The 144,179-nt window shown below is 41.9% G+C and overlaps 2 protein-coding genes across 2 annotated transcripts; both read left to right on the top strand.

Moving 5' to 3' along the window:
* The first annotated feature begins 49,068 nt into the window (after window positions 1-49,068).
* On the top strand, window positions 49,069-99,871 carry LOC125880567 (protoheme IX farnesyltransferase, mitochondrial). Its single transcript, XM_049563146.1, has 7 exons — window positions 49,069-49,211; window positions 51,909-52,051; window positions 52,267-52,663; window positions 54,515-54,639; window positions 89,250-89,320; window positions 93,557-93,789; window positions 96,686-99,871. Exons 1-7 carry the CDS (start codon window positions 49,181-49,183, stop codon window positions 97,114-97,116), a joined length of 1,431 nt encoding a protein of 476 aa, XP_049419103.1. The 5' UTR covers window positions 49,069-49,180; the 3' UTR covers window positions 97,117-99,871.
* Window positions 99,872-107,712: 7,841 nt separating this feature from the next.
* hs3st3b1b (heparan sulfate (glucosamine) 3-O-sulfotransferase 3B1b) lies at window positions 107,713-139,992 on the top strand. Its single transcript, XM_049563147.1, has 2 exons — window positions 107,713-108,601; window positions 135,122-139,992. The coding sequence occupies exons 1-2, from the start codon at window positions 108,000-108,002 to the stop codon at window positions 135,738-135,740; spliced, it is 1,221 nt and encodes a 406-aa protein (XP_049419104.1). The 5' UTR covers window positions 107,713-107,999; the 3' UTR covers window positions 135,741-139,992.
* The last annotated feature ends 4,187 nt before the right edge of the window (window positions 139,993-144,179 follow it).

Below are 144,179 nucleotides of genomic sequence, written 5' to 3'. Positions count from 1 at the left end.
CTTATCAGCCTTCAAATGTGGATGTCTTTTATTGATTTGTGGCTTAGTTTCCAGGAAGTTTTTAGCCCTGAAATATGGGTGTTTGTAGGGACCCATCACTCCCAGCAAGCAATAGTTGTGATTTAAACATATTGGGTATATTTAGCTCCGATTTAGTCTAGCTACATGTAACCCAAATCTAGCCGATTTAATTTTGAAATTGATTAAATGTAATTTTCGCCATTGCAGATGCACGTATGGAGAGTCAACAGTAATTAAAGTATGTTTATCTCCATTTTTTGGACATGGTCTCTGCATAGCCGTATAATTGATGACGTCCACACTTTGGCTATGGTTAGACGTCTACCAAATTTTCACTGACAGCCCAAATTCAGCCGTGATTTAGCCTAGACGTCAGGTCTTCATGTAGACGGCTATTAGACGTTTTTTAAACCAAAAAATGCTTTCTGGGCTGTGTTTCCAGCAGTTTTTCAGCCCCAAATATAGGTGTTTTTTTAATGGACCCATCGCTGTTTCCTGTGGCTTTTCATCCTTCATATCCGGGTGTTTTTTAGGGGCCCGTCACTGTGTTTCTTCCGGTTTTTCAGCCCTCAAACACAGGTGTTTTTTAAGGGACCAATCACTGTGTTTCAGCAGCTTTTCATCCTCCAAGTCTAGGTGTTTTTTAGGGGCCTGTCACTGTGTCTCCTGCAGCTTTGCAGCCCCCAAACGTGGGTGTTTTTTTTTAGATACCCCTGGCTGTTTTTCCAGTGGAAAAAGTGGCACAAAAAGCTGATGTTTTTTATCAAGACATTGCTACATTTCCTGCCCCGATAGTGGCACAAAAAGTGTTTGTTTTTTACTGAGACATTGCTGTGTTTCCAGTGAGGATTGTGCCCCCAAAACAGATATTTTTAAGCCAAACCATGATGTTTACCTAGCCGCAACCAGGTGGTTTCTGTGCCTAAACATAACCACACCTTAAACCCAGTGTTGCTGAAACATAAACTTTCAACATGCAAATATAACGTATCCGTGATTTGCAGAAACATACAATGCTAATGTTTTTTTTCTAGCGATTGGGCTGCCTGTGTCAACACACACACATGCACATCCATAGATACACACACTCAGTCATACAATCATTCATTCCCACTGTAGCTACTGCCTCCATCCTTTATATACATCTCTCTCGCTCACACACACACACACACACACACACACACACACACACACGAATCCTAGCAGACCTGACTAGATATACGGTGAAGCTGTCACCAAAACGGAGGCGTTTGATTCATCAGAAAAAAATCAATAGTGGAATATTCTCCACTCTACCGGTGTCCCATTAATCTGCCAGTAGATTAAAATGTCACACAGAGTAGCGGACGGCAGCCGCGGCAGAGCTGTTTTTCATGCAGCTCTACGGCCCAGACAGTAATTGCTTACGCTAATCAATCAAAGGGATGTGCACGATTGTCATTTTTCATTACAGAGACAACAGGTTACGACAGCCCGTCAACTTTACTGGAGAAATGTGTGTTAATGACTTATCAATAACTGGCTGCGGCCGCTGTGACGTGCTGTGATTTGAATGAGAAATGATGTGAATAAAAATGAATCCAGGAATTACAGTTGTGGGCTTATTTACCTTTACAGTGAAATATATTCAAACAGAGACGATAAAGTAGCTGGAAATCTCTCCGTCTACTGATTAACTCATCCTCTGACTCATTTCTAAACATCTCCTGGCAAAGTGAGATACTTTGCTAAACACATTTGTAAACTGTTTGTGCTGAGGTCTGATTGGAAAGCTCAGCAGACAGGGAAACCATCAGGGGAATTCTCACTGTGGTTTTAGATGAGCTGAATAAACGAACGCGATTCTGCTCATTACATCAGTAGCTCCCTATTCTGAGGAAAGAAAACACAATCAAAGCCATGTTAATATGAAACGCCCATATGCAAACAGTATTTTTGGCGCATGCATTGGTGCTGCTAAGTGATAAATGTAGCAAGCACCTTACAAAGACTGGATGACAAAGTTAATTTGGCCCCAGCAGACACGTCAGGCCGATGAAGTTCCATATTACTGCCACTACCTCACAAAGGCACCATTATGCTGTGGTGAGACGTCGTTCATCCACAGAGCTGCTTTACATGAAGCCTCCCAGCTCCTTTATTAACTCCGCTGAGCTCCTGCTGTAAAGTTGGAGGCATTACAGAAAGAGGTATGAGACTAATCAGACTCCAGCTCAACTCCCCCTGCCAAACAACTGCCACGGCGCTTTGACAAATAAAGGACGCGGCCTTGAGAAGTCCACAGGCGGAATTTGCTCTGTATCTATGTTATTGCTTTGTTTGGGGCCGAACAGCGGAGGGAGAAATTAGAAATGGCAATTAGCGAAACAGAATGAGCACATATGGGTCTGCCATGCATCACGGTTTCAGTACTCCTGCTGAAAATTACCTCAGATACTAAATGATGTGTCTCACTACATAGCGTGCGTGTTAAGAAAGGAATCCCCCGCCAAGGTCAGTTTTGCATGGTCATTATGTCATGCTCTTAGCGAGCTACAGCGTCTGTACCATCAGCCCACGCTGACAGTCCTCCTCAGGCCACACTCCTGATAAGACAGAGAGGGAGCGGAGTGGATAATACACGCAGGGTCAAAAGGCAAGAGGCACCAGAGACTCTCATGATTACACAGGTATCTCAACAATGTGCTGCTTTGTCTGCGCTGAAGGAGACCGATACGAAGTCAAAATAAGGTCACCTTTTTTTTGGCATGAATTAAATGATGGATGTCCATCAATGGGGACTGATTCCAAAAAACTCCACACCGTTGAATACTCATAATAAGCCACTCAAAGGATATTTTGTGTGCTTTGCAAATCCAGCGCTGTCAAACACCCGTAAGACACTCAATTTATCACGTGTTTGATGTGTTTTCTCAGCTGTGGCCTCCGGAATATTTCCACAAAGTAAACTTTAGGTGGAGAGGAATCCCACCTGTGAGAGCGAGAGTGTGACCATTAACAACGAAAAAGGCTTGCCTGAAAAGTTTCACACTGATGAACTCCTCCGCAGCTGTGTGAGCACCAACAATGATCTTTCTGCAGGAGATGACCAGAAACTTTATATTTGCACTGAAGATTTCTGAAGGTTGCATCATTGTTGCGGATTGTGATAACAACCGCTGCTGTTGTAAATATTGTATTGAGCTGTTTTTTATCTGCACATTTCCCTTTCCTGCTGGCTTTGATGAATAACTTACATTCTACTGGAAGGCAGTCGTCAGATATGAGCTTGACATTTCTCAAACTGGATAAAATAAATGCAAAAAGCAGATCATTGAGGCTCGTTAGCAGCTGGGCCTAAATACAGTCTTACAGATGCCACTTTACCACCAAAGTAGCTCTGGTTCTTGAACCGGTTCCTTTCAGGATTCTTGAAACCTTGGTGCTATCTAGCGAACCAGTCCGTCTTTCCACCAGATTTTAAAGGGAAATTTCAACCCGTCTCCTATCGTCCCAAATTTGTTTCAAGTGACTTGTGACATAAAAATAATAGTTAGCATGTTAGCCGTTAGCCTAGATACAGCCGGGGCGCATAGTAGCGTCAGACCTGTTAAAACGTAAGTGAACGGGCAACCTTCAAGTGCAAAGTTAGTCCACTAAACAAGCTTTTTCTCCACAAAGACCGCCTCATATCGTTAGGATAAATGTCAGAGAACATATAGAAAACAACATGTAAACGTGTTGTCTTACCTTACCGGTGTGCTGCCATGTTTGTTTACCATTTAGCTCTGCTTTCCAAAGTGCGGCCGAAATCTTGCGAGAACAAGCAGCAACAGCTGGAAGGCAGAACCGGACAGTAGCCTGAAAAGTTCATTCATTTATTTTATGAAAGATTTATAGAATAATGGCTGACTTTTTGCCAGACTTTGACTTTGTGGAGGAGGAATTTGATTTTGCAGAGTTTGATGGCCGCCCTTATTTATTTGAGCCAGAATACACTGACGAAGAGCTTCATGAAATTGAAGAACAGAGGAGGAGAGAGAGAGAGAGAGGCGCAACAGGTAGAGGACGAGAGAGGAGGAATGGTTGCTGCAAGGCTGCGTAGCTCTGGAGATTGGTGGTGTACCTGTGAATGCTGTGCCCCAGTGCCCACAGAAGAGGAATGCCTCTGTTGCAAGGAATGGGACCGGTTGCAGCCTTATTTTCAAGGTCTGGATGTGACCGAGGACGAGACACCTCCACCTGGAGTAGTATCCAGCTGGGCTTTATCTAGAGCTGGCGAGATTTCAGGCACTGTATGAGATCGCTGCTTGTTCTCGCGATATTTCGGCCACGCTTTGGAAAGCAGAGCTAGATGGTAAACAAACATGGCAGCACACCGGTAAGGTAAGACAACACGTTTACATGTCGTTTTCTATATGTTCTCTGACATTTATCCTAACGATATGAGGCGGTCTTTGTGGGAAAAAAGCTTGTTTAGTGGACTAACTTTGCACTTGAAGGTTGCCCGTTCACTAACGTTTTAACAGGTCTGACGCTACTATGCGCCCCGGCTGTATCTAGGCTAATGGCTAACATGCTAACTACTATTTTTATGTCACTAGTCACTTGAAACAAATTTAGGACGATAGCAGACAGGTTGAAATAAACCAAAATTTCCAAAAAGCAATTGGATGGTGAATCTCACCTTTATTTTAGCCATTGTCAAAAACTTTTTACACATACGTCATTTAAAAATATTGTTTCAAGTTAGTAATAAAACGTTTGTTCAACCAAAAAAACCCTTCTGTCTTTCCTTTAAAGGTCACTCTAACTGATAGTAATAATTCTGTAATACCGTGACACCATGAAACTCTCATACTGTTGCAACCCTAGTTTCAAACAGAGCAGAATCCAAAAAGACAAAACAGCTCTAAAATGGACAAGAGCTAATAATAACAGACACAATTTACAGATGGTCATTTACCATACAATTTACAGTTGTCTCCAATTTGGCTTCAGTGACCAGTTTCCTCATTTCTCCTTTTTCTGCAAAGGATCCAAAGTGGCTGGAGCAGAAAATGTAAGGCTGTCTTTCCCAAATCTGTTTGAGCATTAGGGACAGACAGCAAGTACATCTGCCCGGTCTCATAGACATATACTGTATGACACGGACATGAACTTTTATCAACGCATTTCATGATGGTTGGCACAAAATGTGTTAAAACTATGTGCTGGTAACATAACATCAATAACAATGCAAAATCAAAGAGGATCTTATGCCATGGTGGACTGATGAATTAAGTAGAAAGAATAAGAAAGTACGCGTAGGTTGGATGGGTCAAACAAAACTGGACTTTCAACCAGGAGACAGTTGTTTGTGTCCCGTTTGAAACCAAAAGTTGATGTGGTTTTGTGAAATATGAACATTACTACGCAAATCACATAAGTTTACATCACTTACGTCCTGTAAAAAGTTATTTAAATGAAACCATGATCTTTTTCTAAACCTAACTGGGTGTGTTTCTTTCCCCAAACCAGACTTTCATAACGAAATGGCAGCTGTTCGTAATAGACTTTCCACTGGCATTGTTTTCCTGTTGCCAGCACGTCATTTCACACATTTCCTGCCCACCACCACGTCATGTTTTCTGCAATACTGTGATTTGAAGTAATGATGTTCACCCAGAATGGCTTGATAGATAAAAATGTTCCCATCAGTGTGTTTCCGTCCACCTATATTTATGCACATTTTGGATCTGCGCAGAAAAATACCAGAGTAAAAACGCCAAAAATTCTAACAAATCTCATTGATAGCGCAAACCTTTTTTACAATAGAGGTGGAGCAGTTGGCGTATTGATAAAATATAAATGCAATTACGTGCAATGGAAACAGGCTGAACACATGAATGATGCAGTCATGATGTACAGTCATTGCAGAGGCTACTGCAAGCTCACTTCGTTGTCTCTGGATGGCCTTCAACACACTTCTGTAAGCACACAGAGCAGTCTTGTCTCGCGGTTTCATTGTGTGATGACGCTGTCAAGAAGATTTGGTTCAGTTTAGGCACAAAAAGCACTTGGTTACAGTTAGGGAAAAATAATGGTTTGGGTTAAAATGATCACTTGAAACATGGAACATGAAATCTCGCTGGAGTTTTTGCGACTCTGGAGTTACCATGTAGACATGACCCTTATTATACATCCATTGTTTTCCATAGTGGATGAAAGTAATAATAAATTGGCATTGTCTATTGATGATTTTCTGAAAATTCAGTTTAAATTTGTGCTACATTTGGATGGAAACCCGACTAATGACTGAGTCGACGCAGTGGCCCGACATGTGCAGCCAACACTGGAAAATAAAGCACAATGATGACTTGGTGGTTATAACTCAGTAACAAACCTCAAACCCTGAAATATAAGTGAGAAAGAGAGAATGAACGGTAATAAATAACTCAAAGCGCTGTGGTTTTGGCTCATGATGAAAACATATAGCGGCTATACGACATTCTCCTAACATCCCCCCTGATGCCCTCTCCAGCTGTACCTGCCCAGTGATGGTGGGGACCTCCATGCTGTATATGGAGGCGGTGACTCATCAATGGGTGGCCCTTCTCACTGCGGTCATTATTAAGGGCAGTAACTCAGCGGTTTCTGTCATTGGTGGCACTAAAATCTCCTGATTGCTGCGTGAAATGAAATCTGTGGGGAGAGCAGACGTGGTAGTGGGTCCACAGAGGCTGTAAAAAAAAAAGACCTTATTGTACGGGGTCTGTGAGGGCCTTGATGTGGTGGAGAAGGGGCTTCCCAGGGCTCATCACACACATGCTGCTTTCACTATATGATCTTTCAAAACCACTCACAGATGCACACTTTCTCCCCTGCTCCCTTAACATCTTTTAAGATGTGAGTACAGAGTGGGAGAGAAAGCAGAAATGTCTTAGATGTAAGCAAGTTCTAACAAGTGAGTTTTAAGAAGAGGTTTAAAAGAAAAATCCCAATCTGGCTAACCAGATCCTCCACCTCAGTCTGTGTATGCGAGCTGACTTTGTCATCAGGAGTTGGAGGGTAAAGTGGATGGCCTAACACCGAGGCCAGACGGCTGCCAAGCTGCAGCTCACTGTTGGATACCAAAAAACGACAGAACTGGATTATTTTTAGCAAGGCATTGATGGCATTTCCAGCTGCGATTTTGCCACCAAAAGTGAGTGTTTTTAGCAAGACATTGGCAGCATTTCAGCCACGCTTGTGCAACCAAAAGTGAGTGTTTTCTAGCTACTTATCAACAGCATTTCCAGCAGTAATTGTACCACTAAAAACGTTTTTCAAGCAACATTGGTGGCATTTCCAGTTGCAATTGTGTCACCAAAACTGTCTGTTTTTTTTAGCGAGAACTTGATGGCATTTCCAGCGGCAATTGTGTCACTAAAATTGGGTGTGTTTTTTTTTTTTAACAAGACACTAGCGGCATTTCAAACAGGGATTGTGCCACCAAAATTCTCTGCTTTAGCAAGACTGCGGCGTCATTTACAGCAACAACGGTGCCACCAAAACTGGATGCTTTTAACGAAACAGTGGCAGCATTTCTAGCAGCACATTCTTGTGACATATCATTGGCATCTGCAGCAGTTATTGTGTCACCAAAATTCTGTGTATTTTGGCAAGACGGGTGGCTTTTACAGTAATAATTGTTCTATCAAAACTGGATGTGTTTTAGCAAGACAGGTAGCATTTCCAGCCTTGATTGAGCCCCCAAAAAATGAGTGTTTATGCAACATTGCTGGTATTTCCAGTAGTGATTTTGCCACCAACACTGTGTGGCTTTTAACAAAGAATCGACTGCATTTCCAGCCATGATTGTGCCACAAAAGCTGGGCGTGTTAGTGAGACATCAGTGGCATTTCCAGACGCTTCTGTGCCACCAAAATTTGATGTTTTTCAACGAGATATGGGCACCACTTCCTGCAGTGATTGTACCACAAAACTGGGTCTTTTTTTAATGAGACACTGGCAGCGTTTCTAGTAGGAAATATGCCACCAATATTGGTTGGTTTTAGCGAGACATTAGCAGCATTATCAGCAGTGATTGTGCCACCAAAAATGTTTTTTTGAGGAATATTGGTGGTATTTTCAGTGGCAACTGTGCAACAAAAGCTGGGTGTTTGTTGATGAGTCACTGGCGGGATTTCTATTCCTTATTGTGCCACCAAAAATGAGTGTTATAATTACATTGGTGGTATTTCCAATTGCAGTTGTGCCACAGAAGCTGGGTGCTTGTTGATGAGACATTGGTGGTATTTACAACCGTCTAATCATAACCACAATGTGAGCACAGCATTGTTAAAACATATAGAAACATAAAGTTTATCTTCTGGTCTGCAGAAACATACAATGCCAACATTTATCCTGGCAGTTGGGTTGAATCTCCTCTGTGCCATATGCTCAATGACTCTCAGGAAAGGGAATTTAGTGTTGAGGTGTGTTTTGTAAAGGGAAATGAAGAGCACCCACGGGAGATGTTACGGTCCTGGGTGAGGGAAGAGAAAAGGGCAAACTGAACGACGGGTGCCTTCTGTGATGAAGGGCATTTCAGTAGCAAAGCGTCAATAAAGTTGGTTTGAATTGACTGTGCCATTAGGTAGCTACTGTGTGTTACACTTAGCACCTTAATGGGGTGTTGAGCATCGAGTACACAACTTAAAAAAATCTAAGCCTCGTATTAACAGCGTTTAAATCCTCCTCTTTCTCTGCTCTAATCCTTGCTTAGTTTGTGCCTGTGGAGGTTTAGGAGAACAAGTTCTTTGTTAGTATAACATGGGATTAACGTGAGTGTGAAGCTGCTAAACCCGTGGGATTACAAAGTTTACTCTGCAGTAATTCACAGTGATAAGCAACACTGGACAGTTTTCTGTCTTTTCTAAAAGATCCACAGATCCGTTGTTTAATAAGTTAAACTTAAAATAAACCCACAGCAGAGGGAATAAAATGTGTTTCTTTTTATTATACTTTTTCTATTTTTGTCCAGTTATTTTCCTGTCAAAATGCTGACATGGCCGAGGCTCTGTTTCAGAGACGGAGCCGTTTTTGATCCTCAACAATTTATTCTCAGAAGATGTATTCCTGTGATATCCTGTGTGTTTTTTTTGACTGTCATGGTGGACAGCAAACAGGGCTTTTTGAAAATACAGAAAGCACAAAATACTGTAATTATTCTCCACTGGGAGTTCTCTCTCTGTTCAAAGTCTTAGAGCAGAGTCACTTTCACAGCAGCATCAACAATGGAAGGAATGTGAAGAAACAGAGAAAAAAGAATAACTCAGGCTGCTTCAAAATAAAAAAAAACGTGCAGCAAAATGTCAACTCAAATACTACTTACTGCAGTGGAATATGGGAAACCACAGGCTAAATATTATGCCAAGGCATCTGCTGGCGATGCTGCATTGGCATTCCATCAGGAATACCACCAAAATGGTGTTATCAAAACAGCGGTCCCATGGGAATACGCCCAGTCATTACTAATCCTCCACAGGCAGGATGGAGAGTGAAAATGACATTTTCCCTCCTGTTTTATTGCACCGCAACATGCAAATCCAAACTCTCAGATCTAAACCAACAGAATGTCAGCCATGCTACTGGTGTGGCTCCAGTGATGGCGATGTCAGTCTGACAGCCAGTTGGTCCACCATTTTGGTCCAGACTGAAATGTAGGGGGGATCAGGGGCAATTATAACAATGTCTGGTTTTGATGTCATCACTCAAAAACCTCTTAGACCTCTTGAATACAGTTTTTATGTAAGTAACTCACATTTGTGTTCTACTCGTTGACAGTCATCTATTGTTTGTACAAGCTATTTTAGAGACATAACATTGATTGAAACATTAGAAGTCAAATGTGGCATCTGTCCCTATATGCAGGGGTGGTTGTGTAAGCATATGGGGAGGATTGTAATAACACACGTAATAGGTCTATCAATCACAGTCGGATGGTTTGCCATGACATTTCTCTGTAGATAAATCCATGTTCCCCAGAGGTTGAATCCAAATGATTGATCCAGTGATCGGGATTTGATGATCCCCTGACTTTTCTGCGAGCGCCAACAGCAGGTTGGGATTTTTGACCTTCAGTGAAATGTCTTTACAACTGTTAGATCAATTGCCACAAAATTTGGTACATTTCTTTCTTTCCATAACTGCTTACCCTGTTAGGGACACATAGAGACAGACAACCATTCACACTCACATTCACACCTACGGTCAGTTTAGAGTCACCAATTAACTTGCATGTCTTACCTGGAGTACCTGGAGAAAACCCACGCTGACACGAGGGGAACATGCAAACTCCACACAGAAGGGCTCCCCTGTGAGGTGACAGTGCTAACCACTGCAACATCGTGCCACCGTTTGGTACAGACAGCAATCATTGACTGCCACCCAGGAAGCTGGTGTTCGTGTTCCATAAGATTCTAAAGCCAAACCCTGTTCTTGTTGAAGGAAAAAACATCAATTTGTGATGTTGTATCGATGTAGTGCACTTATTTTGAAAGAGACAGTAAATTTCCTGTGAAAACTTAAGCGTATTGTAAAAGCAGACAATGCATGTAACAGGCAGAAATTGACACGGCGACTAAGAAAGTCAGCAACCAACACACAGAGGGCACCTTGCACGTCATATCTCGACATGGAAAGTCCATGAACAAACATCAATATGTGACGAGGTCGGAGTGAGAATGTGTTCCTGCAAAAGGACTCGGTTCAATATCAGGACTTGATCCATATGGTCCGATAACATTTGGAAAGTCAATTGAATCATTTTTTCCTCATTCAAGTTAGTGTAGCACTAGTCTCTATATTCAGACTCTACATTCAGTGAGTCTGTAGGCAAACCCCGGAGATCTTGCCTCCGGAAGAAGAGCAGGAAGAGCCCTGGTGTCCGGATGTAGGCTGTTTGTAGTCCACGTGATATTGACCAGCCACGTTTGAGCCGGCTGCAGTTGTTGCCAGGTTAAACGGTCCCTGCGGTGAACTAACGAGGCGGAACATAATTGGCATCACTGCGAACTCTGAATCCATCGCAATGGTTCAGCATATTTAGTTACATATAAACGGAAGTCGGAAACGGAAATTCGCCTCATCCGCCCAAATCAAACCGGAATGCCAAAACATTCGGGGGTCTGCCCCCAGAGGCTGTATCGCCGTCTGCCGGAAGTCAGACGCCGAATACAGCCGATGGGTTCCGAGAATGGTGTAGTGCTAACCTGTAAGTAGCCGACTGGGCCAGCAGAGGTCTCCAGTGCGTCTGCTCTATGGGCTACACAGTGCTGATCATCTCGGTAATTTTATACATGGCATTAGGCACTTTTTTGGGCTTCTGAGCAACTCTCAGGAATGAATTGGGCCCAGCCTCCAATGCTGTGGATCAGCACATGAGCATAGTTATTGTAAACATGTTAGCATACTGACGTTAGCATTTAGCATGAAGCACAGCTGTGCCTAATAAAGCCTCGAAGAGCTGCTGGCATGGCTGTAGACCAGTGGTTCCCAACTGGTCCAGCCACAGGGTCCAGATTACTCCTTAATCATGAGTTCAAGGTCCACACAGTGTAATACATTCAGTGTCATACTTGTGTCCGGCCATGTCGTCAAGCTAGTTTGCTGTCTCACTCAAGTAGCTGTCTGTTAGTCAGTCACTCTACAGCAGGAAATGGCACTTCTAAATAAAAGCTCTGTGCTAGAAATAGAAAAAAATAGATTTATTTTTTACAAACATGAGATGTTTTCAGGTTACTCGCAGTCCATTCAGAGTGGACATGTGACCCACCAGTGTGGAACCACTGCTGTAGACTAGTAGTCTTGGTTTCTTTACCATTGCTTCTTAATGCATCTGGGTTTAGACGTTATGGTTCTCCAAGCAGACCCGCACACATTCACCAAATGGTGACTCTTGTTTTAGTGATGGTGCCATTAAGGGACTGTTTCTGTTAAATAGTCTTGCATCAGACGTATCGCCTGGCAGCTGTAGTGAACGAGCCTTGAAGCCACAGGGGGCAATCAGGAACTCCTTCAGTTGTCTTACACTTGCAAACCCAGAGGAAAGTATAATTGCATGCACTCCCTCCTAAAACGCACACGCACACACATACAGAGGAAATGGGCAACATGCCAACTCCCTCGGGCGTGATGCTCCTTGACCACAAAACCCACACTTAACACCTCACCCGAGTGAGCACACCCTCCACACAAAGACAAAGAACAACTGATCTGCCCTTTTCCTGCCAGTTTGCTTGTTATCCGTCACTCCTCCCTGCCAGTCCCTCCTTCTCGTGTCTGCTCTTGAAAAAGAACGAAATGATGATTAATGTCATGTTAATGTTCTCTTATTAATATACAGCTGTAGATTGGGAAGAACAGACTCGTTTCTCCAAAGGGATTTGGAGGGTGTGCGCCGAAGTGTGTGTGTGTGTGAGGATGCTGAGGGGGATTTTGGTGTAGCTGTGTGAGGCAGACAGGTGGTGCTGATGGGGCTACGTGATTCACTTTGCTCCTTATTTGCATACATATGACAACCATCTGTGCTAATAGGCCTCTGCGATGTCTCTATTAGGCTCAATGCCACGCTGTTTTGCCTGAGGACCGCGGCGTTGTACCAACATTGTGCTCATGTCTGTCGGCTTTATGCAACACACCAGCTGATGCCATCCAGTGAATGGAGATAGGAAGGGATGCTCCTATTTTTGGTGGGACACAAGTGCAGCAGGAAACCATATGGGCTTCAAAACTGGGGTTAAACTGGGTATTTTTCGCATTTGTTCAGAACAGCTTGTAGAACCAGATAAGTTCTGCACAGGAAACTAAAGTGACTGACAAAAGGTTTTGAAAGTCAACCATTCTGTGGCTAACAGCTTGTCTCGACATAAAAATGTGCCTCTGTGATGATTCATACAGAAAATATTCCATGCTGTTTATGAAGACGTATAGTACATGAAGCAGAGAGCCTTTTCAAGTATTTTTCAGCGCGCGTGCTGCGTCAGCTGCTGAGAAACAGCATCGTCTTGCATCACTGCCTCACAAATACTTTAATTTACCAGGAAAAGAGGATCCACAGTGAAAGTACAATGGCAGATGCTCCACACAACCCCACGCAATAATGCATTACTCTCAGGAAATTGACTTGGAATTGTTCACAGTGGTGTTTTAGCAACTCCAGGGTGCTCAAGTGCATGACAATTCAGCTGGATGTGTCAGAACGGTTGTGTTATTTTTAAGGTTTTCCCAGAATGTGCTGTATTATTCTTTCCTTGACACGCAGGCCGGGAACATGATGGAGACGCTGACTGGAGAACACACACATCAGCAGATCGTCCAGTGATAGTTAACGCTGAGAAGTAGTGTTAGTTTCTTCATCAAGCGTTATGAACACTACAGTTAATTTAACTGAATTGCCAAATTTAATCTTGTGTTTCATTTGAGGTTTAAAGTTTGAAAACTTACGATTAAAGGTACCCTGTGGAGTTTTTACACCCTCGTCATGCCATGATGGAGCTGTGTTTGGGTAATTTAGCCCCCAGTTTGTTTGTATTTTGTGCTCTACTAGAGCATAAGGGCCCTCATTTAAATGTGTCCTGCATGCAAGCCATAAAATAACAAGGAAAAACAGGTGCAACCCTGTCCCTGGAAATTATGTTTATATGCTACTAATTTGCTTCACAAAAAATGTTTTATAAGGAAACATAATTGCTGGCAGGATTTGTTTTATCAAAACTTGAGAGCTGAAGGTCGGAGATTCTTCATGTCAGGCAGTCTTTTTTTTTTTTTTGAAGGAGAGGGGGTAGTTAACTTGGCTTCTTAATAGGGCTGTCAAGCGATAATAAAAATTAGTCTAATTAATTTCATGTGCTGTGATTAATTTATCTAAATTAATCACATACATACATTTTTCTGTGAAAGTATTTAAAAACTTCAGTTCAAATGGATTTTGGCAGATGTGTCGTAGTTTCGACGCAACTGTCCCCCCGTCCTCTACCGCTGAAACTGGTCTGCAGTTCATTGCCATCCATTTTGTAAGGGAGTTAGTTAGTCAGTCACAGTTAGACTTACTCATTTTGCGTCTAAACATCTGGTCGAGTGTCGCTTGATGAGGCTGGCTGCTAACGACAAAAAAAAAACTACAAAAGGGGACAATACAACCCAAAAGAGACACAAAATTACCTTAAAGAGACTCAAAATAACCCAAAAAACAGCACAAAAATACAGTAAAGTGACACAAAATAATTACAAAAGGGGGCAAAACAACCTAAAAGAGACACAAAGGTACCTCAAAGAGACACAAAACAACCAAAAACAACATAAAATGACCTCAAAATGATCTCAAAGGGGGTAAAAAAACAAAAACAAAAATACCCCAAGGCGAGACAAAAACTAAAACAACCAAAACGAGACACAAAATTACCCTAAAGAGACACAACACAACAAAAATAACAACACAAAATAACCTCAGAGACACAAAATAACCAAAACACAACACAAAATTGCTTCAAAGACACACAAGATAACTACAAAAGGGGCAAAACAACCGAAAACAGACTCAAAATGACCCAAAAGTGACACAAAATAACCAAAAAACAGCACAAAAATACAGTAAACGGACACAAAATAATTACAAAAGGGGGCAAAACAACCTAAAAGAGACACAAAGTTACCTCAATGAGCACAAAACAACCAAACACAATACACACAAAATGACCTCAAAGTGACCTCAAAGGGGATAAAACAACCAAAAACAAACACAACACAAAATGACCTCAAACAGACACAAAATGAACTCAAAGAGACACAAAAACTACAAAGGGGCAAAACAACCAAAAACAACACCAAAATACCTCAAAGTCTCACAAAATAACTACAAAAGGGGGCAAAAGCAACTAAAGAGACACAAAATAACTACAAAAAGACACAAAACAACCAAAAAATACTAGCCTGAGTGTCAGACTGAAGCTCCCAGAACCTTCAGTCTGACATGGCTTCCATTGAAGGCGATTTACAAGGGGGAGGGAATTTGATTTTTCCCTAACCAATCAGTAGAGATCAACGACTCACCCAGAATCTGACGTTATTAGTATCCATGCCTCGGGGGTGCCGAAAACAAGCGAGCATTGCCCGTTTAAAATGTCTCCGTCGTTGTGCACGCCCAGCTGCATCACCGTTAAATCCAGTTAAGCAGCTTCCCTAATTTGGTCCTCCATTAACGCGAGTAGTGGCGAAATACCTCGATAGCATCATTAATGTAGTCTGTAGGATCTGCAGCGGTCACCATTGTTGCTATACTCACCAGTTACCCACCGGCATACAGCTTGACATCAGCGTGGCACTGATTGGCTAATCGCTAGACCCCCGGCGTTCATTGGTCCGTCCATCGTTTGGACGAGATAAATCGCAAATTCATTGAAGTATGCCAGACCAGAGATGCAAGCCTACTCAGTTGAGTGGGCAGGGTCTATGGTCTGGAACCAGGCTAAAAAAATACCACAAAATCACCTCAAAAGACACGAAAGAACTACAAAGGGGTCAAAAGCAACCAAAAAGAGATACAAAATGACCTCAAAAAGACATTTAAAAAAAACCAACAAAAAACACTAAATGACCTCAAAGTGACAGAAAATAACTACAAAAGGGGGCAAAACAACTTCAACGAGACACAAAACAAACACACAGTGACCTCAAAAGACACAAATTACTACAAAGGGGCAAAACAATCAAAAACAGTAAAATGACTATGAAGAGAGGCAAAATCACCACTCACACTACTCCTGTGTAGGAGAGATGAGGGTCTTCTTCATGTCTGTGCTCTGGGCCACTGTCTCATGATCTGCCCATGAGTTTACTCACATTATTTGGACATCTTAACTCTGCTGGAAACATCAGCTGCTATTGAGACCTGGCAATTATTCCAGTATCATCGTAAATGAAACTGGCATTCGTCTCAAAGATTAAACGCCTCTGACTGTCAGTTTTCGGTGGTAATTATGTGACAGTAAAAGGTTCAGAAGAAGAAGACTGAAGTTGATTCATAAATGTTGTCAGGCCTCCAGGAATCCCACAGTGTATTTTGGTTAGAGACACCGAATGTAGCTTTACAGAACAAATTTGCAATGAAAACAAAAATGACTGGAGTACACACAAACCTGGCACCACAACGAGGTGAGGGGATGAATGGTGCTACTCACCTCTGACTAAGTAGACCTGCAGAACAATGGGCCGATGGGATCCTGTTACAGTGAAACCTAATCCAGCAGACAGTGAACATAGTAGGCAGTGAACAAGATTGGTAGAGAAAGGAACCAGCCGACAGAGAGGGGGAAAGAGAGACAGAGTACCCCATAAGGGAAGACTGCCAACACCAGCACTCTATTTTATTGTAGAATCCCAGCTATTTTTCTTAGATTTCCCTCCAGAATGTACAGAGGAAACAACTCTGAACTGTATGTCTTGGAGAAACATAAAAGTGCTGAACTTGTTGAGCTGCTGTGGCGCCTGCAGAGCACTATAGGCGCTGCACTTTGAACAACTGTCTGCGTCTGTTCCATAAATGTACTAATAAGAGAAGAGAAAGCAGAAGGGGCAAATTAAATCACGCTTGTTTTCTGCCACGACTCCTCCATCTCACTTCCAAGCACAGAGAATTGATACCAGAACATTTGTGAAACTGTGATATCTGACCCCGCTTGTACCGAACACGCAGGCTACAATACGGCTGTTCACATGCTACTTGGCAACGATGTCAGATTGTCATCTTTGAGTGCTTAACTTGAATGAAATGTCACAAATCACGCCATCTCTCTTTTTTTAAACGTAATTACTTCCTCTTAGTGCTTGCCCCCCGATGGTCCAACCCAAAAGCGTTATGACATCCTGACATTTTCATTATGAAGACAAATGAACAGGAGTGTTTCACACACACTTCCCCCAGCCTGCTGCAGCTCGGACTGTATCACACACATGGTTTAATTTGTATTTCACAAGTATCTTACAGTTTCTTTCATTTTGTACTCAGTGGGGGAAGAAGTACTCAGATCTCTTAAGAAAGTAAAAGTAGCAATACTTCGTCACAAGTAAAAATCCTGCATTCAAACTCTTACTTAAAGGGAAATTTCGGTTTATTTCAACCCGTCTCCTATCGTCCTAAATTCATTATTCATTATTCATTCATTATTCCATCATTCTATGAATCATTCATAAAATAAATGAATGAACTTTTCAGGCTACCGTGCGGTTCTGCCTTCCAACTGTTGCTGCTTGTTCTCATTGTGCTTTGGAAAGCAGAGCTAGATGGTAAACAAACATGGCAGCACACCGGTAAGGTAAGACAACACGTTTACATGTCATTTTCTATATGTTCTCTGACATTTATCCTAACGATATGAGGCGGTCTTTGTGGAAAAAAAGCTTGTTTAGTGGACTAACTTTGCACTTGAAGGTTGCCCGTTCACTTACGTTTTAACAGGTCTGATGCTACTATGAGCCCCGGCTGTATCTAGGCTAACGGCTAACATGCTAACTATTATTTCTATGTCACTAGTCACTTGAAACAAATTTAGGATGATAGGAGACGGGTTGAACTAAACCGAAATTTCCCTTTAAAGAAATACTTTACTGCTGGAAAGACGGCCTTTTCATAAAAGCTTACATACAGTAGAAGGACACAAATAGTTTTGAGGTTGGTGCTATATGACCAGAGGAAACTGTCTGTCAACTGTCAACTATCTTTGGCTGTTTTTCCAAAGATAGTTGCTAAGCTAATTCATACAATGTAAAATGCCATAGGCTTGTGCTAATAACGTTAGCATGTTATATTTGTTTGAAAAACGTGTTTAGTATAAAACAGTTGTTTTGTCAGTGAACCTTGTGAGTTGTAATGGAGTCAAATTTTGTAACGTTACCTTTGTTAAATGTTGCTGTTGTCCCTGGCTTCATATGAGTAGAGGAAAAGTCCGCTAGCTGCTAGGCTAATTTATACAATGTAAAATGCCATAGGCTTGTACTAAAAACATTAGGATGTTGTATCTGTGGGGAAAATGTGTCCAGATAAAGACAAGTGTTTGTCTGTGAATGCTGCGAGTTATAGTGAAGCTGATTTGTGTACTTGTGTTTGACATTGTCTCTATTAAGCCATGTTTAATGTGTGTTTAATGTGTGTTTGTGTGTTTTGAATCAACTAAACTTTACAGCACTTCACAGAATCCCCACCGCCGACTAATGTAGCAGAGGAGAAGTATAATGATGCATAATGTGGAAATATTCACTGAAAATAAGTACCTCATTATTTTACTTCAGAAATGTACTTAGTTACATTTCACCTCTACTCATGATGTCATCAGATGAGTAAAGACTTGTAGTGGTTGAAGTGTCTAGAAACGCTGAACTAAACACAAAAACACCAGAGACAAATTTTTCCTCCTTTTCTCCTCCTTTCGTTTCATCTCCTCTCCTCCCCCACTCCGACCATTTAGCTCTTCCTCTTGTTGATGACTAAAAGCTTGCGTAGGTGTGATGACTTCAAACACAATGGAGCCATCCCCTAATGTAATTTTCTTCATCCTGATTCCTCCTTCTCTTTCTCACCTCTCCTCCTGTATTTTCTCCTCCGTTTCGACTCTGTAATTTCACCTTCCTCCTGCCTTGTCCTCCTCCTCCTCCTCTTCCTCTTCCTCTGTGCCGACAGACTGTAGGTGTGATTAGTTCAAATCTAGTGAACCTGCTCTCTTTTACACCTTTCTTCCTTTCTTTCACTGTGTTCTTCCTTCTCCTCCTCTTCCTCCTCCTGTTGATAAGTGACAGCTTGCAGAGGTGGGATGAGCTCTGTCTGCAGCTGCTCCATTGGCCCCCTCCATCAGTGCTTTGGTCCAGACAGCAGACTCCCAAGGCGGTAATGACCACTGAACAGATGATGATAATAGCAGCCTGGCTAAAGACACCTCATAGCTCATCCTCTTCTCAATTTCACTTCCCTCCTCTCTTCCTCCTTTCCTTGCCTCTCTTTCTCCCTCCATACTTACTCCCACGGATGGATTACTGTACAGGCCTACTGGGCACAGGCCCAGGGGCCCAAAGTGTCACTCAGATTATCACAAACTGACCAGGAAGGGACTCAAGATCACACAGAGAGATGCACAGGAACTATAAAGAGACACAAAAAAAGGGGCAAAACAACCAAAGCACACACAATGACCACAGAGAGATGTAAAATGACTACAAAAGGGACATAACAACAAAGAGACATAAAATCAGTACAGATAATAGCAAAACAACCAAAAACAGACACAAAATGACCACATAGAGACAGTAAATGACTACGAAAAGGGGCAAAACAACCAAAAATAGATACAAAGCCACTACAAAAATAGCAACACAGACATAATGAAACCAAAAAAATCACTGCAATAAAGGAGCAAAACAACCAAAAAGAGACACAAAGTGATGACAAAGAGACATAAAAAGATGCATAATCACTACAACAAGATGACAAAAAAGAGCAAAACAACCAAAAAGATACACAAAATAACTACAGAAAGAACAAAACAACCAAAAAAGACACAAAATCACTGCACAAAAAGAGCAAAACAACCAAAAAAGACACAAAATCACTGCAAAAAAAGAGCAAAACAACCAAAAAAGACACAAAATAACTACAGAAAGAGCAAAACAACCACAAAAGACAAAATCACTGCAAAAAAGAGCAAAACAACCAAAAAGAGAACAAAGAGATGACAAAGAGACATAAAAAGATGCATAATCACTACAGCAAGATGACAAAAAAGAGCAAAACAACCACAAAGAGACACAAAATCACTGCAAAAAAGAGCAAAACAACCAAAAAGATACACAAAGAGGCATAAAATGATGCACAATCACTACAACAAGATGACAAAGAAGGCAAAACAACCACAAAGTCTGTGTCTTGCTCCTACATATGAAGCAGAGGTGGTGGGGCCTTGCATATCTGTGCCCAGGGGCCCATTGTCTCATGATCCGCCCATGGTTACTCTGCACATGTTTATGGTCTTAAAGTAAAAAGGAGCAAACTTAGTCAGGCAGGTTTTCTTCTTGCAAAATAACTGTAGTGGTTGAACACGAGAAGCTGATAACCCACCTGCAACTTTGTTCTTACACTCACAAACTTCCTGGCTGTATTCTCCAGCGTGCAGCCGTGATGCACATGAAACAGAAAAAATGAAAGGCAGAATATTATTAACAACACCCGCCAAACTCCACTCTGCCGAGGAGAGATTTAATTGGAGGTCTCCCCACCTACAACCGCAAGCGCCCCCGGGCCTCTCGTTGGCCCTAATCCTGTTGCGTAATGTTTTCTCGACGTCGTGCCTGGCTGAAAATCAATTAGCAAGCGCCGCAATCGCAGAGTGCAGGAAGACTTCTGGACGCCGTCCAAGCCACTTAATTTGTTCCTGAATGGACAGAAATTATACTCCGCTTGTCGTCCAGCGCAATGTTTTGAATAGACACTGGTTTCACTGTACACCAAAAATGTTTTCCTGACCCTCCCGCCCCGATGACCTAATCAGTGCTCATTTTCCTCGTCCTGCCCGTCTCACTTGACATGTCCAATCCCTCTGATGCCTCATACTGTCTCGTCTATCATCTCTCCAGTCTGCTCCTCCTTCGCCTCGTTTGCATCACCCTGGAGAGCAGATGCTGAACCTGAGGGACTAAGAGAAAAGGGCGTTTGAGGGAAAATGCAGCTAAATTCCTTCCCTCGGTCCAATATGTCTTTCCGTTACTGTAGAGTGAAGGACAGACGTGAGATAACTCATATCACCCAGCGGATTAATATTGGTCTATCTAGATGAGAGCAGCAGGCAAGGACGAGCACATTCCCTGAGATTTACTCAGGGTGGAGGCTCTGCTGGGAAAAGCTCATGTTTTCTTATTTTTAATGGAAGTAAGACAAATGAGCGAATGTTGTATGCAAATGGGGGATTAAATAAGCAAAGTAGAGCGGTGTGTAATATGATACAGAACATCATAACACTTAACACACACAGTGAGCCACCCAGTGTCGCTGATGAGTCGAATGACCTCGCTGCCACGAGGGGGGGTGGGGGGGGTGCTTATCTTGGAAGTGTCACTTTTATGAGCGAGGGGATGCAGCCGTTAATAAAATCGAGTGCCAGTGTCTCATTAGACTCCCGGTCCCCGTGCCAGCCCGGCAGAGCGAGGGGCAGCCGTGCACAGGAACTAACGGGCTCATCAGACTGCAGGAGGACTCAGCCCTGACACGACGAGCTAACGCCCGCACTAACGTCCGCGCTCAGGCAGAGGCCCAGCTGCTTAGCTTTCACAGCTGTTCCTTGATGCAATCTCCTCAGCGACAACATTTGTATTTGACGACAGTTTGAGTGAGTAAACATGAAACTTCAAGGGCAGCTCTAGCAAGTTTGTATCAAAAATATTTGTCTCCCTGAAGACAGTCTGTGTGAGTTAGAACCAGGAGAAGAAACAAGATCTTACTCTGCTGCTCTGTGAGAATTTGTACATTTCAAGAGAGAAAAGAAGAGAGAAGAGGATGAGCCCACTGATGTTTATTAGTCTTCATTTAGTGTGGGATCCTTTCCTGGTTCTTTCTGTAATTGGAGGGTGAATGGTTAAAAGCTATTCCAACAGCAGCCTTTCCAACATACAGGCCTGAGTCCATTTTTCGGATGCATGTTTTTTAATCCATCATCTGAAAAAAAAAAAAACGTTACACACTGATTCGGATGCGTTTTATTGTTCGTAAATTCGCAACACGTGACAAAATGAAAAGACACATTTCCTCCTTTGCCTCTCCACTGGAGTTACCTATCTGGCTGTCACCACTCCCTCCCTGTCTTTCATTTGGCACCGCAGCTGCATGAAGGGGCGGAGCTGTCCTCCACATTCTGTGTGCCGTCCACATCCTCCTCCTCTTCATCATCATCCACCTGAATATTACTATCTGACCTGTTAAACGTGAACTGTGAAATGATGCTGTGCACCCCGTTCCTCTGTCTGTGTCCCGCCGCCACATTTTCTTCACTGATTCTCAGTCAAACGTCTCTAAAGGCTCTGACGGATGCGAAAAACACAGAAAATTGAATCTGTTGCGAAAATTTTAATGACTGACGAAAGTTTCGAACAACATGAAGTCGTGCCACAGTGTCGGATGAAAAAAATGGACTTGTGCAAAGGCTGTAAAAGCAGCATAGCTGGTGCTTCATAAGTAACTAGCATGCACAAGGGCCTGTAATAACAGTGTGCACTGGGGTCTGCTGTACCTACTTTACTCCGCTGTGTCTGGTGAAATTGGCGTTAAAGGATGATTCTAATTTATTTCAACTTGAGCTTAAAGGAAATGGCCACTTTAGAATGAAAATACAGACAGTACTTACTGACCCTCATGCGGACAAGAAGTCCAGTGTAGTTTTTTAATCCACAAAACTCGTTAGGGGTATCGGAGGATAACAGCGAGCCGGATTTTTCCATACACCTGAAGTGCACGGAACCCACATTTTCAAAAATGTAATAAAACTCTGCTAATGCATTTCAAAAACGTGACTCGAGAACTAGCACCACCACTAGCCATCAGCTAGTCTCGCGCGAGTTGCCATGTAAACACAGCGCGCCTGCAGGGTAGGCTAACTGACCACAGTGAGAAATGATGCTATAAAAGTGGAGTGAATTACGTCTTTTCAAGTCAGTTTTGCATGCCGCGGCTTCAGGGCACTTGGATTACGACGGATGAGCCGTTATGACATTTTTGAAATGCATTAGCGGAGTTTTATTTAGTTTTATTTAATGTTTGTAGTTCAATTAGCTTAGTGTTAGCTTAGCATTACGATTGCAAGCTGTGGAAAAAAATAGCCTGGCACATTTTTCCAAAGTTCAAAAGTACGTCCAGCAGCACCTCTAAATGTTACTGTTTTTGTAATCTATGCACAAACAAAGACATAAAATGAGTTGTGGTTTTAAGAGGAGAAAGTAACTGTAACTGTTTAATGCATCACGTCGACGACATGTCTCCAACTTGTTATTTATACACTTTTGTGTTTGGATTAAAAAACGATGCAGTGTGTTGATATGTCAGTTCTGGAGAAAGTTTTTGGAACATTAGAAAGGCGGGCTCGCTGTTTCCCCCTGCTTCCAGTCTGTGTGCTAAGCTAAGCTAACCATACTTAAAACAAACCTAAGAGTCTCTTTCTACTGACTTATCAACCTAACTTTGAAATATGATACTCCCAAGTGTCAACCCAGTCGGCAGAATAGATGTTGGACATTTCTGCAAACCGTGAAAATGTCACATTTGTATGTTTTACATATAACAGATATGATGAGACTTTTTACTTTTCAATTTTATCTTCTGACAGTGCTGTGATGAACATGTGGTTAGGTTTTGGCACAGAAACAACTTCATTAGGGTCAGAAAAGATTACATTTGTGCTTAAAATACCCCGCTGGATGTGTCCCAAGCTGTCGATAAAACCCACTTTTGTCTGTCTCACACAGCGACCTGCTGCTGTCTCGCCATCCCCTCCTCCTCTTGATGAGAAACGCAGCTCATACACATGTTATGGCGACTGCGTCATATGTATAAAATGTACAAATGTCACATAACCATGGCAGAAACATACAACACCAACATTTAATTCTGGCGACTGCACTGGAAGTGTGCTGTACTCTGTCTGTGAGTCCGTTACACAGCAGGTCTGTGTGACAGAGAGAGCCTGATGTGTGTGGAAAGCCCCCACTCGCCTAATGTTTAGATTAATTAGGAAACCTCATCTCCTGGCGTCCTTTAGGAGGACACACTTTATCACCCCAGCCTGTGTCTGTTTACCAAAAGGAGACTGAGCAATCCAAGTTGACAAAAATGTCCTCTTCTTCTCTCCTTCCTGAGCTTTTCACTCGGGTAATTGAGCAATTAAGCGTGATTGATTGATTGGAGGAGAGTGAGGAGAAGGGAAATCTGCCCGGGGACATTGAAGGGATCCATACAGTAGCTTTAAATTAGGGAGAGAAATGGCAGCCAGACATCTGACTGCAGTGTGGCTGGGGAGGTGCAGTGGCCTTGGCTTAGAAGACAGATAAGGAAAATAAGACGTTGTGTTTAACACCCTGTGGATGTGTGTGTGTGTGTGTGTGTGCGTGTGTGTGAACTTGTGCATGTAACTGCCCATGAGAGTGGAGATGGATATGTGGTTTGGAAAAGAGGGAGGAGGAGGAGGAGGGCTGGGAGCGGGATCGAAAGTGTAATTAGCCTCTGATTGATAGCAGAGTGGTGTCCGGCCCTCGTCATGTTTTCCCTGGAATATCACAAACACAGTGTGCATTTCGGGAAGATACCATTGTTACATGTTGAATTCATGAGATAGCAGATGAACAGACAGCTGGGAGGAGGCTGTTTCCTTCCTGTGTTGTTGACCTGACGCTGTCATCTCGACTCCAGCGGACTTTTTGAGGTCATAACTGATGAATAGCTGCGAAAGATTTACAGCTCTATTGTTTTTTTATTTCACACTTCCATTTTTTTCCATATCTGTAACTGATTCGAGTCCACACATGTCAGATAACGTGGAGTTTTATTACCATAAAGGCAGTGTGCATATAAGAAAGTAGCAGATCCATGTACAGGAACGGGGTGTACCATTTAGGGTAATTTAGTGGCATCTGGCAGTGAGGATCATAGATTGTAACCAGCTGAAACTTCACCTGGTTCATTGTGTTCATTGTTCAGGAGATTTTTTCCGTGAGCCGAATTATCCACAGAGGTCTCTTCCTTTTTAAAACAAACAGACCTGGTGATTTAAACCAGTGAAAACTGGAATAAACAGCTTGACGTTAAAAAAATCTGTTTTTGGCTTGTTGCAGAAGAGGCGGCTAGCCTAGTACCTGTTACTCTGTGCTCACCTTTTTTCTCTGACAACTTAAGATGCAGATGCTCAGAAGGTTTTTAAAAGGGAGCCGAATTATCCGCAGAGGTCTCTTCCTCTCCTAAACAAACAGACCAGGTGATTTAAATCGGTAAACGCTGAATAAAGCAGTTACAAGTTACAAATAAGTGTTTCTCCAACCCTGTTTAGCACAGCATGGACAGGTTGCTAGCCCAGGGCCTGCTAATGTGTGCTCACCTTTTTCTCCGATAACTTAAGATCCAGATGTTCATGAGATTTCTACCAGGAGCCTCACTGGAGTTTGCATGTTCTTCTCCCCGTGTCAGCGTGGGTTTTCTCCGGGTACACCGGCTTCCTCCCACAGTCCAAAGACATGCAGGTTAACTGGTGACTCTAAATTGTCCGTAGGTGTGAATGTGAGTGTGAATGGTTGTCTGTCTCTATGTGTCAGCCCTGTGATAGTCTGGTGACCTGTCCAGGGTGTACCCTGCCTCTCACCCAATGTCAGCTGGGATGAAATGGGTGTTTCTCCGACACTGTTCGGCATGCCGCAAAATGGGCTGCTAGCCCAGCACCTGCTAATGTGTGCTCACCTATTTCTGATCTAGTTCAGAAGGTTTTTAGCAGGGGCCAAATAATCTGCAGAGGTCTCTTCCTCTCTGAAATAAAAGGACCAGGGGTCTCATTTATGAAACAGTGCATAAGATCCATACTAAAAATGTACGTACGAACCAAAGCCAAACATGGTGTGTGTCAAAAAAATTCAACAGTTTCTAAAGTCAAGCTTCCTCCTCACCATCTGCATCACCAATTTTCTATCTCCAAAATGTTCATAAGCATTGGGTCAAAGTTTCTCCCATCAAGTCTGTTTTTATACATCACAACTTTTGCTTAAGAAGTAGTGTACGCCTCTTTAAGGCCTCGTTTTGTCTGTACGCAACATTCATAAATGAGACCCCATGTGGTTTAAACTGGTTAAAACACTGCATAAAGCAGTTTCACATTAAAATATTAGTGTTTGTCCCTACGCTGTCATTGTGGAGGGGGCTGACAGCATCGCAAAAATGCAATACGTGAAGGGCCCTGTCTGAAGCCAGTGTTTGGTTTATCTGTTCTAGATTACTGTTGAAACATGGCGGTCAACATGGCGATCTTCATGGACCAGGACCTGCTCCCTATGTAGATTTTAACAGCACATTCTAAGGCAATGAAAACATGACGACTCTTATTTTCTCTTATGTTCCATTTCTCCCAGTACATCTCCATAATCCCACACACTGGACCTTTAAGGGGATCTTGTCTTCCATATACATCCCATTATTTCCAGTTGCAGCCATTTGCCTGTTAGGTGAAAGGTCAAACAGTAATAAACAACCTCACTGACCTCATGCAGAGTATACTGGCGCCATGTGGTGCAGAGTAATGTTGGCTATATTATAGTTGCCCCAAAGAGAGCCATCTGACTGCTGCTAAATGGGCTTTTAAATGTACACAAGATTATCTTTAGGGATCTCTCTGAGTCCTTCCTGCACATGTGGCTCCTTCCTGTTCTCTTCCAGCCAGTTATTGATATATGAGGGTATTAAATATGACACCTGTGTCACAGACAAATCCCCCGTACTGGGGTTCAACCATCGTTTAACCGGCGCTAGTTTATCCGCCACTGGTGGCAGCTGTGTGACAGAGATTACCTCGAGGTCTTCAGGCCACCCAAGCAGAACAATATCTATACATTAGCTGAGTCTCCACGGCTGCAGCTACACACACACACACACACACACACACACACACACACACACACACAGGGCACACAAAGACAAATGCTAACACCATGATTTTAATCTGAAAATGCTCCTTTTTGAAATGAAGCCAGTAGTAATTTTTGTAGGATTTCGCTCCACTTTCCATCTTCCACAGGACATTTACAGCGACAGGGACACGAGAGCAGAGGTAATTTAACAAGAGCATGTGTCTGCGCTCATGGAAACACACACAAGCACTTTCACACAAGCCAATTAGATCTAATATAACATGATTCCAATAAGCCAGCAGAACGAGCAGGTAGGAATTCCCACTGCTGACAAAGTTGTTTCGTAACGATCACACTTGCAGCAACACTTCATTTTCTCTCAAAGTGGTGATAAAAGTGTAATAAAAGCAATGGGCAGTTGGCATAAAGCATGTGTCAACAGCTTTTCTGAGACTGAATTAAACATGAGAAAAGTGGCTGAGTTATTCATGAGCTGGATGGAATAACCGGGTGCTGGTTGAGACTCAGCGGTACGAGGATGTGCTGAGCGTTTAGCATGCATGCGATGTCTTTAGAGCATAATCGATATCTGACACAGTCAGCTCAAACGCAGATGCACGCATCCTGAATACAAGGAGGGAAATCTCGTGAAATCTGTGTTGTGTTTTTGGTGTTTTATTTAAGTTGGACACCTCTGCTTGTCACTGTGGGTGTCGTGTGACTGACGGTTGGTAGAAAAAGCACTTAGCACAGACACAATAATATACAGATTTAAAGCTGCATCAGTTGTTTGGGTTTTTAACCAGTTGAAGGCAGCAGAACAAGCTGAAAACACAATATTGACATATTTCAACCTGTAGAAAACAGTTGCTTATTGTCTTACACTTGTTGACACCAAATAACAGGTCAAATACTTCTGTTTGGGTCTCCACCAACTCTACTGTAGCTGTGTTTCCATCAAAAACTTTTGGTACAGTACCTTTAGAACCAAAGGTAAGCCCTGCCCTAGACCCGAGACCAAAATAGAACAGGCTAAGGTACGAGTCTCTCTGCATTGAGTGCATTGAGTCCTTGTCAGGTAAGAGCAGCGGTGTAGTGCTGCCGTAGCACCCCAGAACGATGCCTCACCACATTTTTTCTACAAGTGAGGATTAAAATATATCAGGCATGTCCAGAGTCCTGCCCAGAGGCCAATCATGGCTCGTGCACCAATTTTAAATGTCTCTCAAAATATAATTAAACAGGCGGTAAAGGAGTAATGAAAACTTGAATACTTTTTCACTAGAAAACGGAGCCATTGCCTTTGTCACGTTTGTATGTGTCTATGTCTAGATTATGTAAAGCTACAGCCCGTTCACACTCTGAACTTGTATCTGACAAGTTCAACAACTTCGACAACTTGTATAATACTGCCGCTTTGTCAGTGATTTTGGCGTCAGACACCGACACACAAAGGCACCTTTCGTGGCTATATGATACATCACTGGGCAGCGTCAGTTTGGTACACCTCTGGGCGGTGTCAGCTTGTAATGCCGCTGGCAGTAGTGTTATCTAAAGAGTTTAAAAGTCCCAATAGGGCGAGCAGGAGAGGAGGTGAAGGGGTCCACTTCTCGTGTGAGTTTTACGCCAAACTTTTTTTTCTAAACTTAACCATGTGCTTTTGTTGCACAAGGAAAAACACATAAAAATTAGGTGTTTTACCAACATTGTAGGTAGTTTTGAAAAAGACTGTGTGCATGTAATGAGCAGAACCTGCACATTTCCTGTACAAAGGGAAGTGCATTTTGAGAAGACACAATGCATGTAACAATAATAATTATAATAACCTTATTTGTAGAGCACTTTTCGAGCTGAGAGCACAAAGTGCTTTTACAGTCGTGAACAGAGTCGGCAGATCTGATGCTCAGTGGGAGACTGTTTCCAAAGCTGAGGAGCAAGATCATCCTTTGTCTTTGACATGGACTCTGAGAAACAGTTAGAAGACCCAGACTAGTAGACCTGAGGGGCCTGTTTGGACGGTACGGTGTGAGAAGCTCAGTTAAATACACCAGTGCCAGATCATCGAGAAGCTTGTATGTGATTAAAAGAATTTTAAAATGGGTTCTAAAAGAGTCTGGAAGCCAGAGCAGAGAAGCCAAAATAGGAATGATGTGTGAGGATCGTTTCGCTTTGGTCAAAAGTGTAGCTGATGAATTTTGAACGATTTGGAGCTGATGTATAGATAGGTGAGTAATCAAGGCAGGAGGATATAAGAGCACGCATGACTTTCTTTGTTTTATTGAAGGACAGAAGTGACCTACATTTGAAGATGTTCCTCAGCTGGTAAAAACAAGACTGGACTACATCTTATACAAGTTGCTCCAGGGTCAAATTACAAGCGTAAATTGACACGATCCCTGGTGCATCATATTTAGACGTTAAATTTCACTGACAAAGCAGTGATATTTGATGGAATGGGATGAGCATGCATTGAAAACTATTGCTCAGTGCAGCTCTAAATGAAAAACTTCCATGAAACCAAACTTAAAGCCCACGTTTGTTGTGATTGATTTTGGAACTAATCTATATTTTCATGCCTGTAGAAACTGCATCACACAAAAGAAAAATCTTTTTTTGCTTCCTCTGTTTTTGAAAATCATCCCTGGCGTGTACTGTAAATGAGAGAGGAAACCTCAATAATTGGCACAAGCTTCAAAAAGCCATCCCGGTCTTGTCAATATTATACTTTCAAGTAGATTCCCTCCCTTAAGGCAGTAACACTTTGCACAAGCAAGATACCAGCGTGGGAGTGAGGTTCAGTGGCAACCAACTCATTAAGACACCCTCATTCCTGACTTAAACACAACTGTCTCCCAAAACTCTTGTTTCCTCATCTAAACCTCTCCAGTCCTCCATTTGAACGCGATCCAAACCACTGGCAGAGACTCCTCCAACACCTAATGATGGGAGTGTGTGCGGAACTGACTGGAATTCCAGCTGCAGTCAAAGAGTGCACTTCCTAATTAAAAAGACTCAGCTGCTCCAATGATACCCATTCATGAAGAAGTTTGCCCTCGGTTGAACCTTGATGTCCCCCCCCCCATTATTGCTCCTAAACACACCGCTTGTTTGTGAAAAATGTCCAAAAATGGGTATTGGTGCCATGATGTGAGCCTGTTTTGTTTCACTCACTTTCCACGAGAAACCACATGTAATCTCTTCCTGCTTTGTTCTCAAGGCTAAGAGGTGTGACCTCAGGATTTTTTTCCTCCGCTTTGAGCTTGAAAAGCTGCCAGTAAACACTTTGTTTATGGAAAACCTCTTGGAAGAATCCAGCAATGTGAACCACTTTATGTCAGGAAATGTTGCGAAAAACCGGAACGGCTGGAAAAAAAGATTAAAAAAAAAAAAGGTTTACGGACAGTAAACTATATTATCTACCTCTAAGCAACACTGAGAAAAGATGCTGTAAGTATACAAATGTTGAAATGATAATACAAGTTAATAAAAGCATCACCGTCTGTTTCCACTCCAGAGAAAAACACGACCCATGGGAAAAACAAATCAATGTGTTCTCATACATCTGCTGCTGAAAAGCAGTGGGTGAAGCTATGGGTGAAATTAGAAACACTTGCCATGAGGGAATAAAATCTTTCATGTGTTTAACTGACATTCCTCACACTTAGCAGCAGAGGTCAAACACATCTTAACAAAAAAAAATATGAATGATTGTCTGTGGTTTCCTCCTTCACTCCCAGAGGGGTTGTGTACGGGCCAGTAAAGGTCCTGAGGGCAAAACTTCCCACATGGCATGCTGTTGGTGTGTCGCAGGAGAGTACACACTGTGCGTTCATCTCCACGATCTGGACATGGACAAATCTAATTTGTTTAGTTAAATGACCGTGGCAGATTCAGAATTTTATCAGCAAATTTAATTTTGGAAAGGGAAATCCAGATTTTAGATTCGAATTAAGTGACTGAGCGCAGGTGCTACCAGCCACAGAGGTAATTTGATTTGGCATATTTGTGGAGATTCACAACCATTTTCAAGCTGTTGTGATGTTGGGCTGCTTTGGGAAAGATTTAGGTGTGTTGTACGAGTCCCTGTTAACAACCCAGTTACTAGAATAAATGTTGACATTGTATGTTTCTGCAAACCACATATATGTAACGTGTGTATGTTACTATGTAACCATGGATATCTTAAAAACTTTATGTTTAGGCACAAAAACCACTTGGTTATGGTTAGGACAGTCAGTCGCGATTGTGATGGCACAAAATTGCAATATCGCTGATGTCTCGCTAAAAAAGACCCTCTTTTGATAGCACAATCAGGGCTGGAAATGCAGCCGATGTCTTGCTTAAAAACATCATATTTTGTGGTTTATTGGCCTCTAACAGTGGACTGCAGCTTGGCAGTCGTCCCCTCCACCTCCCGATGACAAAGGCAGCTCATATACACGTTACCAGAACTGCTTAAGAAACATTGATATGATACGTATGAAACGTACAAATGCAACTTATGTCTTGCTAAAACATATATGCTTTTGGTTGAACAATCAGGGCTGGAATTGCCGATGATATCTTGTAACAAAGACATCCACTTTTGGTAGCACAATCATGGCACTGAACATCCCCAAAGTGTCACTAAAAACACTTGCTTTTTGTGGCACAATCACGGATGGAAATACTGCTGATGTCTCGCAAAAAACACCATCATGGCATAGTTCTAAAATCTGCCGTTGGAAATGCTGCAGATGTCTCTCTCAAAAACACTTGCTTTTGGTGGCATAATCACGGCTGGAAATGCAGGTGATATCTTGCTAAAATGATACTCATTTTAAGGGGCACAATCGTTGGCTGGAAATGCCGCTGATGTCTTGCTAAAAAACACCATCATCACATGAAACACTGCTGATGTCTTTCTAAAATCACCCACTTTTGTGGCACAACTTCCGCTGGAAACGCCACCGATGTCTCACAAAAAAATACTCGCTTTTGGTGGCACAATCATGGTTGGAAATGCCACTGATGTCTCGCTAAAAAAAACACCATCATGGCATTAAACACTGATGATGTCTTTCTAAAATCACTGGCTTTTTGTGGCACAACCGCCACTGGAAATGCTGCTGATGTCTCACTAAAAAATACTCGCTTTTGATGGCACAGTCATGGCAGGAAATGCGGCTGATGTCTCACGAAAAAACACCATCATGGCATGAAACATTGCCAATGTTTTTGTAAAATCACCAGCTTTTTGAGGCACAGTCAACTGAAAATGCAGTCTATGTCTTGCTAAAAAGACACTCTCTTTTAGTGGTACAATCACTGCTGGAAATGCCGCTGTTGTCTTTTTAAAATTACCCGCTTTTTGTGTCACAACCGCCGCTGGAAGTGCCACCAATATCTTGCTCAAAAGACACTCACTTTTGGTGGCACAATCACGGCTGGAAATGCAGGTGATATCTCACCAAAAAACACCTGATTTCGTTGGTTGTTAGTCTCTAACAGCGGTCTTCAGTGGTCTACAGCTTGGCAGCTGTCCCCTCCACCTCCTGATGCCAAAGTCAGCTCATATACATGTCATCAACTACGTCACTTTAGAAATGTTGATAGGATATGTATGAAACATACAAATCCAACGTATCCATGGTTTGCAGAAACAAACAGTACCAACATATTCCTCTGGCTACTGGGCTGCTGTTGCACATATCAGACTGTGAAAGCAGGACCCTGGTTCTGTCTTTGACTGGAGAAGCCTGCAGAGATTAAGACAAATGTCCAACATTATTCTTTCTCAAACCTTAATGATACCAAATTTATCACGGCACAATATCACATGCAGACAAAGGAATGCAAAAGAGGAATCCATCATAAATCACAGCTCCATTTTTGTTCATTAGGATCGGGAGCAGCAAGCCAGCGTGAGCACAGGTGTTCACAACCTGCTGGCAGACTCTTTAAAACTAAGTTTGTGCGATGAATACCGAGGGTAACAAAAGCCTCCGACTATCAAACGTGTCTGTATTGTGCTAAAAGGTATCCAGCTGGAGACAATGTGCCACTTGGGGAATCAAAACACACGCACTGAAAGGATGGCTTCTCAACCTGGCTACCACATCCAGCACGCAGCTGTTTTTCATTGAGAGGTCAAAACATGTTTTCCATTTTAGCTTAAATCAAATTAGTCCGACAGTATTTATAGGCCCTTCAAAGTGTGCGCACACCTGAGTCTGGACAGCAGACATTTTTAACTACAACACACACAGCTGCACACATGCTGCAGATTTCTATCATGCACAGGGTGCTCATCGAAGGTGCAAACACTGCCTTTATGTACACACAGGCAGGCATACACGCACAATAATGCGTTAGACCAGTGGCTGAGAATAATACTTTCTTCTTCCCTCCTCATCTGGAATTATAGACATCCTTTTCCTTTCCTCACCTCATTCACAACTTCGAGACAGCATCCATTTTGGAGTGTTGTTATTTGCAGGAATGCTGACGGTGAAACTTATATTCGCGGTGCAGGAGACCGTCACGACATCTCTCAAGTCCAATAAAGTATCCTGGGATTCATGAGTACGGTATGTCCATCTACTCCTCTTGTCCCCGCGCCCCAAAGTAACAGTCCTGTGAATGCCAGATAATGACTATTCCACCTGGCACAAAAGGAACAGGATCAAAATGGGAAAAAATAAATCAGTGTGATTCGTTATGGCATGCGTGATATTAAGCATTTTTATATGGCGCTCTCTTGAGTTTTGAATTGACGTCTCTGACGGGTCAGGTGGGGGAGATTTGGGGAGGACGGAGAAAAACAAGATGACAGAGTGTCTATTTTCTGTTGAAAGCCTCAGGCGTTTGACTGACACATACGCGCTACACATCGTCAGTGTTTTCCTCCCCTTCACAGAAAGACCTGTTTAATATTCTTAAGTACCCGAGTAAATATTTGACATAAGGAAGCACTTGATTCAGGCAGGACGATTCGAGGCAGACACCGGATGGGAAGGGGACATGAAAGAGGCCCTTCATGAATCCAACTGGCCCCAGGGGTCAAGTTTCAAACAACCAGCCCGTCATCCTATAAACTCTCACACAGACACACTCCTCTGGCGTGTGTGCACGTATTAGATGCACAAACATGCACATTCACACAAAACACACATTTGAAAACCATGTGTAGAATGTTTAGTGTGGAGACTTGTAGCTCATAACGTCAGGCGATTGGTAGTTTGTTGTAAAAACTCAGGAATTCCGCCTAGTGAAAGCTTTAACGCTCTGTAAATGAACCCAGAGGTCATTTGAAAGACAAAGACGTTCAGGGGGATCGACTACTGCACAGCGTACGTATCAGTGACCAACACCTGATAGCACAGAAAGCGTTGGATACAGTATTATATCGTAGGATTTGCCCTTAAGTATCAAGACTGAGATAGGACCAAGACGTTGATCAAAGACGTTTTCTCATGTGAACTCCAGACGATGTCAGTAGAATCAGGTCTGACATTCTCCAGAGTTTCTCTTTCACACATGTAGCACACAACAGCAGATTGTCTGTGTCAGTGACGTTCTCCCCCATTGGAAATACTCTGCAGGGGTAGCGCCTGGGTACAGTGTTCAGGAGGCAGGACATTACCCAGATTACACTGCAGTCAAGTAAATGGTTCATCATAAAACAGTCGAGTCTCCTGCTGTTCCTTTAGATTTGCTGATGTTTTTGTCTTCGGCCCTTATCAGTGAAAGTTCCCACATCTTGTCATCTCTCCAGTTAGACATTCTTGCTACCATCTTCACAGAATTGACCTTTCTTCTTTACCCTGGGATGTTTGTTTTCTTTCGGTTTCGTGTGAGCCTCATGATAGAAATGTTATCGTCGACGTAGAGCCTATGCCGTACCCTACGTCGTAACCCATTGTGCACCTCCCCAGAAATGTAACCATTGTCGCGGTGACACAGACCTCCTGTCTGTTTCTTTAAGCTGAAACCATTTCCCTCAGTGGAAACACAGCTTTTATTTACTTCACAGATAAGAAACAATAAATTGTGAAGACAATAAAGCCTCCACAAAAATAGCATTTTAAGTCTTGTGTGTGATTTATCCTGGCTTCATATGAGCAGAGGAAATCTCTGCTCCTCGCTAGGCTAGTTTATACAATGTAAAATGCCATAGGCTTGTGCTAATAACGTTAGCATGTTGTATTTGTTTGGAAAACGTGTTTAGTATAAGACAGTTGTTTTGTCAGTGAACCTTGTGAGCTGTAATGGAGCTGAATTTTGTAACGTTACCTTTTGTTAAATGTTGCTGTTGTCCCTGGTTTTATATGAGGAAAAGAGGAAAGTGCGCTAGCCACTAGGCTAATTTATACAATGTAAAATGCCAATAACGCTAATAACGTTAGCATGTTGTATTTGTGGGGAAAATGTGTCCAGATAAAGACAAGTGTTTGTCTGTGAATGCTGCGAGTTACAGTGAAGCTGATTTGTGTTCTTGTGTGTGAAATTGTCTCTGTATTAGGCCATGTTTAATGTGTGTTTAATGTGTGTTTTGAATCAACTAAACTTGACATCACTTCACAGAAACCTCCGCCGCTGACTAGTGTTTCAAAGGTCTAACAGCGAAGGCCACATACGTAGGCTCTGCATAGAGCTGACACCCAAGTATAAATCCGTCTTAAGGCCTGTTTGATATCCAATCCAACTGATTCAGACATTTGTGTTCTCACATACATTCCCTCTGGGTTATTGTCTAGATAATTTCGGGTTTGCAGGGCATGTGTGAAAAGGGACATCAGTCAAGACTAAGACCAGTCCAGTGTAGGTCCCATGCATGATGCACTTACGATAAAATTTGGACCATCCAAACCATAGACACTCCTCAAATTGGCTTGAAAGATCCACATTCCTGTAAAAACACCCACGAAAACAGATGATTGCTTTTTTTCTTCCCCTCTTTTATTGTTTATGTGTGAATGTGTAAGTGTGCCACGGCAAATGTGATAAAATAATCAAATGGCATTGCAGAGGTGAATTTTATGTGTGGGGATTTTCCTTTGCTTCCTGCGAGCAAACAGAAACAAACACTAAAGAGCTGAAATCAACCAAACCATCTTTAGTCCACGATTCTTTTTTTGCACAGGCAGTTTAGTAGCTGTGGTCTTGACCCGTCTTGAAATAAAATCCAATATCCTCTTTGTCTGAGACCAAAGCAAGACTCAGTAAAAACGCGGTTGAGACCAAGACCAGACCTTTAAAAAGAGGTGCTGAGATCAGTCTTGAGACCAAGACCAACACGAATATGTCTCAGTTTGGATGTCTCAGTTGCCAGGACAGCTGAACAGAGATGGTACTATACTGCTGGTAAATTGAATCGCTCATGTTAGAACAGATAAGCAAATGTTCAGAATCCTGTATATTCTCAGCTTGTGTGAGTTTGTTTACTGGGAAATTGCCTCCCATGGGGATGTTGCTCAGAGCTATTGGGATTCAAGCATACGGAACATTGAGTTTAAAGCTTCATTGAGCTGCAGACACAGAAACCATTGCTGGCTCATAATGAATTCAGTCCTCAGAAAAATTCAACCTGTAGTTGTGAACTTGCACCTTTGTTTCATCCATTGCAACCAAATCAGATATATCTCATAAAATCTGCAACTTTCAGACCTAGAGTTGTCTTGCTTTGGTCTGAATCAGGGACTCATTTTGTTTCAAAGATGCATAATTGCCGAGAGTTGGTTCGTGTTCTCACGGCAGCATTTACAAGCGAACCAGAGCAAATGCCTTGTGTGAGAAAGCTGCTCTTGATTGGTCAGAATTTGGTCAGAATTTCTTCACCTCTTCAAGAAGGTCTCAGTACGGTTGTTTTGGTGCGCGCCTGAGTGTGATTGCTGTGTTCACACCTGCCCAAACGAACCGCACTTAGGGGGCAAATGAACTTGAGTTTGATTGAACCAAACCAAATAGGGCAGGTGTGAAAGCACCCTAAATCAGATATATTTCAGAAAATGTGCAACTGATGGATCCATCAATGTGTTGCTGTTGGTCAGCTCACCAGTGTGACATCATGACCTAATTTTAAAATGGACAGTTGTCTCTTTTATGTCCACATGGGCTGATGTAATGGTGCCTGGTATAAGTGGTATTCCACAGACTCCACTGAGGTGCTACTTCACCATTTATTACCACAGGAGAAGAAAAATTAGGAGGAGAGACAGAGAGCATACAATGAAAGTTGATTTCACCCACCTGTAAATTTACCCTGAGCGGCGCACACTGCCCAGATAATTCCTCCTATGCAAATGTTTTTGGTTGAAAAGAAATTATTGATCATAGATCAGAGAAATGTGGCACCGGGCAGGAAATACAGAGCAGCGGTGAAGAGGCTGAGGGCTCCGTTTAAATGAGAAAAGCAAAAAATGAATTATGCAAGTCCCTCACACATCCACCTTTTCCTCATTATGTGGCGCCATCTGAGTGGTAATTAAATTCATGCACTGATAGGATTCCCTCGTTTTCTGCCACCGTGCTTTCCTTGTGCACTTTGTCATTCTGGCACTTTCCAAAAAGGGAGGGAGGGGGGGATTCAGCGGGAACATAAGCACTCACGAAACAAGCTTCTTGGTCATGTTCTTACTTCCTTTATTCGTTTATTTTTGGCTTTCAAAATGTAATTTCTGAAAAAATATTAAAGGCCCTGCTTCTAATTGGAACAGGACTGTAATTCAGATTCAGACTCTTTGTAACACGGGCAGATTTGGTTAAAAGAATGTTTAAATTAAACCTCATTCCAATGTATTTAATGAGTTGTTAGTAATAATTTGGTTATAATTCAAAAAATCTCATCATCATTACGAACTGGATTATGATTACTGTAATTGGAGAGAGTAATCTTATCACATCTTCCAGTGCTACATCCCAGTATGGGTGGTGGTTGGGGGTTGGGGAACTGATGAGCAGACCACCACCACAGCAGCAGCACAGGCAGCCCAGACTGTCATGGTAATGTGTGGAACAGCTTTGTCCCCACAGATAAGAGCGGCATCCAGGAATGTTCCATATTTTTTTTCTTCCTTACAAGACCCTTCAGACCACAGCTGCCAAGACTCTGTCATACAGGCAGCCATGCACAGTGACCTGCAGTCAGTGAGGTCCTCCTCTGGCCTTGAGGCTACCGCACAGTGTGTGAAACTAACTGGTTCTCACTGAGAGTAGAACATTGTACCAGGGAGTAAGGCATGGTTCATAGTCATTACAGAGAGTGTGTGATGGGGATATAAAAGGTTAAATATACTGTAGGTTCGAACCAATTTATGTAGCAGAGAGACTGTTATAGTGTCACTTTACATGGGTCTTAGAAGAGGAAGTGCAAACAAGATGTACGGCTGACTCAAGAACAAGAACATTTCAGCTGGATTCTGTTGAATATCTAAAATATTTTAAGATTAAAGATTAGTTTCAGCATGCTTCTTGTGTTAAATAAACAGGCTTCGCTTATGGTCACAGACTGTATAAAAGTAATGGACGTAGCCAGTGTAACATCACCCTTGGTATGTAGACACCCATTTTAAAGCCCCGAGTCTGGCATTTTTGCCGTTGCCATCTTGGAACTTTGGAGTCAGAGGTGACCATATTTGGATGAGAGGGTGAAGTGTAGACTGTATGAAATAATGGAAGACATGACAACATCCCGAAAGTGAAGCCAAAACATCTCAGTTGCCCCCTGGTGGCTGGCTGCAGTACAGGCCCCTCCATGTTAGCAGATTGGACATGGGCCAAACTAAATAATATCCAATACATTTTTCCCAAAGATGGTTTCTGTAATTTTAGGTAGTTCTTATCATGCTGGTGTATGTTTAAGTATTTTCCTGATGATTTTGGTTTTAATTAGTTACTTGATGCTATAAAAAAAAGGGGGTTTGACATCATGATTGACAGCTATGTGTGCTCATGTAATAATGGCGCTGCTTGTGATTGGTCGGATAGGTGTTTGGGTGGGAACTAGACACCACTGGAGATGGCTATTCTGGCTCCAAGTGATGTCACCAGCGCAAGATGGCAGTGACTGCATCTGTGATATCTTGGGTTCATTTTTGTACAGTGGGGTCAAGTGGAGGAGTGTCATCCACTCACTGCTAGCTTGATTAGAATAGTGCATTTTCAGCTATGTTAACTGTGATAATGCTAATGCTAATTTTTGCTATCGAAAAACAAGCTTAACGCCTTATTTCCACATGGTTTGTTTTGTGTTCATATTTCTTTATAGTACGTGGAGTATGCCCCTAGTGTCCAATGCAAGGAAATGCATGTCTTTACCGATCGATAAAAACGCCTCCGCAGATTTAGCAGAAAAGTACATTTAAAGGGTTTTACACCGTCCAGTCTTGTTAAATATGCGCATGAAGCAGAACAGAGACAAAAAGAGGACCAATAATGCATGGTGATGCTAGTTTTGTGAAATATTTGGTTATAAATATATGCATATGAGCCATTAGCCGTGCACTCTAAATGCTACACAGCTAGCATGTGAACAATGTTAGCTAGCTAAATATGCCATCAAACTTTTCACTTAGAAACAATGTATAAATAGAGCTGTGTTACATGCATTAATCTGTTAGCTGATTTGTTGTTATGCTAACATCCTGTGGGACAGAGCATGCAGTCCTTCCAAAGTCTGTCGCAAAAGTTACTCTTTTTTGACGTACTTGAGGCAAACTCCAGACCGAAAAAAAAAACGGAAGGCGGAGTTTCACAAATATATCAAAGATCATGGAGGAATTAATGGACTCATGGGTCTATTGGGATTGACTCACTCTTGGAGCCAGCCTCAAGTGGCCATTAGAGGAACTGCAGTTTTTGGCACTTCAACGCTGGCTTAATTTTTAGCCTCAGAGATTGCTGTTTGATCGTGGTTTATAATTAGGCCAAGTGGAAATGATTTCCCACTTGTACCAATAAATGTCAGACAGACTGGGGACAACACTACAATAGAAATGAAATGTTATTGTATGTTTTTGTATAAGTATATTCACCATCTGCAATTTCAGTTTGCCAGAAGGGCTCAAAATAGTCAAGCACACATTTTTTGCTTTCCACATTCCCGTCTTAAAATCCTCAGTTGCCGTTAAATTTATAGCAATAAATAATCAAACCTACGATTAGAACAATTTTTTGTTCATTAAAGAATGACCATTGTTGAGGGTGGTCATGTTTTTCCCATTCACATTCACAGACTTCCAGCTTCAGGGACCAGGCTGCAAATCTGCATCCGATGGTAAAAAATTACCTCCAAACCCAACATTATTTCAGCAGGGAGGAAGAGACAGTCCATTTTGCAAATTGACTCCTTCAGGAGGCTGCGGTCTTGCAATATCCTCACCTCCCCCATGTACTCCTCTGCTGGGAGATACACACAAAGCAGGAAACCGATCCTGCAAAGACGGCCATGGATTTATGATGTGGAGGCAAGTGCGACTGAACAAGGCCTATTCCCATCTGGGCTGGGAGCCACTGCCGTACTTGGAGATTTATGACAAGGATGACACAGCTGATTACTCTCGGTTACTGAAGAGAATTGGACATGGAGCGGCTTCAGGGAAGTTTAGTGTGTGTGTTTGTGTTTATGATATGGCAAATGGAAGCACAGTAACCCAGTTTTGTTTGACTTGTTCTTCATCAAACCTCCATGACCTCCATTACCCAAGTTTCCCATGGACAAACACAACAGGAAACCTGACTTGTGGTAAATCAATGATTGAAGCAGGGATGGAGGAATAAATAAATAAAAAACACACCCAGACTGATGGAAAAAACACATTGAGTGTTGCACATGCTGCCTCTGGATGTGAAGAAATGTGGAGACTTTGCTGTGACCCCATAAACCGCATGTGCTGTGGACTTTTCCTTATTCCTCTTGACAAATTTGTGGGCTCGGCGTTACGCTGTGGCCAAATCCTGGACTTTGAGAGTTCAGCCAAACCAAATAATAGCTGCACAATGGCTGAGGAGTTGTTATGACCTCTCTGACCCTGTCTGGAGCGTACTTCTGGATTATGGTCCCAGCAAACCACAGAGTGTCACCTTGTCCGACACCACATGAAGTGGCTCTCTCCGCCTACTTTCTGGCTCTGCCACCAAACCAAGATAATAAAGTCAATTGAAAGAAACGCTCTCGTTCTAACCCACTCGATAAATCACCCTGAGGTCAAGTTCAAGTGAAAACAGCAAACAAGAGTAAAAGTGATGCCAGATGTTTGTCTGGTTTCCTTGAACTAACGTGTAACGGATGTAATGAGATTAGATCAAGATCAGCATTTGGTTAACACAGCCAGTCTGAGCATCTTGTGCATTGTTAAAAAAGTTAATTTCCTCAACTGTTACATAAACTGGGGCAACACAACCATATTTTTTCTGAGTTTAAAAGGACAGTTCATCCAAAAGTCAAAAATTCATATTGTTCCTCTTACCTGTAGTCTTTTTTATAACTCTAAAGTGTTTTGGTGTGAGTTGCAGAGTGTTGCAGATATCAGCTATAGAGATGTCTGCCTTCTCTGGACAATAATGGAGCTAGATGGCGCTCAGCTTGTGGTGCTCAAAGTGCCAAAAAATACATTTGAAAAACTCAACAGCAATATCTCTTTCCTTAAATCATGACCTGGCTAGTAGGTTTTTGTTAAATGTTACCGAGGATTACTTGTTTAATTGTATTAACTTCAATCTGGAAAACTATCTTAGCTCTGAAGGAACACAAAGGAATTTTGAGAGAGGCACAGGAGCACCACACTGATGATGTCAGAGGCCGTCCATTACAAGTACATGCACATGGCCAATTATGCAAATTAGGTGATGACATCATTTAGCGACTACTAGCAACTTTTAGGACAGCCAATAGCTCCTTTTCTTACTGAGGAGTTGGCAACAGTGGGGATGTTGATCCAGGAGCATGTTCTACTTGGCAAAATCACGTTGTGCGTAATGTTAGCTAGCTCAGTAGGGCTACGTGAGCTAGCACAGAAAGTAGTTCCTACATGAAACTGCTCACAACAAGGTCTGTGGATTATCTTGAGTAACCAGGTCATGATTTCTGAAAGACAGACATTGCTGTTGAGTTTTTCAAATGTATTTTTTTGGCACTTTGAGCACCACAAGCTGAGTGCTGTCTAGCTCCATTATACTGGAGAGAAGGTGGACATCTCTACGGCTGATAGCTCCAACAATTTGCAACTCACACCAAAACAACCTACACTGATAAGTAGCACTACAGGTAAGAGAAAATATATGAATTTTTGATTTTGGGGAGAACTGTCCCTTTAATGTTAGGGGGAAGTGGTCTGTACATGTCAGGAAAGACAAAGGACAGACGCAAACATTGTTGACATCAGCTTGGAATAAGTGTGGTTTTCTCACAAACCACTTGCCCCACCCAAAGCCTACTTTTAGGCCATTGGGAGGCATAGAGCCCATTCCATGAGTCTCATTCCTCTTAGCTGTTTGGATGAGACTTTGGGTGAAAAGGGGTTGCTCCTTGTGATGGATGAGCCATGGCCAATTAGAGGCTTAGCCTTGGAGGCCCACAAAGACACCCGTGATCTCAGACATAAACATTGGCGGCCATAGGGGCCTGATGATACCTGTTGTCCGTGGAAAGAGGACAGGCCTCCGGCCGGCAGCTGGGAGAGGACAACAGTTCTCCTCTGGAGGCTTTGAATGCTTCGCCGCCTTAAAATATCTTTAAAAAGAAGTCTGGTAGGATTTTAAAAGGGAGCAAGAGCCGGTCCCACAGGGAAATTCCACGGGTGATGTCAGTATTCCAGCATGGTGCCATCGCAATGGGGGTAGGGTGGCGGCTGGCTGCTTCATCTGACACCCTGTGGTTGACGAGCAACAGGGCGCCAGCCAGGGGCTCATTAGACAAACTATGACAACAAGATGTTGCCCTTGAAAATCAATTATAAACAGGGGAGCGTCTCTGCATCTGTTTCTGCTTGGAGTTATGCGCTGCTGTCTGCCTCTTTCTGTTTTTTTAGAAGGTCTGACTCCATGGCCGTTCAGATGGTCATCCCTGTGGGATTAGGGATGGCACTAAAGCCTCTGGGACAGTGCTTGTAAATCAGAGCAGATGAACTGGGGCGATGACAGGTCTGGGAGGCCTCTGTTATTCGACTACGCCATTTATTGGGGCTTCCTGGGAGGGGGGTGTCTCATTATAGGCGCTTAGTGTGTTCCCCGGTGTGAGACGACGTGTAAAACTAGCTTAAAAAATGATTTGGCCATTTTGCGAGGGCCATATGTGGGCAGCAGGCTGTTTGCATGGAGTAACTGGGCCTTTCTTATTAATGCCTATTAATGACCCTTCAGCACTTTGCTTGCACAACCTGGGGCCCATGTTACATTCAATTGATTCAGCATGTCACCTTTTCACCACAAAGTGCCAGGGAGCTGTTTCTTAAATAGAAAACCGAGTAAATTCCAGGACCCTTCAAATTGCTAAAGAGACCCGTTTTCCTCTCGCCACACCAACCTCACAATAAACCAGACAGCCAGAGATCCTAACACTCTGCGAGCCCATCAATCTTCCTGACATCTGCTTTCCACTTTTGCTCTCTTTGAAAGGAAAATATGTTAGTTTGAGACAATTTAGTTAAGATAACAAAGGATTAAAGTGATCAGTAGTTATTTTGTAAACAAAAAAACACATAATCATGTCTTTGTGTTACTACTAGGGATGTCCGGTTACACATCAGTTTCAGTTTACTGCTCCGATCGATCCTCCGAAGCGCAGGGTTAATCTGGGAAGACCTGGGGCAATCGTACCAATATTGGTTTTGATGTCGTTACTTAAACGCCTCTTAAGCTACAGTACTTGGATACAGTTTTTATGTAGGTAACTCGTATGCAGGAGCAATTCTAACAACACATAGGGTATGAGAAGCATTTAATTAAACATAATTTGACATCTACATCTGTGTATAAATATATTAAAAGCCCTTTTTGTGTCAACAGAAATGCTAAATATCCTTTTCAGTGCAAAACACAACTCACACTTCAGCACCGCTGCTGGGGAAAATCCTCAGGGAAACACTGGAACTATTCCCAGCCGAAACATCCTTTTTTTTCCTCTAAGTTATTTTTTACTATTACTAAATTCCAGTGCCCTCCTGCAACTAGACACCACTGCTCCCTGGCTCAATCCTGTTTTTACTCTGAACAACTATATGTCATCATCCTCACACAGTACAAACTCTGACTCCTTTTGTGTCTTTGTCTCTCTCTGGAGAAGATGTTTACAGCCATTTCATTTTTTTTTCTTTCAAGATGCAGTGAAAGCAGCGTGATAAAAAGCCCTCACACTGAGACCACCACCAGAGGTAGAATAACTGTAAAGATCCTTTGAAAGGCCCCTTTGGATTGAACAGACCCTCACAAACTCCTCCTATTGTTACTGAGCCATTTCACTCTGTTTTGTCCATCTGTTCCTCAGGTCCTGTCTCTTGGTCCACCTTATGGGCAGAAGGCCTTAAAAGCATGTTTGGCTTTGTCTGTACTCACTGGAGTGCATCGTGCAATTATCTAAACAAGTGGAGCTTCCTGACTTTTGGAGAACAACACAACAAATCCGAGATAAGAAGGTGTCAGTTTGTCTTGTGGTACTTCACCACAAATCCTCAGTAACAAACTGCATTTTCCACCTTTAAATAAAGATATACTTGTAATGAACACATGAATAAAACACCAAATTATATGGTTGAAATGCGTCAGCCCCAGCTGCCAGACTAATGGTCAGTCAGAGGGATATGGAGGGCTCCTTCCTTGGAATCGATTCCCCTGAGCCTGTCCAGCTCACACTCATTGGCAGGGGCTAAACTACTCCTTGATGCAATAAACAAATATTATTCCATTCCAGTCCAGGGCAGGAGGGGCGACCGCGGACTCATGAATGAGCCTGTTTGTTAATGTGGGGCCCTGACATTCTGTTAAAGATGTCAGTCATGTCGTGGTAGCCTACAGATTGCTATACAAAAGATTATGGTTTGACGCAGTGCCCTGCACGGCCATAAACTTGGCAGGTTTGATCCCACACTCAGAGGCTGTATTTCTGCAGCCTCGGAGAAGTACAACGAAGCAAAACACGGAACATTGAAAGTGTATAACATCGTACCTGGGGAATAAATAATACACTGTAAAACCAAGCTATAAAACTTCTTTTCAGCGCTCGCATTAAAAGCGAACCTAAAGAGGTTGACCGGGTCAGTGCAGAATGAAATCTTGTACAACAGCACACAGTGGTTATCTCCTGTAATAAAGGTGCTCTTGTGCAGGATGTTGGATGGCCTTGTGCGTATTGTTGGCATTCACTATCCCCTGCATCTTGATGGTGCATGAAGATTACAGCATGTAATCTTAGCGGGGAAGGAGGAGCTGGCAGTGGAGTGGAATGAATGAGATGAATCAGGAGAATTGGATGCTCAGCTTGGATTGCACTGGGATTTGAGTCCATAGACAACATGTGTGATTGTAAAGGATATTTGCACCATGACCATTCATAAAACAAATGATACATGTCATACACTCTTAGAAATGAAGGTTCCAAAGGGGTTCCTCCTGAAGGGTTGAGGCTCTACCCAGAACCAGTTTCTCATGAAGAATCCTTTATTGAAGAACAGGTTATTTAAAGGTTCTTTGCGAGACTGAAATGGGATTTATACTTCTGCGTCAAATCAACACTGTATCTGCACCTCCTCAGAAATGTAACTACACACTGCCACAGACCTCCTGTCTGTTTCTGTAAGCTGAAACCATTTCCCTCAGTGGAAACAAAGCTTTTATTTACTTTAATTTCACAGATAAGAAACAATAAATTGTGAAGACAATAAAGCCTCCACAAAAATAGCATCTCAAGTCATATGAGCAGAGGAAATCTCCACTCGGGCTAGGCTAACCATGTAAAATGCCATAGGCTTGGGCTAATAACGTTAGCATCTTATATTTGTTTGGAAAACGTATTTAGTATAAGACAATTGTTTTGTCAGTGAACCTTGTGAGCTGTAATGGTGCTGAATTTTGTAATGTTACCTTTGTTAAATGTTGCTGTTGTCCCTGGTTTTATATGAGTAGAGGAAAAGTCTGCTAGTCCCTAGGCTAATTGATACAATGTAAACTGCCATTGGCTTATGCTAATAACGTTAGCATGTTGTATTTGTGGGGAAAATGTGTCCAGATAAAGACAAGTGTTTAATGTGTGTTTTGAATCAACTAAACTTTACAGCACGTCACAGAAACCCTGCCACCAACCAGTGTTTTGTAGGTGTAACTGCAGAGTGACACAGACACACCACTGCACAAGTATGGGTTCTCACTCCAGTGAGACAAGATGCAAAAGTTTGTATTTTGGTATTCCACTTTGGGTATATTACAGTGGTTGCGTTGTTGAAAACTCTTTACAGAAGAAAGAGTTCTTCAAGGATTCTTGGAAGCATGGGTGTTAAAAGATCCTCAAATTAAATGGTTAATTGAAACCACTAATAGCAATATAAAGATATTCTCAGTAGAACCCCAGAATGAGTTCTGAAAGAAACCCTAGGAATACAAAAGGGTTCTTAATAGCACCCTTAAAGGTGGAAAGGTTCTGGATAAAACTTCCAGAGAGGGTCACAGGGGGTTCTGGGTACCCTTCACAGATGGTTGTAGACCATTGGATTCTAGGTAGAACCCTCTGAAAGGGTCTCCTAGGAACCAAAAAGGTTTCTCCTATGGGGACAAACCAAAATGCCCTAATAGTTTTAGTTAGCACCATTATTCGAAGAGTGTAAGATTCTGTGTATATTAAAAACTCAGTAATGAACCAGGCTTGTACAGCGCAGGACAATTGTAAAGCTAGGTGACCTTAAATTTAATTTGCAAACAAACAAGTATTGTTTCTGTCTTCATATTGAGTACGACCTCTACAGTCAGAGCAGCACAATAATAATTGCCCTCCTGCGTCTGTAAAATGTTATTGTTTGAGGAAATGAAACACTGCTCCCAAACAGACAATCATACTGTTTCATTATCTTTGTTTGAATAAAGCCAGGCTGCAAAGTGAAAGCAGCGGAGAGGGTATTAATCAGAAGGTTTCCATCTTGTTGGCCGTGGCAGCCAGGGCCAACCCGATGATCATACACATAAATAACAGGCCACACAGCGGGGCCAGGCAGAGGACGTACAAGGGCAGGAGGCAAAAGGCCAGACATTGAATTAGACGGCAATTTTGAATTAAATGAATCCTGTCTTTTAAATTCAGATTTATTGGTCCATGACAGAGGTTTTCCGGTTACCTGACTTCTGAAGAAATGGAACTCCAACTGGTGTTTGTTACACGTAAACACATTCTGGAAATACATTTGACTCCTTTTTAAACTGTAGTACCAAATCAGTGCATTAAATGCCACGGACACAGTTATTTGAGATGGGGAAAAAGCAATGTTTTCTCCACTGTTAGTGGGTCATGCTGCCTGAGAGGACGACCACTATCATAAGTACTCATTTTGATGAAATGAAATGTTAACATTCTGTGAAAAAGAGCAAACACATTCATGTGGCAAATGTCACTATTATTTAGTCTTTCATCTTCTAAAAATAAGAATAAGATAAGATGCATCACAAACTGATTGGTTTATTTAATCCTTTTGCTTAGCAGTTTCGTAGGGGAAATCCTAAAAACAGCCAAGGAAATTAAATGAAGTTGTTAAACAAAGTAAAAAGAATGCAGAAAATTAGATACACTAGTCCTTTTTCAAAGTAGAAACAGCACAAGTGTGCCAGTACCAGTGAGCCATGAAGGTGAGACAGTGAGCCAGCACGCACAGAACCAGAGTCCTGAAACCGAAGCAGCTAAATGGAATCAAGCCTTAATTGACTGTACTTTTTAAACCTGGTTTTCTTACTGTGACATATTAAAATGTTTACTGTAAAAGTACAATTCAGAGTGAAATGTCACTTAAAAAAAATACAAAATATAAATCTGGCACATTATACAGTATTGACTTAGTTACATTGCCGTGTTCGTTCTTGCATATAATTCTAAATTAAACATAGTTATTATTTTTAGCAAATAAAACCTGCTGTAGAGGGCTCAGTTTTAAAGTTACAGTGAAGACACTGGTATCATATCAAACTAGGAGACCTGAGGCATCCATTGGTACCAACCATGTTATGCTGTCATGTTGGAAAGGGGGGCTAAATAATGCTCCAAAGTTGCACTACATTTTGGTGATGGGAAAAGGAAATTTTTTTCAAAATGGTGTATTTATGTATTTCTGCATATTGGGATACTCAAACGGTCTTGGGATTACATAATTTGGGTATCGGTGGAAAACTGAGAGCTGATAGCCGTATTCTCTTTATACTGTTTTAGTTCTGCACACAATTTGACCAATATTTGATTGAAGTTGCCCTCAAGATTGAACGAATAATCATAAGATCATGATTTGATTTTAATACCTTGCAGTAATTTCTTCAGTCAATGTTTGATTTTAGTTTTCTGTAATCATTCATTGGAGGGCATTTTGTTGGCCCAGGACACTCATGTGACTACCTCTGCTTTTCATATTACCAAAATAAGTTCTTAACACAGAGAAGATACAAAATACATGTGGCGATATGTTCAATTGGATTATATTTGCAGGAACAGGAAATATGAAGTATTTTATATCGCAGACCTTCTAACCCCTTATTCTACGCCAGGACCCTCAGGTCAGCTGACCTGGGGCTCCTGGTGAACGTGTCTTTGCTGTGTCTGCCCCCAAACTGTGCAACAATCAGATCTCCCCCTACCAGTGACTCTTTTTTAGGTCCAGGCTCAAAACTTACTTTTATTTATTGGCATTTGAGTCCTCCTGATGTGGCTTTCCCTGACACATGCCTGTGTGTGTTTTGTCTTTAAATGTGTGAGCTGTGTACCTGACAGTTACGTTGCCTCTCATGTATGTGTATGTCATGTATGTTTTAGCATTTTACTCCTTCTGTACAGCACTTTGGTCAGTGTGAGTTGTTTTTAAATTTACTTTATAAATAAATTTGAGTTGAGTTGAGATTAAAAAAAAAAGTTTTATATTTTCCAACTTCTTGCCAAGTGTAATTAATATATAATAATAATAGGTAGGTCTAATTGTTGTATAATATTTTATTATATAAATACAGTAGAATATATGAACATCGGCATATTGTAAGCTGCTGTAACCAGGCAAGATAAACAGGTAATTCAGCAGTGCAGCAGAGACAGAGGGAGTGTTTGTAGAGGCAATTTATGGTAATTATATAATATATAAAATTATATAATATCACGTCACAGTCTGGCAATGCGATTTAACACCTTTTGTTTTGATTATTCTTTATATATTAATTTGTTACTTGAATTTATTTGTCATTTGTTAGAAGTATGTGCAGCACGCGGACAAGCTGACGTTTTCCTCCCCGACCCCGGAAGTGATCGTCTTTACCCTAACGAGGTCATAATGGCGGCCCGCTGCATGTGAAGGTGTCGGAACCAGAGCCGGCTTAATGATCGGAGAACATGTATAAAACGCCATGTAGCAGACTGACAGGTAGGGTAAGACGAAGTACAATGTTTCGTGTGACACACCGTTGTGCTACGAAGTCGTATTTAAGTTCCGCCCGCTGAAAACAGCCGTTGATGCTAACGCGGAAGCTAGCATGTTAGCTTAGCATGTAGCTATCAGGTTAGCACCGGTGTTGTTAGGCAGGAGGCTAGCAGTGACCTTAGGTAGAAGTCACCCGCATCTGTACAGCCCAAAATAAGCTGCTGAGTGCCTGGTTGTTTAAGGACACGCTTATAGCTGTGTTATTTTAACTGTGTGCTATCAAATTATGTGAAACGCTAGCGTATACAGCAACGTTAATGTGACATTTTATAACCGTTACATGACTAATTTGTATTTACGTCATGTTTGGTAACGTTAGGCCATGTTATTATATCACAACAAACTCTTACTGAGAGAGTAGAAGGACTTCAGATGTAGTGTTATCAATATACAGTGAAAATAGATAGAATACAAGTAACCCTCTTGCCTTTAAAACGTATTAAAGTAAAAGGATACAAGAAATACAAAACAAAATGTACTTAAAATATCAAATACTTAAGTAGTTATTTTGCAGTAAAATGTTCCCTGTCAGAGTTTTACTTCTACCTGATGTTTCAGGATTGTTATTAGTGTGTGTTTTGCATTTTACTGCTGCAGATGTTTAAGATTTTGCTCAGTTTAACTCTTTTTTTATACTGTTAGTACAGGTGCAGCGATATGACCTCAAATCAACATCATAATTAGTTGCACATTTTGTCTCGATTATGATTAATGAATGATTGATTCCTTTTTGGGGTTTTTTGCCCACATAGTTCACTTACAAGGTTTGTACTGTAAATATGCTCAACTAAGCAAGCTTGGAGACTTTTTCTAATAATCTAATAAAATAATTGAAGGAGACACACACAGATGAAATATTCATGATTACTTATTGAATGTTTCGTGATTTAAATCAAAGCAGACCGCTTGAAATGAAAATGTCTTACGAAAAATGTCACATTTTAGTTTTAATGTAAAAAGGCAGAAAATATATAACTTGCATCTCTTGCAAACAAAATACATTTAAAATGCACATTAGTAGGTTTTTAAGGGGACAGTACAAGAACACACGTAGTGGGGAAAGCATTAACAGAATTTTTAAAAATACAGATTTACTGATTTTGGCCAGATTGCTTCAATCAGAGGTTCTGAATGTCAGATTAGATTAATTTTCGATCAGTTGCTCTGCCCTAACCGTGATGTAAGCGGTGAGACTGTTATCGTACTGTGAAAGTCTCATACGGTTGCAACCATAACTGTTAGGTGGTTTAATCTACAGCAGTGCATCATATTCAGTATGATCAACATGTGTTTGTCACTGTCTTGTGAGGACCACTTTTTCATGGTGTCAGAAAACAGTCCTGATTTTAGCTTTGTGTCAATGCATTTTCCAGCTGATCTCAGAGAAGTTTGTTTAGCCTCAAGAAGTAGGAGATCTTTATTAACCTGTAAAACATCCTTCAGTTTATCACAAACATTTGAAATCAACACATTTGGAGATACATGGTTTTCATCGGACAGGAAGGGGATAAAAATTAATTTGAAAAGTAACTAAAGTCGTCAGACAAATGTAGTATATTATTCACGCCTCGGGTTTAGTGGAGTACAATAAAAATGCATTCGTAAAATGACAAGTAAAGTACAAGTAATTAAGCACAGTATTTAAATAAATGTGTTTAGTTACAGTCCATCAGTGATGACAGGCACAGAATTGGGTGTAAGGCACAGCAGGCCTTGTTATTTCCGTTAAGTAAGGCCAGGACCACGGACATAGTTATCTTAACTTTTAGTTTTTGGTCGTGCTTCAGATTTAATGCGCTACATGTTGTTTGTGTTACATGCTGTTTTTATATTGTGTTTTATTGTTTTTAATTTAAAGGTCCAGTGTGTAGGACTTAGAGGGATACTGGCAGAAATGCAACATAATATAATGTTGCCTTGAGTGTATAATCACCTTGAAATAAGACTCTTTGTGTTTTAGTTACCTTAGAATGAGCCATTTATATCTACATAGGGAGCAGGTCCTCATCTATGGAGATCACCATCTTGTACCGCCATGTTTGTACAGTAGCCCAGAACAGACAAACCAAACACTGGCTCTAGGTAGGGACATTCACATTTTCACGTTAAGCACTGTAGTTAGCAGCCCCTTCACGATGAAAGCATCCAAAAAGCACTCACTTGGTAACGAGAAACTGCTTTATTCAGTGTTTTTACCAGTTTAAATCATCTGGTCTGTTTGTTTTGGAGAGGAAGAGACCTCTGCTGATAATTTAGCGCTAGGTAAAAACCTCCCAAACAATGAACACTGAAGGAATTCTATCTGGGAGAAGCTTCATCTGGTTGAAATCTGCAATCCACACTGCTATACGTCACTAAAAACGCCTAAATCATACACACTGAACCTTTAATTAGACCAAAAACTCGACCAAAAACTGGGACGTCATGTGTCCCTTCTCAAAACCCTCTGTCTGATGAACACTGGCCTGGCAAAAACCAAACAAAAACAAAAATGTTGTTGATGTAATCTGCATGTTCCATGCAGATTAAATCTGTGCTTTTGTCTAGTTTTTGGTCATGTATATTGTTTTGTGACAGACAGAATTATATCAAACCAACATTAGTTTTATGACTAAACATTGTATTTTACATTTCTGTCAGGTTTGGTTGGTGCAAGTGTGAAACAGAAACTAGTTCAGACGTTTCCTCAATGTAACCAGACTGCTCGCAGCCTTATTCAGCTGCACAGAAGAGATCCATCAAACTGGCTGACATACCAGCATCTTAACTTCCTGAAACGCCAGGTATCTTTCACCTCTCTTTCTCTCTCTCTCTCTCTCTCTTTTTTTTAATTTTAGCCTCATTTACAGTTTAAAAATGTTGTGTTGCTTGTTATTAAAACATGTTCTTCACCCTACCTTGAATGTGGATGTGAATTTTTTGTAGTCCATGTCAGCATTTGGTTTTACTGTCGTATCAGTAAGTTATCTGGTTAATCTCGCACCTGGTTTCCTTTCAGTATGTAGCCAAAAACAACAGTGAGCTTCACCAACGTGCCATCCCGAAACCGGCTCCCTCTCTGACCATTGTGGACGAGCGAGACGACAGCGTGGAAAGACAGGTGCAGAGAATACCAACTATTGATCCTGTGGTCACAGATACTGTTTCACAGCCAGAGGATGTCGCCAGTAAAGCAACGCCTGGAATATCCACCGTGAAGCCTGATACAGAAGATGCTGCAGTACAGAAAGATGCTGTGTCCAGTGAGGTCGTGACCTCAGATGAGACGCCACACATCCAGGTGGAGACAGAAGAGGCCAGGGAGGCACGTCTGGACAGACAGTGGAAGCAGATGAAGATTGATGTGGCTGACTTGCCACAAGTCTACGCCAGGCTGGCCAAGATAAAACTCACAGGTAGTGCACACACAACATCTTTCTTTGCCACATATGGAGGTTTAAACATGCATACAAGTACCTGAAAATACAACCCCAATTCCAAAACAGTTTGGCCTGTAAAACATAAATGATCTGCATTCAACTGAATACAATCCAAATACAATATATTTAATTCTCAAACGGACAAACTTTATTGTTTTATGTAAATGCACTCTTGTTCTGAATTTGATTACTGCAACATGTTCTAAAAAAGTTGGGACAGGGGGTGGAAGTTTTGGAAATAAAATTCTTACCCATTCTTGCTTGATATACAACTTAAACTGCTCAACAGTTCGGGGTCTCCATTGTTGTATTTTGTGCTTCATAATGTGCCACACATGTTCAGTAGGAGACCGGTCAGGACTGCAGGCAGGCCAGTCTAGAACCTGCTCCCTTTTCTGTGAAGCCCTGCTGCTGTCAAACATGCAAAAATTTTCCCAAGCATTATCCTGCTAGAATAAGCAGGACATCCCTGAAAAACACATTGTATGAATGGCAGCATATGTTGCTCCAAAACCTGTATGTACCATACAGCATTCATGTTGCCTTCACAGATGTGAGAGTTAACAATGGTGCCATGGGCACTAACACACCCCTGTACCATCACAGACGCTGGCTTTGAAGTTTTTCCTTCAACAATCTGTATGGTCCTTTTCCACTTTAGCCCTGAGGACACGATATCCATGATTTCCAAAAACTATTTGAAATGTGGACTCATCAGACCACAGCACACAGATGCGGTCAGGCCTGGAGAAGTTTGAAGCATTTCTGGATGTTGTTGATATATGGCTTTCACTTTACATGGTAGAGTATTAACTTGCATCTGGAGATGCAAGTTAATACTCTACCTTGCTTCTTATGTGCAGAGATTTCTCCTCTCTTCTCCTCTCTTTTTATGGTATTATGGATTGTAGATACTGTACTCCCTAAATTCTTTGCAATCGTGTGTTGAGAAACATTGACCTTAAACTGTCGGACTGTTAGCCCATGCATATTTTCACATAGTGGTGAGTCTCGTGCCATCCTTATTTGTGAACAACTGAGCTTTTTGAGGGCCCCTTTCATACCTAATAATGATACTCACCTGATACCAGTTAATCTGTTCATATGTGAACAGAAATGTTCGGGTATTCCACAACTTCCCCAGTCTTTTGTTGCCCCCTGTCCCAACTTTTTTGGAACGTGTTGCAGACATCAAATTCAGAATGAGTGTATGTTTTACAAAAAACAATAAAGTTTATCAGTTTGAACATAAAATATCTTTTCTTTGGACTGTACTCTTTTGAATGTAAGTCAAAAGAGATTTGCAAATCAGGGTTGTAATTAGTTTTCAAACAAATAAAGTGCACAGAAAAGCAGTTCATTTTGCACTACGAGAGATAATAAAGTGCTGTTAATTTCTCTGTTCCTTCACACGGTTGTCCTCCTGTTTACATAAATCAGGCTTCTGCAGCAACGCAGTATTTGTAGTGTTCTTTACCTGTTACTGAGAGGAGTAATGCTTAAAGAACACTGTTTTTAATATGTTAATTCATTTTTTTAGGGGAAAACGATACATATAACATACAATAGAGTACACAAACAAAACAACTCAGCTCACAGATCAAACGTCTATAAAGGGAAGAGACTCAGGAGTTACACACTATAACTAAAAGAAAGAAAAACAAATTACATGACATGTTTGTCCCCCGCTACATAAACCCTCTTGTAAGAATAGTTGACATATCAGTGGCTAAGATTGTATTAACTTCCTGTCCGATAACATCCCAAAACTTCTGTGTAAAGAAGGACACTGTTTTAATTTGTTGTATTCTTGCTTGGTGATTTCAGCACTGGTGGTTACGAGTGCGGCAGCCGGCTTTGCGATGGCTCCAGTGCCCTTTGACCCTCTCCTCTTCTTCGTGTCTTCTCTGGGAACAGGCCTCGCCTCTTGTACTGCCAATTCAATCAACCAGGTCAGTTAATCCAAACATGGTTGCCATGCACGACTGTTTCAGTGTGTATGTGTGTGTTTTGTTTTATTTTGTCATGAATAAGCTCCACAGAGATGGGAGTCACTGCACGAACATACAGGTGTATTTAATAAACCGGCAACTCTGTGTAAAATGAATGATTGACTACAGCGAAATTACACAAACTACAAAGATCCTATTAGGCGAAAAATATAAAACACATGGCGTGTGTGATTGTTTCAAGAATTGCAGTAAATAGTACAGATGTTTCTGGTCTCTAATCTGTTTATTTTTTAAGCACCAATTTCCTTTTGGAATAAAAAGTGATGGGGACTTGTCTCGGGGCTGGCAGCGTATCTGTTGGTCTTATAATGCGTAATACATTTTTTGTTGACATGTTATACAAACACGAGTGTGCTTGTTGACAGACAGCCGCGGTTTTCCTACAGTGACGCCTGTGTTCTAGAAAACGCTGAAGGAGCCGGTACATCCCCCTTTTTGACCCACTCTGCATTCCTGTTTTGCTACGCATCTCAAAAATGCACGGAGCTGACTGCAATGCTGTTATTATTTCCCCGCTGAAAGCTTTTTTCAGAGCTATAAACGAAGGTGAACTAGTGTGCTCGGACACTTAGAATGCCTGGAATAAGTACAGCCTCCATCGCTGTCTGCTGTTGACGTAGCACAGAGGAATTTGCTCTGTGACTTAAGAATATTAGTATAATGGGTGACCTCTGTGTCAGCCCGAGATTGAACTCTGCTTAGTAGTGTCTCTGGCCTGTAATTTGGCAAAGGCCTTGATTACACTGCAGGTTCCTGCCCTTGAGGCCAACCCCCTGCCCACCTCCAACGTTCAAACTGCTGTCGTAATTGTTTCACAACAAAAATAAAGTCGAACAAACTGAGGTTGTACTGACACTCATCATCGTGGACGTGAACTTGTATTCTGTCACACAGGTATGGTCCGACCCTCCTTATATGTAACTTCAGGGGGCTACATCTATGTATACGAATGTGCAGATGTTTACACGCTTTACTTTTCGTGGTCAGGTCTGAATAGTGTCAATCAGTCCATCGCTCAGGTTTAAATTGTATTGTCTTGTCAGTGGCCTGAACCAGAGCCGCGCACCTCTACCTCACACTGAGCAGGTGTGTAAATATCCCTCAGGTATTTGAAAAATGTCCCCCCTCTCCTCGCGCTGCTTGGAGTAGCCCACACTCGAGCTCCGAGACGTTCAGAGAGCGTTGAGTGATGTAAGAGGCGGCTGCTACTGTACGTAGCCTGGGTGTCCCTTTATCAGCAGGCCCACCCTCACATCAGTCCTGTCAGTCTTCATTTTCTCCACTAACTCAGCCTGAGGGTTAGGATACGACGCGGCCTCATATTTCAGCCAAACAATGTTATTTGGCTTTCAGTGCCTCGCTCTCGGCCTCCTCCACTGCAGGTCTGGTTTCAGACCTGCAGTGGAGGTGAAGTGTGGGCAAAGGTGCATTTCAGAGCAGATGTAGCCCAATTCTAGTTGCTAATTAGATAAGTGTGTGTTAAAACCTGCAGGAAATACTTTAAGTCTGTCAATTTGGACATTTTAGAAAGGTTTATGCCTTACGGGCCTTTTGTAAGAGACACATTTTTTGAAAAGCAGGTCAATTTAGCATCTTTTGAAACTTGAAACATTAAATTACAGCGTAATTTGAAAAAAATTGGCAGCATTAAACAGGCCAGAAATATTTCCACTGTGTCACTTTTCTAGTTCTGTACTAAAATAATGTAAATTGTCACTGTCAGAAAATTTTAAATGTGTCTTGATGCATTCAACCAAAGTAGAGTAGTAGTAAAACTTCAGTGTGAAGTCATGAAAAGTTTTGATACTTGATTATATAAATGGACCCTCTATGAAGCTAGAACAGTGACACACAAGTTTTGGCATCGAAAACAAGCAAAATTTGGCACTGTAAAAAAGATCCACGGAAACAAAATACACTGGCATTAAAAAATATAGAATTTTTGCGTTGTGATTTGTTTTTAAAGACAGTCCTCTGACGCGTGTTACCGCTTTTTTAGTCAGTGTTTTTTACGCTAGCATTAGCACTTGTTCTGGCGGACCTCTACCAGACCAGCATAATGTCAACTTAAAAGTTAACTGTTTGGGAATTCCAGGTGAACACATGGAAGACTTTACGCTGTGCTATATATGTGGGTGACTGTGGCTTAGATCCCCTGCTCGTCCAGCCCGCATGTCAAAGTATCCAAGATAAGATACTGAACCCCAAGTTGCCCCCGATGGCTGTTCAATCAGTGTGAGAATGCGTGTGAATGGTTACTCAGTAGCAGGTGGCACCTTGTATGGTAGCCTCGGCCACCAGTGTGTGACTGTGTGTGAATGGGTGAATGTGACATGTAGTGTAAAAGCAATTGAGTGGTTGGAAGACGAGTGGAGTGCTATACAAGTGCAGTTCATTTACCATATGTGTGTTCACAGCACTCCTAATGAACGGTCCTGCTCCAAAAATAGAGCATCAATATGTGGTGGCGTGGCTATGTCATGACAGGCCGCCACAAATAAATAAATGTGTAGGAAACCCTGCATGTGGCTAAGAACGGCTCTATGGTAGAATGTGTGGTATTTTGGGAATGCTTCACATGGTTTCTATAGATTAATATACCGCAAACTGTAAAGAGAATATTACTTCAGTATTTCTCTCTGTTTGCACAAATGGCCTCGTGTGTGTCTTAGCCTGAAACTCATCAGCGCTCACTCTGTTTGAGGCCAAGAGCTCCTTTTTTGTGGCAAGTAGCTGGTATGTGAGCCCGAACGAGTCTGCTCCCTCATCCCTTTTTCTCTGCTGGGATATTTTGCGTGTCATCATGGTCTTAATTGGCAAGAATTGATGGGATTATTGTTTCAGACAAATTAGCCACCTGTCTCGTAGTGAGGCTGCCTTTGAAGTGGGATATCAGACAAAGTCGTGCAAGGGCACATTTTTCATTTGAAAAGGTGGTTAATAGGATAAACATCATTAGGAAAGTACATTTATTTGTCTGCTTGTCTGGTATGAAAAGTGTGTGTCTTTCTCTGTACGATGTAACAGAAGCTGTCAGTGTTGCTTTGTTTAGAGAAGAATGTCATTTTCCTCTGTGTAATTATACACACAGAGTCACGGGGGTTGTCATGTGTGACACGTAATTGCCACTGTGGCGGTACTCTGCACTTTTTTGCGACGGACTAACACACTCTGTCGGCTCTTTTTGTCAAAGACACACCCTCACCTGTGTGTAGTTGATCCCAAACAGGGAATGGAAAAGAAAAATATTCTACCTTCAGATCTGCAGCCATTTTTTTTTAATTTGTAGTCTCTTTCATCTTGAAATATTTGTGCTTCACCATTAGTGTGGTTAGTTGTGATCAAAGCTTGATGTCTTTTTATATGAGAAATCAAACAGGAGCTTCACAAACAAACCAAAGCAGAGAACAACCCTTGTGAAGATCACTTCCTATGGATTCTGCTCGGGTCTAATCCCTTAATGCTCGGCATCTAAAGAGGCAGAGGAGTGTGCAAGTATGTGACCACACAACTGTCGAATTACCTTGAGGAAAGGAGGAAAATGCCTTGAGGGAGGAGAAAAAGGCTTTGGCTCTTGGAAGTGGCAGTGGGATCTTCAGTGGAGCTGTCAAAAGCCAAGGCTGCTCTTTGTCCTGTTGGGAAGTGCCCGTAGGGCAAACAGAAATCTTGTGGTTTCCTTGTAAAATGTTACTCTATTTAGGAAACTGACGGAAGGGTGTAAGCAGTTGGAGTCACGTAACAATGGCATTTCACCGTCTAGAGTTTCTTACCACAGTCAGAAGACTTAATGCTGTCATGTCTGTCTCACAATCAGAGAGGACAGTCCGCTCCAGCAGCAAAGAAGATGTAATTACTTGAGCTTCCAGTTCAAGTAGCTCTCAGTGGGTGACAATTATGAGCTGTTGTTAGCATGTTATGCTTTGCTAACACCTCTGTCTTGCTGCTTAGACTGCCTTTAGAGCCTGTGTGGAGCTGAAAGGAGTAGATAAACTACTCTGAGAGAAACTGCTCAGCTGACTCAAAGTCTCACCCAAAGTTTCACTACAGAGTTCCTTCTGTTCCTGCTGGATTGAATCCCGGCTAACGTTAGTTGGAAAAGGCTCTGTTTGGTCTGGTCTTCAGGACCCGTGGGCCCCACACCAGGTTCAGCCTCCACAGGTGTTCCGGCCGTCATCACCTTCCAGTCTGGCCACTGCTTCAGCTAATTGGATAATTGGGTCAGACGAGAGTTTCAGGCTGGAGCCTGAAAGACCCTGGGGGGAAGTCTGAGGTCCCCAGTAGTGTAAACAAGACCCGATATGGCCTTTTACTGTCAAATGAGTACTGCTCGGCTATTTTGACAGCGGCTATAGTGTAAGTCACACCATGTCAGCTCGCGTGTTTGTTTTGATGAAAATTCAAGCTGGCTTGTTTTGTGGCTGCAGAGTGTCATTTCTGCCTTCGTGACCGTGACAGTGAGCTTTCTTTTGTGTCTGTGTCTCTCCTGCGGTGAGCTGTCTGAGGCTGGCACGCATAAGCGAGCCCCCACAAGCCCCCAGCCCATCCACTCCTACCACTTCAAGCTACGCCCTTCTCTCTTGTCCTGTGCAGGCATGCATTATTTACCCTCCTGCATGCCTCCTTCTATGCGCATCTTGGTCAGCCCCTTGGAGTCTGTGGGTACATGACTGAACATGGAGACAGGTTATGCAGAAAATTACCAGCACATTATGAAAATGTGATTTACCTTTTAAAAGATGCTATACTTGTGATTTTTTTTTATCTTAATAAACTCAAATCATTTTCTAAGGATTTAAAAAAGCTTAAAATCTGGTTCTGTGAGTGTAAACTGTGACAGCTGAGTCACCACTTTTTGTAGTCCGGCGAAGACATAATTAAAAAAAAGCTCTGTAATGAGCATTTTGACAGTGATTTAAATGATTTATACAGCTACAAGAAGAAGCTTTTAATCAGCTGAATAATGAAATTTGATTCAAACTGATAGCACTCGTATATTTTGATCTTAACACACAATGCAGTGCCATCATATAAAGTCACTAAATGTAATGGAAGCTCATGCCTCTAACTTCAAAAGCAAGCTCCTCAGAATCTAATGATGCCAGAGTAAACTATTTTTAAGCACATGCAGACTTGTTGTTACAGTTTTGATCTGTATCTTTACACAGCAGCAGTCATCTTATTAATCATATTCATCCATGTATTTTGAGGTCAGATTCGTATGTAGCCACTTGAAATGTGATCTGAATTGAGCCTCGTGATATTTTCCATATTGAATCCCCTCTTAAGGCACGTCTACTGTGATATATGAATATGTAAAGGTTTTTCAACTGATGCAAATTTACAAGATGGTGTTGGTGGAAGTCCCTAAATCATACTTAGAACAGCATATTTGTGTAATGTTTATAATACAGTGCGTGTGTGTGTGTATTAGGGCTGTGACATATTTTTTGTTTTGGCTCCGCACACACACTGTCAGCTTTAATTTGAGGCTGTTTACATCCACATCAGATGAACAATGTTGAAACTGTAGCCCTTTTTGTGCACATTCCTCCATCTTTAGTGGTCATAAAGTAATCAGACATGTCAGCATAAAGTTGAATAAAGTCATCTCTTCTAAATCCCCTATTTGTACAATGTTCAGTGTGATTATAACATCCTTCAAGTTATTACCATGGCAGAAATTTTGTTTGTTAAAAAAGAGCCAAGAATAGGTAATAATGGGATAACGTTAAACCACCAATCAGGTTTTTCATGAAAACTCTTCTCCCTTGTATTGTATTATCTTGCACTGTAGTTCTTATTTGCATGCAAAGAGAGCATCATTACAGGCAATGTACCGAAACACAACGTGAGCATTCTGGGAGAATTGTTTCTCAGGACATTTTGCCGCCATCATTTCTATGTTTGTTTCTCATTAAGATTAGTATAAATTTCAGCGTGACCAGTAAATTTACCAAAGGTTGTTTGCCCCCACGAAGACCCTTTATTACACCAGCTTTACTTTTTTATTTAGAACCAAACAATGCAGGCATAATGCCGCCATGGTGTATAATTTTAGACCACATGCCGGTGTCCCAGGAGCAAAAGAGGTGAGATGGCCGTGATATGTAACAAAACAGCGTCAGCCTCTAGTGTGACACATAACATATGTGTCGGGCAGGGCTTCACAGACAATAACAATGGTATACCATTACAATAACAATTATTTACCATCCCTGTAATATGGCGGTTGATCTCGTCCTCTGCTCCAAGGGTGAAGAGCTCCCAGACCTCATTGTCTTCCAAGTTTGCGGACATTTTTGGCTGCTGTTCTTTTTCTTTGAGTTAGTCGCTAACTGCAATTAGCTGCTTTTTAAATCTACCAACGGTGGGTTGCACACATTATAAGGGTTGGGTAGTGTTCACATTTGAACCAGCACTGGTTCTGGTACCTGGAATTCAGTACCGCTACCCAACGGTATCTTTTTTTCTGTACTTTACTCTTTCCATACTAATTAAAAATGTAATTTTTGAACAAGCTGCAGTCAACAAGTGCTCTTTCCTAATCGCACATAGACCTGAGTCTCTGTCTGTGAGCTTGCTTGTGTGTGTAGTCTTCGTGTTTGTGTGTGTGTGTGTAGGCCTGTCTGCTTGTGTCTCTTGCTTTTTGTTTAGACACAACTGGCAAATGTGGAATAAGAAATTGGAAACACTAGTGTTACGAAGGTATTTCCAAAGTAAAGTTGAAAAGAAAATAGACCAAACTGAACTGAAACTATCAACGCCGCAGCAATAGTTTTGGATCACTTGGGGTGCTTCACTGTGTTTTCGCCTCTTGTCTGAACCCAGCTTATGCACCCATGTGCACTTTAGGTACCGAAATTTAGCACCAAATGTTTTAGCATGAATTGGTGCCCTTCAAAGTGTTGTCAAAAGGTCACACGCTTGCCGTCCTGCAGGCTATCCCTTTTACCCAGATGTCGATTGGTCACTGTTACTACCAACCGCGATCTTACTTTTTATATGGAACAGTGAGGTGGAATAATGCCGCAACATTCTCGCCTTCAACAGGCAGTGTAAAGGGGGCTAATAAAAAACCATTTCATTTTATTCTCTCCTGAGATGGCCAGCTGTGACTATAGTGACCCTCGTCTTTTTGACTACACAAATATTTTTATGACTGCTTCAGACAGCCTCCAGATGTAAATGGTGGTCCATCAGCAGCGCTGTAGGTGGTTGTAGTCTACCTCAGGTTGGGCTGGCGGCAGAATCGCTGTGCCCCGACAGTCAAGGCTGCCACAACAATTTTCCAGGATGGGGCTCCTCTTATTGTAGTTTAAGGCACCTCATGTAACAGGGTACCTCATGAGAGGATCATTAGTTGTAACAAGACCTCATAGCTGCTAAAACCCCACCAACCATTGTGCTCTTCAAAGAAAATGAAACCCTTCCACCGCTGGATTTGTGTCTGTTCCCTGCTGAGAAGGAGTGACAGAAGATACGGTTTCAAACGGGTGCTATAGAATACCCCTGGCATGATGACATTGCTATCCTTTTGGTGCAATTTATTTTCATCTTGCTGGAAAATTACCCCCCACCACTCTCATACCAGAGTCCATTTGATGCATTGCAGTGGATACGTTCAAAACAACCCCCATACTGACGGGGTACTGATTTGTTTTTCTTGTGTGGAAAACTTCAAAAGTATCTCGAGACTGATGGAGTCATAAGAGAATTAGTGCCTGTCATATTAGTTCCACTGGCTATGTAGTGTAATTGATTGTTTAAAAGTGTTGTCTCTGTCAAAGGATTATGTCTTTGGCCACTTTTGTGGGGCGTGTTATAGAGTTAACGGTCAAACACATCAGAGGCTCAGCCAAATAGGCGATTTAACAAAAGACCTGATCCCTTCCTCGGTGCAGATGCTACTCTTGAGATCTTGTTTTCCAACAGCTTAGTTAAAACAAAAGCGCAGGCTGATCTTTGACATCGATAGTTGTGAGTTTTTTGTTTTCATGGTCTCCACCAAGCTGTTAGTTCAGCCCGGGAGAAGGAATGGAAATTCCCTTTTAATTGCCTAGCGAGACGGCACGAGAAGGACTCGATGGGTGTCTCTCTTTCTGTGCTGGATTAAAATGAATATTTAACTAGACAGGCCTGTTTAATAGTTAATTTCTTTAAAGGCTTTTGTCTTTGTCAACCACGGGGTGCCAATCCATTTCAAACTGTACAAATGGATCTCTTGCAGCCTCAGACGGGAGACAGATGCTTTCCTCTGATAGAGTCATGAAGGGTAAATCCACCTATTATATGCCCCCAAGATAATGCCTGAGGGGAAGCAAGAGCAAGAGCCGTTGCCAGGCAAAGGGATAGTCAGGCATAGATAAAAGATCTTGATATGCTGGTTTCCAATAATGTCTTTTATTGTTGATTTTATAGTGTGATTTTGAATTTACCATTCCTTTAGTATAATTGGCATCATTGTTGCAGCTGAACGGCACCTTTATTCATTATCTTACATCATTTTAATGTTGAGTTTGGCCAAGTCTTTGCTTTACACAAGCATAGTGTATTAAGAACCATTGCCAAGGTGGCCCTGATGAAGTCCTGGTGCTGATATCAATGCTAAATCCAATAGAAGTTTTCAAAAACAGCTTTATGTTTTGGCACTGACATTGATCATATACGTTGTCCACATTTTAATCACAGTGGAGAGATTAAAACATTTAGAGGTGCAGGACAAACTTGCTAAAGTAGATGGACGTGGAGCTCGAGGCTGTTCATTTATAAAAGGGTTTTGGCAGGCAACAGCAGCAGTCTATTAAACTATTTGTAGGGTGTTGATTTTATGCGGCGGAGCTTTCCCATTGATGTGAATTCTTAAAATACCAGCTCACTTCATACAGTCAATAAAACCAGCCTTATCAAATTTAATGAGTCCAACAGAGTGAATTTTGAGAAATGTTGGAAACTACTAAAGCAAGGTCTCCCTCAGTGTCCATTTTAAATAACTTTTCTGTAATTCAGTGGTGCATTTGTATCAAAAGATACAAAAAATCGTTTTATTTACAGACTCAGAGTTTCCAACACATTCATTTATTTGTGGCAGCCCACCACATTTAAAACCTCTGCTGCCATGTTGTGACTTTGTATTTTTAAAGCTGGATTGTTCATTAGATGTGCTTTTGTAACATATATATACAGTTGGGACATCATTGCTCCTAATTCTTGCAGCGCAGGGCGTACTCAGGGCATGGTCAGGCGCAGTGACAGTTAAACTTAACCTTAAGTGTGCTGGGATTTGTCGCCAATTCAGTATCTGACCAAATGTCTCTCCTTCTGTTCCTGATATATGATGTTGAATAATGGCCAGAAAAGTGTTTTATGCAGAACATTATGATGTCACAGTGAAGTTAACCTTTGACCTTTTGGATATAAAACATCATCACTTTATTATTATATCCTATTAGACACAAATGTGTGAAGTTTAGTTATAATAAGTGTATGAATTCTTGAGTTATGGCTAAAACATGTTTGTGAGGTTACATTGACCTTCAACCACCAAATCCAAAGTAATTTATTGTCCGGTCCAAGTGGATGTTTGTGTCCAATTTGAAGAAATTTCCTCTAGGCATTCTTGAGATAACGCACACATGAAAATGAGATGGATGCAAGGTCACAGTGACCCTGACCTTTCACCATCAAAATCTAATCAGTTCATTGTGAGGACGTTTTTGCCACATTTGAAGAAATTCCCTCAAGGCGTACTTGAGATATCTCATTCACAAGAATGGGACAGATGGGCGTATGGATAGACAATCTGAGAACACAATGTCTGTGGCTAAGGCTATCGTCGGCATGGGGGCATAAAAAACAGGAAGTTAGGGACTCACGCTAGTCGACGCCAGTCAGGTGAATTGTTCTTTATTATTTTCTGAGAATTGAAAGTAAAATTTAAAATATTTAACATAAACATGCTTTTAGATAGAAGTTATTTTTACTTAATTTTATTTTTAAAAGTCACCAGAATTCGGGAAACAAAGTCTCTGAAACCAGAACCCTAGTTGTGATTGCGAAATTCTGCCTATTTTTCTTTAAGATTGGTAAGTATGTTAACATTGCAGACAACATACAGTACATATTAATATGTACATGACAATTCACTTCTTCTTCTTTTGATCCTAGCATGCTCACACCTTTACACATTAAGACAGGGTGCCCTTACTTCAAAAGAAGACTAAAACGTGGCATCTCATTCAAGTTGTCCACAGCATGTCGTCATCTTTTGTGAAGATCACACTCACACCGCTCCTCACACGCAAAGTGTCTCTCTGAGCTGTCAATGCCACAGCTTGTTTGGGCAAAACACACCTCACCACAACAGAGTTGCCGTCACCCGAGGGGATGAACACGACTGACTGATGGGCAGGTGGAGCCCGTCCTCTCCTCCTCCCTGATTAGCCTTTAGTTTTTGACAAAACACTGTGATTATGGGCCTCAGTGACCAACAAGGCATGATGCAGACACCATTGAGACTTGAGTCAGAGGGGCGAAACCACCCACCTCAGCACTGTCTGGCACCAATGAACCTTCCTACACCTCACGCTGCATTTGGCACCGGCTGACCTCATGCAGGCTGAGTAAATAGGATGCTGCATCTGATGTATTGGTTTCTCTCGTACTTGTTAGTGCTTGTGGCAGAAGTTTCAGGTTAAAAGTAGAGTCTGAATGTTTCTAGTCAACAGAATTTGTCTTAGAATAATTGTCTTAATGACCTGTACTGAAAGCAGCATCTTGAGCTCCGTGCATTGGTCCTGTCAGTGTCTCTATTTAGTTTCCTTTGACTATTCTGGACCTACTTTCCCACTGAAACAGATAGTGGCATGTCAGCACCTCCAGTGTGCATTGTGGAGGTATCAGTGAATGGAGGCAGTCAGTGCAGAGGCCCCTGTAAGTCTAGAGGACAAACAGTTCCTCTGGCACTAGTGTCACACTGAGGCATATAGCAGGCACTGATAATAGGTTGCTGAAGATGCACCCGTTTTAGAAGTGGCCCTCTCTGCTTTTCATCAATCCGTCGCACTGCTGAACATTAGCAGGCCGGGGCCAGAGGTTTGCATGCCTGCTCAGTGCATGTAATATCACAGGATGAAGCCAAGCCTTTGCCCAAGTGTTTCCAGTTTAGCTGAGCAGCTCAAAATTACCCATTAGGACTTGAAGAAAGTAAAGTATTGTGCTTGAGAAAGCAATGATGTCTTTTGTGATGCTAATGATATTCAGATGAACATATACTGTGTTTTGATGTGTGGTACTGTGTTGCATTAAAATCAGTGACAAACAAATTTCATTAAATGACCTGCTCTTTTCTGCTGAGCTTGAAACTTAATAGTTATTTAGCTTTTCTGTTTTTTGGCCTGCCTTCTTCTTCTGTTTAGTTGCTGTAGAGATAATTGTACATGTGGATACAATGACAGCTCCTAAGCTCGCTGATTTCTGTGCACTTAATTCTGATATATAACAAGCTTTTGGTCTTTGTGTCCTTTTTTCCAGACATAAAAGGCAGATATATTTTTAAAAAAAACACTGTGCTTGAGAGTAAAAAAAATCTGATGAAGTTTGTTTCTGATTTTGCGGTTGCTAAACAATGAGTAGAAAACTGTTTCTTTTGTTTTTTTTGGAAAGTTGTTTCAGGAAGATACATGTTTTCAGGGCAACTGCTTTCTTAAGACATCACATTTATGTATTTTGTGTACAGTTTAGCATTTTTTCCCTTGGAACTTGAGTTTACCCTCTGTATCTGAAGGTAACTTAGCCAAAGGCAAGTAGGAACACTCTTTGTAATGCTGAGATCCGTGGATAATTAACAAAAGCAGCCCTGTTTATGGCGTGCCCGTGAGCCAACACTGAATGCTAATTTGATTCAAACCGAAAAGCTTTTGGGGCAAGGGCATCATTGCTGGAAAACAAAATGGTTACCGACATGCACCAAGGCTTTCCCTAAGCCTTGGGTGTGTCTCAGAATCTTGGTTTAATAGACAGGTTTATTTATTCAACCCAAAATCACAAGGTACTCTCATGGGGTCTTATAATCTGTTCAGTATGTGACTTTCTTCTTTTTTTAAACAAAACTAATTTCTAAATGGAACATGGAAGGTTAAGTGATTTTTTTCATTTTACATTTGTTGAAAGAGGAATGTGTTTTTGTAAAGGTTGTTAGTTAGTTAGTCAAACCCATATTAACATTCATGTAGTTAGCTGGTCAGCCAATGTTACATTTTTATTTATTTGCTACAACTCTGACTGATTTTAATATATATTTTTTATACTTCAACGCTCGTGACAGCCATGGTGGAAGGAATTAAGTTTTTGGGTTGTCATTCGTCTGTTGGCAAATATGTCTATCCCCTTCTCGTGAATGCAGTGTCTTAAAAACGCCTCGATGGAATTTTTACAACTTTATCAAAAACATCCACTTGGACTCAGCAATGAACTGATTAGAGTTTAGTGGTCAAAGGTCAAGGTCACTGTGACCTTGCATCCATCTCATTTTTGTGAGCGTGATATCTCAAGAAGGCCTTAAGAGAATTTCTGCAAGTTTGGCAAACAGGTCCACTTGGATTCAGTGATAAACTGATTAGATTTTGGTGATCAAAGGTCAAGGTCACTGTGATTTTGCATCCATCTAATTTTCATCAATGCGATATATTGCGATTATGCTTAAGCGCTCTCACTGGCCATAGCGGGAGGAATTAAGTTTTTCAGGTTGTCTGTCCATCCTCATGTATGTCCATCCCCTTCTTGTGAATGCAATATTTAAAAAATGCCTAGATGAAATTTCTGCAAATCAAGCAAAAGTGTCCACTTGGACTCTTGGTGGTCATAGGTCATGGTGACCTTGCCCGGCTTATTCTTGTGAATTTGATCTCAAGAATACCTTGCAGGAATTTTTCATAGCAAAAACATCCACTTGGATTTCAGAATGATCTGACTAGATTTTAGTGATCAAAGGTCAAGGTCACTGTGACCTTGCATCCACCTCATTCTCATGAACACAATATCTCAAGAACACCTTGAGGGGATTTTTGTCATTTTTGCACAAACTTCCACCTGGACTTATAGATAACCTTATTAGATTTTGGCGGTCAAAGGTTAAGGTCACTGTGACCTTGTGTCTGCCTCATTGTCATGAATGCAAATCCCTCAAAGTGATTTTTTTTAATTCGGCACAAAGTCCACTTGGACTCAGAGATTAACTGTTCAGAATTTGGTAGTCAAAGGACAAAGGTCGAGGTCACTTCACCCCACCTCAAGAATTCATACACTGATGATGACAAAATTTCACACAAATGTCTTAACAGGATAAAATGACGAAGCGATGACATTTTCTATCCAAAAGATCAAAGATCAACATTACTGTGACATCATAATATTCTCCAAAAACACTTTTCTGGCCATTACTCAACACCATAACTCAGGAACAGAAGAGGAGACATTTGGTGACACTAATCTTGGGTGTCCATGTTGAAACTGTGCTGATTGTACAGATCTTATACGGCGCTGGGAACAAGATGTATGTGAAGCGTCTGTGTTTTCATAGACGTGGATGTAAACTGTAAGAGAAACTTGAATGTTCGCAGAGGCATACAACCACGAGACAATTATAATTTCTTCACTTTTGAGTGGTAAGCCCCTCTCACCTTTAGACAAAGGGCTGCTCTGAATATATATGCATTACGCTGCACCACTATTGTAAAGTGCTCTGTATTGGCTGAGCATTATGAAGACATTACATTATTACCAGGTACCTTAGATTCAGACTCGCTGTAATTTCTCACTCCTCTGTAGTTTGAGAAATTGTTTCCATGCTTTCAGCTTCTGCTCTTATTACTTGAAATTTTAAAAGAGCTCTTTTCCTGGTCTCCAATGACTATTATTCAGACTAAATTTCCTGAATCTTAAGTGCCACCCAAGTCCTCAGTCTTTCATTATGTAATCACACAGCATACCCACAGGTGATATTTAGCATACAAAACAGGTTGTGTTCTGTATGACCATGGCTCTCTGGTTTTGCTCATAATAGTCACAGTTACAAGCAGCGATATTCTTGAGGTCTATATCGTCAGGACTATTGTGACCATGCCAAGACTGTGCTGTGTTCAGGGTAGGGGACATTAAAAAAATATACAAGGTTTTGTGATCCCTTCCCGTCATATAGTATATGAATCTGTGTCTCCTACTCATTGATATTTTAATAGAATACATGAACATGAAAAAAAACTTTTGTTCTCTCTCACAGCTCTCTTAATTTACATGCACAAGTCTACTAATGCCTTTTAGAGGTGAACCTTAATAAATCCAAGGGAATGCAAACTCAGCTGCATTTTATTTGTGTTATCTACCCTTAAATGCATATGCATACAGAACAGATGTGTGTTTCATTGTGTATGTTTCGGGTGTACCTTGGGAGCTTAGATAAAGCTAACTGCACTGTGCTTTTATCCCAGCATTTTACGTATCTGCTTCCCCCCTTTGTATTGGCCCCGTTTCTCCAACATCAATAGTTCTAAGTGAGAAAAATGTCAGTCTAATGTTTCAGTTAATCTGTTGATTTATCAGTCAGGTTACACAGACAACGTGTTTCACTAGCTGCTATAATCAATGAGTGACAAGACTGTTGTCGCAGACGTTGCAACATAAGATTACAGGAATGTCTGTCGTCATATCCTACATATTCTTGAAATCTGGTCCATTTTTTTAACCTGAAGATATCAAATTATTGTCCACCCACTGGCCCAAGGACCCGTTTGCCACACAAAGCTTCAGAGAGCAAGGGATGAGGATGGACAAGTTTCACTCTCAGTGATTTCTGTTTCATGAGAAATAATTTTAGAATAAGTAAAGTCATGCAACGCCACAGTTTCTATGATTTCAACTCGTTTATTTTTTGTTTCTTGAACCCGTCTTTCTCCACAGTGCTCATGGGCATCATGTCTTTGGCTAGGAAGTATGACACTTTGTTTGTTATATCTCTGCTCCTTTACAATCGCTTCTCATATGGGGTTATGGCTAAAAGAGGACACTATTGATTGCTGTTTTGTTGCAGCCCCGCTAGCGCCACCCACACTAGCAGAAGTGCTAGACCGTTGAGCAACACTTTGGTGGACTTATTGCAGTTTGGGCATGGATTTACATGCTCTCAGTGTAGACGGGATGCAACCTTCTCAGGAGATGGAAAATGTTTGTTGTGTTTCCTGTCCTGGTTGGCACCAACCAACGACATATTCTGCAGACCGTCTTTGTCCATGCATCGTCACCTTTCAAGTAGCCAAACAACTTCCAAATTATTGACGTTTGTTACCTTTTTTTATCCACGATTTCATCTGCTTTTGAGGATGACGCAAGCTCTTCTTCAGCTTCACCGCTGCTTTGCTCCTCACTTCCACTCATTTTCCCGTCTTTTCATTATGTCCACGCTACTTCCAATTCCTCCTCACCGAGGCACACTCAGCTCGGCACAAACTTTACGGTGAAAATGGGCGTGTACAATGACGCGCTCCCACAACACTGCAGATTGACTGACCTTTTGCTGCATGACACGCTGTTTGCATGTATCAAGTTCTATACATATTGAGTGTACATGTATTTAGTTTATCATCGTCGTCGACATACATTTTATTGCGACCCCGTTTCGAGATCATGCATATTTTGCCAGCATTTTGCTCATGTATGATGCAAGTTTTTTGTCCTGCATACAGTAACTACTGCCCTGTATGGGATGGCGGCACTACAGAGCACTACAGGCTTAGGAAGTCTGCCTTTGTGTCTCGGCCTCAGCGTAGCATTACTTGTGTTCTGTCAGCTTGTTGGTCCACCTGTTCCCCTTCACCTGAGGAAGTCTTCCTGCTGGGTTGGGTGTGGGCCGCCGTCTGTTTCCGTGTCACAGGCGACACTGCAGATAGTTAAAAGGATCCTCAGCCGTATGATGACATGGCAGTCTGTCAGACTCTGTCATGTCGTAACTGTTGATTATGGTTCAATGACAGACCAGAGTGTGTCTGGGTGTGTGCAGCTTGAACATACATACGTACCGTCTCTGGTTTGGATGTCTAACAGTACCTATTCCTTTTTACTCTTTATATGATGCAATGCTGTTTGCTATGTGGCTAACCCCACCTGAGGATCACAAAGGGATTGTAAAACCTCACTCTTTTTCTTTCTTTGTTTATGTCTGCAGCATAACATTACTTTACCCCTCTGTGCTTTACGTCTTAATTACTATTTTTTCTCATTACCAAGGCTCACCTGTAAGCCGGCTTTTAGGAACGTTGCTGCATCATCAGCACACAAACAAAAGTGACGTCTCTATTGCAAGTGTGGCTGTATAACTTAACTCTGCTTTGAAGCGGCCTCTGTCATTAAGGCTGTGTCGTATACATTCTCAAAGCTGCATCTAAAACTGCACTTTATTTTTCCTCTTCATGAGCATACTTTGCCGTGTGATAAAGGAGACCTTGTATAACCATTCAGGTCCAATTCAACAAAGACTCATGCTGCACTCATGCTCTATGGCATTATATGCCTGCCCACATGCCTCTGACACAACAGCCATGAACACACAAAAAAGGCCTTGAAACGCAACACATGTTTCACTCTGAGCTCCATTAATGTCACCATACAGTCACTTATTCAAGTAGAAGGAAGTAACCACTGCTGTGTTCCTATTCATTTACCACCCACACAACTGTAATCAGCTGGAGAATGATAGACATCGCAGTGTATGCCCATGAGTGATTATACCCATACATGTGTGTGTATTACTTTGAAAGTCTTTGTTTCAGTTACCCAGATCCCGGGGATTAAACATTTCCGCTGTCTGTGCACTGGTAGCTCTTTCTCATGCCTGTAGAGCTTTTATCTGTATGCTTGTCTTGGAGTAATTGCTTATAAAGAGATGGGGTGGGTAGGGGAAGAGTGGCTCCAATTTCACCAGCCCACAGTTTTTAATGGCACTTTACCGCTTTGAAATATCTGTCTTTGTTTAAGACTCTGTTACATCCTCTATACTTTAAAGTAGGGAAGGAAATGTATCTTTTAAGTCGAGCTTCAAGGAGGCAGACAAAATGTTGCTCTCCAGAAGCTATGATACGGACAAGTTAGATTTTCTTTAACTTTCAGACAACATATCCATTATAAGTCTGTCATTAAAATTACATTATTGACTCATTGTACAATATATGGATTAGGCTTGGGTGGTATAACGGTTTTAGGGTATACCACGGTTTTTAAAATCCCGGCAGTATGACTCAGTACTGTCGAAAATGCAGATGCTCATATTTCGATTAACGTCATACTGGAGAGGCTGTAATGCGGATCTGTTGTATGTAGTGCACATCACGCACCACCAGAGGTCAGTCTTGTGCAATTAGCAACTGAGCTGACTGCAAGTGATGGGGATAACGTTAAAGGACTGTAAAGCTTGCCCGCAACAACACAGAGATACCACAGGGGGAAAACAACATATTTTTACACCTAACTCGGTGAATTAAGGATTTATTTCAACTAAACCAGAGCTGGTTATTGTTGGAACAGTGGACTAACTAACTAGATGACTAACAAGGCTAACCAAGATGGTTTGGGTGAGTTTTATTTTGTGTCTGTTGAGGTTGAATGACGTGTGTTTTACGACGAGATAACGAAGCAATTCTTAGTTCCAAAGTCTTAGTTCAGTGTATGGATGTGTTTCTCTCTTAAATCAGGAAAATAGGTATAAAAATGTTACTTTTCTCTACATTTTGTGAGTTTATTGTTAATATATTAGATTGAAAAAGCTAAGAGGGCTTGTGAAATGTAGAGAAATCACCTGTTGGTTGGGGTGGCTGACAGCCAAAGTTAACAAAGCGTAGCATCAGTAGCCTGCAGCTGCACCTTTGCAGTGGAAGAGACACAGTCCTGATAGTCGTTAGCTTACCAACCCCTGGTAAGGAGCCAAAAAGTTTGGTTTTGCAGTTTTGCCCTCCAACAACCTCCTCCTCCACACCGTAAATCCAAGAGCAAACTGCCTGGCTTCCAGACCGTCCTTCCCTCAGGAACCTACTGCAGCACACAAACCAGATTATGGGGGTAACTGCCGTGTTCCAAGAGTTTAGCTGAGCTGTCATTTTGTTTTGTTGGTCAAATTTTTTATTAAGTCTCAAACAGAGTAATTGTAGGGTAGTCCTTTAAAGGTACTATATTTTTATATATACTTAATTGTATATATATTTGTTTGTTTGTTTGTTTCCAAAAGTAACTTTTATTTAGTTTTGTTTTCCTTGTGTAAAAAAATGTTTTCAACAGGACAGAAACTGCCGAAACAAAAAATAAATGAATGAATGAATTGATAAATAAATGAATATTCCATTAAATATACTAAAACTAAAAATAGTTTTAAAAAACAACAACGAATAAACCAAGTAATACAGAAATAAATAAGATTTGGGAAGTAAGTAGGAGGTGGAGAGGAATGCTAACTGGAAAAAAAAATATTAAAAAAAAACCCAAAATGTTTATAAATTTATAAATACATACAAATAAATTCAAAATAAATGAGAAAATTAATAAAAAAATAGAACATTTATAAACTTGTAAATACATACAAATAATTCAAAATAAATCAGAAAAAAATGTATATAAATAAATAAGTCAAAGGGAAATTTAATAGGAAACTAAATAAATAGGGGAATTGGTATTAATTCTATATATTGACAGGGTTTAATTACTTTAAATATATATATTTCTTCATATTCCAATCATAATGTGTGAATATCATTAAGAATTTTAAGGTAATTGAAAGGGTTTACATACATTATTATGCTTATATATTATCATTATATCAGTGCCATAAAATGGTCTTAAAATGACAATAATACTGTTAATCCCAGTTATTTCTGGGACAATATATCATCAAACAATAGTAGGCCTTGTGACAGGCCTAATCCCGTAGCCTTGTAAAATTTTCTTCTTCTTTTTTTCATAACTAATTAGAGCTGTAAAATTACTTTTTCAGACATTTATTTGGAAGATATTAATGTTGTGCTCCAGTTGTCCGTCAGTAACGTGGACTAAAATAGTGCCAATTCTCTGGTTTGTGACCATCATTGCGAGTCACCCCCAGGAACTGTGCCAGCGCTTCCCCATTCAGACACACTGGAAGCTGTGTCACGCCACATCCTGACAGGAAGAATTTCTGTTACATTCACGGGACAGATGGCTGACAGCTCACTTCTAGAACCCGTTGAGAAGCTAACTGGTTGCCTTTCCACTTGAGGGGATAGTGAGAGAGGCGAAGGGGATTGGGAGAATATGACAGAAAGAAGCATGAGTCTTGGGGGCAAAGCTCCGGCAGTGGAGGAGGACAGACTCTGACAGAAACTTTGTTACCCTCCTCACACAGTCCTCTCCCATTTTCTCCAGCAAACAAGATTGAAACTCACGGATAAATTATTTACTTCAGCTGCTTTTTGCCACTGTTTACTGTCTGCGCCCTTGCATTGAGTGTATCAGCAAATGTTCCACCTCCATATAAACATAGTTCAATCTTTTCCTCATTTTGTTTCCTGTCACTCAAAGATGTGGGACTAAAAAGAAAAGGGCGAGCACACTAGGAGATGTCTTAAATCGAGTTTATTGGCTGAAAACCACAGCTCTTTGTAGTTTATAATCAGAGATGTAACAGTTGGATGGCATTTTTTATTTAACACCAGCCCAACGTGATGGTTTAAAGAGCGCTCCCCCACTTCCTGAGGCCAGCTCAGAGCAGAACCTTGATATTAACCATGTGCACTCTTTGTCCTTTCCTATTTGGATCAAGACGGAGGTGGCTGTGAAGCTCTGAAGGATGTTCTTTAGTTTGTTAGCAGTTTAACGTCACTGCAGAGACTGAAGAGACAAAACCTGCATGCTATAGTCTTCCCAGTCTGTCCCTTGCCTCGTCCCTGTCAATCCAAGCTTTTGTGCACTGCACCAATCTGAGCTGCATGAGTGTTATCAGTAGTCTAGTTTACAGAGCATGCTGGCGAGGAGAAAGGGAGGGCGAACAAAGATGCTGATTAAACAATGTAAAGTCTATGTCACTGTGTTCAGTTTGTTGCAGGATAGTTTCAGAAACAACCTTACCTAAGAGGAAATGCAAACAGTTTGAGACCTGCGACCTTGTGTCCCAGCGTGCCAGAGTGCTTACCACAAACCAGAGATTAAGGAAGTGAATCATCCATTTTTGTTTTAGTTTACGTACAATATGGCAAAGGAATAGAAAGGATGTGCGTCTCATATATGGAATCAGATGGATCATCTTTTTCTGTACTATTTTCAGTAACACGGAAAACGGAAATCAAAGGCATACAAATTATTTTTAATAAAAGATAAATATAACCATAACATGACAATGACGACTTTTCTTTTTTTAGTGTGTAACGGAGAACAGTTGAAGGACTGTAGTAATAAGGTTGCAATGGTATGACAATCATCTCAGGAAATACCGTGGTTTTGTGGTATCATGGTATGAAAAAATTATTATTATCATCATCATCAGTGGAAATGACCCTTAAAAGAATGAAACCAAAGGGTTATTTTTGGTTCAATGAACAATTTATTTTTGCCTTTATAAATGCGATTGGTATCCCATTTCCTGCATTTCTACATACATTTAGGGATTATGGAAGATACAGCAAAACTCAGGAAATAATTAAGTTGGTCATCATGCTAATACCAAATTGAAAAAAGTTTGGATGTTGTGTAAAATGAATATAAAAACAGGAAGCGAAGATTCTCCGTCCAGTTGCCTTTTTTTCTACAATATTGTAGATAAGCAAACGTACACGGTATGATGACTTTCATAAACCCGGTATACCACTGCAAAAATGAGTATTGAAACTGTTTCAGATATTCAGAATCAATATGTATTGATAAATGAGTATTTTTAATAACACAATTTCCTGTTAATGCCAATGATTGTAAATGTAGACATTGAACACAGTTGTCTGATTTGCTCTTTACAGTACTGGCCATGACTGGCATCTTGTGGTATTCCTAACAATATAGCTTATTTAAAGATTTTTTCAATGCTTCTGCGCTGGCGACAATCGTGACCGGAGGCATAATGTTTTTTAGTTGTCCGTCTGTGAGTTCGTCCGATTTCCGTGAACGCAACATCTACAGAGCACCTTGAATCTCCTCAAATTGGCACAAACGTCCACTTGGTCTTAAAGATGGCATGATTAGACTTTGACGGCCAAAGGTCAAGGTCACTGTGACCTCGCATCCGTTCCATTCTCGTGAACACAGAATCTAAGGAACACCTTCAGGGAACATCCTTAAATTTGTCACAAATGTCCACTTGGACTTGTTGATGAATTGAGTAGTTTTGGGTTGTCAAAAGTCAAGGTCACTGTGACATCAAAAATCATATTTTTGGAAAAGAATTCATCTGAAAATTGTGACAAAATTTCACACAAATGTCTAAAAGGATAAAAAAGTGAAGTGATGACATTTTATATCCAAAAGGTCAAAGGTCAACTTCACTGTGACATCATAATGTTCTACTATAACACTTTTCCAGCCATTATTCAACACCAACAACACCTCTCCCTAACAAAAATATCTTTTAAAGATATTTTTGGGGGCATTTTAGCCTTTAATCGATAGGTATGAAGGGGGGAGGGAGAGAGGGAGTTACATGCAGCAAAGGGCCACAGGCTGGAGTCAAACCCGGGCCGCTGCGGCAACAGCCTTGTACATGGGACACCTGCTCTATCCACTAAGCCACCGATGCCCCCAGATATACTACAAGTTACAGCAACATTCAGGGGGCCTATTGAGCTCTGATCAAGCCTTGCTGTTGCTATGAAAATAGGTTGGAGGTGCATGAAGCTTTGCAAAAATAGAGCGAGTGGTCTTTCAGTCAAGCAACACATCGCTTAGCCTGTTTTCCTGATGTTCGGAGTAGGTTGGGACATCTTCATTGAAGACATGTAAAGCATCCATGTTCATAGGTTGAAACTTCTTTGAAGCAACATCTACATTTGAAGCATTGTCTACTGTCATGGCTACAAAAGACTCGGGACACATGGATGTAAACTGCAACTTGACTGGTTTGCAGAGGCATACAACTACAGGGCTTGCATTTAGCTGAATAGTTGTATTAGTAGGTAGTTGACATTCATCCAGAATCTAAATTTGTTATCCTTAAAAGGTAATGCTATGGATGAGTGGGGAAAGCACTGGCTGCACACAGAGAACCAGACCTCACCATGTGTCTTCTTCTGAGATCCTCATCATTTTGATTCGAAAGGCTTGTTGAATGAGCCTGTCTAGATGAAGGGCTTGATTTTGCTGTGGGTCAGCGCCGCAAATACAAATCTGCCGGAGGTGCTGATGGCTGCTGTCATGTTTGAGAGAACAGTGAGGGCCTTCATATGTGTCCGCACCTTATCGCTTCAAGTTTCCAAGGGGCGCATTTCTGCAAGATCTCCAGGACCCGCCGTATCAGAGCAGTATTAAAGCTGACACACACACATTCACACCCGTTTCAGTCTCCTTGTGGTCGGACACAGCTGCAGAGGAAAAATCTAAACACTCACATTCTCTCGAACATACACACGGTCATGCACATGCCTTCTTTTTTCGACAGCACCCAAACTGTTGGGAACCTTTCAAACTGGATGTCATGTCAGTCGCACCCTCACAGCTATTTGCAAATGCCCACTGATGGTGGAAAGGACTGTTTATTTCTCTTTAAACAAGTGAACCCACACACACACACGCACACACATAGCCTAGTTCTACGTATTCACCTTTCACTGATATGTTTTCCCACAGCATGAGAGACTGAATAGAAAGCAGTCAAGTGTGTGCAAAGTTAACAGTAATCAGGAACTGGAGAGAAAGGCCCTCATTAGTGAGAACGTTAACTTATCAGGCTCAGACTGGAGATATGGCTGGCCAGCACTCCAACAAAGGAATTTGTCGTGTTTGCACAGTTGATATGTTTACAGTGGAGTGCCAGCCAGCGTGGCCCAGTGTCTAGTTCAGTGGCAAATTATACCAAGCTACTTTCTGCAAATGAAGATTAATACTGAGCCATTTCTCTCAAAGATTTGGCTCCAAGTCCAAATTTCTGTAACATTCTTATGGCCGTCTCGGGGCAAATTTATGAATTCACAGTCTGGGGTCATGGGTGGTAGGTGCTCTTTCTGTGGCTTTAAATAAACAGACCCTGTAATGAGAAATCTCTGTGTGAGAGTGCGTCTCTTGATCTCAAAGATTTGCTGCCATCCTCAGTGCCATCCACCAAGAGTTCAGCTTGTAACCTGAGTCTTCCTTCACACTAGGAGGCACTGTGACCTGGTCATGACGCCGCATTTATGATGAAACTGGTGATATGATCCGACACACAAGGCAGGCACGATGAACTATGGCAGCATTTCTAAACAGGAGGCACAGATAGTCCCCCAGGCCCCCGGTGTTAGCTGCTTTAGACGATCTTCTACACGAAACTGAAATAGACAATGCTCATTTATCTTTAGCTGTGCACCAAAAACTTTTCTTCATGTTGTTTATGCTGCCAAAGCAGCAGCTGTCAGTGCCTCCTTTGATCAGATGCAGTAGAAGAAAGCAGCTTTTAAGAATAATCCTCTACTTTTAGCATTTTCTCTTGCTTCCTCTTTTTTTGCTCCTCCACTCCTTCCCTGTCGTCGGGGCTCAGACGGTATAGCGTGCCTCTGCCCTGCAGTTTCCCAGATCCTGCCTATATCTTCACAGGCAAAGGGACTGATTAGGGCAAAGGCAATGTGGCTCTGCTCAGCATTAATTGGCTGATTAACATAAGGACAGTTTAGCACTTCACTGTCCCACACTCAGGCCATCAATCAGGAGCGAGGCTGTGCCAGCTGGACGGCTGCCAACAGCTCCACACAGACCACTGTGAAGAAAGGGAGAAGAGGCGAGGGGAGACTTGATCCACACTGCGGCCAGACAGAGTACTGCACTCTGTACAGTGGTGCCTCGGAGGAAGGAAAGGAGACTTTGCTGTATAGCAGTAGAATGGAGCAGTTCTGGTATTTAGAAGTATGGATAGTTTCAACTTGTGCTATTTACATGCTACACATGTTTTTATTTCCACTGTGAAAAGTTGTGGATGGTACCAATGGAACCGTTCTGTACCGTCCCCATGTTTGGTCCCCCCCCTCTGTTGGGGTACCTAGAACACAGATCTGGTGCTAAAAGGTGGAGCTGTGAACACTGCAGACTGATTGGTCAATAGAGGACGGTCACTCTGCTCAGGGCTGAGTTGTGGCTGGTTTCGAGGCTCATGTAACCACTGTTCATACTGTGGAGAGTTTTATTAGTAAACTGTAACTATAAAATTGAAAGGATGTTTTGCTGCCTCTCACAGCAGCTGGAGTCTGAGAAAAATAATTCACTGGGCTGACTGCCGGCAACTTTTAAGGTGGAACCTTAACTTGTAATGTTACTCAATGCATGAGGTGACGACGTGAATCCATCAGCACACCTTAAATTTCACTGTGACAACTTTGACCATCACTTTAATTTTTTTAATGACATACACTATAAGTAATGAGCGGATCTTCAAGTGCTTATGTGTATTAATGCGACCATGATGGCCTATATCCCAAGCCTCACTCAAAAAAAAGCATCGTGGAGCGTAGTTCCTGTGGGCTCCAGCAACACTAAACCCCTGAGCTTGCCTGAGAAGGACTAAATGCACAAACACACTATTTTTAAATATCCCATGGAGAGAGACTCTCACTGCAGCCTGTTTTATTTTGTTCTGAAAATGTCAGCATGCAGCCTCGTTCTGTGGACGATAAACCAGGTGCAGACTGATAAAGGAGGAAATGCAGTGAGTGCTGGACGGAGCAGTGAGTGACAACAACCCCGCCCACATTTAAGAGGACTGTTTGTGGTGGAAACACGAGGGTCTAGGTACCATGTCTGAAGGGTTACTGTTGGTTCCAAAGGTACCATACTGAAAGTGTTAGGTGGAAACGGGGCTTTATATTTCTGTTTACATGGAGCTGTGCACACTCCAAATACTTTGTTAATCACATTAAAATATGGAAAAGTGGAATGACTGGAGCTGCTTATGCCATTTTGCTATTTTTCATCAGTTTGCCACCAGTGGTTAACTTGTTTGACCATGTACACACAGACACTGTCTGTTGTTCCTTAAACCACCTTGTTGAAAAGGTCGGCTTGGCGATATTTGTGCATAACCAATAACCTTTTGAGATCCAAGTCGTTCATAATGTTGAAAAGTCAGTGTGTTTCTCCTTTCGACCAGAAATGTGGGCTTTTCTTTTGGGCATGCATTCCCACCCTAGTCTTGCAAACTGTTAGCAAGTTGGTTTGTGTACAATTATATCTGTGACAACGAACAGAGCAAGAGGCTGTGTGCCACAAACAAAGGGGAAAAAAACCAAATTGTGACACATATTCTGAATGTGCTGTACACATGTCCAAAGAATGCTAATAAAATCAGAATAATATTGGCATTGTCCATGTCTTAATCAGGAAATGCTACATTTGAAATAAGGCCTAATTTGTAATTTACAAATTGAATATGCTGTTGACATGTCCCATATCAAATCCAGAATGTTGTATGATCAGAATAATAGTGGAATATTATGTCTGCGCAGACATGGAATCGTTTATTAATCAGTTGTGGAAAGATGTCTGGATCAGAGGTTATGTTATTTTTTCCCCCTTTTTTTAATTTCTTCTCTCATGAACTGAACTGTGCAAACAATTTGAGCTTTTCATGTCTAATCACACCAGCCGATCCCCTATCATTTCATCACATCAAAGGATCACAGAGGGCGAGGAAACCCCAGAAACATCTGCCAGCTGTCCGTATGCAGCATTCCAGACGCAGACACGTCTCCTGTTTTTATCTCTCACCTCCGCTGCAGATAGTGTGAACTAAATATTACTATTTTCTCAGTGACAGAAATGAAGTGATTGAGATGTCCTCGCTTCGCTTTTTCTAAACACCGTAGTGCCAAAATCCAGTTTCTAGCTGTTTGTCATGCTGTGCTTTTTGAAATCAAACCATGTGCAGCCTTTTGATGAAAAATTATTCTTCACTATCATTTGATCCTGCCTGCATCATTCTATCTTTATGTTATTAGCTTAGATACACAGGTTCACATACTAGTTGTGCGTTTTGTCATGTGACGATTGAAGTCCATTCTGTACTTGCACACGTAAGGCTGAATCCACATCACATCTTTACTGGTGTACTATTTATACCAGTGAAAAACCACCTACCACCTATTCCTAATTACAATGCACACTGTTTGCTCAGTGTCTGCGTTCAGCCTCTCTTCGTTCTCTACACTTTAAAGGAGCAGTTTGTAAGCTTTAAGGGGATTTAGCAGTGAAGATTGCGGATTGCAACCAGCTGAAACTTCTCCCAATTAGAATCCGTCAGTGAAAAATAGAAAGCACAGTGTGCGTTATCTGTAATTACTGGACCATCAATATATCAACTGAAGTGGAAATTGGTATTGGTCTCTATTAAGGAATGTTTTGGGGAATTTAGTGGCATCTAGTGGTGAGGATTGCAGATTGCAACCAGCTGAAACTTCTCCCGGTTAGAATTCCTTCATTGTTCATTGTTCAGGAGGTTTTTACCAGGAGCCAAATTATTCTCAGAGGTCTCTTCCTCTCCTAAAAACAAACGGACCCAGTGATTGAAACAGGTAAAAACACTGAATAAAGCAGCTCCACGTTAAATAAATGTGTGTTTTTGAGAGGCTCTTATCGCGGAGGGGCTGCAAACCGTGGTGGCTGGCGCAAAATTGCGAATGTTCCTGTCTAGAGCCAGTGTTTGGTCTGTCTGTTCTGGGTTATTGTAGAAACATGGCAGATTCAGTGGACAAGGACCTGCTCCCTATGTAGATGTTAACGGCTCATTCTAAGCTTACGAAAACACACAACGATTTTTATTTTCAGGTGAATACTTAGTATTTTGTAATCCATTTCTGCCAATATATCCCTCTAAATCCACCACACTGGAACAATGTATCTTCCTGCTGTGTCATCTCTTCTGTAACTTGACCTTTCACCATTATGTCTTCTATATTTTCAGACTTTCTTCCTGTTTCTTCATTCCACCCAGACACACGCATGCAGGTTCTTGCTAACAGTTTAATAAGTACTTTGGATGTGTTTAACAGGTTCTTCAGGGAAGCAGTGTAAAATCACAGCATTGCTCGCATAGCTCCAAAACTATTCATTTGACTCGAGAGACATCAGTAGCATTTCTGTGACTGAGCAGCAGTCCAGCGTCTACAGCAGAAACACCTTGAAACAACCGTAATCTGCCACTCAAGCATTTTTGTGTTGTGACTAGTCGGGCAGCACGCCTTTGTTTTGTTCCATTTCTTTTCTTTCATTTGACTTCAAAACATCGTGAATGTCTGCCAGAGCCATTGAATTGACTTCTGAGGAAAGCTTAATCTATGTAAATCTTTGGCTGCTTGTTTGTCAAGTGGTTGATCAGAGACACTTCACAGTTGGTGTTGAAGGGGGGCTTTGAGAGCTTTTTTTTTTTTTTTTTTTTTTTAAGCAGACTTGGCTCGCATGCATCGGAGCACAACCCTCACCCTCGCCCCCGCCCCTGTGGATGTTTGAGTCTGCCATTCAACTCCAGTGTGCAAACAGGTGACATTCTGACAAGTGATGACTTGGTGTTATTGTCGGGTTTAGCTCGTGCACCTGGGTTTCCCTCGGCGGAGCGAGAGAGACGCGCTGTTTAGGCCAGCTGATGTTCCTGTGAGCCAAAGGCATACAGCTGCTCAGCTGTGTGCGTTCCTGTGCCTGTGTTTGGGCACACTTTTGCCTCTTGAGTAAACACAGTAAATGCACAGTGTGTAGTTACAGTATCGCTCCTCTCCGACCTTCAGTGCACTTCCTATTTTTGTTATTGCAGGCAGATAGGGGGAGCGCAAGGAGTGGCTGGTGCACAATCAGAGAGAAAAGGTTATCAAGTTTTTCGTCTTGTGTATTCTCCATAATGTTGAGTGATTATACAGGCCACCAACAAACTCCCTCTGCTAATGTGTCACCGTAAATTATATCATGACACAAAGCCAACTTGTCTTCCGTGGCTGCTGCAGAACAATAGGAAGTGTGTGCCTGTAGCCTGTTATCAATTGAGTCCTGGTGGTTGGCGAAGGATCACGTTCTGTCTTTGATAGCTCGGAGGATCTGGCGACAGCACACCCCCTCTCCTGTACTCCTCACTTTGGTCTCGCCTGTTTTCCGTCCTCATCTGGTAGATAATAGTCCCTACAGTTATGGTTTTGTGTGTGTGTACGTGTGTTTGTGCTCATAATTGATAGCAGCAGCCAGACGCTCCATAACTTCCGGTTCAGTCCCCCGGCTGCCTCTTTATAGATGAAGGTACCACCTATCAAAAATGCCCCTTTATCCTCCACTGCTCTTTGTTCATGTGTGAGTGTGTGTATCCGTCTGTCCGAAGCTAACCTCCAACACTACTGGACCAATCTGCCTCATCATTTGTGTGTCACATTTATGACTGTATGCTTAAGGGTCTCTTGTGGTTGTGCTGATTCACAATTGTTGTACATGTCATTGACCGCTGGCTCCTCGCTCCTTTTAACCAGCTGGTAGGGGCAGCAAGTTTTCTGGAAATCAGCTCAACTAAAAACAAGCCTTACCGTCTGCTAAAAGACACATTCTGGCCATCTTCGTGACTCAGAAACTGACATCTACAGGAAAGTTTGGGCTCATTTTGAAGCAGAGCATCTGCAGATTAATTCCATACCTGTTATGTAACCATCCACTAAAGTGAGGTATGATAGGAGGTGAATAGGTCCTTGATTTGTTATCTTTTGTGCCATCTTGATAATAAGGTGGCAAGAAGGGACAATTCCAGTGGGAGCAGCTGTGCCCTGTTTCGGCAACCAGGGCTTCGACCTGGTTTCGTTCTGTCCTCCGCACACCATCATACCACACCTGGGGTGTTTCAGAGAAGTGCAAAGAGTGTCTTGCCTGCCTGATTTTGTAGACTTGCAGATTTTGTTGAGTTGGTCATTTTCCTTTGATATTTGTGCTTCTAGTGCTTCTCCAACTGTCTCAGATGAAGGCGCTCTGGAAAATATCACTTGAGTCTTTGAACAGAAAGTCCCGCATTCATTGACCTCTATCAATAATTCATTTAAATATAAAGTGAATAGTTTTGGGGTAGGCCTATTTTGTTTTATAACAATTGATTAAAGGTCTATAAGACTAAAGTAATGGTGCTGTAAATATACAATGGTCAGAAGAGCCCTGCTGGAGCCCGAGACTGCTGCTAAACTCTATAAACACTGAATGTTATGCCAGCTAATTACACAGTCAAGTTACTTTGACTCAGTGCAGGCGATGACCTGTCAGTTTCAAACTGATGCTCTCTGCACCAAACCGTCAGACCTACCTGTAGCAACACACGTGCAAACGCACAAAACACAAATGGCCCAATTATTTTAATGCCCTCGCTGTAACACATGGCAGCGCTGGGCGGAAATAATGACATGGGCTGAGAGGGCCACTGATGCGAACCAGATGAGGCTCAGTGACTTAAAAGGCAGAGAGGGAGGAACGAGAGCAGAACTGGACAAACTGTGAAAGGACAACAGCACACGCAGTGGGGTGGACCGAATGACTCTGACATTCACGTCAAATCATCCGTACACACACGCGACAGGTTCGTCCAAACAAAACCAACACTGCAGAACTTGTGTTTTTAGATACTTTGTGAGTTCTTTGTTGCGTCTCTTATTTACTGTGCGGGTGCCTTATATGCCTGTGGGGGATCAATGCGCTGCTATGCTCAGCATCAGGGGCTTTTTCCTTTTACATGTGGGATGATGTTATTGGAAACTAAGTGGATCCTTTTTATGTGAGCAGTGTTGCAGTGAGCTTGGCCCCGGGCCTGCCCGAGGCCTGGTTCAGCACCGCTCTGCTCTGGCCTGGCCACAAAGTGCATTTCTCTCTCATGCGGCCCCTGACCTCCTGACGCATTTCCTGACCCAGGAAATAGAATTAACACCTCAGCCCGGGCCTTGGGGTCCCACAGCCGCGTACACAGCTGTCCATTAGCCTGGCTCAGTCCAGTCAGACCCGGTTAGCAAGTGCTTCACTACAACTGAACCAAAGACGGGAAGGGGAGCAGGAGATTTTCTTTGGACCGTATGGAGAGAGTGTATTTCACTGCTAATTTAAGTGTCTTTAGGAGCTTGAGGGATTTTAGTGCCACTGCAATTTCAGCAGCAACTGGAGCCAAATAAGGAGATGTTCACCGACTTTTCTGATTGTTGTAGACATGACTATTAAAGGCTCTTTTACTCTTGTTGCTGGTGCAGATTTTTAGCTTCAAAATAGGACAAAACAGCATAACTTTACTGTGACTCAACATTAGCTGTACGGGGGCGCTATGATAAATTTCTGGCCAGGAATCCTGAGGAGACAGACTCATGCAAACCAGGGTAACACGTCATGCAAAGACTGACAACCTAACAGCTGAAACTGAGAGTCAGGGTCGGCATCTCTGCAGTCATTCTGGAGGAGGCTGGACGATATGGTCTGTAAATAATACACAGTATTTTTAGGCTATATTGTGATGTACAATATTTATCTCAGTATTTTGAAATCTCCTCTAAACTACTGTACATACTAAAATACTAACTTCATTTGCAATTAAGTTAAATAAAGTACCTTTCTAATAAAGTTCATTAAAGTACTGTTATAATAAATTTCAACTACTGTTCTAACAAAGTTAAATAAGGAACTGTTACAATAAATTAAAGTACTGTTCTACTAAAGTCAGATAAAGTACTCTTACAATTAAGTTTAATGAAGTACTGTTCTAATAAGGTTAAATAAAAAATTGTTCTAATGAAATTAAATGGCACTGTTGTAATAAAGATAAATAAAATACCGTTCTAATAAAGTTTATTGAGGCACTGTTAAATAAAAATTAATTAAAATATTCTTTAAATAGATTAAAGTATTGTGACAACAAAATTAAATAAAGCACTGCTCTAATAACATTAATTAAAATAATGTTCTAATAAAGCCAGCCAAAGTACTGTTACAATTATGTTTAATAAAGTATTGTTCCTATAAAGTTAAATACTGTTACAATAAGGTTAAATAAAGCACAGATAAAGTAAAGTTAAATAATGCACTGTTAGAATAGAGTTAAGCAAATAAAATATTGTTACAATAAAGTTAATGAAAATATTGTTATAATAGATTAAAGTACTGTTATTATAAACGTAAATAAAACACTGAAATAATAAAGTTAAATTAAGTACTGTTATCATAAAATAAATTTAAACCATTGGTGCTTTGATTCTGAAGGACCTGGCTCATCTTGGGCAGGAAGTTGTTGAAGTTTTTTCTGTGAACTAGAAGCTTCGGTCAACAGTTAGCAGAATGGTAAAGCGTTACAGTGACATGAGGATTTGTTCACTGTGAGCTGGAAACAAACTAACAACACTTCAGTTTACATAGTAATAACATTTTCAAGTAGCACTGGTGCTCCATGGTTGCAAAATGAATTTAAATAGTCACGGTCTGGAGCCCCTGCAGATACAGAAGTACACACCTCACCTGCTCACACAGTATTACTCTGGAGAGATTTGTCTGGATGGGCAGCAGAGTGCATGTGACGTATCATGTTTGTGGGTCTTATTTTTGTGTCTCTGAGAGGGAGAAATCCAAATTGCCAAAGCGAGTGGCTTTAAGAAATGAAGAAACAGTTTATACTCAATGTTGGCGACATGGTCATTTTATACATCTCACGTGGAACAAGCCACGATACATTGAGTATAATCAATATATCGCCCACCCATATTTTGGAGTATTGTCTCTGTTTTGAGATGTTCAGTATCCGTTGTTCATTTGTGTTTGAATCTTAATTCCACGTCTGAGTCGAGCATTGTGAGATATGTTGTGCTTCAGCCCTTAATGGTGCAGCCCGCTCCCTAATGCTCCTCCATACGATATGAAATGCTACGCCTTCCACCAGGAGTTTTTTAATAATATGGTGACTTTCCAATGTCATGAGTGCAGTAAATCTGGGAACCAAGGTTTAAGAAGAGAAAAGTGGATTATCTGTTTATTAGATATTTTATGTGAACCATATATCAGGAAAGATGGATCTCCATATTCTGTAGTCTAAGTGCTTTATCTGTTTTCTTCATTAGTTGAAGGCTCTTATGCAGGCAAGCAAATACACACATGTAACGTGCTGGCTTACACACACACACACACACACACACACACACACACACACACACACACACAGATTAGCCAGTTCCTGCGTTTAAGCACCCCATGTGTTTGCATTTTAGTCACACATTGCCAATCTCATGGGAGCACTTTGAAGCATACTCCTCCAGAGCAGATCATAAAACAGGAGTATAAGTAGTTTTTCACATACTTGTATCCCAGAACACCCCCAACCCTCCACCACCACCACCTCCCACCCAACAGCTCACTGCCTCCACCTTCCACCTCCAGTATATTTACTCTCCAAGTGCAGGGTGAGCATTTGGTCCAGAGATTTGCTATGACCATGCCTCACATTGTTTCTCTCCAGATGTTGCACAGAAACACTCAGAGGCAGACATGGTGGTATTCTGAAGTTGCCAAGTTGATTTACATTTCTGTGAAAGTTGACATGACCGACATCGGACAGCTTGTAGGCGGAGAGAAATGCACAGTATATCACAGTGGCTGTATCTTTCCATCCACACCTTTGTTTGTGTGCATCTGCAGAATGATTCCACTATAAATCTTTCTTTGTCGGCTTTATTGTATCTCAGCCCAACCTTTGCACCTCGACAACATGAACCAAACCACATCTGTGCTTTTTGAGCTGCAGTGTAGGAGTTGTAGAATTTAAAAAAAACTTCGAAGCAAAATTTCGGCAACATTATAGACTCAGCATGTCATGATAATTGATACCAATACCAGTGAAATTCCACGTTTCTCCACACCCAGTTTGATAGTACAGTAAAAACAAATCAATAAGGCTATGTACCTGAACACACACTCCTTTATTAAAAGCATTTAGATTTAATTAAAATTGTATTATTAACCCCTGAAGATCCGCCTTGAACACAAAGTACTAATCTTTAAATGTTCGAGAGACAAGTGGGTGAGGAAACATGAATATATAGCCTACAGCATATCAACATATTTCTCCTTCGTTGTGTGACGGTTGGTTTTTATGATAGGCTGTTTGTCCTACCACTTCTCCACTGCGATTGGACGGCAGATTAAAAAGTGACAGTGACAAGAACAGCATTGCCTCATCAAGCTGCTGGTGTTTATCGAACAGTGTAATAACACAGTGCACAGGTTGCAAAGAATTTAGAAAATATGCTGGCCCCAGGAAAAAATACTTCTCTTTTTTGGTTTTTGATTATTTATTTATTTATTTGATTTTAACATTTTACAAACACCCCCGAACAGGTACATGGGCAATAAAGACAAGATAAAATTATAATAGTACTGACCAGTGGGGAGAAAATGATAATGATAGCTTAAAAAATGAAATAATAATTACAAAATAATAATGGTCAATGGAAATGGTTTATTTCTTCATAGAGTCAGAGCACATGTTATTAGGCTGGGTGGATGGTCAGAGATCCATAAGAGGTTCCCGTGAACTTCCTCCTTATTTTTTACGCGTAAGTGCGTTCTTCCGGTTGTAGTGTATCATTCCATATTTGTTTGAACAAATGAAATGTTGGGCGTTCCAGTTAAGCAAAATACACTTCTTTCCCATATATGATATTATGCTGATCCTCTTTGCATCCTGTTTAGTCCCGGACTGCTTTTCTGTGTTTTTTGACGAGTCGCTGCAGCTGAGCTTGTTGCCGCGTCCCACTTGGTGGTGGTGTTTTTCCGTGCTGGTAGGCGTTCTTCTTGGGGCGGCATTAACTCAGTCCAGAGGGACTTGGGTTGGTAAATGTTGGGTTGCTGTTTCGAGTCCCGTGAGGACCAAATATGGAGTGTGGACCGGTAGCTGGAGAGGTGCCAGTTCGTCTCCTGGACACTGCCAAGGTGCCCTTGAGGAAGGTGCCAAACCTCCAACTGCCTGGGGCGCCCCACCCCGACATCCCTCCATTTAATGCATATACTGTAGCCTATAGGTCCTGTATAGGTTTGTGCATGTGTGTGTATTTCAGGCATGTGTGTACATGACAATGGAGTGAAACAGTTGAATTTCCCCTCGGGTATATCTTCTTCTTCCTTTGGCATTTAATGGCAGACTAAAACACTTGTAGGTGTATTTGCTGTCCTGGTAGATCCAGAGGAACTGCCTAGAAAAACAAGTACCATCAGAATTTTGCCGTTGACTTGGTAACTCAAGTATCGGTTTTCATGACCGACGTACTACAGCTGCAGTTAAACATCCAAAGAAGATGGATGTGTTTGTGTGTGTCTCCTGCATTAACCCGCCTGTATTTCTTCTTCTTCTGTCTCCACAGTACTTTGAGGTGCCCTTCGACTCCAACATGAACCGCACAAAGAACCGTCCACTCGTCAGAGGACAGATCAGGTACAGTTTTCTGCCTTTGTGTTGTTTTGTTTTTTCTGTTTATTGGTTTATAAAAGCAATATGAACATATATAAACAAAATCCACAACCAAGTTTTACAAATAATAAAATAATTAAAAATATACCATAAAATAAGGATAGAGAATAAATAAGATACATAGATTGTGCCAACAAGGATGTAAGATCCAGATATACATGTAGAGACAGTGTGATCACACCACTGTGTGTTTCTAGTACTTACTCAGACAAAATCAGGTCAACCCATTCATCAATACGAGGTACCTGTCTTTGTGTTTATTTACCGGTTGAAGATTGGGCATAGCAGCCCTGTCTGCACTTTTTCTTACTTTAAAGACGGTGAAGAGTGACTGGAGAGTGGACAGGAGCAGAGAGTCTTCGACAGCTCAGCAGGAGCTCACTTCAGTGTGGCGGCAGCACCAGTACATGACAGCTACTGAGCCTCCCAAGCTGCCTTTTGTACCACTCACAGTGGACGAATGTCAAAGTCTGCTGCTGCTCTCCTGCTCACTGACCTTATCCTCATCTTGCTGAGGTGAAACATGACCCTGTGATGTCAAAGCATGTGTGTATTTGCAGGCAATATTATAATGGCCACACCTTAAATAAAACAGTAGCACTAAGCACACATCCTGTATTGATTTACACCCTTCAGCTCCTGAGTTATCATGGTGCTGATGCAGACTGGGAGGTGTGTGTGTAGAGCAGCAGCAGCCACAGAACGTAGCTGCCAGTAACAGAAACGCATGCCAGCACTGACAGCACTCTGCTGCACACCTGTCAGGTGTAATACGAGCGTGTTACCAGGTTGGGAAGGAGCGGGGTTGAGGTTAGGGTGTAGTTTACCGAACCACTCTTACTTTGCTACCTCCGATGTTTAGATGTGAGATAACCTCTGCATTGGTGCTCGGTGAACTGCGTGCATCGCCACGCTCCCACAAATCTGACTCAGTGACTGGATATGCCCGTCTCTACTTGCCCCTTTGGGAGACTGCCACCGCTAAGCAGCAGATACTCACTGATGCATAAACCAAAGAAAACACAAATTAACCACATGAACTCCGTTCTCATTGTCAGTGCCAGGAAACTGCCTCCTTTTGCGTTTCAGTCTTACAGGAAAAGCGATCTGTCTCTCCTTTCATTTTTATTCTTGAGGAACAAAAGCAAATAACCTGTTGACTCGAGGACGAAACGCCTTCCTCAGCAGTCCAATCCACCAGCAACACAGGCACTTTACAACTGAAACAGCCTGTTAGTACAATAACTGGACCTTGACCTGCAGCTATCTCGTCCAAGTTTCAGGAATTCTCCACTGACGCGCTGTTTAAAAGTGGACTCTCGTGCTGTTGAGCCGTTGATTGAAGATGTTCTCTCGCTATCTAAACACAGCCTCTTCACTCTGGCTTTTAGCCTGTGCCTGACAAGAGTAGGTGTGTGTTTCTGTCTGTCTCCAAGACTCATAGAAACACAAGATCTCCCTCTCTTTGTCTCTCACCTCTTCTCTCTCATACATCCAACCTTGTGTAGAGATGGCGAGCAGATGGGAGGCTGCACTGTCCTGTCAAACAAGCCATCACAGGTCCACATTTTACACATTCTCCATGTTGTCTTCAGGACCAGGCTTTGTATATGCCGAACGACGTTCCCCCTTTACATCTGTCTTACTGCAGGCGTCTGTCTTGCCAGTGTGATGCGAGCATCGGAAATAGTTAGTCATCTCATGTCGGGACTACAATGGTGTATCATCTTTCCCACCTTTTATTGTTCCTCCGTGAAATGTGGATGACAGTCCCTCGTCCTTTGTAGTGGTTTTGCAGAGTTTGAGGCTTCCACATGTGGTGATGCTGAGTAGCTTTCAGCTGAGTAAGAGGAGGAAAACAAAAGATCACTTTTAGTCTCATCAAGCAGACTTCATCAGGGGATGGTCTTTGATTTTTTTTAACCCCTTCTACTCAGGAAGAGGGCAATGGCGTCCTCAGCTGACATTACCGTCTTTTAGAGGCTGTTATGGGCTTAGTTCTTTGGCGAGAGTGAATATAATCTAGAATTTCTGCCTACTGAGGTCCCTAAACAGCCTTGGAATTGCATAAATTGATATGACTAAAAAGCTGAGATTCTTGTGGATTCAATGAGACCAATTTTATTCATGTACGATGATGTCATCCCCCACAGTAGACATTTTATTGTAGTGAGACCATTTTTTTTAAACAGACATCACTGTATAAAATGATCTATTGTGACCTCAAGGACAGTCACAGCCTCATGAAACTTTACAAACACAAACTGGAGACGACAGAGCTCACACACAGAAGGGTGCAGAGGTAGGCTGGAAGTTTGCCCAGTATTGCTTTATAGATTAAAAAAATATACCGGTGCTGTTGTCTGTGAGTGGTCAGTGACGTCCAACCCACCAAATCATAAAGAATGCAGTGATGAGTAAGTGACATTTGTAATAAAATGTAGAGATGTATACTAAATCAAGGCTACGTAAAATGGAGGAGGCTACATGTAATATTTCACCTCTTAGCACTGAAAGTAAAAAGGACTTATCTCTAAAATAAAAGCCAATCTTCAGTTTAAGCTTTCCAGCTAGAGCAGCAATAGGTACATTAAATGAAAGCTTCTCATCTATCCATAAACCGAAGTACTTGTATGAGGACAGTCTTTCAATGGATTTACCGTCGGAGGTGCAGATGCCAAAAATGAGTTACCTGCTCTTTTCACACATAGGCTCAATTGAACCTTACACAGACTTTTTACTAGGGAGCTGGCAGAGTAAAGTTTGTTAAATGTCTGATCCAAATGATCCGGACGTTTGCGTTCGTACATACAGCTCCTCCGGGTAATGTCTAGATAATACCAGGTTTGTAGTTCATGAGTGAAAGGAGCGTAAGTGTAGCACTTTTCTTTGGTTTCTTTGCTTTTTCTGCACAAACTGCATCATAAAATAGTGAGGCGAACTCTTTTCTCTTTCTGTGTCTTGTCCGGGTGTTCTCAGAATGTTTGTGCTCCTTTCTGGCTGCCAATACGACAGAATATCTGTGTGTTTGTAAAACAGTCCAAATGTGTGCGATGTGTAGTCTTTGTAGGTTTCAAGAATCTGTAGTCTGTTCCCAGTTTTAGATCCGTCCCTGAAGCCACGGTGATGTTGGCAAAGCTCACACACAGTTTTCCACAGTTTTCTTTTCCCTCTCTGACCACTTGAAAATTTAACAGGTAACTAAGTTTTTAAGTAGAATCATCCTGTTTCTTTAACGTAATGGCTAAATCCCTGGTATTTTACATTCGGATCCCTGGCCTTGATTGTGGTCTGACCAGCGAGCCACATCTTTTGGTTTTCTGTATTGACTTTACCCACCTGACGTTATGACTGCGGCCGTGTCAGACTGTAAGCGGAGGACAGCAAATGCACCTCAGGCCGTGTGACGCACTCCCTCCCCTGACCCCCGCTGAGCCAGCCCACAGTCAGACTGTCGACAGCCCGTAGCCAGCCTGCACGGCCCCACCTCAGCCCACATAAAACAGACATAACACCACTAATCACATTAATGCAGCCATCTCCCTGCTCAGCCACACCACCAAAATAAAAGCCCTGTTTGCTTTTTGAAGAAAAGGCCTGCGTTTGGTCAAGATTTTAATCTACCCTCTCTTTAATTTATGGAGCATTTACTGGTGAATTTGAACCAGACCTTGGCATCACTGCTTTCAATAAAAGATGAGGGGAGGAGGAGGAGGAGGAAGTCTTCATCCAGCTAAAAGCCTGAGCTGCAGTGGTTTTCTCCAGCGAGTTTTGATCTCCGGCGTGTGCACATGCTCTTCATCTTGCAGGGCTACTTTTATCCCTGACAAACTCTTATCAGATGAGCTTCCTCTAAGCCTCCCGTTTTGAGACTCAGCCATGCACGGCTGCTCACTGTTAGTGTGTGGCCCCCATGGGGGTGTGTGTGTGTGTGTGTGTGTGTGTGTGTGTGTAACACGTGGAGCTATCATTGTCTTATCTGGTGTCTGCACAAGCCAACAAAACTTTATCATCCCAGAGTTCCCGTGGCGGTGTCGGGCTTTTGTCTGTGCCTAAACTGTGTATTGTAACTCGCCTTTTATTTAAAGAACTCATCTTTTAAACTGGCCTTTGTATATTTTTCTTTCTCTCCCTGATTTATCTGATTCTCATATTGTCTCCATCTGTTTCTCTGTCTTGTCTGCCACTTCCTTTCATCAGTCCCCTCCATGCAGTGTCCTTTGCGCTGGCCTGTGGGATTCCAGGTGTTGCTCTGCTCACGCTGGCGGTGAACCCCTTGACCGGCTTCCTGGGCGCCCTCAACATCTTCCTCTACACCTGTTGCTACACGCCGCTCAAGAGGCTCAGCATCACCAACACCTGGGTGGGAGCAGTGGTGGGTGCGATACCTCCCGTCATGGGCTGGACTGCTGCAACAGGTTGTCTGGATCAAGGTACGAATCAGCAGCAGAGATACGAGGACGTACATGTATACCAGTATATGTCAGGTTGGTTTAGGGAAAATTACCAGTTGAAAGCCATCCTCAACTCAGAGTCATTTATCGAGCACTAGCGATAAACATTTAACTTTTTCGAGCACTTAAAACATTTAATGTACCACGACATCACCTGAATGTGTCGACTAGTAGAGCAAGATAAAAACAAACTGGAAGGCGAGTCCTTCTCATCACCACATTCAGGCAGCATCCCACTGTACACTCAGGCTAGGATTATATGCAACAAAAAAAATCACATCACAATTACTTTGACAGATATTATGATATAAGTGATGCTAATGTAATCATTCATTGCAGCCCTATTCAACGTCAGTATTTCTATCATAAACTGTGTGATCTTAAGGCCCAGACACAGCAAAGCGACTTCAGAGAGCTAGCAGCGACAAAAGCCCCTGCTGCATCCCCTCATATCACAATGTGTTGGCCAGAAAGTTGCACATGAACACACCATTAAGACTTCAACCAACAGCCAACAAGCACATGCATTCTGCGCCTGCATGAAGGAAGTTACTCTCCACACCAGCAGATGGCAGTAGTCTGTAATTGTCATTCAAAAAGGGAAATCTGAAGACTGTCTTGACGCTAGTTAGCCAGTTAGCATATTACCAACACAATCCAGCGTTGAAAGAACAGAGCAGTATTTACTGTGCGCCAGTGAACAACAACACAAACCATAAAGAGCTCAGTCGCTAAAGAAAAATAATCTTAGTTTATGTAACAAGTTTGTTTTAGTCTCAATCCCTCTTGACTGTAGCTCTTTGTTTACTTTCCTCACTTCCGTTTCCCTTCTCATGAGCTAAACTGCTTATTGGAGTGATTTCATTCACCGCTGGGCTTCACCAACGTCAATTGAAAACGCCAACGTGAACCAGCGGCTGACCGTCAGTTTGGTCGGTCAGGGCCTTTAGGTGTCCCTTCTCTCACCTTTTAAATGTGCCACAACCTCAGCGTGTTACTGAACAGCCCTGCTATCTCAAGTCTGCACACTGTGTAAGAGCTGTTGCCATATGTAAAGTTAATAAAGTTCACATTGCCATATTTGTCTCCCTAGTTTGCGGTAGTATTTTGCTTTTTATTTTTTGGTAGAGACATTTATAAATATTTAATTCAATATTCCTCCTAATCGTTTGGTTTTGGACTTTGGTTGGACAAAACAATTTGAAATCATTTCATAGACTAAACGATTAGTTGAGATTAAAAATAATTGCTAGTTGCAGCCCCAGTTAAATCACAAAGCTGTGTTCCTGCACCAATACTTATTTGAGAGCTGGCTGGGTTGTTCTGAGTTCATCAGGACCTCTCTGACCAGGCCTGATCTCACACCACATAAAGCTTTATTTACATACGGCCTGAATCCCTGCGGAGCTGTTGGTGCTCTTGTTCCTCGTTCCTGTGCAGTCTGAATGCACTTATTGTAAGTCGCTTCGGACAAAAGCGTCTGCCAAATGAATGTAACATCAAGTTAGCGAGGAGACGGAGACCGAGGGGGTCTTATTCAGCTTGTTTGGTGGACACATTAAGTGCTCTGTTATGGCAACTGTATGAATGTGTTTCATCATGCTGCTGCAGTTATCTCTGAGAGGCGCTCACACAAGTTTATATTTACGCTCCAAATATTTAGATAGCTCTTTGAACATAATGCTTAATGAATGTATTGGCTTTTCATCTGTAAAATGAAAACAGTTCTTTTCCATTCAGGGCCCATTGATTCCATGGTAACTCATCCTAAAAACAACCTGTGAGACGAACCTGCCCTTTGAGTGAACCGTGTGTTATCAAATGATTAGACCTAATGATTACAGTAAATATATTCATATAGCCAATGTTCTCTCAGAGCAAAGCTCACCATCAAACCAAAGCCTCTCGCTGTGTTCAGACAGGATTTCACATGTTTACTAAAAGCAACACAAAAGCAAACCTGCGTCGCTGCTCTCTGATGTGGAATCTTCTGCTGCTTGTTGTGCTGACTCACTCTGATTAGTACTTACAGTGAACACGACAGTCACACAGGTCTGTTTGTCACCCTCACACAAGACACCGCCACTGAAAAACAAAATGTTGGGGCGGAGGTGGGGGATGGTGTCACAGCTTCCTGTCACTCTGAACGCTTGTTCTTCTGGTTTGACTCATTTAACGTATCAAATGTGACACTGATTATTACTAAACAGTGTAATAGTGCTGGGAACAGCTGCCCCGAGACAAAAAGGAACCTGTGAATAAAGTCAGCAACATTTAGTGCTAGCTATAGTTAAGATAATAATCAGTACGGGGTTTCTACTCAGTATGGAATTTGATCTTAATAAGTTTCTTGTAGTATGGAGAAGGATTTGTGTTCCCCCTATTTTGTTCTCTAAAATATAACACTCAGAATATCTAAATATAAATTGATCAAAGAAGCATTTGGAGCAACCACCCAGACCCGCTAAAATGTTAACCACTGTGTGAGAGAGCTTGATGTCATTGAAAGCAAGGCTGCGACTGAACACGTACACCTGTCCAGAGCTGCCTCGACCCTTGTACGTTACAGCCAGCAAAACAGCCCCGCCCCAAATGCCTCATAAGTAAACCAAATCCAGACATGTGCAAAAAAGTTAAAATGAGGCAATATGTTTGAATTGCATATAAACATATACCAAATACCAATTATTGAGCTTGTCTAAATCTGTATGAGTTGTGCTGGGATGAAGTTATCAGAAAGGTAAACTGAAGCCCATAAACATCCCGAACACAGAACACAACTTTTATTTCAGCACTTGGCCCAGTATTTGGCATGTTCATGAAATAAGAGTCCCTCAGACTCTCCCCTAATCTCTCCCTCTGTTTACCCCCTCAGGTGCTCTGTTGATGGGCGGCTTCCTGTACAGCTGGCAGTTCCCCCACTTCAACGCCCTCAGCTGGAACTTAAGGGAAGACTACTCCCGCGGTGGCTACCGCATGATGTCCGTCACCCACCCCGGCATGTGCAAGCGTGTGGCCCTGCGCCACAGCGTGGGCTTGATCGGCCTCTCGACCATAGCGCCCGTGCTGGACGTCACCACCTGGACCTTCCCCGTCATCTCCCTACCCATCAACCTGTACATCAGCTACCTGGCCATCCGCTTCTACCACAAGGGTGACCGCAGCAGTGCCCGCAAGCTGTTCTTCTGCAGCCTGTGGCACCTGCCCATGCTGCTGCTGCTGCTGCTGCTCTGCAAGAAGCCTCGCAGAGACCGGGAGGAAGCAGCTCTACCTCCGGCGGCGTCACCACTCGCACCGCAAATCTAGCTCATGTCACAGACCTCTGAGAGCTTTATTTTACCTGAGACACTCCCTCGGTGTCTCCTTTAACCACTGCTTGAGTCGGACGTGTCTCTGTGACGGACACATTGTTTTATCTGTTTGAGTGAAGTCAGTTGTCGCTCACTGCGGATCAGGAAATGAGCTGGAAATGATTTGGATCAAAATAACTGATTTACAGAAAACACACTGCATTATGACATCAGGGTGTAATCATTTCACTATGTGTGTACTGTATATATTCTGTATTTATTTATATAGCAGCTCCTCTCCATGTTGTACATGACTGATGTTAATTATCCTGTACAGTGTAAATCGCTCCTATGGATCCACACAGGGATCACTGTCTGCAGATTACTGCATTGTACAAATGCACATTAGAAGAAGAACATATATATAAAGGACATGAGGACGTCTAGAAATGCACCCATCGCAGTTTTATTAGCCGATTCTGATTTTCTTCCTTTCTCAGAGCTGTGGCAGCGCACACAGACATGTTTAGACCTTTTCTTTAAAGCAACAGGAAACTTGAAATAGTGAAAAAGCTTTTATAATATCAAAGATGAGTGTCTCATCAAGCATCCACAGAAAGCTAAGTGAAAATAAAAGTTTACAACCTTGTTCGAAAGCTGCTCATTTAGCTGCTCAGACCATTTCTCAGGATTGTGGGGGCGTGACCAGATCACACTTGAATATCAGCTCCCCTTCAGCTCAACTAACGATACCACTTTAGATTCATTTAACCACTAGCGTTAAAACACGTTGCTGCCGCGGAATAAACCACCACATCTGTCAAAGAGCCCGACCTGGTGAGAAAGCTAACTAGCTAACAAGGTTAGACCACTCAAACTATACCTCACAGGAACAAATCTGCCTCCTCGAGGCTAGTGAAGGTGTGACCCACCCTACTGTCCCTCTGGTTGGCTAGTACTCGTTGCCTTCGTTGGTTGGATTGGCTCGGATTATGTTGAGAGTGTCAGGGTAAGCCAATCAGAGGCAGTAAGGCAGATAAGGACGCTATCCTTGAGATGCAAATTGCCTTCTGGAATATTGTGCTAACCGTTCTAGCATTTTCAGTCCACTTGCATGAAACGGTTAGCATTAGCTTTTCTATGTGACACTTCAAAGCTTAGTATCAAGCAGCCAGGGGCGTAGCACCAGATTCAGAGCCCTATGCATATGCAGATTACCTTTTCTGGGGAAAGGACTTGGCGGTGTACGTTGGTGCTTCAGCAGCAGTCACTCACTCGGCTCTTGCTGCGTTTAGAGACAAATCCTAGTGCAGGGGTGGACTCAACCATTCTGCGCCTTCAAGGGGTGAGAGGGGCCTCAAAGTGCTTCTACTAGTTGAGTCTTTCAACCATTTATTTAGCCAATTTTAGTTTAATTATGGGACTAATTACTTAGAATTAAAAAAAATGCAAACAAAACCAACGTTTTTGTGCCAGGCTTTTCAAGGGCCCCCCTTGAAAAATCAGTCCCCCCACTAGGACGCCCCTGTAGCTACCCTTGTAGTCTTTGAGTTACTTTCTACAAACATCTAATTAGCAGACTTGAGTAGACCACCCATATCTGTGTTCTAATGAATTATACCTCCCAGATGAAGAGGCTAAGTGTGTTAGCATCTTCCATCCACTTACATGCAACAATTAGCATTAGCTTTGCTTATCAGTGCAGTGATTCATACAGATTTGGGTGGTGTACTCCAGCCTGCTTGTTAGCTTAAAGGCCTTTGCGCACTGAGAAAAATAAATACGACCTCACGTTGTGTCAATCATGTTTGCACACTGTGTCCGAAACTTTCGTTCGACGTAAAAATTTTCGGAACAGGTTCGTTTTTCTGCGTTTTTCACATCCGTCAGAGCCTTTAGAGACGTTTGACTGAGAATCAGTGAAGAAAATGTGGCGGTGGGACACAGAATCATTTCATAACTCAGACTGCTTTCTTTCAGCAGGTTAGGTAGTAATATTCAGGATGATGAATTTGATGAGGAGGAGGAGGAGGATGTGGACCGCACACAGAATGTGGAGGATAGCTCCGCCCCTTCTTACAGCTATGGTACCAAATGAAAGGCAGGGATGGAGTGGTGACAGCCAGATAGGAAACTCCAGGAAGAAATACGTCTTCTTTTGTCAAGTATTGAGAATTTTCAGCAGATAGAGGAGGACGGAACAACAAAATGCATCCGAAGAAAACGGACTCAGTGTGCGAAGGCCTTTATAGTTGCTTTCAAACCATGTGCAGCTGCATGGGAATGATTTTAAACTTTTAAGAACGGGTTTCGGTGACTCTGACAAGAGTTCGTTTCTGTCTGTGTTGCTGTTTGCAGCATGAAACATCGCACGGCGCATGTTGGTAGATTTGATTGGTACAGGATCGGCTAGATCTGAGACGGTTGGTCGCCGATGAAGCTGATTCTGGTCGCCATCCGATTGATCGGTGCATCTCTACGACACCATGTCATGAAAAGATTTCTGTTTGTCAGTCAGTGTATAAAAATAGGATGAATACAGACTCTTGAAGCAGCTGTGACTCTGTTCATTGTTTGACTTTCACATGTTACTTGACAGTTAAAGCCTTGCTGTGTTTTGCTGCTCAGCGAACGCACCGATGGTTCCTCGTTCATTTTCATAATGGTTTAATTCAACACGGTTGGCCTGCACCAAAACGACGGGAGTATCTTCCCCCTGTACGAACCACAAGGGCGAATGTTCTCTAACAATAAACACGTCATGATTGTAACTCTGTCTCCTGTGTCATCATTTGGTTTCCACTTGAAGCTCCATCTAAAGTTGTGCCTGAGTGGCTGCGTACCTGACACACAGAGCACCGCCGCCCCTTGTTAGGTGGCGCTGACTCCATATAATATCTGGATTTAAGTTTCAATTATAGCCTTAGTGGATATGCTGCTTTAAGCACAAATCACCAAACCCTCCAATAAGCTCCATTTAGCAGGCCACCTCCGCACCTGTCAGTCAACATGTGCTCCCCTTCCGCCCTTTACCCCTAGTTTTGGTATTTGGTTACAATTCCATCACCGCGCTCGGGACAAAACAAGCGTCCCCTTCCCCTCGCCGCCGTCCTCCCTCCATAAAAGGAGGCTGTGGGATTTAGCCAAGGCCGGGAGACCTGAAACGGCTCGACATCCTCGTAAAGTGTCCAACCGGATACAGAGTTTCATATCAGAGGGTGAAAGGGGAGCGATGGAGCCAGCTGTTACAGTCGGGGGGGGACAACACACACACAACCTGTGTGGAGATTGAATGACAACCTCCAGGGCTCAGTGTGATGGTTTACAACATCCGCTCCGACAGAGGTGGAGCGGCGGTGCTGTCTTGTCCTATCAGCCAGGAGAACAGCTCCACTCTCTCTCTGTGAGTTTCTGGAGTTTTTCACTCTTGGTGTTACTTCAGCGTCTGATGGTGGAGCATATGAATTATATTTGGTATTCAGCGTCAGGCCGAGAGCTGAGCTTTCAACTGTTGCTTGATTTATTAATCCTCGACCTTCAGAGGCATTCCTCCTCAGAGAGAGATGTTCTGATGAAAGGTAAATTCATCTTTTCAAAGTTTCATTATTCAGAAAAGTTTTGCTTCAGATTTAGACTCAGGGAGTTTTAACTTTATGAACTTTACTTAAATTAACAAGTGGGGAGTTTTAAGGCCTTCAGCACTCAGGGAATGTTTGGCTCTGTAACTGTGCTTCAGTGTCTGAGCTGTGTGCACGTCGATGCATGTGCTGTTTTCAGATTCATCTGCTGAAGGAGGAACGTCTCTGTGTGGTCACAGTTTACAGCATATTCCTACAATACTTTGTGACATCACAGCTCATGTAAGAGCAAATCTGACGTACAACTTGTGGCCTTACACCAAACTACTTTTAATGGGAATTTAATGTGGCTGACAAATTACAAATGTTGGGTTGTAAGGTGTAAACTCAATCCATGCTGTGTTACGTGAGTCTTTTTCAAGCCTTAACAGTCCGACAAAATTATGTTTAATATTGTACGTTTTTAGTCTTAACTCATGCAAATACTGCAGCTCAATAATGCTAACATAGTCAACAACCAAACCAAGAAATCTTCATTTTTGTATCTGTTGTTCTCACATTCCCACAGTCTCCTCCCACGAAAATAGTTAAGCTATCCAACGAAAGGATGGTAGCAAGTGGAGGTGACAAAATTCAAAATGTAAATGTTATTTTTACAGATTATATTTAAGTCAAATCAACAAGAATGCTGTCGAACTGTCTGAAAGTGAGTTTGGCGTAATATTTTCCGCCAGTAGCAGGATGGGAAATAATGGTTAACTGTCCGTGAGGTCACTTTAAATCTGAGTTTACAGTGTGTATGCACGATCGTGATTTTGTGACATCACAGCTCACATGGGAGCAAATCATGGTGGCCTTACACCAAACTACTTTTAATGGGAATTAAATGTGGCCGACAAATTACATATGTCGAGTTAAAATTGTGAGAATTTATTAGAGTTGTGCCGTGCTCCCGTTATCTTAATCATTTGGTGTACAATGGTTTTAAAACTCAACTGGAGCCATCTCAATTCTGTCTCTCTCAATTCTTTTTCGAGCCTCGATAGTCCGACAAAATCATGTTTAATATTGTATGTTTTTAGTCTTGGCTCATTCAAATACTGAACCAACCAAACCAAGGAGTTTGGTGTAATATTTTCCACCAGGAGCAGGATGGGAAATAACCTGCTTTCAGATTAATCTGCTGAAGGAGGAAAATCTCTGTGTGGTCACTTTAAATCTGAGTTTACAGCGTTTGTGACATCACAGCTCACGTGGGAGCAAATCATGGTGGCCTTACACCAAACTACTTTTCATGGGACTTAAGCGTGGTTGAAAAAATTTCCAAATGTCAGAATAAAATCGTGAAATTTTGCTCGAGTCGAGCTGTGTTTCTGTGATCTTGATCATTTGGTTTTAGGTGGTCTTAAAAGTAAATCTGAGCTGTCTCAAGTTCAGTAACGGCAACATTGTCAACAACCAAGTCAAGAAATCTCAATTTTCGGGGCGTCAGTGGCTTAGTGGTAGAGCAGGTGCCCCATGTACAAGGCTGTTGCTGCAGCGGCCCAGGTTCAAGTCCAGCCTGTGGCCCTTTGCTGCATGTCATCCCCCTCTCTCTCCCCCTTTCACACTTAACTGTCCTGTCCATTAAAGGCAAAAAATATCTTTAAAAAAAAGAATCTCTATTTTCAAATTGTTCTCCTCACATTCCCCCCGTCTACTCTCACGAAAATAACGCATCTTACCAGTGGAGGTGACAGACTTCAAAATGTAAAGTTTATCTTTATAGATTAAATTACTGCTGTCAATATGTGACACCTTTTATTTTGGTTTGTCGTAAAAATCTTAAATCTGAGTTCATAGCATGTACGTACAATCATAATTTTGTGACATCACAGCTAGTAGGAGCAAATCTGACGTACATCTTGTGGCCTTACATCAAACTAGTTTTCATGAGAATATAATGTGGCAGACAAATTCTAAATGTTGGAATAAAATCGGGAAAATTTCCTACAGTCGTGCTGTGTTTCCGTGATCTCAATCATTTGGTGTGAGGTGGTCGTAAAACTCAATCAGAGCTGTCTTAAATAAGTTTTTTTCTAGTTTTTATCGTTGACAAAATCATGTTTAATATTATAAGTTTCTAGAAGTTCAGTGACGTGAACACTGTCAACAACCAAGCCAAGAAATTTTTATGAAACCTGTTCACCTCGCTCCCCTACAGTCTCCTCCAACTAATATGGTGCAGCTGACTAGCTGAGGTGACAAAATCCAAAATGTAAAGTTTGTACGCAACTGCAGTTTGTCTTCATAGATTACATTAATGCTGAATCAACAAGAATGCTGTCGACATGTGACGCCTGTTATCTTGTGTTTCTAGAGTTTTGTGGGTTTTTTGGACACATAAGGAATTGATAATATGTCATACTTCTTAAAGGGAGTTTGGCGTAATATTTTCAACCAGGAGCAGGACGGGAAATAATGGTAAAGTTTCTGTTTGGTCACGTTAAATCTGAGTTTACTGCGTGCATGTTTGATTGTGGTTTTGTGACATCACAGCTTATGTGGGAGCAAATCACAGTGGCCTTACACCAAACTACTGTTCATGGGAATTTAACGTGACAAATGTCAAAATAAAATTGTGAAATTTTTGCTTGAGTCGTGCTGTGTTTCCGTGATCTCGATTATTTGTTGTGAGGTGGTCTTAAAACTCGATCCGAGCTGTCTCAAGTCAGTCTTTTTTGAACCTTGATGGTCTGACAAAATCATGTTTAATACTCAGACGTGTTGTTTAAATAATCAGACATGTTGTCATGATCTGAACCAGTGGCTGTATCCTTGTATTCTTCCTGTGTGTTCGGGCTTATGTGGTTTGGTTTGATGGTGATGTCACTATCTTGCTAGTTGTCCTTCTGCTGTGCTTTCATGTGTGTGTTTGTGTCTCTGTACTTTGGTCTATGTTGTGTTTTATGTTGTACTTTTCAATAGTATGTTCTTAATGTTTTTGGTGATACGGTGATGTCGTTGTTTTATTTACAATGCTTATGTCTTGTTGCTTTGCTCATGTGCCTTGCTATGTGCTTATGTGCCCTTCAATCCACTTTAATTTGTATTTCTGTGCTTTTGTATATTGTTATTTTAATGTCTTTATCTTACGTACACATAAACCATCAACCTGTCAGGGTCTGCAGATGAAAATCAGCCGTCCTTTATACATGAAATAAATATAAACATAGACATAACAGTGAAAGTTTTTAGTTTAAGCTCATGCAAATACTGAAGTTCAATGATGTGAACATGAACAACAACCAAACCGAGCAAGCAGCACTTATTTTAGTGAGAAATCCTCATGTTTGAAACTGTTCGTTTCACATTCACACACTCTCCTATCATGAAAATAGTGCAAGTGGAAGTGACAAAATCCACAATGTTAAGTTTATATTTATAGTTTATATTAATGCCGAATCAACAAGAATGCTGTCGACATGTGGCACTTTTTATCTTGTGTTTCTAGATTTTGTGTTTTCTTTTACATGTAAGGAATTGTGAAAATGTCATATTTCTTAAAGGGAGTTTGGTGTCATATTTTCCAACAGCAGCAGGATGGGAAATAATCTGAAAGTAAATCTAGCTGTAGTGTTACGAACAGTGACCCAGTCTTTGCAAAATCTAAACTCTGACATTGTCTTCAGACATGAGGAGGTGTCAGACTCTTTTTAAAGTCTTTTCGAAGTCTTTAGTGTATGAATCATGTGGAAACTTGAACCTTCCAGAGCACATAAACTGAGAATTGGCTTTTCCAGTGAAGTCGGAGACAGCTTGTGTCCAGTAATTAAACTTCTGAAATAAGATATATCTGCATATTCACAGATTATTGGCTCTCCAGTGAAGGAAATGTAAATGTAATGGTGAGAGTTTTTTTCAGGGATAAACATCAGACACTGATTATTATTCAAAGCATGTATACTGTGTCTTTAAAGATGTCTGGAGGGGTTTGGACATCTCTGCATCCCTCTTACTCCTGTAAATCCAAGAAAAACTTCAGAAAGTCTATTATTATTTCATAAGCCGACAATATTTCACACTCCTCTCTCTTCTTTCACACACAAACATGGAGGCTTCTCTCCTTCCCATCGCTGATATCATTAAATCATTCATGTTATTTGAGTGTGAGTCTGAGCTTTCTTGCCAGAGTCAACAAAACTGAAGAGCAAAATATGCATCTGTAAACAGGAGAGAGTCCCCAAACAGCAATCTGCAGTCCGCCCCGGTGCTGCAGCTTCAGAGTTTGGTTACTGTGCTGCGAGTCCATGAAATCTCAGGATGACGGATGACCTCTGGCCTCTCTGCAAAGCTGCAGAATAAGAACCCAAAGAGCTGCAATGACCTCAAAGCAACACTTAGACTCAAACTATACATGTGAAACTCTCCCTGTGAGTCCCTGTTGGAATATTAGTGATAACTAGAATAGTTTTCAGTGCGTTAAACTCGCGCGCAACAGGTCTTTTTCATGCGCAAAACACTCATTAAAAGGACGAAACCCCTTTTAAAAATTTATAATTTCCACATGACATTTAGCTGCAGTTTCCTTCACACTATATCAACATTTGGTGTTATTAAAATGACCCAGGCCGATATTTCGGCGTGACTTCGGCTCCACAAACTGCAGCCAAAACTACAAAATAAAAGCCTGTTCACATACAGTTAAAGACACATGTAAGTAGAAGCTGCAGCCGCACATTTAATCCATGTGTTCGTTTTAAAACATAAAAACCAGCCTGTCAGTGGGTCTGTGTCATAACGCGGCTGAAGGTCCCGGGGTTTAAATTACAGATCTGTTTTGACTCATCTCCTCTTCACATGAAAAATACTCGCTGCAACTTTCTTTCTCCTCCTCCTCCTCCTCCTCCTCCTTTTTCTTCTCCTCTCTGTAAATTAACTGCATATTCCCAAATACTGGGCTCCTTTTATCATTATTCCACTCAGAGCTGGGCTCTTCAAGTGCTCCCAGATATTTATAAATGTTAACAGTGTGTAGCCTGACTGAATTGTGTCCAGAGAGAAACTAATTATAAGGGGTTTCGATTCATTTCGCTCCCATACAGTATGTAGGGCAGAGATTTTCATGACTGTGCAGACTCTCTGTGCTGTGATGAGGGTCATATCTCTCCAAGTTAGAATACTTTTAAAGAAGAAGAAATAAAAAACTGTAATTAATTGGCTTTTTCTGCGAAGTTGCTGCCTACTGAAAAGACTTTTTGAGTGTGGATGGAGGCCTGTGTGTCAGGAATATGGCAATAATAAAACAACAAAGCCACTTATTTATAATATAATATAAAAAAGTAGATTCGCTGACTATAGGCGCTCTGAATGTGGCTGAACGAGTTTGCAGTACTGCTGTGTTTTAGCCGTGCGGAATATTAATGCGTAAAAACGCGCCGGAGACGTAAAAAAAGTTAAAAATCAACCGCTTAAAAATGGAGCCAGCTTGAATCAGCTCTGGGTTAACTTCACTGAACACAACAGGTTGTTTTAACTGTGCGTCAAAGTCATTCATGGGTTATATACCCAAATTAAATATAGTTATTTTGATCATAATGACTTCAGAACTGTCACAAATGTCTTATTTGTGCGTAACAATGTGCACACAAAGGACACACGTGAACATGTTAGTTAATAATCTGTAACAGGATGGGCCCAAAAACTTATTTTAAAAGACTGAAAGTCACAAACTAGCTGTGTGAACCTGTGTCGGTCATTCACGTGTGATTTAATCACCCAAAATGTGAATTTACATTTGGTTTCTTTTGCAATATGTGGACTCAGTGAGCGCATCTGGATGGGGACCTTTATGGTGTCTTGACTATGTTGAATTTAGGTGCCAAGATCCCTCTTCCGTGTGTGTGTGTGTGTTGTGTATGAGTGTGTGTGTGTGTGTGTTTGTTTTTGGGTAGAGATTTTTGCTAGTGTGTGTATGTTCATGTTGAAACACATTATCATGAATAAAAATGATATTAAATAGAAAACAATCAGTAACAAATGCTGACATGTGAGTTTAAAAAGACGCTTTGCAACCATAACATATTTCAGCTGTTGTTAATAACTCAACATTAATATGAAAAAATAAAAAAATAAATAAAACTGGGTCAGAACGAGCCAATTTTGTGTTTTTGCTACACTGACCCAGTTTCTATTATGAATAAAGACATAATTAATTAATAAACATGTAAAGCGAAAAAAGTTTTATTTAAAAAAAAAAAGTTCTGTTGCCATAAATGTTACTAAATTAAATGTTATTAATATTAAAATTGCAATATCCGTCCAGATAAATAAAGTTTTATTTTATGTAATCTCATTATTGCCGTAATAATTATAATTATAATAATTATAATAATTTCTCCAGTCGTTATTTCTCCAAACTAACAATTACAAAATGCTCAAACTTAAATAGCAGTAATTATATATTTTATTATATATCACTAAAACTATGTCATTTTTAATTAATGATCTTTGAATTTAATGTTTAGTTGAATATTATAAGAGCGTGACTGACAATTAGAGACCTCAGCATTACTTTTCAATCACTGTCTCATTTCATAAAGTGTGTTCAGATTTAAAAATGTCTGATTTAAATGTTGGTTTTATTTTTCCTGACGTTTTCCCTTTCTCTCCAGCTCCTGATGGAAATGATTTGAAGTTTATTTTATTTACTGTGCCATAAAAACTCGGTAAACATGTCAGAATAAATCTGTAAAGTCAAATAAACTTATTTGAGCAGCATGTCTGCATACATGAGAAACTTAATTGCCTTCTCTGCCCAATAAAGAAACTTTTCCAAACTCTCTGTGCAGCGTCCCGCACACACGCGCTCCGTCTCCATACCGAGGCTCCCACGGCCGACCCCGCCCGCGCCCCCCTCACATTGGCCCGCTCCTATCAACACACGGCTGCATATTTACCTCCCGTGCACCCATTGGCTGCTGCCGCCGTCTATCTCCCGCGTGCCTCTCTATAAGGTCTCGTGCTCCGGCAGCAGTTTTCCCAAACCTGAGATGAGCCTGGAGCAGCACCGCGGTGCGCCTGACGCAGCTCGACTGTCTCTCACACTGTCGCCACAACTATGATCACACACTCCTGCACGCCTCCTCATTCCTGGATCTACCACTCTCTGCGGGCTTGTTTGCATTAGTTTGTTTTTGTTTGTGACTTTAATTTATTTTATTTTTATTTGTAGTTCCAGGTGAGCATGTGCGTAATTTTGCGAGGATTGCCGAGGTGCCACCGGGAGTGAGTCTGTCGGGCAATATGCGCCACTGGGATATGATTGTCACCCGAAAGGCTTATGGAATATAGCCTGGTTTGTCCCAACCTGCACGCGCTCTGGTCCAGCCCCGTGAAGAAGAAACTAATCCTGCTCAGCATCATGTTTTTAATCTGGGTATACATGCTGTACTCCTGCGTGGGCTACTGCTCCACCATGCCAAGTTTGGTGGTGGACGGTTACCGGGGCAAGGAGAGCGGTCCGGCGGTGGGCAAGAGGACAGAGACCAGCAGCAGCTCCAGCAGCAGGACGGACCTGGTGTCCAGACTGCTGTCCAAACCGCAGCCCTGGGAGGATATAGAGAGCGACTACGAGGAGCCGTCCATCAGGACCGCCGCGTCCAGAGACCTGCTCAATAACGAGCTGGAGACGGACCGAGCCGAGGAGTGGGACGAGATGCGGGGCGAGCAGCTGCAGCAGAGAGCCCCGGAGCCCAGCGCCATGTCCAGCTTCTCCAACGGCTCCGGGAGCAAGAAGCTGCCGCAGGCGATCATCATCGGGGTGAAGAAAGGAGGCACCCGGGCTCTGCTGGAGTTTCTCCGGGTGCATCCGGACATCAGAGCCGTGGGAGCGGAGCCGCACTTCTTCGACCGCAACTATGAGAACGGGCTGGAGTGGTACAGGTAAATAAACTGCTTTTATTTACTGCATATTTATCACAATTTAACGCGCAAAAAACAAAAGTGAGCATTTTAGATGATTTTATTCCTCCATAAATTATCTTTACAGAGCTACTGGCGCAAAACACCTCACCTGATATCCATCTGTGAGCCAAAACTGAGACTCAAATATTTATTTTATTGAATTTATTCTGCTGTTTCATCGCTACAGATAATTTAAACGTGTATTTATTAACCCCACAGTAACATTAACGCCACACTCAGACTGCTGAGAGGCTGTTAACTCCAAATTACTCTAACAAACGCAGCAATTACACCTCATTAAAGCGCCAAATTTATATATTTATTTTTGCATAATTATCCATTGCATTTAAAGTTTATTACAAACTGAACCCATTAAGCTAAATTAAAACTTTAGTTGCTTTGTGTCCATTTAGACGTCAGGCTGCCGCTCATGCGTCATTACGCGTCATTAATCTAATGTATTAATTATAAGGTTTGATTGCAGATTTGTTTTATGGCTTGTGTGGGGTATATTTTATAAGTGTTGACTTTGTGTGACATTCTGAGGCAGCTCGGACGGGATCACAGTGAGTGAGTGTTTCTGCGATGTGCAGTGATCTCTATTGGACACAGTGCAACACTGCAGCTGCGCGGGGATGCGTCTGCGGGCGTTTCTGTTTAGTTTAAATGTGGAATAAGTTGGTTTTTAAAATGTTTTCTTGCAATTATGGTGCGATTTTATAAGTTGGATGAGATTTAAGTGGAGCAGGGGTTGGCTGTGTGGCAAAGCTGCGCTGATTTAATGTGTGTGTGTGTGTTGTTGTGTGAGCGCAAAATGTGACCCCACACACATTTACAGGCGACTTTATCACAATGCGTTATTGATACAAGGCTCCATTTGCACAAATCTGACTGATCCTAATGTGACAAGATCCAAAGAAACGCTCCAGACTTTCTAGATTATTTTTGCTAATTGAACAAGAGTGTTTAGTCCTGCAGGATGTTGAGCCTAATGGCGTTAACAGACCTAAAAGCGTTTATATTATTCTGCCCATTCTCATGTGAATGAGCTCCTCAGGCCTGATGGCCCACGTTGCAAGAAAAAAGGAGGATCTGCAAGACAAAGTGAGGATCCTTCTCAGGACAAAACATCCTAACTAACATTATCCTTTTCATTTACATCACAAAGCGTCCACATAACGAGCGTCCACACCTCCTGCCTGTCATTAAAACAATTAATAACCACCACTTTTATTAGTTTGTTTTACAGCAATCATTTAATCTGAATAATTCAAATTAGACTTGTGTTTATTTAATCCACATTTAAAAAGTAATAAATCGTCAATGGACAAATTAATCTATTGATTCATGGGGTTAGGAGATGGCACTTGAATTAAAACATTTTTGCAGCATAAAAAAATTGTTTCATTTTAGTGTTTTTAGTTAATTGACAACTTACTTTAAGAAGTTGGTGAAAACATTTTTTAAATTTTTTTGAGTTGGCTAGATTTAAAATAAATAATAGTTTGACCACTTAATATCAACGCAACTTTTGGATAAATATGAAGTTGTTTTTTTCAAGTTGGTTGTTCTGAACTAATTAAGTTTGTCGGATTGAGTTGGAGCTACTTAAAAAGACACATGCAAACTGTTACCTTAAATTTGTAAAGTTGAACCAGTGGACTTTTATAATATCAGGTGTTTTAGCTGAAGTTAAAAACTAAAATCTGACAATTTGATTTTAAAGAAAGCTTTTGGATTTGCTGCCCTGAATGAGCGGCTCTTAGCCTGCACGTTAAATATGCAGGACCTCGAAGGGGCCCCTGCAGTGTCCGACATCATGAGAAAAAAAAAAAAGAAAAGAAAAAGAAGAGCCGACTGAGGCAAAGTTGGCAGCATTCAGAATAAAGACACTTTATTTGTGCGCTTTCCTTTTGATAGAAACAGACATTTCACCGCAGCTCTTTTCGGTTGGAGTTTGTCGAGGGGGAGGCTGTTATTCAACTTCCACCTACAGGATTTCAAAGTTTCCTGGTGGAGGGGATGGTGGTGGAAAAGTGCTGTCTGCTGTAGTTTCTCATAGGCCGTGAAATCTAATACTTTTTAAGTGAAGAAGAAGTCATGACTCAAGGTTTTCTTGTTGGAGGTGGAATGGAAGCTGCATTTCGTTTTTTAGTGACTTTTTCTTTTATGGTTCGGTGCCAAAAAATAACCTCATGTGCTCGAGCTCAGTCAGAGGAACACAGAGAAGCAAGGGCGGAGGTTTGGTTTCAACATTTGGGGACACAGATATGAGAGAGGGCGGTTTGTTGGGGAGATTTTTAAGGATTAAACACTTAATTGTCTGCATTCTGGTGAATTTTAAAGCACCAATTTGTGCTTTTTTTGCATCAATTTAATGGTTTTTAATTTGTGAAAGTTCTCTGATACTTGACGCCTTGTCCCTGCTGAAATCTGCACCTACTCAGATTGTACTTTCTCACTGAAGACAAAACTTTGTGATTCAAGGCTCCGAGCAGTGCCACACAGAAATCCATTAACTCCTATAGATGTGCTCTCAGGCTGTGTTTCAGAGCTGCCTTGACACACTTTTACTGCAGTAAAAAAATGTATGTTTCAGTGAAACAGCTGGTGTAAGCAGTCCCTGTAGTGGAGGAGGAAAAAGTTTAGTGGCTCTACTTCTCGGGCGAGGATGCACCAAGAAAGTAAAGTCGTACTTCATTCATTGCTGAGTGCATAAAGTTTCCCATCAGGAGCAGACACAGGAGAGAATAACGCAGGAATGTTCCAGACAGAGGCGAAATTATTGCGTGGCATTGAAATATACGCTGTGGGAATATGATCTGATCATGGCGAGGGTCATTTACAGAGGCGGTTATAGATGGTTGTGTGTGTGTGTGTGTGTGTGAGTTGAGCAATTCACCTCTGCTTGTTTGCTCATTTGCACAATCTCCTCACCATCCACTGTTGTAACAGCTTGCACCATCTTCGCCTCCCACCAGCGGATGCACAGTCAGAGTGAATGGAGGTGGAGATAATAACGAGTCTCACTGAGGATTCCTGATGACAGTTTTTTATTTGTGCCAAAGACAAACACATGATTCATGCCTTTGACCGAGGGGTCCTTGTAGCAGGAGGTACACATTTTCACAGTGAGGTCATGCATGAAGTGGCCCCGAGGAACACACACACACACACACACACACACACACACACTCACACACACAGACACGGAGTGAGAGTCAGAGCTCAGCAGGCCTGTGTGACCAAGTGTGAACAGGAATTCATTATTTCACATTTTCTATTTGCACCTGTTCAGTGAAAGTCGGCCGGCGTTATCTGATAGCGATAACCTATCTGCAGCACATACGTTAATGAAACTCAATGAGTTAATTCCTGAAAAGATTAATAAGCCATACACAGTACATAACAGAGCTCAGGGTCATCAGCGTGAGTGCGTTATCTTGTGTGCATTTGTGATGTAATTCATGGCATTAAAAGTCAGTGTTTGCACTTTTTAAAACAGGAGAACATAAAGCGACATAGGGGATAAAAGGCAGGAGACAAACCACAAAATATAAACTCAGAAAATAAAGTTATATTTTTAAAAGAAGCACGATGAAGAAACTCTTTTTATTTTATTTATTTAGTTTTGTTGATATTCTGGCAAAATTACATAGACCTCTTGTTCTGAAACTTTTCGACCAACCTTAACAAAAGTCATGTACAGCAGGAGTCACAACTTTGCAAACAACATATAAAAAAAATAAAACAAAGTCCGGTCCAGAGGGGCCGACTGTGTCCCAGACTGGTTGCCATATCTTGACAAATCCCTCGGCACTGTCATGAAGGGTGTAGGTTCTCCAGAGGGAGTATTCTCCATATACCAGTCATCCAGTGCAGGCTTGTCCTTAAAATCCAGAATTTAGGAATAGTCTTTCGTGCTATCTATGAGAGTATTCCAGTCAGTGAAGTGTTGTGGTTGTTGTTTGCACTTAAGAGTCTGAGGTGTAGTTTTCATTGGGGACTCTTTTCAAAATCCTGTTTGTGTCCCCCCCACAACCATAAAAATCATGCTTACTGTAATATGCTACGGTTTGACCGGCCGTCAGATTCTGCCTGATTTTTTTTTTTTTTTAAATCAAGAATCACAAGTGTCCCCACCACAGTCTTCAAGATCTGGTGAGTGTGGAAGATCGGGCCGAATTCATGCACTGTAAACAAATCATCTAATAGTATTAAATACATTTCAGTTATCGTGTTCAGTACTTTTTTCCTCTGTCAATCCACTTTATTGGACATACTGTAAAACTTCAATTAAAAGCCTGGGCTATTATTTGCTATTTGGGACAGGCCTTTAATTAAGTTCATACAAAACTGTTGCTCAGCAAAGATCTGGAAATACTATTAAATTATTTGTTTAAACCAGTATGAATATTACTTGTTTGAAAACTGGGCTTCAGATTATATATGAATTATAAATCATTCATTTGATTTAGCTTTAACTTTATCCTGTTAAAACAATCCTCACAACTTGGATTCATTTTTATGAAAAATCTTTTTGATTCTTTTGATATGAAGACCCACGCAGACTGAAGGAATATGAATAACTTACAGCGTAATCAAGGGATGGACACATAATTTGAGGTAGCCAACAACCTGGTTTTATACATCTGAAGAACTGCTTGGCAACCAGACCAGGCCTCTAATTGAGACAGGCCTTTATTTGTCAAAATGTGTAGCTACACCGGGCTGGTAAAAGAGACTGGGCTTTTAATTTAATTTTTACGGTAAATTTTATAGATTGGAATGGCACAGTTTCTTTATCAGTATAGTTTAATTGAGTTAATACGGATGTCTGGTGTAAATATCATGTAAATAGCTGCGTTAGAAAATTATTTAATTAAAAAAATTGACATCTTGAGTAGTAACTTCCTGGCTGTATGTTGAAAAGGGTTTGCAAATCATTGTTTTCCGTTTTTATGTGAACTTTACACAGTGTCCCCAACTGCTTTTGGAATTGGGGTTGTTGTACTATTCCTGCAGAATTTAGCACATTGACCAACTTAATTATTTCCCAGATTTTGATTTGTCTTCCGTAACTCCAAATCATATCCTATCAAAGTCAAATAATCTTTTGAAATACAGGACTTTTTTTTTTAAATGTGCAGTGATTTTGCTTCTTTGACACTTTGTGGGAGGCTGCATCAAAGTTAAGAACCAAAAACCTCCAAAGCACCATCACCTTTAGTCATAGTTTAGCTTCTGTATGTAAGGTTGTCTTATTAGATACTCTGTATTTACAGTTTGTCTGCTTTCAGCAGACTCCTGCACTCTTTGCTGGCTGCTCCACTTCTCTTAAACGAGACATATTTTATTTACTCTTAACTCTTGTTGACTGCGGCCCTCATCTCGCCCTGTCAGTCTGTGGTGCACGTCGCTCTCTTCATATTCCATTTAGCCCTATTGGCTATGAAGGGGCTTTGATATGTAATTACTGCGCTGTGGTTTTGCTGTCGTGTCGCGGGCTCTGGTCTTAGCTCGCTGTCAGGGCCAGGCACTGTTGACATTGTTGCTCCTCCCTCAGAATGGCTTTAGCATTAAAGAAGGAGCTGGGAGCATGTTGGGGAGGGCGTATACATGCAGGCTGTGGCCGTATGGGTGGTGTGAGTGTGTGTGTGTGATTGTGAGGATTAGTTTTGCAGTTTCTGGGATGTATCATGTGTCGATCTCTGATATTTTTAAGGTTAGTTGTGAATTCTAGCTGTTGTGTTCTAACTTGGAGCCTACACACTGAGCTATATAATCGTCAGTGCTTGTGTGATGTGTTTTGTGATCAAAGGTTAGGCTTCAGTCACTGTCGAGAGACTGGTGGGACTGAACCGGCGCCATCCCCGAGCAGGATGTCAACCTTTGTATCTAGTCTGTGATAAAACACTGTGGAGGTAAACAGACTTACAAAGCAGCGTCAGTAAAAGCTACTTATAGTGCCACACAAAAAAGGACAAGCTGTGCATTGTTGAAAGGGAGGCACCCTAAAAAAAAAAATCAGCTATCAGTCTTACTTGCGGAAGTCTGTTTGAAAGGCGCTATCTAAAGGCCTGTCCACCCCCACTGGTAGCCGCTGAGCCGGAGTCAGACTGCAGCTCCCGGCCATGTCAGGGACAGTTCTGGATGGGTGCACGTCCTTTTATCTGCTCACCACAGGGGTGCTCCTATTTCCACGTAGGTGACCTGTCCGCTCTCTGTTGCCACTGACCTCGCCCTGCTTCCTTCCTTTCTCCCAAAGAGGCCACCTGGTTCTATAGATCCCCAGTGAAGGGCATCAAATCATTCACAAAAACACCTCGTGCTGATGTTTGCATACATGGGATGTTGTGTTAGAAAGGTGTTGTTAGAGGCTCAGCTGTGAAGCCACAAATAATTTTCATCTGCAGCCACAAAAGAATCTCAGACAGCGTGCACAAATGTCAGCATGGCATGGCTCCTCTGGGATCACCAGTATTGATTGGTCAGGCCTGATTGGAGGTAATGTGTGGAGATGGGTTAAGGGCCTTTGGCTGGGGTCAGACCCTCGGCTGCTTGCTGTCAGGGTCTGTGTGTTGACCATCTGCAGGGCTACAGAAAGCTGCTGGAACCTACAAGCCCCACTGGGGATTTTATGGCTGTTCCTTGCAGAATACAATAGTACAGCAGCACGGATGGATCACTGAACGGGCCTGCTGGGCGCAGACCCAAGGGTCCCCCGGGCTTCACCTGCAAAATGTCACTCAAAATTAACACGTACTGACCAGGGAGAGGATAAAAATGACCACAAAGACATGCAAAGGAACTGCAAAGAGACAGAAAATGACTACAGAACCGGGCAAAACAACTACAAGGAGTACAGAGAGACTAAATACAACAACAAGGAGATACAAAAAGACACAAAATGACTACAAAGAGACACAAACAACCACAAGAAGACACATTATGACCTCAAATACACACAAAATGACTACAAAGAGACAAAAACTAACCATAAGGAGACACAAAATGACTGTAAAGAGATACAAATGACTATAAGGATACACAACACAACCACAAAGAGACGCAAAACAACCACAAGAAGACACAAAATGACTACAAAGTGACACAGAACAACCACAAGGAGACACGAAATCACCAAAAATGACACCCAATCACCTCAATGAGACACAAAATGACCACAAGGAGACACAAAATACCTACAAAGAGACACAAAATAACTACAAAGAGACACAAAACGACCACAAGGAGACACAAAATAACTACAAAGAGACACAAAATAACTATGAAGAGACACAAAATGACCACAAAGAGACACAAAATGACTACAAAGAGACACAGAACGACCACAAGGAGACACAAAATAACTACAAAGAGACACAAAATGACTACAAAGAGACACAAAAAGACCACAAGGAGACACAAAATGACTACAAAGAGACACAAAACAACCACAAGGAGACACAAAATAACTACAAAGAGACACAAAATGACCACAAGGAGACACAAAATGACTACAAAGGGACACAAAACAACTACAAAGAGACACAAAACGACCACAAGGAGACACAAAATGACTACAAAGAGACACAAAATAACCTCAGAGTGACACAAAAAGATGCATAATGACCCAAAACCAGCACAAAGTCTGTGTGTGTTGCTCCAGTGTAGAAGAGGTGGTGGGGCCCAGTGTGTATCTGTGCCCAGGGATCTATTGTTTCATAATCCGCCGCTGTATGGCAGCACACTAAGCTCCTGAGTTGTGTAAATTAGGATGGTTTTGAAACTGCATTTGACAGAATCAATGAGTGCTGAAACTTGAAGTGGCTCTAACCCAGTTCCAGTCCCACAGAGGACAAAGATGAATTCAGATGATTAGATACTCTGGCGCTCTGATTGCTTCCTGATTCCTGGAACTCCATGGCTCCTCCGGGACCGAGCGCCCGGCCAGCCAGCCAACCGTACAGCTGACAGCAGGTTCACATCCTGCGCTCAAATCCTCAGCCGCAGCGGCCAACATAAAAACAAGCAGTTTGAAACGGTGCCTTCCTGTTGGCTAAACTTCCACCTTGTGTTCCCAAATGAGTGGATTATTTGTTAACAGCACCCTGTTTCCCTCTCAGCACCTCCCCCAAACATCATCCTCAATCCCTCCCCTGCTTCTCTCCGTTCCCCAGCTGTGCACTTGCTCGGCTGCTGTGTAAGAATAGTGTCATGCTCAGTTCGTCCAGTCCTGGGCGGGGCTCGCTGCAGGCCTCGCTGACCACGAGAGGCTGTCTCTCAGAGAGGCCTTTGGTCAGTGTGGAGGGACGGAGGCCCTCTCTTCTCCCCGCTGCCTAAGCTGGCATGGCTCACCCGAAAATGGAGAGTGACCGAGGGGTGGAGAAACAGAGAAAAGGCAGCTTTCACCCCCAAATTACAAGCGGTTAATTGTGAAAGGGGAGACCTGTGGAGAGGGGAGTGGCAGTGCTGAGCTGTGGTGACCTCCTGAGGGTGTCCACTGAGCACACCAGTGAGGACAATATGGAGACAGGAACCTCCTGCTGGAGCTGAGGATGAAGGGACAGAGCCTGAGAGGAACTTGCTGTCAAACACTCACACACTCCTGAATTTATATGCTTGATGCAAACAGAGAAACACACTCATTTTAAAGAAAGAGTGTGTAAGTTTTAGGGGGATTTAGTGGCTTCTAGCAGTGAGGATTGTAGCTTGCAACCAGCTGAAACTTCTTCTTCTTGGTTAGAATTCCTTCAGTTCATTGTTCAGGCCGCTTCGACACTGTCACATATCGACGTGAAAGGTACCCTGGATGCATTGGTTGTTCTGCTTGTTACATGTATTGTCTTCTTTCAAAATATACTTCTGTTTTTACAGGAAATCTGTCATTTACATACAGTCTCTTTCAAACTAAAAGCACTACGTCGGTACAACACACCGCGAATTGATGGGTTTTTTTTTCCTCCAACAACTAGCGCACATGGTTGGGAAACAGGGTTTGGCTAGCCCTGCACCTGCTAATGTGTGCTCACCTTCTAACTCTGATAACTTAAGATCCACACGTCCAGGAGGTTTTTACCAGGAGCTGAATTATTTGCAGAGGTCTCTTCCTCTCCTAAACAAACAGACCAGGTGATTTAAACCAAAAAAACACTGAATACAATAAGTTTACTCTAAAAATCCAAGTTTTTTCGATGCTATTCGGCTTGGTGCAGAGAGGGTGCTAACACTGTGCTAACGGACCTGATGATTTAAACCAGTAAAAACACTGAGAAAAGTAGTTCCACATTTTTTGGACGCTCTCAGTGTGAAGGGGCTGCTAACTATGGTGGCCATGGCAAAAACACAAATGGCCCAGCTTGAGCCAGTGTTGGGTTTGTCCATTCTGGGCTCCTGTAGAAACATGGCAGAGCAATATGGCAATCTCGTGCTCCTTATGTAGATATAAACAGCTCATTCTAAGGTAATGAAAACACAACGATTCTATTTTCAGGTGATTAAACACTAAAAAAAACATACTTATTATATTATATTCCACCTCTGACCCCCTAAATCCTTTTCTATGCAAGTCAACAATGGAAAACACTCATAAAGATGTCTAATAAAGTTGTATTGGTGGAGGACAGGAAGCGTGGGGTGGAGAAAGCGGCGTACAAACTCTCCCTCTGTGCTACGTGTGAATTAGGCCCATTTTAACGAGGTGATAATTTGGATGTTGTTGCACATGTCAGAACAGAACCAGACATCCTCCCTCCAGAGTTAATGGTCATTCATTGCTGCTAAATAAACACTCTTTAGCACATTAAAAAAAGTTTCCCTGGAGGCTCGGAGAAACTTTAATCTGTTAATTAGTCAATGTTAAAGATAAGTTAGTCGAGGAGCAACTCAGTGCTGTCCAGAGAGAGGAAACTGCAGCTGAGGGGGAGGCAGAAGAAGAGGAGAAAGTGATGACAGTAAACCTGTAAAGCTGCACTTGTCCCAGGTATTAAGTCCCAGAGGTAGCCATTAGGGTGCTGGAGAGTGTGCCTGCCTCTGGGAAGAGACGACACTCTCGCGCACACACACACACACACACACACACACACACAGAGAAAGACAGAGAGCGACGGAGGTCTCCCGAGGTTTCCATTAGCCTGGCAGTAAAAGAGCAGAGCTCATTAGAAGCCCTGAGTTGTCTCTGTGCACCGCGGCTGCTCGACACTAGTCACTCTCTCCATTTAGATGTACTCCCAGAGCTCTCTCATAAGAGCTGTAAGAACACTTCAGCTCCACTCCGAGACAACCTGGCCAAACTCGACTCACTTCCAATTATTTTCCTCCCAGAGTAGTTTTTCTCCTGCTTGTTTAAGTGATGGGAATCAGAAGGCAGTCCTGGAAACTGCACGCTGTGTCTTTGGGAGGCAGCAAAACTACGGCACCGCTATCAAACAGAAAAACAGAATATCCAAGAACTTGGCAAAAGATTTGAGTGAAATTTGGTCAAAAGTTCGGTTGTGGGTTTACAAATAAGCAGGATTATTTTTTCTTCTTTTCAATGCTTTTATTGTCTTCTATCTTATAACAGGCTCTAGGAACATTGCAACAGGGCTCTCATTTATAAAACAATGTGTAGGATCCATATTAAAAATGTATGTATGGACAAAAGCCCAAAATGGTGTTCGACAATTTCTACAATCAAGCTTCCACCTCACCATCTGCATCGCCAGTTTCCTGTCTCCAAAATATTCGTAAGCATGGGTCAAAGTTTTTCTCATCAAGTCTGTTTTTATAGAACACAACTTTTATGTGGGAAGTTTTTTAATTTAATAAATTAAAATAATCAGAAGAAAAGCAGTGATTTCTCGTATTTAAAAAGCTGGAACCATGAAAGGTTTTCAATGAGAAATGGCTTAAACGATTATCAAAATAGCTGCTGATTAACTTTCTAATCAATTGACTAACTGTTTCAGCTGTACTTATATATTTTGGTTGATTGTGAAATAACTCAAGTTATTAAATCCGGGTCACGTCAGTTTCGTACAGAATGTTTGAGCCAACTTCAGGAAACGTAGCCGACTGTATCTTTAAAGTAACTACAGGGGCAGCAGTAGCTCAGTCCATAGGCACCTGGTTGGGAACCAGAGGGTCACCGGCTCAAGCCCCCGTACGGACCAAGTTTGGGGTGTGGACTGGTGGCTGAAGAGGTGCCAGATCACCTCCTGGGCACTGCTGAGGCGCCCTTAGCAAGGCACCAAACCCCAACTGCTCGGGGCACCTGTAGACACAGCCCCCTCACTCTGACATCTCGCCATTTAATGCATGTACAGGTCCTGTTGGTGCATGTGTGTGTATCAGGCCTGTGTGTATATGACAACAGAGATTTAAAAAAAAATTGAATTTCCCCTCGGGGATTAATAAAGTACATCTTCTTCTTCTTCTTCTTCTTCTTCTTCTAAATAATTGAGTAAAACGTTTGTTTCCCCCTGAGGTGTGGTGAAGGAGAAGTTGACAGTGGAGTGAGATTAAAATACTCAGGTAAAGTAAAAGTGCCCTAAATTTACACACAAGTACAGGACTTGAATGTACTTAGTTACATTCAACCACTGTGTTTTGTATTAACATAATAAGGAAAAATTGCTTATTAACATGCTTGGCAAGTCATAAAAATGTTGATACTGTATGACATATTTCAGTGTTTTCCTCCCAAAGTAGTGTGTGTCCTTTGCTATCGGATGTCAAGGCCTGATTGCCAAGGGGTTGGGGTACCTCGGATAATGTAAAGAAAACTCACAATTTTGGCACTGAGGCATGAATTTTTGATGATGAATGTCTGCCTGATTTCCTCAAAGAAGATGATTGTTACATTATCTTATTTTGGTTAATTCAAATGGGTTAACTCAGCCTTGTCATGGTTAGACGTGTCGCTCCACTGGAAAAGCAGCGGTATCTGACAAGTCAGGATGAGAACGTGTTGAAAAATCTGTCTCGTGTGAGTCCCTCAACCTCTGGCAAGTGGACCACTAAATTGCCAGAGTGCTTGTTTAAGATAATTGGAGGATTGTGCATTTTTTTGGCTTAGGTATGTGAGTGCTTTCTGATTCTAATATCTGTTAAAAACAAACATCTGAAGTCTTTAGGCCAAGAGCTGACATACAGCATTAAGCAAGCGTTTCTCTGATATCTCCCCATTTTTTGTCTTTACTCCCTTCGCAAAATAGCTCCCTGGCTTGGAGTGAGAGCAGATCCTGTTTCACTTCAACCACTGATCGCTCACTGATAGAGACACAGCAGAGGGGTGAACACATTTGTCATCGTGCTCCCCGACCGTCTTCTGAATGAAACCCTGACACTGAGCTCGTAGCTCTAACTTCTGGTTCTGGCAGCACTTTGTCAGCACAAATGGTTAAAACGCTGCCTGATGTTTTTAACAGTAATTATCTTGTCTTTGGGGCACTCGCAGAGATATTGTAGGAGACAACATCTAGGCTCAAATCCAACAAAAACTGTGGGATTGCCTGAGGATTTCTGCTGCCACTCTTTCCATCTCTGAAAGCAGCAGGTTAATTGTCGCGACTGGTGCTATCGTTACCCAATTTAGCTAATTATACGTTAGCTCAGGAGGCAGGCTGTCTTCAGGAATTTGTAAACCATTAACCTGCAACAACAGCTGCAGTGTGAGGAAGCAAAATAACAGTCCAAACACGCAGGGAGATGGTTTTCTGCTCACTGAGTGACATACAGTAGAGAGGAAATCCCCTCTTTCTCGCACACACACTTTGTAGTTCACCTGTCTTCAAAAAGGTGTGCAGGCAGTTACGGATGACAGCCAATTCAAACAGGATGCAAAGTAGCTCGCTGCCTCTCTCTGTCTCTCGCAGTGTGTGTGTGTGACTGTGTGCGTCGAGGGAGTGGGGGTGGTGGCATGTATGTTCTTCTCCAGTCTGTTTCATCTTTTATTCATCTTTGCTGTAGCTAGATCAAGGAGTCATGTGCCTCTTGGTGCATGTCAAGTGTCAGGAAATCAGTCAGAATGGCTGATTCTGCCTGCACACGCACACAAAAACACCCAGAAATGCTCTCTCACACACACACATACACACACACACACACACACACACACTGAGCCGAGTCTTCACCTGCAGCCTTTCATTGTTGTTTTCCCTGTTGTTTTTTATCCTTTCACGGTTCATCGGTTTTATTTCGTCTGAGCTGTCAGCCCGGTCGCGCCCTCATCCTGATGGAGTGGCTGGAATGTGTGGCTAGCTGTGGGCTAACACCTTCAGCAAACACCCCGAGCAAACACACTGATTAGTGAGGATTACTAGCGCTAAACAAATTCTGGGTAATATCGCCAAGTGTTGGATTTCAAAGAGAGCGTGTGTGTGTGTGTCTGCTGGCGACGGTTTGCAGTATGTTTGGTGTTACAGGCATGCACAATGAGTGGCCTGAGTGCTGCGGCAGTGTCAGGTAACTTATCCTGTATCGCATGGCAAACAAAGTGGTGAGATGTTATAAAAACAGTTTGATCTTTTACCTCTCTTAAAGAAACAGTGTGTAGGATTTAGGGGGATTTAGAGGCATCTAGCTGATCAACCAGCTGAAACTTCTCCTGGTTAAGATGCCTTAGGATTCCTCCTCCTTGTTCAAGAGGTTTTTAACATGAGCCGAATTTTCCACAGAGGTCTCCATTTCTCCAAAACAAACAAACTAGGTGATTAAAACCAGTAAAAACACAGAATAAAGCAGTTTCATAAATCAGTGTTTCTCCTACACTGTTTGGCACGTAGCAGACCGACCGCTAGCCCAGCACCTGCTAAAGTGCACACACCTACTTTCTCTGATAACTTTATGTGTACTCACCTCATTTTTGATTGAGACCTTCAGGAGGTTTTTAGCGGACGTCGAATTATCCGCAGAGGTCTCTTCCCCTTCAAAACTAATGGACTCAGTGACTTAAACCAGTAAAAACACTGAATAAAACACTCTCACCTTACAAATCAGCGATTCTCCATCACTGTTTGGCATATCAGAGACACGCAGCTAGCCCAGTACCTGCTAATGTGTGCTCACCTTTCTTCTCTGATAACTTAAGATCCACACATCCAGGAGGTTTTAAGCAGGAGCCGAATTATCCACAGAGGTCTCTTCCTCTCCAAGACTAATGGACCTGGTGATTTAAACAGGTAAAAACACTGAATAAAGCAGTTTTGTTTTAAAATAAGCATTTTTTCAATGCTGTTCAGCATGGTGCAGAAGTGGCTAATGCCAAAATGCGAACGGTCCTATTAAGAGTCAGTGTTTGGTTTATCTGTTCTGGGCTACTGTGGAAACATGGCAGTGCAACATGGCGGACTCTATAGATGAGGACCTGCTCCCTATGTAGATATAAACAGCTCATTCTAAGGTAACGAAAACACAATGATTCTTAGTTTCAGGTGATTATACACTAAAGATATCATACTTAATAAAATATATTCCATCTCTGCCAATATATCCCCCTAAATCCAACACACCGGACCTATAAGTAAAACTAAAACGATGGAATATTTCACCTCTCTTAAGCCAGAAAAATGAAGCTTTTTTTGGGCAACATCTTTGAAAGCCTGAAGAAAAAAAAGCACACTTCTGTAAAAGCATGCTGTTGCACATTCATGAGAGGAAGGGAGGAGGTATTTCTCCTTTCTACCCTCCACCATCCATTTCACCAACTCCTCTGTTTTATTTATACCACATGGTGGGCTCCTCCGCTTCACTGCAGGGTTATTAACACTCGGTAATTCCATGCAGCCGTCTATGGCCACAGGCCGATGCGGTTCCAGGCCTGACAAAAAAAAGGGGGGGGGGGGGGGGGGGGGCTCCAAACATTCCTGTGTTGTTTTCCGAAGGTGCCAAATAGCAACAAATACACTCAAAAACAGATTTTCCGAGTGGGAAAAATGATAGTCACTTATTGAATTGAATAATTTGTGCTTGTCACGCCTCTGCGAAGCTGCCCATCACGAGGCGACCACAATGGTGGAAGAGCAGAATGTCTCAGCTTCACTTTAAGTATTTTCAGGACGTAACAGAGGGGGGTATCTGAAGCTGTGGCTGGGAGTAATATGCTGTTGGGGTGTCTGACCCCATGTAGTCCATGACATTATATGTGGTGGTTAGTTCTCTATTTATTTATTCTACTTTACTAGTGTCTGATGTTGCCTCCAAAACCAGGCTGGGTACGAGCCCGAAACCAGTCTGGATGGTCTGTGACCGCAAGGCCTGACTCCCCCTCTCTCTCCCTCTTTCTGTCTTTCCCTCCCTCCTCGACTCACATTCTCTCTGTCATTCACTCTCCCGCTCCTACACACTCTTGTACACACACACTCAGCCTGTAAGAGACGCTATGATAAAAAAAAAGCTCCACTCTGGCGATGCATGACTCCCTGATTCCAGTGAAAAATGATGGATGGATGGGTTGCGTCGGTCGGGTTAACTGCCTTGTTTACATGGAGGGTCAGTAGATTCCCAGGCTGCTCTGACATAGTGCAACTTCTTGATGGAGTTAAGAGGTCTGGGAGCTGCATTTATCAACTGCATCAAGACTCCAGCGCAGAGAAACTTTGGGTGTCAAAGTGTCACTGAGTAAGAAACAAGATGGGGGCTCCTATCAGTTTGGCTGGTATATGTTCTGGAAAAGCTTAAAACAGCAGCGTCATTATACTTTGACCTTAGATCCTGTTGTGCAGTCATTGACCATTTCTCTTAAACTCCCTTCCAGCCCTCCTGTTACTAGAAATGTTCTAATTAAGTACATGAAACAAAAGCCTGTATACTTTAGTTTTTTTCAATTGTGCTTAAAGTTGTCTTTTATCCAAAACCCACTGAAAAAAAGCTTTGATCTTTTAGTTAACAGTGAATCTGTTAGTCTTAGTTTTAGGCCATGACCCTTTGTAGAAAACAACCCCTGTTCCAATCTATTGAAAAACAAAATTAAAAAGTTGTTTCTCTTCCTCTTTAAAGTCATGTCAATTATCTTGTGATGCCTCAGATTTATCTCTGTCTTGACACTCAAAGTTGGGAACCACTGGTTACAGCCACCTTTTGATTTATTAATCTTTTTAGAATCGTAGGATCTACAGTACAGCAATCAGGTCCCTCTTTGTCCCCAGCTGTATGTTGTATCAGTGCAGCAACCATGTCTCCTAGAAATTAGGCTGTATGTTACTAAATTGGGTTCATAAGAAGGTTGTGATGACAATAAAATTGCTGCTTGGATGATGTTCAAAGACAACATTTCTTAGGCTTCACAGCGAGGTGGTCATGGTGGACATATAAAGTCCAGAACTGTGACTCCAGAGTCTTGGGTTTGCATCCTTTCTCAGGTTTAGGCATTTAAAGCACTTTGGTTAAGGTGAGGAAAAGGTTGTGATTTTGGTTGAGGGTTAGGGTCGAACTCTGCACTTTTAAGGGCACCAACCAAATTACGTCAAAACTACAAAGTACCGATTCAAATTAAATCCATCTGTGAGTGCATGTAGGTGACAAAGCCTGGTTTTGACAAGAGGCAGAAGTGCCGCCTAGCACCACAGAGCTCCACAACCATTCCAAAAGCTTCCCAGCAAGCCAAAACTATCACTGCAGTGGCAATCGGCTGGAATAGTGTGACCTCTGGTCTATTTTCTTTTCTGTATTATTTTAGTAATAGCCTAGAATCACTGCTAGATGAACAGACACACACACCAAGCAGACAGAGACAGAGCCAGAAGATTAGCTCTATGTGCTATTAGAAAAGAGCAGAGAAGCAGAATTCCTTTTTATGTCACCTCTGCAGCTTTTGCAGCAGAAATTAAAGTACTGAAAAAAGGTACCATTGGGTACTGGTAACCCTTAGTCAAGCATAAGGGTTAATAAAATAAATAAATAAATAAAAAAGTTGCCTCTGTAAACAAATGAATTATGTTGCCAGTGAATGTTTCAACAATAAGTCTGTGAAGATTCTCAGTCATCCAGGTCATGGTAATCGTAAGTGCTATATCGGAGGCAACTGAATTTGCTTGAGTTTGTAACTTCTAATGGCACTTTCCCAAGATATATTTTGCCATCAGTTGTCTCCAGGCTTTATGGAATATATAGAGAATTAAACGACAGAAAAAAAAGAAATTTGCAATATTCTGTCAGGACGAGAGTCGAAACGTCTTCAAGAAACTCAAGCAAGTCCAGTTGCCTACGATATAGCACTTATGATTTCACTTTAGTATTACATTTTTGCAATATTAACATTAACATAAATTCTCTCAGCTTTACATTTCAAGCAAAAAAAGGTATTTGCTGTTTCAAATAAGTTATATACAAACAGAATTTCTAGAAGACATGGATGACTAGGGGTGTAGACATTATTTAGCAACAGAAATCCAATATACGTGTCAGAGAAGTGGCTACATTGATCCCCACTCACAGATCTAAACCAAATTCATTGTGAAACTAAGTTACTCTCTGTGCTCATGTACCTCTAACTGTATCCTAAAATATAGCCTAATAGTTGCATCCAAAGGACTAGTCAATCCAAGGACAGACATACTAGAGTTAGCACCTAACACTGCTTGACACTGGCCCCAGCAGTATTCCCAGTAATCTAGTGGAGGAATCCAGTCTTCAGACTCTCCTCCTTATAACCACAATATCCCATCCAGGGCTCCACCATCCAGCCCTGAGTGTGTGATATTAGGCCAGCCTGCATTATTAATCCCTTTAGCAGACAGATGATTCAGAGGGGCTTCCACTCAGCCACCTTCCTGAGTTTCCAGTGACACCATTACTCAATGAAGCCTGTTAATTTGAGACCTCAGGCTCAGGAGGCACTCTGACAGTTGACTCTGATAGGGCTGATGAAGCTGCAGCATCACTTAAGCTTCATCATGCGGGTATGAAGTTACAAGCAGGTGTCAGAGATAGATATAGAGACAGCAAGTGCAACGATATGCATACGTTTCGGTGCCCAAACACAAATCCACAGAGACGTATAAGACAAAGATACACACGGACCCCCGTCAGCATGCACTCCTGCATGGTCTCACTTTTAAGCAGAGATCTCTGGCTCTTCTCAGCCAGGAAATGAACTGTCAGAGAGCTCCAAGTGGCCACATACTAACACCTGGACTCCACTCCAAGTGCTTGAAAGAGAGAGCAGATGAAGCCTTAGTAGCTGCGGCCGGAGCTCTTCTCCCTCTCCGCGTCGGAGTGTCCCGGGCCGACTGCGCCATAAACCATCTTCCCTATTCGTTTAATTTACAGCCAAAGCCATGCTCTGTGGTTAAATATAATGTCAGACTCCAGGCACAGTGGAGTGTATTTCAAAATGTCTGGCTTCTGTATGTGCTTAAATGCTACTTTGAAAATATTCAGTGAGCCAGCAGAGGCGTGCATGCCTGCCTTCCTCTGTAGTAGTGTGTGTGTATGCATGTGTGTTACATAAACATGTTGTTCACTTCAGTTCCATTTCATAGCATAAACTGTAAGCTTCTCCCACTGTGAGCTGAGAGCTTTAAAAGGGAACGCTGGTAATGAACTCTGCTTTTATTTACCAGTGACTCATCCATGAATTCATGCAACGAGCCCTCCATATCTGCATGTATCATCTGTCATCCTTTCCACAGTGTTTCTACCACCAGGAGAGATTTTTACATCATGAGATTTCATGAACTACGTGCATTTTGTTTGAACATGTTACACTCAAACGCTTGGGTTGAAAAGATCAGATTTATAACACTGTGGACGAAGAAGCGGTGCTCAAGATCCTTATCGTCCAACACGGAATAAAGATGTTTCTTTGTACTTCCTGAAAATGCTTGTACGTCCACCGCACTGGTTCATGTGAAGGGCTTGGGTGAGAGGCCCTCGGAAAAGAAAGGCAGCCTTTCAGTACTTCTTCCCTCATTTCCTCCCTCTCCGTCTTCCCCCTTGTGAAGTGTCACTTTGCTATCGGACCTCATGGCCTGATTGTCAAAGGGTCGGGGGAACCTCTGGGATCAATGGAAGAGAGAAGGGTGAAGTGTGGAGACTGTGAAGAGTTTAAATACAGAAAAATTTCCTTTAGCACGTAGGCGTGAATTGTTGATAATGAAGTTCAGCGTAATTTCCTGAAAGTAGTTGTTCTTTTTCCTAGAAATTGCATTTAGATATTAGTAAACAGCATTTGTGATGACGTGGTGGTGACAACGTAATTGCTGCTTGGATAATTATCAGACACTTAATGAAAGACTACTTTTAAATGTTTTGATGTATAGAAAATTCAAGATTTCAACACCTAGATGTGAATTGTTGATAATAACATACTGTGCGTCTACTTAGCTATCGGACCTCAAGGCCTGATTGTCAAGATGTCGGGGAAACCCCTGGCATCAATTGTAAAGAGAACAGAGTGACGAATGTCTGCGTGGAGGTAGCTAGCTTGTTAGATTTTCTTGTTTGGGTGAATTCAGCTTCTATTTAGAGCACTGTGTAGAGGATGTCGTTGTGGGGGTGGTGGATTTTACCTAGCTGTGAATTGTTGATAACAATCGTTCTCACTCCCAAGTCTTCAAATGCCGCCACTTTGACAGTGATCCGCGCATCAGAGCCCAACTCAGAGGCACCTTTCGTGGTGGTATGATATGCACTGGGCACATCAGCTTTCAAGGCAGCGGGCAATGTGTCTATGTGTAATTCTACACATAGAAACTGTACATTTCCTGTGAAAACAAGAGTGCATTTGAAAAGACGTCCATGAACATCCAAAAACAGATGTAGGAGGTGCCGAGCATGTCATATATTGACATGACAAAGCAGCAGTATTTGACGAGTTGGGATGGCAATGTGTTGTAATGAATGGCTGCGTGTCTCCTTTGCTATCAGACCTCAAGGCCTGATTGTCAAGAGGTCAGGGGGACCTCAGGGATCGATAGGTGGAATGACAGAGTGTTTTTTTATGTAAGGAAAACTCAGGATTTCGGCACCTTGGTGTGAATTTTCTACGGTGAATGTCTGCATGATGTCCTGAAAGTAACTGATTTGTTAGATTTTCTTATTGTGGTTAAATCAGATGGGTTAACTCAGCCTCTCCTTAGAGCACTGTTGAGTGCACACTGTTGTTGTGGGTGGTGTGACCTCCCGTGAGGAGATAACTCTCACTCCAGGGTCTTCAAGCCATAGAAACCACACTTCTTTAGCTTTAAATACCCATAAGAGTAAAGCCACACCCTCCCCTCGCCGGTGGATACAAAGTGCCCTCCGATTTGTCTGTATTCAAATAAACAAAACCCTAATTTGAGATTCAAATGCTTTCAACATCCAGACATGTGAGACAATTGAAAACCCTTTGTATCGAACATGAAATCGACAGACACACGCCAAATAGCTCCTCTCCCTTTTGTCTATGAGCAAAGTAGTCATTTTGTCAGGGATGCTGTGACACAGACGGCTCAGTGGCAGCCCGTTATCATCAAATCAAACATGACAGGAGGGAGGCAGAAGCATCAGACAGAAATAACCCTTTTTTCCTGCCTGCCGTTTATCTCCACCGGGATGAGGGCTCTTTAAAACACAGGCCAAAGGGCCACTCCGCCGGCCCCTGTTTGATGCTGTCATATGACAAGGGCTTCTGCTTTGTGTCTTATCGCTGTTTTTGGCATGTCTTTCAACTTGGAAATACTCTCAATGGACAAAGGTGCAGAGAGGCAAGGAGGAGAAAAAAGTCTGCAGATATAAATCATGTGGAAGTACAAGCAGGGGAAAAGTTTCATCATCATATTTGAGGTTAAGTTACATTTTTTATGATTGCTAATTCCCTTATTGGACAGTCTGTGTAGTCCTTGGTATCTAAGGGGGACAGGGTGATGTTTGCAGGGCAATTTTGGCACACGTTCCACTTAAGAGCCCTCCAAAAGGCTTCTCTCACTCGAGGCTGAGAAGGACGGAGAAGTGCTCCACTCAGCCCTCGATAAGCACCCCTTCCCTCCCTCCTTCTCCCTCTCCACCCTGCCCCCATCCCCGCCCCACTGCCCTGACCACTGCCCTGCTCACCCCTCCACTCAGGGACAATGGCTCACTTTCAAAGAAAAGCAGGAAAAAAGAGGAGCCCGGTGTCACAGAATTGCCTGTTTGCTGACGGAATCTTTAAAAGCAGTACCTCATAAATCAAAAAGGAGCATAATAGGCATTGTTTCTCCGAGAGCTACTTGTCCCACTAAAATTCCCCTCCTCTCTTCTCTTTCTTTCTTTTTTTTACCTCTTTGGCAGAGAGAGCGGGCAAAGTCAGAGGTGGAGATTTTTTATTAGGGGGTCTCTTCTTGCGGATTTGGCGCTTTTTAGGGGTTTCCTCGCCACTTTCTTTCTCCCTCGCTGTCCAACCATCTCCTTGTTTTATGCTCCTCCAACCCCCAACACTTGATTTAAAAAAAAAAAAAATCCCCGAGCTTGGATCAGCATAATCTATCACTATGCACATTGTAACTCAGGCCTCCTCCCTATCTCCGTGCCGCATTGTGATGTTGAAATCGGATTAGATGGGAAGCCATTTGCCTCCTGTGTGTCAGCTCTGGACTCTTTTTGTATGTTAGCACAAGGAATGACAAAAAGCTTGCAGGCAGTATCGCCATTGTGCATCGAGAGAATGAGGAATAGCGTGCAGTTTAAGTCGAGCATGTTTGGTTTGTATTCCTTGAAGACGCTCAAGAGGGTGCAGTTTAAAGTTGTGACGGAGAATTAATGTGTGTGCTCATAGCGTGTTGTTTGCATTTATCTCCGGGAATGGTTTGCTGGCAGAAAGATCTGTCATGCTTTTGCATAAAACCACATGCTGTGTCTGTTTTGATTTCAACAGGCTATTAATGAGCTCGGGCCTGTGCTGGCCATCGAGAGCACCGGGAGAATTCCCGGTAGCCAGGCCAGATTAAAGGCCTGGCAAGCTAGTCGCCAAAATAAATGTTGGTATTGCATGCTTTTGCAAACCAGGGATATGTAACATTTATAGGTTATTATTTAGCAGATATGTAGAAATGTTGTGTTTCCTTACATTACAATAATGCTGTGGTTAATGTGTGGTTATGTTTAAGCATTAAAAAACACTTATAGTTAGGAAAACATCATATTTTGACCAAATAGGCACAGTTTCACAGTCTGAAAATGCTGCCAATGTTTTTCTGAAAAAGGACCGCTTTTGGTAATCGCAGCTAGAAGTGCCATCAGTGTGTCACTAAACAATACCAGTGTTTGGTGGCACAACTGCCTCTGGAAATACCGCCCATGTTTCACTAAATAAAACACACCTTTGGTGGTGCAATCGCGACTGGAAATGCCACAGTTCTCACCAAAAAACACCTGTTTTTGGTGGCACAATTGCCACTGGAAATGCTGCCAATGTTTTGCTAAAAAACACCCGCTTTTGGTGGCATAGTTGCCTCTGGAAATGTCGCCAATGTCTTTGCTAAAAACTGGCCGCTTTTGGTAATCACAGCCAGAAATGCGATCAATGTCTCACTAAACAATACCTGCTTTTGGTGGCACAATAGCCTCTGGAAATGTCACCAATTTCTCATTGAAAATCGCTTGCCTTTGGTGGCACAATTAGGACTGGAAATGTTACCAATATCTCGCTAAAAACAACTGCTTTTGGTAGCACAATCACAGCTGGAAATGCTGCCAATGTCTCGCTAAAAAATGACTGCTTTCGGTAATCACAGCCAGAAATGCCATCAGTGTCTCACTGAACAAAAACAGCTTTTGGTGGTGCAATTGCCTCTGGAAATGCTGCCCATGTTTCCCTAAAATACATTTGCCTTTGGTGGCACACCCACAGCTGGAAATGCTGGCGATGTCTAAAAATGACCACTTTTGGTAATCGCAGCTGGAAATGCAGTCAATGTCTCACTTAACAGTACCAGCTTTTGATGGCACAATTGCCTGTGGAAATGTCGACAATTTCTCGCTGAAAAACCCTTGCCTTTGGTGACACAGTTGCCTCTGGAAATGCTGTTGATGTCTTGCTTAAAAATTACCGCCTTTGGTAATCACAGCTGGAAATGCAGCCAATGTCCAACCAAAAACCTCACTTTTGGTGGCACAATTGCCACAGACAATGAGACAGACAATGTTTTGTCTCAAACTGTGGTCTGCAGCACTCTGCAGCTTGGCAGTCATCTCGGCTTGGCTTCACACCATCCACCATCTCCTCCACCTCCCAATGACAAAGTCAGCTCATGTATTCAAAACTACGTCACTTTAGAAACATTCATATGATACATATGAAATGCACAAATGTAACAAGCTGCAGTCACTCAGAACTAATAGCATGATCTCTACCTCTCATCACGTACGATCATGTACATGCACATACGACACTTTTTATGCCTTAACTATTTCAGAGGATTTTAAAGCAGTTTTTGTTTGTAGTAATTAAACTAAAAGACCTGCGCTGGCGTTAGTTTCCCAGCTTGTTTGTTTATGATCCCAGTCTGGCCCCAAATGAGCTTTTTGAAACAGCTTTATTTCCCCCCCGTCTCCTCCATTCACCCCTCTGATGTGTCAGCAATCAAGAACATATTATCATAATTAGATCACTGGCACTGCATTAGGATTACACAAATCTGCCAACACCATTTCCATGAGGCATTTTATTGGTTACCTGATGCTACCCTGGGTATTTCCTCCCTCTCCTCGCCGTTCCCTCTTCCTCGCACACAAATATGTGCATTGATGGAGAGCCGATGTTCCATGAATTAGCCATGAGCTGGATGGACGTGAACTAGATTCCAGCTTTTAGAGTATATTTCTGAGGAGCAGCTGAAGCTCTGGGGAAGAATCGAGTGTTACAGACTTCTGTGTGTACAGAATGTGTCCAACATCGTCTTTTACCGTCCTCAGTGTGGAAATACTTTGTGTAGGATTACACAGAATTTGAATGGGATCGACTACAATAGTACTGTCTACACAATGGTGTGTAAGTGCCCTAGCCTTAACAACAAAAGGGTACAACAGGCTAACAGGAGTCTTATCTGCGAGATAAGCGCCCTCAGTTATCTCGTCCTTCCTTTGTTTTTTTCCTCCATTGACCGCTCTAAACTGCTTATTTGCTGTTTTTAGGTCTCTGTGTGTCCGTTAAAGTTTTTACTCCTGCGACTGTCTTTTTGATTTCACTGTGACAAAGCAGAAGGAACAGTTCTAGCTGTTGCAGTTTCCAGCACATAATTTGAACCCCTCCCATCCAGCCAGCACCAGAAACACCATTCAATCACACATAGTTTTCTTCCTGGTGCATGGGGGCCAAAGAGGGAAAGGTGATCCGCGTCCCAGTGTCAGTCAAACCGCTCTTATCGCCTCCACCATAATCGAGCCTCTGCGGTCGGCCACCATTTGTGAAACCTAATGCTGGGAGAGCAGAGCGCTTTCACTTTTCCTTCAAAACCAGTTGGTCTCAAGTACCTCTTGATTATACGTCTGCATGTAACTTATCTGTTTAAAGCCCATCAGCCAGCCCTCACCCAAAGACCAAACCCACTCTTGTCAAAAAACAGATTGCATTTCTGAAACAAGCCTCATCATCTTTCAGTACTGTAGTGCGTCTGATTTTTTTGTGGGTCAGTTGGGGGCGGGGCACCGTGGCACAGCTACGCCTGAGTCAGCAAGGCAAATTGAGTGGGATTTTTTTTCTGCTCCAACAGTATAAAGAGGGGAGGGTTAATTTTGATTAAGTCTGACCACTTTGGGACATTTTCATCCAGCAGTGATGTTTGAGGGAAGACTAGCTCAAGGAAGATGCGTCAGATAATAGAATTCACACATGTTGTGATCTAGTATCTCTCTATATAAAATGCATTGTTAGGCAAAATCACAGTGAAAATTATTAAGGTATAACAGAGCAGGTTAGCTGCAAAGGACAACTACGGTGCATTTTGGTCTGGAACCTTAAATAAAATCTAAAACATGTATAAAATTAGATATCGTCACATAGCTTGCTAATGTCTGTTTAAGTGTTTGCATTACACAAAATACAAAGTATAACCCAGGTTGCACTGCATGTATTTATGACATCAGAAAGATGTTGGACTCTTGTGATGGACAGATGTTAATTTTTGGTTGGAATGAAAATCAGGTTGACAACACAGTATGAATGTCATCTGTCATCAGTATTCTGTTTCAAATTGATGTTGGCATTGAATGTTGTCCTGGCATTGAATTCTGGTCACCTGAAGTCACAACCTAAATTCAACCAAATATCAACATCAAGGTCAGGTCAATGAAAATGTTGTTTTTCTTGCTATTTGTACATTCAAAGGAAATATGAACTGTTTGGAAATGACAGTCAAGAAACATATTCTAATTTAACAAAAACTGACCTTGATTTTTTTTATTATTTCAGTTCTTTCAATGGAGCTAACCGTCCTCTAGACATGGGCTCACCAAATACACAAACTCCAAAAAAACCCTCCCTAATTTACTTTTTCAACATATCCTCATACAACAGTTTGTATGATATTGTACAAATTAGAACCCCACGGTTGAAGTTACATCCATAATGAAAAGTTATATAATTAACGTTAAGTTATGGAGGTTAGGTTTAGGGAAAGAAACATGGTGAGGATGTACCTTAAAATCACTCAAAGTCCACATCACTGTGAAGTCTGCTGAAAGTCTCGGGGGGGAAAGTCCTGTGTTATGTGACCCATCCAGCACCCCAACCTGCTTTCCCATCAGTGCATTGGTCACGTGATTGCAGCCTTCCAAAATATGTGGGTTACTGGCTCATCATTACATAGGATATAAGAAATTTTGGTGCATAACTTTTCGTAGGAAAACATACTAACAGGGCATGAGAGCTGCCTGACTTTTTTACAGTGATGGTGGAAAGGTGGTCTTTTTATTTTTAAAAAGTCATAAAATATTCATGTATCTACAACACATGATACATTTTATTTGAATAGGTATTTATGTGTAATTTCTATTTGAAGTTAATGTTGAATTAATATTAAAGTCAAAATTAAGCAGGGTTAAATGTCCAAAATGTGGCCAGGGACAAAGGAAATACAGCAAACACCACATAAAAAGGCATTTTTAATATAATAAAAATAACAACTGATCTCCCGTTTAATTTTTGTATGTTCTTTTTGGTGTCAAGTCAGTGTGACAAAAATAAAAAATAAGACATGTGTTTTGGTTTTTCTGAAAGGGAAACAAAAACCCAGATAGTTAAAGAATCCCCTAATATGGTTAAATTCAGGGTCTACCATGTTTAGAAATTCCTGTAAATGTTTCCCTGTGTTTGATTATGCAGTAAATAAGGGTTCTCTGTTTTCTGTCAGAAGTGAGATATCTTATGAGTGAGTGAGCATGTTGATGTTGGAGAGCTGCCTGCACTAATAGGTTTTCAAACCCTATAATAAGGCCAAACAGGCTCAGTGAGTCATTGATTACAGAACACAGTACACTCCATCAACTTGATTACATTATGCAAGACGTTGCTCCACCTTACCCTTCGCCTAACCTCCTCTTTGTGTCTCTTTTCTGCAGGGAGCTGATGCCCAAAACCCTGGAGGGCCAGATCACCATGGAGAAAACCCCCAGCTACTTTGTGACCCGAGAGGCTCCAGCCAGGATATCCGCCATGTCTCGGGACACCAAGCTGATCGTGGTGGTGAGGGACCCCGTCACCAGGGCTATCTCGGACTACACGCAGACGCTGTCCAAGAAGCCCGACATTCCCTCTTTCGAGAGCCTCACCTTCAAAAACAGGACTACGGGACTCATCGACACCTCGTGGAGCGCCATCCAGATCGGCATCTACGCCAAGCACCTGGACAACTGGCTGCAGTACTTCCCCATGGAGCAGATCCTGTTTGTGAGCGGCGAGCGTCTGATCAGCGACCCGGCCGGAGAGCTGGGCCGCGTGCAGGACTTCCTGGGACTCAAGAGGATCATCACGGACAAACACTTTTACTTCAACCAGACCAAGGGTTTCCCGTGCCTCAAGAAGGCGGAGGGCAGCAGCAAGCCCCACTGCCTGGGTAAAACCAAAGGGCGGACCCATCCGAACATTGACCCTGAGGTGGTGCAGAGGCTACGGGACTTTTACAGGCCCTTCAACATGAAGTTCTACCAGATGACAGGACATAACTTTGGTTGGGATTGATGTGAAAATCATGAAAGACCTTTTTGTTAATTTGTTGAGAAGTTATTATTTTTTTTCCTCTGTAATTCAACGGCAAGATGTGGAGATATTGCTATATATATGTAAAATGTACAGAAATCTATTTTATAATAATTTATTTTTATTTCTAAGCAATTAATTCACTAAGCTGCCTAACCATATTTGTACATAACATCTGGCCCACATGTTGTTTTTAACATTCCTCCTTTTAATTTTGAATTCTCTCGCTCCTCCCTCGTGGTCCTGTAAACTCAGCGGATTTATTGGTGCTTCGTAATGCAGATAATCAGCGAAGTAGAAATTAGGGTGGAAAATGTAAAAGCACCATATTACGGGTACAGAGTGCTCACAGAGAAGTGGAGAATACCTATCCATGTGCATCCTCATTTATATATGCATCATGATTTTACCTTCAGTCATTTTAAAGGTCCAGTGTGTTAGGTTTAGGGGGATTTAGTGGCATCTAGTGGTGAGGACTGCAGATTGCAACCAGCTGAAACTTCTCGGGTTAGAATTCCTTCAATGTTCATTGTTTCGGAGGTTTGAACCAGGAGTCATATTATTGACAAAGGTGTCTTCCGCTCCAAAACAAATGGACCAAGGGATTTAAACTAGTAAACACACTGAATGAATCAGTTTCACGTTACAAAACTGTGTTTTTTGTACGCTTTTTGGCATGCTAGCCCAGCACCTGCTAATGTGTCTGATCCAGGCATTCAGGGGGGTTTTACTGTGAGCCCAACTGTCCACAGAGGTCTCTTCCTCTCCAAAACAAACGAACACAGTGATTTAAACCGGTAAAAACACTGCCTAAAGCAGCTCCATTTAAAAAATGTGTTTTTCTGATGCTGTTTGGCTTTTTGCAGAACGGGCTGCTAGCTTAGCATCTGCTAATCTGTGCTCACCTTTTTTCTTCGATAACTAAAGATCTAGATGTTTAGGTGGTTTTTACTGGGAGCTGAATTATCTGCAGAGGTCTCTTCCTCTCCAAAACAAACAGATGCAATGATTTCAATCGGCAAAAACACTGAATAAAGCAGTTTTATTGACGCTGTCCTCCCGGAGGGACTTCTAACTATGGTAGCCGACACAAATATGCGAATGACCCTATCAGAAGTCCATGTGGTTGTCCTTTCTAGACGACTGTAGAAACATGGTGATGCAACATCGTGATTTCTGTAGATGAGGACCCGCATAAACAGCTCATTCTAAGGTAACGAAAATACATCGAGTCACATTTTCGAGTGATTACACACACAAAAAAACATATTATATTATATTTCTGCCAATATGACCCCCTAAATCCGACACACTGGACCTTTAAACCCTGTCATTCTGAGTGTCTGCTTCACTGCAACACAGACCTCCAAGTTTTCTACAATCCAATTTTCCTGCACTGGCATCGGCCTGAGCTGCAGATCTCATGTCCCTTTCCACTCAATAACAGTTAGATCAATAGACTTAACTGATCCTCATTGTGTCACTCATGCTTAAAGTATACAGCTGCCCTTTCATTCTCAGTGCTCCTGCTGCCTGCTCTAATGAATGACCCATCCATCAAACGTTAAATCCCATCCCGGACCACATAAGGGTCCATGTTAACATTATGCTAATCGAGTAAAGGTAACGGGCAGATCAATCGAGCTTGCGCTCTCTAACAACCCATTAGAAGCTGTGTTGGCTGAGAGCCAGGCTCTTGCCCCGTCCGCTCAGTTCAAAGGTCACACAAAGTCTCAATCAAATTTCCTTGAGAGGCATTTGATTTGTTGAGCGGAGCAGAGCGGGAGGAGCATTGAGGGTCGGGGGGGAGTGTGTGCCTTGTTGTCACAGTGAGATGGAAAAAAAAAAATCTTTGCGTGAGGTAGCAGAGGCATATCTGTCAGAAATCGAGCATTAAGATAGAAAAGATGACAGACGAACAACAACTTGGCTTTGCCTCACTGAAATAGCGCTTCTTCAAACAGAAGTCCACCAGGCCCCGTCTTAGATCCCAGACTAAAGAGATCAAAGGAAGAGGAAAGGTTTTTGTGAAGCACTCTCAGCACAGCACGAATTGCCTCAGGCGGGGGTGTCTAACCTCTCTAGTGTCGTCAGAAAACCTCATGTGCCATCGTCCATGGCCTATATACTTTATGCCTTATTCACTCTCGTCATCCTCACAACTCTCACAACTCTCTACTTGTTGCCAAAAAAAAAACAAACCTTTGGGTTGATATCACACAGCTTGATCTCAGCTTTTTCCCCCTGCATTGCTTCTTTGTTTTTGTCTTTCTACTTGAATTCTTGATATGCAAGAGGGAGAAAATGCGTAGTTATCATTCTTTGATGTGCTGCCCCACGTCTCTTTGCAGCAGGTGGCATGCTATTATAAGGGCACAGGGAGGCGGCCATGCTATGCTGTGCTACGCTATGCTATGCATGCTCAATGTGGTGGCCATTATGAAAATGCAGGGATAATGGGAAGGGATTTATTAGCATCCAGAGGAGGGCTTTGTGTGTTTAAGCAGGGCCCAGACTGAATGTACACAACCTACCCTCACAGCAAAGGAATCAATTTTAAAGGTCAGATTGTCACTCAGTTTTAGTTAAAAGTTATATTTGATTGTCCCTCTTTCCTTTTGAATTTAAGGAAATGTTGTGCCTCTTTAAAAGGATAGTTTGGATTTTTATAAGTGGGGTTGTATGGGGCGCTTATTTGTAGTCGGTGTATCGCATACAGTAGATGTCAAACGGCGTGTTCCCAGTTTGGAGAAGCAGGCGGGCGTCTTACACGGAAGCTAAGCAGCCTACTGCAGTGGATGGGTGTCAGCAGTGAAATGTACTATAGCCTTCTAAAAATGGTCCCGCCAACTATATGTTAATAAAAACGTTGAAGTATTTTCACTGCTTTACATCTGACAGGAAACCCGTTAACGTCCCCATCCATGTTCTCGCCTAAGCCACCAGACTCCATTGAGAAAAACAGTAATTTTAGCTCACTGAGCATGGAAGCTGCTGGTCTTTGGCTGCATGAATCAGTTAGTTAGTTTGTGTTACTGTGTGTTTTTGGTGTATGTAAACTAACCGTTTTCAAAGCCGCAGTCACACAATAACACAAACAAAATCACTGTTTAAGGCAGTGGTACACCAGCAGCTCCTGTGTTCAGCAATGTTAAATTACTTTTTTTCTCAATGGAGTCTGGCTTAGATGAGAGCACTCAAACAATTTCATTTTCCTGTTGTAAATCACTGTTTGACATTAAGGTAAAACAGTGAAAATATTCTAAATATAGCGCACTAAAAAACTGATATCTGTTTAAGGTGGGACTTTTTTAAGGTGGCTAAAAGAAGTTTTGTTGCTGGACCCCAGTCCACAGCAGTAGATTGCTTAGCTACCATGTCGGACTCCAGTCTGCTTCTCCAAACTGGGGGCATTCCAACTGACATTTACAATGTATAATACACTATCTATGAATAACTACCCCATACAGCCCCACTTCAAAAAATCTGAACTATCCCTTTAACTATCCAATCCAACACAGTTAGCCTGCTCCTGTCATTAAGACAGAGAGCGACCCAATTCAACTATTTCTCTTATTTTCCAGTTGAAACCAGCAGCCTGGTTTAGCCTCAAACCAATGTTTGGTAGCAGGGGAGATGGAGGCTTGTTACACTGTAGTTGTTTTTTTTGTAGTGCTATCTTTACTTTCACTCTGCCTGAGCCGTGATTCTCCTCGTGAGAACTCGTGGAGAAAGCCTTCATCTCCTCTTCTCCCCTTAGTGCAATGTTTGATTCTAAAAAAGCATTTATGATGACCTCTCTTAGCAAGCTGTCACATTCTGGAAGGAAAGTCCGACATGTTTCCCTGTAACTGATGGAAAACTGCATTTGAATTCTGGTCAAGTTCATGTAACTGAGGGAATATCTGAAAACAACAACAACTTGCACTCATGGGTTTTACCCCGTGTGGCTGCATTGGTTATGGTTGAGTTTTATTCAACCTGTTTTGAGATCTAAAAATGTTAAAAAAAAAATGTTTGTCTTACCCACATATAATATGTATTTAGACTAGCAGATCTGTATGTACAAAAATGAAAAAGACATGTAAATCAAGTATTTTGTGGTATGTACATCAAAGGAATTAATTTTACACAATGCAAAAAGGAAAATGGAACAGAAGTTTCTAGATGATTAAATACTGAACATTCAAAATATTTCTTTGTATGAAGAAATAAATAAAAAAGTATATATTTTACCAAAACCTCTTGTCCCTGACTTTTATTGTCTCGATTCTCCCCTGGTGTTTTATTATTTAAATGGCAAAGAGCACCCTTACATTTAAGCATTTTATGACTACTACATTTCAAAGCTATGACATAAAACATACTATTAAAACTGGGCATTAAGTGGACTTTGAATGTGACACAGTGAGCTAATCCATGATGCATCAAATGCATCAATCCCTCACTGAGGAGATGTCTACAATTCAATTATGTCTATTTCCTTTTTAGTCTTGTCTCGTATTTGCCGTGTCTATTTTCTTACTTACATTTACTAAGGAAAAACGATACTTGGAGATGTGCAAGTTCACCAGCCACTTTATTAGGTACACCTTGCTAGTACCAGGTTGGACCCCTTTTTTAATTCTTGGTGGCACAGATTCAACAAGGTGCTGGAAACATTCCTCAGAGATTTTGGTCCATATTGACATGATGACATCACACAGTTGTTGCAGATTTGTCAGCTGCACATCCATGATGAGAATCTCCCGTTCCACCACATCTCTATTGGACTGAGATCTGGTGACTGTGGAGGCCATTGGAGTACAGTGAACTCATTGTCATGTTCAAGAAACCAGTTTGAGATGATGTGAGCTTTGTGACATGGTGCGTTATCCTGCTGGAAGTAGCCATCAGAAGATGGGTACACTGTGGTCATAAAGGGATGGACACGGTCAGCAACAATACTCAGGTAGGCTGTGGTGTTTAAACCATGCTCAGTTGGTACTAAGAAAATCTCCCCCACACCATTACACCACCAGCAGCAGCCTGAACCACTGATACAAGGCAGGATGGATCCATGCTTCCAAATTCTGACCCTACCATCTGAATGTGGCAGCAGAAATCCAGACTCATCAGACCAGGCAATGGTTTTCCAGTCTTCTATTGTCCAGTTTTGGTGAGCCTGTGTGAACTGTAGCCTCAGTTTCCTGTTGTTAGCTGACAGGAGTGACACCTGGTGTGGTCTTCTGCTGCTGTAGCCCATCTGCTTCAAGGTTGGATGTGTTGTTGCTTCAGAGATGGTCTTCTGCAGACCTTGGTTGTAACCAGTGGTTATTTGAGTTCCTGTTGCCTTTCTATCATCTTGAACCAGTCTGGCCATTCTCCTCTGACCTCTGGCATCAACAAGGCATTTTGGCTCACTGGATATTTTCTCTTTTTGGGACCATCCTCTGTAAACTCTATAGATGGTTGTGTGTGGAAATGCCAGTAGATCAGCAGTTTCTGAACTTTCTCAAGTGATTGAAAATGTCTCTTTTGATAATTAAAGTTGCCGACCTCTGACCTCTGTGGTCTGATTTTTTTCCCCGTCTTCTTATCTCGATTTGTTTTCAATTTTCCCAGCCAGAAACTCATTTATTTTTTAATTACTCCAACACCACATGAATGCAGGGTTAGAGGAAATAAAATGTTTTCTATTTTGAGTGAATTGACCCTTTAACTGAGAGACGGTGAAGCGTGTGTTTTTTTTTAAAGACCTAAAAGCTCCGCCCACTCGTGTTTGATACCACACGGCTAATGTAGCATTTAATTAGCACGCTAACCACCAACGGTCTAATTTCATCGCTTCAAGACGACTTTATGGAGTAAATGATTATGTTTTTGACACTCAGTCGCTGCTGCTTGTATCCAGAAGGTTCTTCTACCTTTATTCACATCAGGTGTGAGCCGCACAGGTGCAACTCAAGATGGAGGACAGCTAATCCAGCGGCCTCTGCGTCAACCGAGGTAAGCTAAGTGCTAACTGCTAACGGCTAACGGCTAACGGCTAGTGCTAACATGTCAGTTGGTGTTTTGCTCTGTTTACTTGTGTAAAATGGCTGCTGACTGGTGCTTTCTGCTTTGTGTTTTGGTTGCTGTTTGGCATCTTATGGGACTTTAGCTGTTAATTTAGGTGCTGATAAAATATGAATAATCATGTTTCAGTATTGTGGGCTGAATTAGTAGGTTGTTATGTGTCTGCATGTTGGCTTTAATGGCTTATTTGCTCAGTTATTTTCCTGTAATATTAATTTCTGATATGAAATTTAACTGTTGTTAAATGTTGTCTCACACACACATACACTAGTGAAATACACAGTGCCTCCACACACTTGGAGATGTTTTAGCAGATCAGGTGGCTTTATTATTTCCTATATATCTTAACTGTTGACCTGCTGTTCTGTGCTTTTGACTTTAAACTTCTTGCATACCTTAAACTTAGATGCCCATGTTCCTGTCCTGCTTATCAACACTACATGTGTCTGCTTCCAGCAATGCATTCTTGTGATTTTAATGTACGTAATTATCTACTGCACAGCTAATGTATCTTGTGGTGCTGCTGCTGCATATTGCTGGGTTAAGGTTTATCCACTCAGTTCAGTGCATCGTATATTACAGTGATTCCCAACCCCGGTGAGTCATAGGATAAAAGCAATTGTCCCTAATGCAGTTTTGCCGGAGAGGTTAATTATCATCCCCATGCTCTGCTGTGCTCATAGCCTGCTGTGTGCTTGCTGGAGTATCAGCTCTGTGCAGTACATTCTCTGTGCTCATGTCGTAATTCTCCTTAATGTAGATGGGATGAGTGAATTGTGCACATAATCTTTCAGAGGCGGAGTCCTGATGCAGTAGGATGTTGGTACGCTCTTGACACCGCCATACCAATTTTCAAAAAGGATATTTGTCATTAAATATAGGCCTACCTTAGTATTTGAGGTAGCTCCTATATACTGCACATATTCAATGTTTTTTTGTGACTTAATATCCATAATTTAGATTTAAGTCATGATATTTTGTTGTGATGTTAAATGTTTTGGAATACAGTGTTTCTACAAAATATTATTTGTAGTTTTATAGGATATTTAAACTTGTACCGAACTGAGAGGGAGAGGTGTGGGTTACCTTTCGCGTTTTTTTTGTAGGTTTTTTTTTTTTTTTTTGCTTGTGTGTCTTTGTGTATCATATTTACATCTCACGTTGTCATGAGCATGTGCGTTTTGTCCATGAGTAGAGGCACGATTCCTACTGCATGGTGATATTTTGAGGAGGGCCCAACCGATATGGACTTTTTGGGGCTGATGCTGATTCCGATATTATGGAATTAAAAAATCCGATAACCGATATATATCGGCCGATGAAATTTTTACGTTTTTCAATTAAAAACCCCCAAAATACCTGCTTTTGATGGCTTAAATATAGTTCAAACACTCGTTACAAAGATATAAATTGAAGGAAGAACATTTTACTATTTTCAAATACTTTTATTATCAGAAATTGTGTGGAACAAGCAGCATATGAACAATTTGAACACAAAATAAATCAAAAATATGATGTGCAAAAAAGCAGTAAACCCCTGGGAAATAAAATAATCATGCAAAGTGTATATGAATTAAGACATTCACATGTATGTTCACAGTACCAGAGTTGTTCTTATTATTGCCAATTTAACAGAGGTAGGTTATAGTGCAAAAAGTAACACAAGGACATCATTTCTAAGTAAAACACCATATTCCCTGCATTTTATTAGGGATGAAAATATAAGTATTAACATCGGCGTCGATCGGCCAACTTTTGGCCGATTGCCGATTATTCTCTAATGGCTAAAATCGGCCGATTAAATTGGCCGGCCGATAAATCGGTCTGGCCCTAATTTTGAGGAACCGGGCCATGATTTCTGGAAAGACACATTGCTGTCACCACTCTAAATTCAGAGGTTTTTGCAGGTGAGGGGTCAGTCAATTCAGTCGGAGTGGATCATATCAGATTGATGGATGAGAGGAGCAGCTGTTTGTGAGTGAATGCAAACTTTTAGACCCAGCGCAATGAACAATTGACTTTCACCTCGACTGTGCCTGATGTGGTGCTCCTCCGTATGAGCCCAGAGTTCACTCTGTGCTCCGAGAATGCGGAGCAATGAATTACCAAATAGTATATATAAACTGGACCTAATGGACAGCCCAGTTCCAGAAATGGAAACTTAAAATGTGGCGGCAGATGTTTTAAGTGTGGTGCGCTGCCACAAATAAATGAATGTGTGGGAAACCCTGCAGCAAGTTGCGCTATGCAGACACCAGCAACTACTGCTCTAGAGTGACGAAGAAAACTGATTTCTAGTAGCTTATATGGAGTAACGTTAGCTGTTTGCAAAATGGCAGCAATTTGGTCATTTCTATGGAACTT

This window comes from Epinephelus fuscoguttatus, linkage group LG20, assembly GCF_011397635.1.
Source record: "Epinephelus fuscoguttatus linkage group LG20, E.fuscoguttatus.final_Chr_v1".
Taxonomy (NCBI): Eukaryota; Metazoa; Chordata; class Actinopteri; order Perciformes; family Serranidae; genus Epinephelus; species Epinephelus fuscoguttatus.
The sequence above is the reverse complement of the archived record's forward strand: the minus strand, read 5'-3'. Positions and strand labels throughout refer to the sequence as shown.

Coding starts and splice junctions, on each gene's coding strand:
- LOC125880567 (XM_049563146.1), top strand. CDS start 49,181: ATGTATAAAACGCCATGTAGCAGACTGACAG. Junction 49,212..51,908: donor GCCATGTAGCAGACTGACAG/GTAGGGTAAGAC, acceptor CATTTCTGTCAG/GTTTGGTTGGTGCAAGTGTG. Junction 54,640..89,249: donor CTGCCAATTCAATCAACCAG/GTCAGTTAATCC, acceptor CTGTCTCCACAG/TACTTTGAGGTGCCCTTCGA.
- hs3st3b1b (XM_049563147.1), top strand. CDS start 108,000: ATGGAATATAGCCTGGTTTGTCCCAACCTGCACGCGCTCTGGTCCAGC. Junction 108,602..135,121: donor AACGGGCTGGAGTGGTACAG/GTAAATAAACTG, acceptor TCTTTTCTGCAG/GGAGCTGATGCCCAAAACCC.